General features: G+C 37.4%; 8 protein-coding genes across 10 annotated transcripts; 3 read left to right on the forward strand and 5 right to left on the reverse strand.

Annotated features, from left to right (window-relative positions):
- Positions 1-802: 802 nt before the first annotated feature.
- On the reverse strand, positions 803-5,307 carry LOC135730029 (arrestin domain-containing protein 3-like). Its single transcript, XM_065247927.2, has 6 exons — positions 4,963-5,307; positions 4,623-4,683; positions 4,189-4,336; positions 3,854-3,950; positions 2,514-2,767; positions 803-1,898 (listed from the first exon to the last, which is right to left on the reverse strand). The coding sequence occupies exons 1-6, from the start codon at positions 5,213-5,215 to the stop codon at positions 1,764-1,766; spliced, it is 948 nt and encodes a 315-aa protein (XP_065103999.1). The 5' UTR covers positions 5,216-5,307; the 3' UTR covers positions 803-1,763.
- A 25,914-nt stretch (positions 5,308-31,221) lies between these two features.
- On the forward strand, positions 31,222-53,363 carry LOC135730194 (zinc finger protein 335). The gene is made up of 45 exons (XM_065248025.2): positions 31,222-31,537; positions 31,681-31,919; positions 32,196-32,344; positions 32,479-32,607; positions 32,776-32,949; positions 33,036-33,209; positions 33,325-33,498; positions 33,587-33,742; positions 34,116-34,299; positions 34,467-34,600; positions 34,700-34,850; positions 34,972-35,075; positions 35,188-35,283; positions 36,660-36,852; positions 37,664-37,862; positions 37,940-38,210; positions 38,534-38,611; positions 39,090-39,974; positions 40,114-40,260; positions 40,338-40,496; positions 40,832-41,090; positions 41,335-41,512; positions 41,634-41,746; positions 42,370-42,388; positions 42,572-42,688; positions 42,801-42,877; positions 42,958-43,118; positions 43,198-43,415; positions 43,539-43,638; positions 43,756-43,829; positions 43,979-44,259; positions 44,520-44,595; positions 44,689-44,895; positions 45,008-45,150; positions 45,238-45,377; positions 45,500-45,600; positions 45,804-45,881; positions 47,439-47,522; positions 47,698-47,778; positions 47,904-48,006; positions 48,101-48,220; positions 50,893-50,974; positions 51,118-51,236; positions 52,517-52,554; positions 53,081-53,363. The coding sequence occupies exons 1-45, from the start codon at positions 31,403-31,405 to the stop codon at positions 53,261-53,263; spliced, it is 7,083 nt and encodes a 2,360-aa protein (XP_065104097.1). The 5' UTR covers positions 31,222-31,402; the 3' UTR covers positions 53,264-53,363.
- Positions 53,364-53,477: 114 nt separating this feature from the next.
- On the reverse strand, positions 53,478-55,116 carry LOC135730195 (embryonic pepsinogen-like; the record flags this gene model as incomplete). The annotated part of the gene is made up of 2 exons (XM_073816281.1): positions 53,478-54,025; positions 54,963-55,116. Coding segments are annotated over 2 exons (315 nt in total), but the record flags the coding sequence as incomplete, so codon positions are not given.
- Positions 55,117-55,457: 341 nt separating this feature from the next.
- prok1 (prokineticin 1) lies at positions 55,458-59,772 on the reverse strand. Its single transcript, XM_065246999.2, has 3 exons — positions 59,496-59,772; positions 57,376-57,501; positions 55,458-56,617 (listed from the first exon to the last, which is right to left on the reverse strand). Exons 1-3 carry the CDS (start codon positions 59,565-59,567, stop codon positions 56,498-56,500), a joined length of 318 nt encoding a protein of 105 aa, XP_065103071.1. The 5' UTR covers positions 59,568-59,772; the 3' UTR covers positions 55,458-56,497.
- A 5,211-nt stretch (positions 59,773-64,983) lies between these two features.
- On the forward strand, positions 64,984-66,399 carry lamtor5 (late endosomal/lysosomal adaptor, MAPK and MTOR activator 5). Its single transcript, XM_065247928.2, has 4 exons — positions 64,984-65,123; positions 65,218-65,279; positions 65,835-65,952; positions 66,064-66,399. The coding sequence occupies exons 1-4, from the start codon at positions 65,089-65,091 to the stop codon at positions 66,122-66,124; spliced, it is 276 nt and encodes a 91-aa protein (XP_065104000.1). The 5' UTR covers positions 64,984-65,088; the 3' UTR covers positions 66,125-66,399.
- A 1,890-nt stretch (positions 66,400-68,289) lies between these two features.
- slc16a4 (solute carrier family 16 member 4) lies at positions 68,290-86,445 on the forward strand. Of its 2 annotated transcripts, XM_065246998.2 has the most exons (12): positions 68,290-68,672; positions 69,163-69,294; positions 69,992-70,100; positions 70,296-70,408; positions 72,098-72,227; positions 72,381-72,513; positions 72,715-72,858; positions 72,955-73,116; positions 75,026-75,616; positions 79,538-79,749; positions 79,993-80,086; positions 81,079-86,445. In XM_065246998.2, exons 4-12 carry the CDS (start codon positions 70,386-70,388, stop codon positions 81,279-81,281), a joined length of 1,692 nt encoding a protein of 563 aa, XP_065103070.1. In that variant the 5' UTR covers positions 68,290-68,672; positions 69,163-69,294; positions 69,992-70,100; positions 70,296-70,385; the 3' UTR covers positions 81,282-86,445. The 2 variants fall into 2 exon arrangements, with proteins under 2 accessions (XP_065103070.1, XP_065103069.1); XM_065246997.2 differs by lacking the exon at positions 69,992-70,100 and having other exon boundaries at positions 68,291-68,672.
- Positions 86,446-86,598: 153 nt separating this feature from the next.
- Positions 86,599-91,650, reverse strand: rbm15 (RNA binding motif protein 15). The gene has a single exon (XM_065246996.1). It carries the CDS (start codon positions 91,506-91,508, stop codon positions 88,947-88,949), a length of 2,562 nt encoding a protein of 853 aa, XP_065103068.1. The 5' UTR covers positions 91,509-91,650; the 3' UTR covers positions 86,599-88,946.
- A 2,699-nt stretch (positions 91,651-94,349) lies between these two features.
- Positions 94,350-100,680, reverse strand: alx3 (ALX homeobox 3). Of its 2 annotated transcripts, none has more exons than XM_065247930.1 (4): positions 100,293-100,680; positions 96,267-96,538; positions 95,878-96,003; positions 94,350-95,151 (listed from the first exon to the last, which is right to left on the reverse strand). In XM_065247930.1, the coding sequence occupies exons 1-4, from the start codon at positions 100,627-100,629 to the stop codon at positions 94,792-94,794; spliced, it is 1,095 nt and encodes a 364-aa protein (XP_065104002.1). In that variant the 5' UTR covers positions 100,630-100,680; the 3' UTR covers positions 94,350-94,791. The 2 variants fall into 2 exon arrangements, with proteins under 2 accessions (XP_065104002.1, XP_065104001.1); XM_065247929.1 differs by having other exon boundaries at positions 96,267-96,541.
- Positions 100,681-121,978: the final 21,298 nt, after the last annotated feature.

Raw genomic sequence — 121,978 nt, forward strand, 5'->3', positions numbered from 1 at the left:
CATTTTAATCCGTTATTATACATTCATCTTTATTACAGTATCAGATCAGCAGACAGACCGCAGCATATTTAGTATTAATGACAAAAAATGTGCTCATTCTGAAATCTAAATAAATAATCATGCTTTGTACCGTATGTGCATGCAATAATTTGCTAGTTTTGTAATTATGTTATCTAAACTTACAAGTTACCTAAACTTATTTAGAGAAATAACACTGACCGTCACAGTGTAGCTGAATGTCAAAAAAAACTTTATTTATACCCGTGTCATTAACAAATGCAACAGACACACTCATAGATATGTATAAAGGCTAGATGGCTCGCCCGCCCTGCTGGCCAATTGAGTGGAACGTCTGCATTTTGGCGGCCATCTTAGGACAGGGCGCTCGCTCACTCCTAGCATTGAGTTTTAATGATGCAGGTACTTTTAAATGACCATAACTTGCATAATTTTTTACCGATTTTCAAACGGTTTGGTTTATTATAAACGTCAAAGATGTAACTATGACACTGCATACCTATACTAAAAATAAATAAAAAATTCATGAAACATGTCAAAGCATCCAGTATTATAGCCACGTTAATAACGTTTGTAAAAAACCAAACCGTTTGAAAATCGGTAGAAAATTGAGCAAGTTATGGTCATTTAAAAGTACCTTCACCATTAAACTCAATGCTACGAGTGAGCGAGCGTCCTGTCGTAAGATGGCCGCCAGGTGATGCCATTAGGGACTCAGCGGTAAGCCATCTAGCCTTTATACATATCTATGGACACACTCACCTTAACGGTTTTTTATAAATCCATTATCCTGCCTGATTAAAAAATAAACATTACAAATAACACCAGAATTAACAAATAATTAACGTACACATATCCTAAAATTTAACCTTGTGTAACTGATACGCTGTAAAGGGGGTAAATTTTGATCATGATTTTGAATGGAAGTCAATGACGCTCTCTGCCGGTTGGGTATACCAAGATGACGCTCGAACTCTGCGCTGGCTTTACCTCAGGCAGTTACGTCAAGCGTTCTATGCGCAATCCAGTCATTTATATAGATCAGTGGTTTGAACCCATGGAACACACATGCATATGAATAATGTATATCTTGTCATGCAATGTAAGTTGCTTTGGATAAAAGCATCTGCCAAATAAATGTAAATGCATGAATGTTAATGTAAATATTAGACCTCTAATAGCAAGAGCTCTTTAGACAGTGGGAGGTTATTTACCAAAAAAACACCTTGCGTGAATTATTTGCAATTATTACAAGCATTTTGATTGAAAAATAATATTTAGGTGGTAAGCACAAGTAGTATTTGTTATATATGCGACCCTGCCTGTGCACATCCAGTTAAAGTCAATTTTTTTTGATTCATTTTATGTTTTCCACACTGAAATTTTGCACATAATCGGTTGCACATAATTAAATTAGGTTTATTTAAAATTAATTTCATTTTAAGAAAACTTGATTCAATCATGTTGAACTGGTGTACATAATTAAATTACGTAGATCCAACATTTTTTTAAGAAAAATCATTTTAAGAAAACATAATTCAATCATGTGCAATTCAGTGCACATTAAATCATCCTACGTAATGTAAAAACATTGTGTGAAAAATCTGAAAATATAATCTTAATATATTAAATGTTGTCTGAGTAAGGACAAAGATTGAAATCGATGCAAAATCAAATCAAACTTTGATAACTAGGTTATGAGACTTTAGCCAGGATTTCATTAAATTTGTCATAAATTATAGCTATTATAAATTCAGTTTGGCCAGATCTGGGTATAGTCCTGCCTCCAGCGCTTTGACTGAGGGATCGTCATTAAAGGGCAAGATGACCAGTGGAAGTTTAATTACAGGATTTGGAGTGAACGATACATCCAAAATGACCTGCAACAGAGAGCACAAGTACAGTTTTAGTGGCTTCATAAGAATACTTTTGAGGAGTGGATAGTGATTTAGCTTGTTATTGCTCTTCAGTGATGCAAGAACCCCAAATCATACGTCTTGCTGTAAGGCATATTAGTTGGCTTTTTAGCAGCAGTTATTTGCAACTTTATTCTGCAAAAGTGTTTTAAAACACTTTTTTTTTAACTAGACACATCGACTTTACTATTAGTCATATGAAATGGATTAGCTGCTTGCTGTTAAGTGGCATTGCCAGTTTCATTATTCATTCTCATGTAGATGAAAACGTTATCTCGCGGCAATTCGTACATATTTTACAAGGTGGCTGATTCGTATGAATCGTGCATCCACATTCTTACATTTTTGAACAATTTGTTTTTGCCCCTGTGGTTAGGGCTGGGGTTTTATTATGTTTTTTATGATAATCGTGTGTTTTTGTACAATTCACTTCATACGAATTAGCAAATTCGTAAAATAGGTATGAATTCTGCTGAGATCAGGCTGGTTGATAAAATTTGCTGTGCTTGAATACAAAAACTACATTTATAAATTTGTTTTATTCATTATTAATCAGGGAATTTAATTTTGGGTACATACCTTCAGTCTGTACTCCACTTTGATAATGCGGCAGTTTTGGATGGTTGGGGTGATTTCTAATGGAATATGCAATACTTTAGACAAATTCTGTCTGGTGGAAGAAGTTAAAGGCGTATCTTTCTCCTTTAGGATGTCTTTGGTGCGGAGAGCTCTTTTGCCCGCAAAGAAGCTCTGCTTCTGGTATATAATGTACTTCGGCACAATTTTTCGAGTTGAGCTGTTGACAATTTCACCATTGACGACTAGGCCTTCACCTGTATGGAAGTACAGTAAATAATGCTTTAATGTATAAAAATGCCCTCTTTATGGTATTTGAAGGTTGGAAGCATTCAAATGCTTCCAATAGAATTCCACTGTGAGAACTTCCAGTGCTACTGCTAACCGTAATTTTTTCCCAGATTAAATTATGTCAGGGATTTGTTAGTCTCAGCCTGAGACATCATGCCCACGGACCGCTGGCTGAGCATCGAATACATACGGCACATTTATTTGGAAACACTTCAGCAGATACAAAGTCGTCCTCTGATTGGTCAAATTACACAGGATTTCCTTAAAAGGAAAACACCACAGTTTTTCAGTATTTTACAGTATTTTAAAGTTCTTACCTCAACTTAGACAAATTAATACATACCTATCTTTGTTCAATGCGTGCACTTTTAATCTTTAGTGCAGTGCATCGTGAATGTGTTAGCATTAAGCCTAGCCCCATTCATTCCTATGGCTCCAAGCAAAGATGAATTTAGAAGCCACCAAACACTTCCATGTTTTCCCTATTTAAAGACTGTTACATGAGTAGTTACACGAGTAAGTATGGTGGCACAAAATAAAACTTTTGTTTGGAGCCATAGGAATGAATGGGGCTAGGCTAAATGCTAACACATTCAAGAAGCACTGTAAAAAGATTAAAAGTGCACGCATTGAAAAAAGATAGGATGTATAAATTCATCCAAGTTGAGGTAAGAACATAGTAACATATTGAAAAACGGTGGTGTTTTCCTTTAAGACGTGTTTATTGGTATTTTTAATGATTCACCTCGGAAACAACACAAAGTTGCTGATCGAAGAAATAAAGCTGTAGTGTTTACATCAGTGACAGAATGCCTCATCAAGATCGAATTAAAGCTGAAAGATATTTTAAAATGTTTTTTTATTGTTGTTATAAACTTTAGAGATGTTTGTAAATGATGGTTGCACACTGGTCTGTTATTGTGGCGAAATTATCACTCCCCTACGACACAGTTCAAAGCAAAACGTGATTGGCTGCTTTACAATACATGAAATGAATTTAATCTCATTGTGCTTGGAGAGCAAAATTCAGGTTGTAGTGTTGATTATGTTACCTTGTTGATAGCCTGTCTTGGGTAAAAATATATCCATGGAAATATTTCCAGATCCAAAGAATACAACATTCCTGTCTTTACTGTCACGTTGAGGTGCCTGCATACAAATTTTAGGGTTACTGCAATAGTACAGTATTAAGACATTACAAAATTAGATTAACACTTTAAACACAACATTGAATATTGTGCATCAAAAAATAAATAAAAGATTAAATAAAAGATTTAAAGTTAAAAAATGTGATGGTTATTAGTCTTCCACATAATAGATATTTAACAAAACACATTTCCTGTTTTTTTGTAACCTTTGCTTTAATAAAAAAATTTTGTGATCATACCATCACAGTTGGCTGATTATAATCGTCTTTCGAAACAAATGAGAACTTTGCTTCAGCTTTTATTGCCGGCCACAAAGACCTGCTCAGCTTGGCCGAAAGTCTGTAGCGAATTTTCCCATGAGTCCCTTTAAAAGACGAAGGTAGACCCCTAGGAAAAAGTGATACCCAGAATGAATCCTTAACACTCTTCTGACAAACAGACTTTGTGTTTTATGATTGATTGGTCAATATTTTAGTTTACAACATACAGGATTAATCAATAAGATTAATCAATAAACTAATAGCTTTGAACTATAGAGGGCCATTCACCTGTTTAAAAGGAAGACAGATTTCCATTCTGAATCAATGAAGTACACTGTCTGTGCATCAGTCAAATTCATCAAATAGATTCATAACGGCATCTCATCATGAGGTACAAAAGAATGCAGACTTACTGGTAGGGAAGCTGGAAGGCAAAAGGGAACACATGTCGTCCGGCTACAAGAATGCCGTTACCTAACAAAAACATATGCATACATAATCAGGATGGCATCTAATGATGTAAACCTTAATTCATACATCTTACACAATACATCTTATGCAATTGGATGGAATGCAGTGACTTTTAAAGTGTATTTAAAATTTAATTTTTATCAGTTTCTGTGTTCCCTAGGAACTGAACCAATGACCTAGCTAGCACCACACTTTAGTTAGCCTTAAATCTTAAATCTAAAAACAGACAAATGATTACATTTAGTGAGTATATAAAGCAACATATGCATCATAAGATATTACCAACTGCTTTATCCTCCAAGACAGATTGAGTTTGCGAAAAATACTTTTCTTTGTCACAATACGTCACTCTTTGTTCCCCATGTGTCTCAGTCCAAGCCACATTGGCTTTTCCCTTCGCCTTCACAGTAACATCCTTGATCTTCGTTTCCTTAGTGACTTCCACGATAACTCTGCCTGTCAAAGTGTCTCCATTGCTGAATGTATTGCGATCGTTTACAGCATTATACTCAATGGTAAACGTCTTGATTGTCATCTCCCAGCACAGCGAATTAAATTTTAGAATGCTGTTACTGTTATAAGTAAATGTAGCCTATACGATGTCTGGGGTTTCACATATCCCTTCTGTCATTAAAACAGAAAGCTGCATCTGATGCTGACCAGACTGGCTGAACAGGTTTCATTTTGAAAAGACACGCCTCTTACCTGCCCTGGTGAAAAACAAATATACTTTATTGTATTTCAAGTATATTTAACTTTGCAATAGTACATTACAAATAGTACTTTCTTTAAACATATTTAAAGGATGCTTACAACATATTTGCACGTATTTTTTACAATTAAACTTTTAACATACTTCAAAATAATTATACTTTAGTATATTTTCTAAAAGTATACTTTAGGCAAGGCAAGGCAAGGCAAGGCAAGTTTATTTGTATAGCACATTTCATACACAGAGGTCATTCAAAGTGCTTTACACAGAAATGAGAAAACAATATATATAAAAGAAAATTTAAAAATAAGAGATACCCGATAAAATCACAATAAAAACAAAGATACATGAGAATTTAAAATAACAATTAAAGAAAATAAATGTGATTTTAATAAAAACAGTTAAAAATGTTAAAAAGAATAAAACACGAGTAAAGGTAACTTGAGTTAAAGATAGTTCACTTCAAAATGAAAAACCCTGTCACCATCCACCCATCCCCACGCTGCTCCAAACCCGCACGCATCCACCTCCTCCGACGAACACAAAAGAAGATACCCCGAGAAATGATGGCAAACACACAGCAGCAAGCGACCATAGACCTCCATAGTAGGTAAAAAAAATATTTTTTAAGTATTTGGATAAATGACAAGGAAAATATTATGTTAAATGATGGTAAGAAGTTCCATCATATTTTTTTTATTCCTACCATGGAAGTCCACAGCCACCCACCGCTGCGCCCCCCCACCCCCAAATATCCTCCTCCGTGCCCACCAGAAAAAAAAGAAACCCACACAGGCCCAGAATAACACGAGGATGAGAAAACGATGACAGAACCCCCATTCCAAAGTGAACCATCCCTTCAAGGAGCAGTCAGTGTGAAGCAGCACAGTGCTCATTCAGTAAATGCAGAGTTAAACAGATGTGTTTTTAATCTAGATTTAAACGCGTTTACTGTTAAAGCACATCTGATCTCTTCTGGAAGCTGATTCCAGCTAGAGGTGGCATAATAAAGGTCAGACTCTAAAATTACACCAAGATTTCTGACTTTATTTTGTGTCTTTAGACCCCGAGAGTCAAGGTAAGTATTAACCTTGAGAGTTTCATCTTTATTTCCAAATACAATGACTTCAGTTTTGTCTTTGTTTAACTGGAGGAAGTTTTGACGCATCCAACAGTTAATTTCATCAATGCATTTACATAGAGAGTCAATGGGGCTGTAGTCATTGGGTGACAGGGCTAAGTATATCTGGGTGTCATCTGCATTGCTGTGGTAAGCAATTTGGTTCTTTTTCATTATTTGAGCAAGTGGGAGCATATACAAATTAAACAGAAGCGTTGCAAGAATTGAACCTTGTGGGACTCCACATGTCATGGATGTCCACTCAGATTTATGGTTACCTATGTTCACATAGTAACCTCTCCCTTTTAGGTATGATTTATTTGAGGACCATCCCAGAGAGCCCTACCCAGTTTTCCAGTCTATGTATGAGTATGGTGTGATCTACTGTGTCAAAGGCAGCACTAAGATCTAGTAACACCAGCACTGATATTTTACCTGAATCAGAGTTTAAGCGAATATCATTTATTATCTTTATGAGCACTGTCTCTGTGCTGTGATGCTAACGGAAACCAAATTGAAAATTGTCCAGATAGCCATTTGAGTTTAAGAATTTGTTCAGCTGATTGAAAACAACCTTTTCAATGATCTTGCTTATAAATGGAAGATTTGAGATTGGGCTGTAGTTGCTAAGTATGGTTTTGTCTAGGTTACTCTTTTTTAGGAGAGGGTTAACAACTGCTGTTTTTAATGACTCTGGAAAAGTGCCTGTGATTAGATAGGTATTTACTATTTTTAAGAGGTCAGTTTCTAAACAGTTAAGTACCTTTTTGAGAAAAGATGTGGGGAGCGTGTGAAGGCTGCAAGTTGATGCTTTAATATGTTGTACTGTTTCTTCCAAGGTTTTTATATCAATTATGTCAAATTCTGAGAGACTGACTAATTTCTGAGGTTGTTGCAATGATATCTGACTGACCACAGTACAATTTGAGGCCGTATTGATATTACTGATCATCTTAGAGAAAAAGGTTGCCAACTCATTGCATTTGTTGTCTGAGAGCATTTCACTAGGAACTTGATTTGTGGGGTTTGTTATTCTCTCTACAGTAGCAAAGAGAGTGCGAGTGTTGTTTATGTTGTTGTTTATAATGTTTGAAAAGAAGGTCTGTCTAGCTGTGCCTAGTTCTACATTAAAAGCACGAAGACTGTCCTTATAGATGCTATAATGTACTTCAAGTTTTGTTTTCCGCCACATGCGTTCAGCTTTTCTGCATGTTCTTTTCATGCGCTGTACTGCTGTTGTGTTTCTCCAGGGTGCTTTACGTCTGCCAGTAGGGCTGGGCGATAATTCGATAACGATAATTTTACCGATATAAACTTTTTCGATAAAACGATAAGGACAGTTCGATAAGTGATCGATAATGTTTAAGCACTGTGCGTAATGTTGCGCGAGCACTTCCGGATGCGGCACGCGCTCTTGGTTTACAATCACAGTGACAGTCAGACTTGAAGGAGTGGAAGATGAGGCAAGTTATTTATTTATTAGTAGAGACCTATGATTTTCGCGATGCGGATAACGCGGACGGAATCACGGAATCCAAATGCGCGGAAACATTTTCTTGTGTGTAATGTTGGACGCGCAAACAGGGTTCGTCAAACACAGCAGACACAGGTGCGTGCAGTATACTTTACTTTCATTCAGGGTCCGCCTTGCGCACGCACACGTCCGCCCAGCTTTAAAAGTATATTTACAGGACATTCACAAATTCAGGAAACTGAGGAAAAGCAGCAGATCCACCACTGCAGTGAATATAGTGTTTGGGTATGTGCGCTCCCACAGCAAAGTGACACCCTTCCTTGACATCCATTTATCAGCGTGTATAGCTCGTATGTGTATAACACACGCGTGATCACTGAACTAAGTTTTCTTTCTTGTTTAAGTTAACATAAACAGCTGTTACTCAGTATATTGAAACTTAAAGCAGTCTGTCTTGGGTCTTAAAGGGACAGTAGTCTGCTGCTTTTGTGTCAGAAAGTGTTGATTTCATAACAAATAGATTAACATTTAATACAGATGCATTAAAACAAGATTTTAGTATTTGTATTTGTCATGTTCTGAATAAAAAGTAGTTTAAAACCATTATTAACTGTCTGGTTTTTACAATTTTCATTCAGGAGCAAAAATCTGCCTTTAAATTTGACAGGAGTAAAGATTTGTTATTTATCATGATAATTATCGATATCGACTGATATGGAAAACATTTTCTCGATAATTTTTTGAGTCATATCGCCCAGCCCTATCTGCCAGTGATCACCCTGACCTTTACTGGAGCTATACCATCAATGGCATCTTTAACTTTTATGTTAAAGTTTTCAAGGAGAACATCAACAGAGTCTGCTGATATGTTTGGCAACTTTGATATAGCATTCATAAATACCTCACTGGTGTTCTCATTAATGAGCCTTTTTTTGACATAGACAGATCTAGCATCAGTGGCAGGACAGATCAATAAATCAAAGTAAACACAGACATGGTCAGATAGCGCTTCATCCTTGATTATAGTGGATGAAATGTTTGAACCCTTGCTAATGAGCAGATCAAGAGTGTGTCCCCGATTGTGTGTAGGACCTTGCACGTGCTGGGTCAGATCAAAAGTGTTTAAAACATTTAACAGTTCAATTGCAGTATTGTTTTCTGCATTGTCTATATGAATATTAAAATCTCCAGCAATAACAAAATAATCAAATTCAGAGGAAATTGTTGATAAAAGTTCAGTGAATTCATCAACAAATGCTGAGGTGTTTTTTAGGAGGTCTATAAATAATTGTAAACAGAATGCGTGGTGTACCTTTTAGAACAATACACAAATATTCAAAAGACTGGTAATCACCAAGTAACACTTGCTTGCATTGAAAGGCATCTTTGAATAAAGCAGCTATTCCTCCACCTCTTCTAACAGCTCTACAGACACAGTAAAGTTGGGTGGGGCTGATTCATTGAGGACTGTAGCACTGCAGCTGTCATCTAACCAGGTTTCATTTAGAAACATAAAGTCCAGGTTGTTAGTGGTGATAAGATCATTAACTAAAAAGGATTTGTTCTTTAGTGAACGGATGTTCTTTCCTCAGAAGCTAAAGTTTTGCAAAGAAATTTGTAGGGAGGACTTTGCAGCTAATGGTAAGTCATTTTAAACTCTTAATAATTCATTAGTAGTAGTAAATCAAGCTTCAGTTTAGATGTATACAGGGCGGTTTCCCGGACAGGGATTAGTCCTAGACTAAAATAAATGTAAGAGCTGTCCAAACTGAAAACAACTTGCACTGACATATCTTAAAATACATCAGTGTCCTTTGTTTTGCCTCAAAATGCACACAAGTAATGTTTTTAGTAAGGCGTGTTTGTTAAAACTATTTATATTTCTTAATTAAACTAAGCCTAGTCCTGTTTTAAGCTAATCCCTTTCCAGGAAACCACCCAATTGTCTGCTTGTTGCATTTTCTTTCTGACAAGTTTTACATTTAAATTTAATACAATAAAATCTTTCTTTAGGAGCTGAAGTATTTAATGTAAGGAGGATTTTGCAGCCCATATAGGCAAGTCATTATGAAAACTCTTAATATATATGATGACATTCTAGTCAAGCTCTAGTTTAGGTAAAAATATACTATCTGCTATACAATCTCTGCCAGTAAACTATAGATTTAATACATTAAGTCTTAAATGTAATGTTTTAATATTATACACTTTTTAATTGAGCTTATTGTCTCTCTTTTTCAGATTTCCATAGGCTGAACCAAAACCTGCCAGGCTAAAGTTGATTTGGGAGAGAAAGACGTTGAAAACTCAATCATCTTGACATTCTTCAATGAGTAATTGTTAAATTTTTAGGCAAATACTGTACACTTTGAATGCTGTGAATAAAACTAATTTTTAAGTCTTTTATTTTATTGCTTTTATTTATTTGGAAAAAAATATTTTGGTTATGTTACCAGCTAAAGTAATCTATTCCCAAAATAGCACTCTTTAAGTTAACTAATCATTAACGCACTTGAAGTATACTCATTACTAGTCTAGCTGCAGGTATGTAAAAGTATACAAAATGTAATATACTTAGCATATTCCTTTTTCACCAGGGCAGTTTTTAGAATTTTGGATTGGCCAAAAATATATAGAATGTATGCAAACAGTCTATTCAAGGTATACTGATTGTATGTTTGCAAGACACTCATAATACATTTGTAATGTACTCCTAACATAAATAAAACACACTCTAAATCCACTTATCAAGCATGAATTTAGCACAAACACAGTCATGTGCTTAAATTGTACTAAGTACACTTAAAGTTGTTCCACTTTAGCACACAAAAGAACACTAAATACACTTAAAGTTGTACTTTGTTACAATTATTATACAACTAAAATATATTAAGTACAAAATTAGTTGTTCCAAAATAGCACTCTTCAAATAAACTAATCAATAGCACACTTTAAGTATACTGGTCATTAGTGTGACTGCAAGTATACTGAAGTATAGCAAAATTAAATATATTTAGCATACTATTTTTTCACCAGGGTGACAACATCTATAGCAACAGATTTTGCATGTATGATAAAATCATAGTGTTTGTTATTATATCAGAAACTGAAATGTGTATCAAAAATAATCCCTAGCTGTCACTGGGGTGAAAGACCATTGGCACCTAAAGAGTTCATATTTCCTCAACATATTGGAACCAAAGAGTGCATATTAGAGCCTTAAAGGTACATTTTGGTAACAAATGTATTCCTTTTTGGGCATGGAGGGCCACTGTCCTGCAAAGTTTAGCTACAACCCTCATCAAACACACCTGAAAATCCTAATCAAAGGCTGCAGGATTACTTGGAAATTACAGGTGGGTTTGATCAGGGTTGGAGCTAAGCTTTGCAGGACAGTGGCCCTCCGGGACCAGGAATGCCCACCCCTGTTTTAAAGGGTATTGCCTCATTCACAGCTTGAGACCATTTTTAGGCAATTTTTCTGATAGTGCAGTAGGGTAAAACCGGCTTTAGATCATGGTACTGTAAAAGGGGCCATTGTGAGAGATGAAATGAACAATAAATGGCTGATGAAAAAATGCATGTGCTCTACATGTACACTGTAAAAAAAATCCGTAGAAATTACAATGTAATTGCAGCTGGGTTGCCGGTAATTTACCGTAGATTTAAATTTATGTTATTTACTGGCAAGAGTTTGTTCAAAGTTAAATAAATTTTAAATATAAACAAGTCTTTATCTTTACAGAATAAAACTATACAATAACAGTCTCATGCAAAGCATTCTGGGAACCAGAAATCATCATCAACCTTTTTCTGTTTTTTGCTTCAGATTTTGTTTCCCAGAACGTTTTGCTTGATGCTGTTTTTTACTCTGTAAAGACAAAGACTTGTAAATGTTAAATGTTCATTCAACTTTGAACAAAATTTTGCAAGTAAATAACATAAATTCAAATCTACGGTAAATTACCGGCAACCCAGCTGCAATTTCTACGGATTTTTTTTACAGTGTACCTGTTCCAGAGCTTTAATCAGTTCCCTTTCAATACGGTTCACTTCGCATTGCGTCAGTTAGCTGACGCTATGGGGGAAACTCCTGTTTACTCCGTGACTGAAGCCTATTGGTTAACGTCTGTACAAAGTACAGACCAATGACGTTTGAACCCGCGCGCGGGAGGAACGCGTCCTTATATAAGCGCGGTTCAATCGTCAGGAGCTCATTATTTTCTCCTTCAGCGCGAACCTCTCGCTGCTCCGAAGAAAAAGAAGAAGCCTTACCTCGCCGTTGACAAAAGCCCTGCAGCGGAGTCCAGGCCTAGCGTCTTCTCCTGCCGTTTTCCGGCTGAGAACCGAAGATAGCAGAGTCCAGGTCTAGCGTCTTCCCCTGCCGCTTTCCGGCCGAGAACCGAAGATAGCCTTCGCTTGCCGTGGTACGAGCCCTGTGCAGCGGACACGCCTGACGAGGTCTCCCCTGCGGCCGCCCGGTAAGATCAATATTTTTAATATAAAGCTATAAGCTAAAAGAGCAGGCGCTGTTGTAATAGCGTCCAGCACAGCGGCTCGGTGAGCCTCTCTGCTATGAATTTCCTCCGAGCGCGTTACCGGTCTGGCACCTCCCACGCCGGGACCGCGCTTATGCTTTGGTTGTCTTATCCATGTTTCGTGCTCCCCCTGCTGTTCCTCTCTCGCCGGGATGAACACACGGCGAGCCATGAGACTAGATGGATGCATAGACAAGCACACACGGACTAACCCCCCCTGTGTTCTGTCACACCGCAACCGTTCATGCTTACAGAGTCCCTTCGCTCCTCTCAAATTCAGTGGCGAGATCTCTGGCACATATATTAATCCCCCGAGTACATCGGGTGATACCGTCACGACGCATGGCTGTTCTGTCTGTTGCTGCTCCCCTCTGCCGTTCCTCTCTTGTTGAGATGAACAAGCGGGGAACCGTAGACCTGGATAGATGCATACGACAAGCAAACACGGGCGGTCTGCCCCTGTCTCTGTCATAGCACAGCCACTCGTGCTCCACGCTCGCGGAGTCCCTCGCTCCTTTCCCCACAGTGGTGAGGTCTCTTAACGGCTTAGCTAGCACGCGGTATTACGGCTCGCTGCCTCTAAATGCAGCTGTCCAGTGTTCAACGATTACAGAGCTTCATGCCCCTCCCCTCCTGGAGCGGCGCGATCTCATTCGTCTGCTCGATAGGGCCGATTCGCCGCTATTGGAGCACCAAGAACACTCATTTTAAGAGAGCTTCATGCCCCTCCCCTCCTGGAGCGGCACGATCTCATTCGTCTGCTCGATAAGGCGGACACGCCTCTATTGGAGCGCTAAAACACTTATTATAGAGCTTTACTGGCCTGAGCCGATCTCACTTCAGATAGCTCATTTTTCGTCTGCCTGGTAATTTCTCTCTGGTTTAGACGGAATCAGAGGCAGAACGAATTTGTTTATAATATACTGAGGCCCGAATACCTCCCTTTATTCAGTCCCGTCCTATATCAGTGCGCTGAATATTGGTACATTCTTATATATATATATACCCCTTATATATATATACCCGGTTTTTCTGCCCTTTTAATAAACGGCAAAACCGCGGGCCTCGCGGCAGACTTCCTCTCTGCGATGGGTTCAGTCTGACATTAAACTACCTAGACATACTACCCTGCTCCGTGAGCCGTTCGGTCACCGTCACTACTGAGGCTTGTGCACCTGAACGGCTGAGCTCTGGTCTCCGCAGCATAGCTGCATCAACAGAGAACGAAACTGTCTGGGAAAAAGGGGTTATGTCGCGCCTCGGCTGGACTGCCCTGAAATGTTTTCTGTGTGCTGTTTATCCAAACATACTGTGTAATACTGTCGGCTATGCGACCTCACTATAGTGGCGAACGGTATTTAATTCCTCTAAAAAGAGTAATTTCCGTGCTTACTATACTGTGTATTGACACCCACGGTTGTACGGTGTCTCTAAACACTTTATCGCCTTACTGACAAGCAATCAGTAATACGCACACACGGCCCGCTGTCCATAATTCTATCGACGCTAGCCGAAAAAACCCCGGTTTGGCCATATACTGTGTATTGACACCCCACGACTGTACGGTGTCTCTAACACCTTTCTGCCAAATTCGCTCGCAGCCCACCTCAGTTTCTCCGCTACGATGCTGATGGCGCAAACGAGCACGGTCTTACGGCTGTTATTCTCTCTTCCTAGAGGAAGGACAGCCTCAGACTTTTGCATGGCTCCAAGCGTTTGAATCGCGCCCTCTCCGGACGGCCACTCAAACCCTTTACAGCCAAGCGGTTTATGACGTTTTTCGGCCATATAGCTGATTTATATTAGCGGATCCGAAGACGCTCACACCTCCGCTCCAATACTCGGAGATATTAAGGGTAATATCAACCTCAAGTGAGCTTGCTACCCGCCACAATAAGTCTCAAAGCTTAAAGCGCGCGCACAGTCAGACGCGCGCGGCATCTCGTTTAAGACGGGCGCACGTACCCCTCTAACGAGCCTCAGAAAGCTGAATATCGTGGCATTGTTCATAAGTCCACTTCAGTTTGACTAAGCAAAGGTCCCGCCCCGAGCTGACGGCCGGGAAGCTTGCTTAAGTTACACACTGCTGCATGGAGTGCTGTCATTACGAGCTAGCCCAGCATTTGCTGTGGGTTGAACACGCTTTACGACGGCAATCAGCCTTCGGCGCGTGGAACGCCGTTTGTCTCATATAAATCACCTTGTACTGTGAATACGGTACATTAAGAGGATGATTTAGCACTGCAGCACTCTCGACCGTGTTATTGTGATAATGCGGTCGGGCAATCTACGGTGGTTTCATTATTTACCGAACCAGACTGAGATCTCGCCCCCTGAACAAGCTGACGAGTCATCTCCTTTATAAACTCATTGCATCGCTTTATAAGCTATGTTCAATCAGAGTGATACGCATCTCATGCTAAAACTACCAATATTAACCCATTACGATGGGCGTGCGGAGATGGCATCCGTGGGACACGACCTACATTACGTGCCTTATGACACATTGACACAAGCTGCTAGGACCCCTTTCACGAGGCGTCCTTATGCAAAGTCTGATCCATTCTGTCTAGTGACATTTGAAAGTCAATACCCCCCGCGAATCGTGGGTGGAACACTTTTCTCCTCACTACAGAGGCACGGCGGCTCTCTCCCCTACCTATATCTATGTGGCCGTGATAACAGCGAACCACGCTTTTAAGACCGACCATTCATTTAATTCACAAGCCTGTCATCTCTCAGATGCGGACGGCGGCGGTAACAGCGAACCATGCTTTTACGGCTGGCCATTCACTTTATTCATAAGCCTGTCATTTCTCAGATGCGGACGGTGCCCGAGGCACAGCGCTCTGGAACTGTCCAAGGTCCTGGATGACACATACGTCTGACGTACATCAGACGATCAGCTGTTCATCTGCGTCACAGATCACTCACTAGAGCACCTGTCAATACAGGCTATTTATGGATCGTTGACGTTATCACCTCCCGTGACAATTATGCTCACTTGTCTTAGAGCATGGGCATGGTCTTAGAGGTTTCTCATTTGACAATTGTGACACGGCCAGTGGCGTGTTTACCATTTTGGGGGCCCTTTGCAAAGTCCAAGAACCAAGGCCCCCCATGCCCTAGCATTGCCCAAGGTTTTTCAATTGAATTGCACAACAATAATATTCAGTATATAGAATTAAGTAAGATATATATATATAAACCGGGTTTATTTTGTTTTACACTGCTTAAAATAACACTAAATTGTTACAGTTTGGCATGACAAAAATTCTTGGTTTAAAAAAAATTTTTCGCGCCCCTCTCAGATATTTCTTTTGCTTGCAAATGTCTTAAAGGATGTATTTAAAACAATGTAATTAATACTGCAACTTCAGTGTAGTGCCTGACATCTTACTAAAAAAACCAAATGAGGAAAAAGAGGAAGCATTATTATTTTCAGACTGATCTAACAAACTGAACTAACAAACACCAGCAAACAACATTGTAAGTTGGTTATTGCTTGAATTTATGGGAATCACATAACTCTCAAGTTCATATTGTAAAAACAAACTTACTGTGAGATACAACAAGCATATAGACTAGAAATACACTAAAGACGAGATTTTAATGACAATGATGAGATACAGAATATGATTTATGTATTTTAGACATTATTTAAACCCCTGCATGGTGTCTTTATCATGTTTATACCTGTACGAGTGTGGAACAAAAGATGCGTGTCACAGATCAAACCAAACCACCAATCACAAGTGTGAAGCCCAAAGTCAATGTTGTGCAGTTAAGAGAGCACAGAGAGAGTCGAGCGAGCGCTCATTCCAGCACTTGTGTGGCTGCTTTTGTGCGCGCTGTCCCGTAGAGTTCGCTCATCTGCGCGCTCGCGAGGACGCTTGTCCACGCGCGAATAGTGTTCTGCGCGCTCGTATCTCTCGCTCGGGCGTGGTTTTGGTGCGCGCGACTTTTGGGTCTGATTAAACGCCATATCCGCGCATATAATTGGTTCGCGCAGCGCAGATCACTCGAGTGGCGCAGTTTCGTCCTTCTTTTGATGAGTTCGGCTTCCCATACTATATGTGCCCTCGCGAGGATGCGCGCATATATTATTCTACGTGCATACTTGCACATCTCTCGCTTGCGCGTGCTTTATCCGTGCCTTAGATTTGGGTCTGAATAAACGTAACATACTTTCACACACCTTGTGGCCAGTAGGGGGCCCCCCAAGCCCGCGAGGCCCTACGCAATTGCGTGGTTTGCGTGGTGGGTAAACACGCCACTGGACACGGCCGGCTGGTCCCCGCCGTCCACGTTGTCAGTTTACAGCTTCGACATCCCTGCTTCGCACTACTGAGGTTTGTTGCATTAAAGGTGCGCCCATTAGCTCACCTGTATGCACGATATGGTTTTTAATTATATGCGTCCACCGTGCGCTTAGAGAAGCTCACATGTACACGCTATAACATTTTGGTATACAATAAGATGCGCTTGGGAAAGCTCACCTGTATACACAGCTGTGTTATGATTTGTGACACATACATTGTTGTTCATCTGTGTACGTTCACGGTGCGTTGGGTGCCCACCGTTACGTTCATCAATCATATTTGTACACATTCACGGCGCGTTCTGTGCACTGATTTATCTATACGCATTCACGGTGCACTGAAGAGTTCACCCGTGTGCGCACAATTTATTATCAGAACACATGACGGCGCGCTCGAGAATCTTGCCGGCCTGTGCATTATAACACTCTGATTCATCTATATGCATTCACGATGTATTCAAGTGTTCACCTGTGCCCGTGCAATTTATAGTCAATACACATTTACGGCGCGCTTGGAAAGCTCACCGATCTGTGCACTATAATACTACCTATATGCATCCCGATGCGCTCGAGGGTGCACCTGGGTTCACACTATTGTGGTATCTGTATAATCCCACGCTACGAACCGTTCTGCCGCATATTATAGTCAGATCGGCCGTTCGTGAGCTTCGCAGATCACTCACTACGTATGTCTGTTGCTAACAGTGGTTATTTAGATGGATCGTTGAAACCATCGCACTGGCTCACGCCCCTCTATGAGCTATGTCCTATATAGAGCCCACTCTCTGCGAGTTTGGCTTCTTCATGAACTTGGTCTACAGGGGTATCTATATCTATATTTGATATCTGCTACGCGGCCGGCTGGTCTTCGCCGTCTACGTTGTCAGATTGTACAGCTTAGACGTCCCTGCCCTACGAGCGCAGGTTCTCTCGGCTCAATCATGCACGCTCATGCGTTTTATGTGTACACCACGGTGCGCTCAGCGAGCTCACCAACGTGACTCTGAATATACTTATCTCGCACAGCCGCGGCGCGCTCGGTACCTCGCCGTCTTGTGCTATGTTATGTGCCCCCGGTGCGTTTAAAACCCCACCGTGTGCGCGTCAACAATTATATGGTGCTTACACATTTGCTTTTTAAGCTGTGAATATGCCGGGTATAGGGCCACACGCAGTGTCTCTCCGGTAAGGCACTTCAGTACGTTGTGTATGCACGGCGTGATGGGATTACGTTCCCCCATAGCGTCAGCTAACTGACGCAATGCGAAGTGAACCGTATTGAAAGGGAACGCTTAGGTTACTCACGTAACCCCGGTTCCCTGAAATAACGGGAACGAAGCATTGCGTCTCTTGCCGTGCTACAAACGTCTACGCAGCGAGTGTTATTCGGCTGCGCGCTTCAGTCGAATATAATGAGCTCCTGACGATTGAACCGCGCTTATATAAGGACGCGTTCCTCCCGCGCGCGGGTTCAAACGTCATTGGTCTGTACTTTGTACAGACGTTAACCAATAGGCTTCAGTCACGGAGTAAACAGGAGTTTCCCCCATAGCGTCAGCTAACTGACGCAATGCTTCGTTCCCGTTATTTCAGGGAACCGGGGTTACGTGAGTAACCTAAGCGTTTCCATTTAGTGTGGATATTAGGCGTTTGATGTTAAAGAAAATTACCATAATCACTGAATATTGTTTTTTAAATAAACACTGTACAGTGATTGATGAGGCAATTAAATGTTGTTATCCAGATACTGTGAGTAATTGTTGTTTCAAAATGAAAATGTGTGGTATGAAACTCTTGAGTGCCTGGACATTTCTGTATATTTCTGTTGTTTGTGACGTACAGTATGTGCCATTTACCACAGAAACATGAGAAATATCTCAAATCCATCTTGAAATGCATCACATCAGCGAAATGTACATTTTGTTCTGTACTGTTAATGTTTATTTCTAACGCTGTACAGGAAGAGCGATACCTGATTCTATAGATTGTTTGAATATAGCTACACACTTGTGTATGTCTGTAACTTGAGTCTAAGCTGGTATACAGTAGGCAGCAGTTTTCAAGGACAGGCATATCAGACGTGTCCAATACTGTATATGTTTATTCTCGACTTCATTATATGCAAGTTGGAGTTGCCGTATTCAAAGATATAGCATCATATAATTCACTGAAGACTTGTGATTTGTCTAAATTGGTTTGGGTGAAAGCAACGGCTTGGGTGTTTTTGCTTCGGGAAATTTAATAAGAGGATCTGTGTCATCACCTCAACTCGGATATCAGTCAAAATTGATTTAATTTCATTAGCATAATAAATATATCGCTCTGTTGGACATGGAGGGGTTATTACATTATTTACTGCCATATCACTGAACCAACGTTTCATTACAGACAAAAGATTTTCAGACTAATTTATTTTTCAAGTCTGCAAGGCGGGCTGTGTAAGACAAAGGTCTCATGTAATGCACTCATCACCCATAACCGTGGATTTATTTATTTATTTTTCATGCAAATTGAGTAAAGCAGTCTTATCTAACACATTTGGGTCAGTTGATCTGTCTGCTGAAGCTCCGTTAATTTATTCAGGCTTGAGCTAGAACAATTAGTACTTTATTAATGCCAAGCTCAATGAGGCTGAAAGCCAAAAATATTTCACAATGGAAATTTTGGATGCTTTAAAGGTGTAAGAAACAGAAATATCTCTCCTTCTGTCTTCTGCTGGAATCTATTCAATAGGGAGTCTTTCTTAACTTATAAGTTTGAACAAAGTGAAAAGCAAATGTGTTTTAGTCCTATAACCTCTGAGAGATCTATATTTAAAATGTTAAGCTTATACAAAGATGTCTTGGAGCTTGTCAGCAGACGAGATCAATAGTGTATAGTGGAGTATTTACGGAGGAGATATCTGGCTTTAAAGACCCATGCAGGTGCAGAGAGACAATCAAGTCGATCTATAAATTGCTATGTGGTACAAAGCATACAATGAGAACCATTTCACACAAAAACACTAGTATCTTAAGCATTTTACTTGCAATAAAATCTTCCGAAGTTTACATTTTTATGTCACAAATAAATCATCTAAAATTACATAATAAAAGCATATCAGACCCAGTTTACCACACATAGAGAGCGCAGTGAATTCCCATCTGTTAGGTTTAATGAAGCACTTCTCCAGGGATTTCTGACATCTCAGCAACCACTGGCACTTCTTACTGACACAAACACTTTCTCACGCTTACATACTGTTTACACACACACTTAAAAACATGCACTTATAGAATCAATGAACCTAATGTGTTGTGCTTTAAACCTGAGCTATCTGTTTGTTACTTGTGTGTTATCTGTATTTCATGCAATAGATACAAGTATAGTTAAACTTTGAGCCAAATTGAGATTGAATTTAGTCAAGATACATGTAAGAGTTGTTTCTTTTATTTTGTGCAGATGACTTTGTCTCCACTAACAGAAAAGTTATCAATTTCCGTGTAATTTGCTTGAATGAGAAATTGCTCTTATAGATTAAATATAATTTTGTGAATGTCAGTGTGCTTGAACAAACAGAGATACACAGTGCCCTCTGCAGGCAGATTCGTGAGCTGCATTGCACAAACATGTTTTTCTTAAGTTGAATAGTCCTATTAATACAGACTTGAAGAGAGCATAACTTAGTCGCTGGTATTTACCTTGGCATCCAAAACCCCGGAAGTCTTACAGTAGGGGTGCCCAGACTTTTTCCTATTAATTCTGACTGAGGACCCCATGCCGAAAGTAAATGTTGCTGTTATATTAAAATGAATCTTTCCCTGATTCTCCTAATCTATAATTGTTTAATATTTAAAAAAATAAGCAAACATTACTATTGTTTATGGATAATTAATGCAGTTTTATTTTCAAAGGTAACTGTTGTAAAAAAAAAAAAAAGAATTTTGCCATTCATTTTTTTTTTGATTTTTTAAAATGATTTAAGAGAACTTCATCCAGAATTGCATCCTGACCTGTGTTAATTGTTATTAATTGCATTATTATTTCTAACCTAAAAAGTTAATATTTCTTAACCTAAAGGAAATGTTTTTTGGGTTTTAGGAATGTTCATGTAATCTTCAATGATTTACATGGTCCTGGATTTCCCTCGGTGATAATGAGCACCTTCAGTAAATGACTTAGAGACTCTTGGCTATAAACCTGTCAAATGAGGATCTGTGACGTGCTGCCTGTGGTTTACCACGAAATCCAGGAATTTACCTAGATTGCTATGACAGTTATCCTGTTGACAGATGCAAGCTCTCAAATACTCAATTTACAGTGTTAGGAGTTTTATGGCAATCAACTTTTTTATTTATTTATTTAAAACTCTCTATTGTCACCTGTACTATACAATGAAATTATTATTTTATCCGTTTCTTACAGCAACACAGGGTACAAGGGCATAAGAAACAATACATTTTAACTTTAATTTAAATGACAAAAAGTCATTATACAGTATGAATAAGATAGTATGCAAATAAAACAACAGCAATAAAAATGTACACTAATTATGTAGTACTGGATGATATAGTGTGACAAGTAAAGTAATAAAGTGTCAAAATGACAATTTGTTTAATTGGTTCTTACTTTATTACATTAACATTTAGGCATTTAGCAGACAACAGAACGGTTTGTTTTAGGGAATCAACAGTACACGGTCAGAAAAAGGCACAAAAGCGGTCACTGTTACGGACTGTACCGTTTAACAAGGTCCTAATATGTACCTTTAAGGTACCAGTATGCAGTCTTTCAGTAGAAAGGTGCACTTTTGAAAGGGTATCTCTCCAGTGACAGCTTTGTATGATTTAATGTGCATGCGAAGTGCTATACAAGGTTACTTTCAGCTTACAAGGTATCAACACATCGTAGAGACACTATTTTAAAATGTAAAACACGCCTAAATTATCTGAAGTGTCAATATGACAACATGTATGAGTAATGCACAGGATGCCCGTGGTTCAGTTTGACATCACACGAGTCGTCATGCAACATGTTGGGACAATTCTATATATGCTCTTTTTGGTATGTTAAGTTCTTGCTGTTACGTGATGTTTATGTACATCACAGATGATTATAACTTAGTGTTTAATTTTCGTTCTCTTAATGTAGATTAAACCAGTGGTTCTCAAACTGGGGGCCGGGAGATGGTGCCAGGGGGGCCCCAGTTTTATTATATTTTATAAAATACATTCATTTATCATGAATTCTGTGTAATTAAACCTAACCAACAGCAGTACTTTGGATAATTTAAAATGTGTTTGGTTAAATTCAAATGTACATTTTAAGACTGCACCATACAGAAGAGGGGGCCGCACGTTTAAAAATTTTGAGAACCACTGGATTAAACAACTGCTATATGTAAAGTGGACAATAACAGGCAGCTACTTACAGTTGTTTGTACAGATTTTTTTCTTGATCTTATGTGTTTGTGTCAAGTCAGCAGCACATAGTCGGGTATATTTCTAGTACGCAGCGGCATTCCTGCAGTATGACTCTGCGAATTAGCGGTTCAGTAAATAACATCACCTTAGGGTGACCATTTATCCAACGTTGCACACAAACACACAAATTCTGTCGCAACTCATCATGTCAGGGCCTGCATGTGGTTGGTTTTATTAACAGCTGCCCCTGACTCAACAGACAGAGGGGAATTTTTATCAACCTGCCTCCCTTAGGAACTTTAACAGGAATTGTTGATTTATGTAGAAAACGTTGCAGAGGATGGAGGCGGCGGTGGTGATTGTATGTTTGATGATACTGAGGGGGATATTGTTGCTGAGATAAGGGGACAGTCGAAAATAGTATGGGACTGTTATGGGGGCTCTGCTTCCTGAAATGAGCAAAACATGAACAAAATTATAGATACCTCTATAGATGCTCTCTCGTCACTTACGCGCACGCACATCTCAAAAGGCATATTTTTGACCTCAGACAATGCCCTCAGAGAAAATATAACAAACAACACATTGAAAGCGTTATAGGGGTGTAGTCTTGTGTACGCTAACATGTTGAATAAGCTCTAATTATATCTGGGTTAATCAGGGTTTGTGGTTTATTTCTCTCTCCGCGGCAGTGGGTTATAAACCACAGCTTTAAAACTCCTTCACTGTGCCAACATAAAGAATTCTGCACTTTTTCTCACTTCTGACCAACTACTCTTGGTTAAATACAAAACCTCTTTGGATTTTATCACAAGCTTGCTCTTGAAACATATAACCACTTTACTTTATAATAGTTTTGCTTTCTAACATATCCTAATCAGGTCCTGACTCTCTTAAGATCCCAGGATGTCTTTTGAAAAAAAAAAACATCCTGGCCAAACTTGCCCATTGGCATCCTCTCATATACTAATTGACTACATCACTCAGTCTCCTCTCCACTAATAAGCTGGTGTGTGGTGGGCGCAATATGGGTGCCGTCGCATCATCCAGTTGGATGCTGAAAAATTACCCTTCATATGTAAAGCGCTTATAAATATATTATAAATAAAACACATTATTATTATTATTATTAATTGCCTCTTAAACAAGTCTGTTTATGTTTTTTCCTCTTTTTTGAAATGTGGTTTTAGTGTGGTTGAGGTCTTACTAGTCTAGCAGATATTTCTCCAGTGAACAGACGCTGCTGGGATTTGATGCATCTGTGTTATTTTAAGGAAAGGGGGAAATGTGTGTGATTTTAAGCTGTAAAACCGTCGCCTGTTACAGGTCTTGCTGAGTTCAGCTTGTGGTTGCCTTTGGAAGTGAGAGTAAGTGCTCGACAATGTGCAAAGTTTACAGAGTTTATCACTGAATGCTGAGTCGCAAAAATTGGGTGTGTTTTTCTTTGCACCCCCACTTTTGTTTTCTTTCACTGTTTTATTGTATGTATATATATATATATTTTTGCTGTGCTTCAGACTATATTTTATGTCTATTCTTTCCAATAAAAGCAGAAGCTCTGGTTTAGACCATTACCACACTGACAATTCTCTCTTTATGCTTGCTTGCTTGCTTGCTTACAAAACACAAATTTAGGATTGAAGTATAGATTGGATAACTAAAGATTTAATAGTCTGCCGTTCGTGGCTTGAAGCAAACTTTTTAATGCAGTCTGTTCTATGAAAAGATTTTGCAGAACTTCAGTCAGACAGACAAGTCATCTGAGCTTTATTAACACCAGGCCATTGACTCATGATCACTGCAAAAAAAGTTTTTTTATGTAATATTTCTTTGCAGTCTAGTTCATGTGACACTCCTACACTAATATGAATTGGGTAAAACTTCGCCAACACATATAGACTATTTTTACCTCAATAAACTCTTAATTTATTGCTTATTATACTTTGTAGTTGTTGTAACATTTAAGTGTAGGTACCGCATTATGAATATGTTCATGCATTAATATGTGCTTTATAAGTATTAATAAACAGCCTATATGCTAGTAATATGCAAGCTAAATGGCAATTTGTTAAAAGTGAGAATAGGTCCCCAATCTCCCATGAATGTTTTCGTAAACATGCTTTACTTTGACCAAATCGAGTGTGATACTTTTGGTTAAAGACGGACATTGTGAAACCCAGACAGCAGATGACTTTGGGCTGGTTGCGGATCCGGCCCAGAGTTGTCTGCTGTCTGAAAAGTATGTTATAATTATAATTATCTAGAGTGTAATGTGTCAGAGTCAATCACGCTCATCTGTCATTCAAAAATGATGTGTTTCTACAGGTACATTGTGTCAGAATTACCATATGAAGAGCATACAACAAGCTTAATAATTAATAGGACAAAATGTATCACAATTTATATATTAATATTATATTTTATATAAAAAAAGATATGCTTAAAATCCTACATCACTGCCGTGAGGGTGTAAACACATATGCATACACATTCACATGCATTTGTTGGGTATATACAGAATTGGCAGGCTAATGACATAGCTGCATAATGGTTTGTCAGGATGAGTTTTTGAAATTGTATAGCTGACAAGAGATGAGATTCAATGTAAATTGTTGTTGGTTTAAAACACCACTTGACTTGATGATTGATGGCTGTTTTTTCTTCTGGAAACAGGCAGGCTAAATTGCACTCCAGACATGATGTTGCTTAAAAGGAAGGAAATTTATTGCCTGGGGTGAAGTTGAGAAATCTTGGATTCGGGACCCTTTTCCATCAGTCTGAGGGAGTGCGTGATGAACACGATATGAACAATGTTGACTTATGTTCAACTCATCAATTTAGCAATAAATTGTCGACATCAGCTTATTAAGAAGTGGAAAATATATGGATCTGACTTGTAGAGAGAAACAAGTGTTGTGGGTGATATCCTACACCTTAATGTATATTAAGAGAAAAACTTCCCACTTTAAAAAAGTGTCATCATATCTGTAACCACAGGAAATGATTCAAGCTCTTATGCAAACAACAATGTCCGCAATTGCTATGCTGGTAGCAAGTAAATACTAGTGTTTTGAAAGGAAAAGGCATTGACACGCTACTGTTTTGATTCTTTCTCTATATATGCCTTGTGTTTAAAAACAAACAGCTGTAAATACCAGCACAATTGGTTGGAATAACAATAATATGTTGGGAAAAAAGTGTTGTCTAAATTGCATTTTAACACATTCAGGTACTTTGTCTCAAAATTTCAGTTTGCTTTGAGTGTTAGCTGTTATTATAAGTTTTAATTGAAACTAAAATTTTATATTTAAGTTTAATATTTTTATGTATTTAGCAAGCACTCATCATGACTTTGGTGTTGCTAGTACCAGATGAGCTACAGGAACACTGCTTTCGGCTGCACTCTTAAAAATGAAGCATTCTCACGGATTGGTTACTCAACTGTTTTGTCCTATTTTCTTACCATCGCTTCGGTTTAGGGTTAGATTTTCATAAAATGACATCCGTACCCAAACCCACCTCTAACCACAACACCAGGCGACAAAAGTTTAGAAAGTATAATAGAATACATCCGAAAAAATAGTATAAACCAATACTTAAAGTGACATACTAACGCAAACACCAAATCTAACCCTAAACTGAAGCGACAATAGTTTGAAAATAGGAAAAAGCAGTTGAGTAACCAATCCGTGAGAATGGCACGGAAAAGAAAGTCTGTGGCAGGGCTATAGAAAAATGCGAAGATCTGTGAGCATGCCACGGAAAAATGTGCAAAAAAATTACGTGACTATCCCACGGAATTTGTGAAATCATGTTGCATTTGAAATAATTTTTACTGTTTGCAAAGGGAACCCATTCTCATAAAATGCGTATAATAGCACACAGTTAAAAAGTTGTGCAATACATAAGACAAATTTCAATTTTGCCAGTCCCAGCATATTTTTGTGTTATTTTATTTATTAGTTTCTCATTTGTTGAACCACTTTCGCTTGAGTTTGGGGTTAGATTTGGGATTTGCTTTAGGATGTCATTTAATATATAGGTTTCTTCATGTTTTATCTATTTTTAAATCATGGTTGCTTGGAGTTGAGGTTCTTTCTTTCTTTCTTTCTTTATTCTTTACGCCATTACAGCATCTATGGCTATATTTATGGCGAGAACTGGTAAATTCATACACAAATGAATCCAGACACAAGTTGGGGTAGGGACAATTTTGCTTCTCCAGTTTTCCTAAATTGCATGTTTTCAGCTTGTGGGAGGGAACCGGAGTACCTGGAGCAAACCCACGCTGACACAGGGAGAACATGCAAACTCAGAAGGCCAGTTGACCTAGCCTGGAGTTGGGGTTAGAATTTGGGTTTGGGTTAGGATGTTATTTTATGCAACAAAAACTTGGTCTAACCCCAAACCTAAGCGACAATGGTAAAAAAAACAGGGGAAAAAAAGAGAAACAAATGAAAAAAGTGAACAGAAAGGACTGGCTTATCATATGCACGCAAAATTGGAATTTTGTGTATGTATTGCACGCTTTTTCAACTGCATGCTATTTATACACATTTCATGGCAATGGGCAGGCAAAGGACATTTTTTTTAATGGAAAGCTTGTTGAATGGGACCAAAAATGATTATGGCATTGTATAGCCTTTATATTTCAGACTATTGTGGTAATATCCAAAATGCAGAACCAAACAAATGTTTTCCCAAGGTTTTATTGTGAAATTATGACCTCAAAATAATATTGATTTTTTTTGCTGATGTACTAATTTACCATGGAAGTAGAACCAGATGAACTGTGGGAGAATTTATGTTACAAAATGGCTGAACGGCTGAAAAACTCTTTATAAATCTATACTTTTTCAAGTGCACTTTGAAAAAGTATAGGCTACATTTGCACCAAAGACTTCATATTAGTATACATATTGGTACAAAAGGGTGCATATTAGTACCTCAAAATAATATATTAGTACCAAAGGTACACTTATCTGTTAGACCTTTTTAAAGGGAAATGCAGTGACATTTCAACAACATATTTTGATTTTATTCCCTGGTTATTGCATTTCCATAAAATTAGTTGAATTTTATATCAGCATCTTTTTATAGAATACAGGGCTGGGCTGCAGCCTTTCCATTTTACTAGTGGTCACAATTTATCATTACTCTCAATGATTTATGAAGAGTTTATTCAGCCATTCGTAACATAAACACCACGGGCCAAACATATCATAAAATATTATTAGAGTATTGTTCTCTTTGCCTGCAACAAAGCCAAGTGTTAAGTTCAGTGTTTGTAAGCTTTGGCTGAAACACCAGGGCAGGCCAGACTAGGGCAGACTTTGTTCCTGTGGTTGTTTTATAGCCAGCCATCTCTGCCTTTGACATTTAAAGCATAATTATTTTAATGCAGCTCTCCGAGGCATTGAAGAGGCGAAACGAGTGGCGGTCTGGGGTTGATTCTCCATTCTTTAGTCTTTGGTTCTCAAACAGGCCATTTCTCTTATCACACTGGTTCCTTTATTTGGACAACAAACCTGCACATTACATGTCAGTGACATCAAAATACATCTCAACATCACACATACATCCTCATTGTAGTGATGCAATAATCTTCTTCAGTCTGCGGTTTCCTCTTGTATCATATGTGATGAGAAATTTGGGGCAAATATACTGTTGCCAAACAAGATGTGGGTTTTGTTCTCAGCAGAAGATTTGGGAGGGGGACGGCATGTTTGGATGTAAAACTGCAATAACACTGATGTTTTGTGTGGCCTGGAGACATTTTCATTGCGGACTTGATGCCAAACTTAAACACATGCAGATGTTACCACATAAGCAATACGATTTGGATATGTAAAAGATACAAATAGCAGCAAATTAGCATAAAGCAGTGTTTAGTTTATTACTATATATATAAAGCAATGTTTAGTTTATTACTTATTTATTATGCTTGTTAAATAGTTACACTTATTGGACTTAATTACTTGAGAATAAAGTGTCAAACTTGGCATCATAGAAAGTGCATGAAGTGAGAAATCTTTCAGGCTATTTTTATAACAACAGTAGTGCTTAAATCAAACGTCATAAATTATTTAGAGATTTTGGTTTGGCCTTCTAGAAGTGGTAGAGAAATGGTGCCTGTGAATGTGTGTTGTTATTACTTGAATTTACATTGGTTGTGTTTCTCTACATTTGGCATTTATTCTTCTTTAAGGAGAATGTGTCCTCAAAAAGACTTTCATAGCAAAACTTTAATGGAGCAACAAAGTCTTCCACTTCAAAGCCAAATGACAGCCATATGTCTAAAAAATATAAACACAAGTATATTTCCCTTGTTTTGTCTTTAAGTTTAAAGAGCCGCACTCCCTTGTTGTCCAGGGGCAACCAGGAATGTTGATGAGGGGAGCCCTAATGTCAAAGTAGCATTATATTGCTCACTTTTTTGACAGTTTTTTATTTGTCTGGCAAATGGGAGATCTTAAAAAGGTTAATTCATTTGGCCAGAAGAAAGAAGGGTACCCACTAAATATTTACCTGGGCCTGTAGATTTTATTGACTGTTCTGCTGGGCTTATCGAACACACCTGCCTGTCATTTTCAAATAGCCTCTTGGTTTAAAGTTAGAGCTAAATTCTGTAGGACATCGGCCCTCCAGGACTGAAATCAAATAGTTCTGGTATAAGGGATGACAAGGAACTTTAACAAATGAAAAAGTTTTTTTAGTATTCTATTTTGATATGAAAGATGTAATGATGACCTCGTGGTGTGAGAAGGGCCTAAAAATCTGCAAATTTCTTATACATACAAATAACTTACACACATGTATAATAAAGCATGTTTTTCATAGGGAAGAGTGTCTGGACCTACGATGTAGCTGATTTTAGGTTTTATCATCACTGTAGGAACATTTAGTCCTCATAACGCAAATGAAACCAGACTTTGACAAGTGCACATAAATGCATACAAAGTGCACCCACATTCGTAAAAAAATGTTCTTCGTTATATTATAATCTTAACAGTCCTCATACCAATTAGGTCATTTCCAATACAACTCCACCCACAGGACACAGACATTACACTACACCCTAAAAATATGTAATAACTATTTTTGATAGAATGTTCTCAATGGATTTGATATATTAGTGCATAATGCATCACACTTCACTAAACACCTAAAGAGTTTATTATTACCTCTGAGGTACATACTGGTACCAAAGAGTCCATATTAGTATCTCTTTGGTACCAAATGTATACATAACTGTACCTAAATGGTACATATTATGACTTTTTCAAATGGTAATACCCCAGTGACATCTAGGCACCATTATTTGACCTTTTTCTCACATTGAATAAAATGCAGCATCCATATAAATGCTATTATTACAAGACAGATCAATACAGACCATCAGATAAATAGATGGATGAAGACATATGAGCAGATATAGCTGTATATGCTTTAAAACAGCTTTAACATTTTATGTAGCCTATGAACAAAATCCATTCTCTATTAACTTTAAAGTGTGCAACTTTAGGTTTCTTAGTTAACCAGTAGTGTTTAATTAATTATCTGTGTAATTTTGTAGTTAAATGTGATTATGCAATTGTTATTGACTGGAAGTGGGTAATTTCATCATTAACTCTTGATGAAGTAATTATAAAGGATGTGACATTATTGTCGGAAGTGGTCACTTAATTTATATCTAACATCATTACCTAATTGTGTTTATTTCTTAGGACCTAATATTGTTTCAGGGTTATTCTTTACACTTTCCCTAGAAAGAGTAGCATACGTTTTATTATAAATGAGTATATTTAGTACAAACTGCTTTATTAATGCATTTGCTTATATGGCTAAACTTACAAGCCGTCACCACCCCAAACCTCAGCAGCTGACTCAATATCAAGCGTGAGAGCGGAAATGATTTATTATGTCGAAAATAGAGACACGCAAGGTACTTTAAGCAACAGGAAATTAGAAACACTGTAGTAATGTAACAATACATTTGTTTATGTGTTCCTATAATAAGGCATTGATATCAAATTTAGTGGGTGGTGTACACATTTATCTAGACAAAAATAATTACAATTCTCTAGAAACCCACAAAGAGTTAAATAAAAGCAATTACATACACTACTATTTTATACTGCATTATTTTTAAACAACTATAATGCCCTTATATTTTTAAATAAGTTAGGCAACCTTAGACGAAGAAAGATAACACAAGCTGATAGCTTCTGCATTTTCAACCACAAACTAAAGCAATGTATGTCCATATATGGATTTGTAATAATCCCCTGGGTGCAAAATTGCTTATACAAGACCCTTAGACTAGTTTCTTTATTTATCATCCTCATTATTATTGTCATCTTTCCTGTTCTTAAGAAGTTTAGGTAAATATTAAAAAGTTTTGCAATGAGGCTTCCTACTTATTTTATGGTTTTCCCAATATTTTCAAAGTGAAACAAAGACATGTTCGGAAAATGGAAATAACAGGTTTATAAAATGTAATTTTCCTGGCAAACATTATGTTTATTACATTGGTTTTTAAAATTCCCTATTTTATACAAAACAAACCAATATATCAATATAAATCATCAATCATCGCATTGCAATTGTGTAAAATTACCACACACGCCACAATTTCTGCATATCTTTGAACAATAAGGAAACGTAAGTAGGGTAGAAGGAATAAGAAAAACCAATGAATTATTTATAAAACCATATACTATTTTACAAATTTTTAAAATTCATGTTACTTTCTTTAAAAAAATCATGTTAATACAGTACTAAAGATACTATATGAAATAAATCTTAAGTGTTATGAAGCCCAGCGTGAGGTTGCTGGAAAGCCCCTTATTTTGAATGGGTAAATAAAAAAACACTCCTTTCAGTGGGCATGTTTGCAGTGGGAGTGCTAAAATGACATACAGTATATGAGGTGTGAGGGGGAAGTTGGGTTGGGTGACTAATCCATGTGGACCACATAAATACCGCTGCCTTCAGAGCACAAGAGAAGACAGAGAAATCAAAAGGAGAAGACACAGCAAGATCACATGTACTTCACTTCTGGCTTCATCTGATTTTTAAAAGGGCTCTTTCTTAAAGACTTTGATTCTTTTTGTGTCAAAGTTTACTTTGGTTTGTAACTCTAAAGTCTAAACATGAGACTTGGAGTCGTGGCATTGGTGGTTCTTGGAACCTGCTCCTTGAACGTGTGGTCTTTGCCACTCAAATCTGTGTTTGTGACATTTCCTGGGGATGCCATCAAGAACATGACAGATGTAGAGCTGGCAGATGTAAGTGTACCAAGTTTTATTGCATGATTTTTTTTTAAATCTATATGAATATACTTTTTAATAAATGCTATAGAGTTAACTGTAAAAACAGAAAATGCATGGTGAGTGATATGCATTGTAATTTATTTTCTGCTTGGCTCCAGGAATACCTGAAGCGATATGGTTACATAGATGTCCTGAAGAAGAGCACACTGCAGGGATTTTTCTCCAGTTCAGAAGCTCTGAAGAACTTCCAGAACAACCTCGGGCTGGAGGAAACAGGAAAGCTGGACGCAGTCACTATTGATGCCATGAAGAAGCCCCGCTGTGGGGTCCCAGATATCCGTAACTATCAGACCTTCGAAGGGGATCTGAAGTGGGACCACACCGATGTTACATACAGGTGGGACATTCATTTTATTATAATAATAATTAATTTAACTATATAAAATTGTATGTATTTGGAGTAGTATATTTGATAATCACATGGCATTCACTTCACTATATGATCAGAAAAGATTTAGTATGGTCAAACTTTTGACTACTAATAAAAACACTTTACACTTTATTTTGTAAAAATAAAGATCGAACCCAGTTTCTTTGTGTTGCTGGCTGCTTCACCAACTGCTTTACTCTGTAGTGCAAACGTTATAATAAACTGCATTGTTTTGATTTGTAGGATTCTGAACTATTCTCCCGACATGGAAGCACCTTTGACTGATGACGCCTTTGCCAGAGCTTTTAAGGTGTGGAGTGATGTCACCCCTCTGACTTTTAGGCGTCTCTATGAGGGCACTGCTGACATCATGATCTCATTTGGAAAAGCAGGTGAGCTGGTCTCTTGTACTTCCTCAATATCGATTTTCTGCACAGATTGAGACTATGTGGCCAAATTCGGGTTTGCCAAGTATAGGTTTGCTCTCTTTAGAGAAGGTTTAGACGTGGTGCCTTTTTAATTTCAGATCACGGCGATCCATACCCATTTGATGGCAAAGATGGGCTGCTGGCTCATGCTTATCCTCCCGGTAAAGGAATTCAAGGGGATGCCCACTTTGACGATGATGAGTACTGGACCCTTGGAAAAGGACCAGGTAATTATCCCTAATTCAAAATTGAATCCTCTTTTGTTTGCAATCTGAAGCAATGGATAATGTATGTAGGACAATAGCTCCATCTACAGTTTTAAATGAATATTTACAGAGGGAGATAAGTTTTTTTTTTTGGTATAAAAACAATTACAAATTTTCTGTCTCCATCAGCAATCCAGACCCGCTATGGTAATGCAGAGGGTGCCATATGTCACTTTCCATTCGAGTTTGAAGGACAGAGCTACTCCAGCTGCACCACTGACGGGCGCACAGATGGACTTTCCTGGTGTGCCACCACTGCGAACTACGACCAAGATAAAAAATTTGGCTTCTGTCCTAGTGAGCGTAAGTGGTGCTTTAGTTACCCCTCAAAACTTAAATAAGCACAATATAACTTGAATCTAATGCAAATGTCTAATGTTCTGTTTCAGTTCTCTTTACATTTGGTGGAAACGACAATGATGCACCATGTGTCTTCCCCTTTGTGTTTGATGGGGAAAAATACGAGTCATGCACAACAGATGGGCGAACTGATGGGTATCGCTGGTGTGCCACCACAGCTAATTTTGACACTGATAAGAAATATGGATTCTGCCCTAACAGAGGTGAGCACCTCTTACGCTTTCAAGATAAAACTCGTTCAGCAGTTCAGTCGGACTTGTCGTTATCTTGTCTGCAGGACAGAATATATCTAAAAAAGTGCCTTTTTTCACTTTACAGACACGGCTGTGACTGGTGGAAATGCAGAGGGAGAACCATGCAAGTTTCCCTTCACCTTCTTGGAAAAGACATACACTTCCTGCACCAGTGAGGGCCGCGGAGATGGAAAACTCTGGTGTGCAACTACCAGCAACTATGACAAGGATAAAAAATGGGGATTTTGCGCTGATAGGGGTAAGTGTATCGAGTTCTCCTTCAGACAATTGATAGGTAAGTGTTAGGTGTTTGCAAACACGCCTAACACACTGCTTTTCTTTAATAGGATACAGTCTTTTCCTGGTGGCTGCCCATGAGTTTGGACACGCACTTGGTCTGGACCACTCCAAAGTCCAGGATGCTTTGATGTATCCCATGTACAAATATATAGAGGATTTCTCTCTGGATAAGGATGATATTCAGGGCATTCAGTATCTATACGGTATGTAATCAAACCATTTTCTGAAATGGATCGTAACATATACATGGAAGAATAAAATTTGTTATAAAAATAGACAGAGGAAATGGGTGGTCCGCTCTTTACGCTTATCAAGGGTATTTATAGTGGTTTAGTAAAGCGATGTGTAATACTCATGTTTTGTTGTTTATGTTGCTATGATCTTCATTATGAAAAATCAGTCATGAAAAATCAAGCGAGGAGACCCCTAGTGGTTGATATTGATACTGCAGTTAGCACATTTGCTAAAATCTGCCATTCCCATTCTAAAGTGTTCCATAATTCCATTAAGTGGCATATGATTTTGTATTGGATTATATAGCTTAACAGCTATATCTTGTGCTTATTTACCATTCAGGACCCAAAACAGGCCCTAATCCCACTCCACCAAAACCTACAACAACCCCTTCCTCTCATACCATACCCACCCCAAGTGAGACCACCACCACAACACCTGTAATCCCCTCAAAGGATGCATGCGAGATTAATGAATTTGACAGCATTACCGAAATCGGGAAGGAGCTTCACTTCTTTAAGGATGGGTATGAGGCAACATTCATAAAAATAGACTTTACAGTATATGAAATAAATGAAAACATACAAACTTAGGAAATGATATATGTTGATAGAATAAGCAAACTTTTAACATTTGTGAATATTAAGCAAATTTTGTAAATAAAATGTTTTTAATTTCTGTTTTAAAACAAAGGCACTACTGGAAGATGTCAAAAGCTGGAAAACGCATTGGTCCATTCTTGATGTCTGAGAAATGGCCTGCTGTGCCAGCTGTTATTAATACAGTCTTTGAGGAGCAACTCACTAAAAAGCTCTACTTCTTTGCAGGTACATTACCAAACTGAGAGATATTTAGTCGTAGTTACTGAAGATCATAAAATTTAGACTTATATCTATAGCTTTTATCCAATTTTTCAATGCACACAGGCAAACAGTTCTGGGTATACACTGGAAAGGAAGTGTTTGGACCACGTAAAATTGAGAAACTTGGCCTACCAAGCAACCTAGAAAAAGTGGAAGGAGCACTGCAAAGAGGAATAGGCAAGGTACTCCTGTTTAGTGGCGAGCAATTCTGGAGGTGAGTAAACTTTAAGTGACTTGCAAAAAAATAAATTATTTATCAAAGTCATTTATATATTAAGCCATAAAGTTTTGGTTATCTGTTGGTTTTTAAAATGATCTTTTGTGTATTATCACAGACTGGATGTAAAGGCTCAGATGATAGACACAGGGTACCCTCGAGAAACCGACTTAGTTTTTGGTGGAGTGCCCAATGATTCACATGATGTATTTCTCTACAAGGGTATGCTAAACCAACAGTTTGCTGGCCATTTATTTGTATTGATTATGTGTTTTTAAGTCCTAATAACTTCTACTTGATATGTGATTATGTTTTGTTTCCATGTCTTTTGCAGGGTTCTTTCACTTTTGCCGACAAGGTTTTTACTGGAGAATGAACAGCAAAAAGCAGGTTGACAGAGTTGGATATGTGAAGCATGACCTCCTGAAATGCCAATAAGTGCAGTTGTTCTATACAGTGGACACGTCAGACATCCTGATGCAAAGACAGTCCTTATTAATAGGGAAACTGTTTTTCTTAATTGTATATTTGGTGAGGATGACACAGACAGAATGTAGTGAACTTAAGTCTATGTTATGCGGGTTTTGAGAACAGTTTTAACACTGAAATAATCATAAGAACAAGAAACAGGATGTAAGTCATGTTTGTATGCCAGCTTGAAGATGGTCTTATAATTTATTTTTTCAGCTTACTATGTAACTGCTTTGGTCATGATGCTTCACAAGAAACTGTATGAAACTATGATGAGGAAATGCCAGTGTAACTCTAGGAATCAACTTTGTGTTTGTTAATGTAAGAGTGGATTCACCAACATTATGAATTAACTGCACAATTATCAATATTCTCCTTTATACAACAATGCATCCATTGACTGCCGTCTCCACTCAAATGTTTTCAAATGCAAAGAATTATTTTTAGCCTTAGAGCTAATATTAAGATATTATTAAACCCAGATATTGGTGTTATGTGAAAATCATTTACCTGGTGTAAATGATAATATTGATATTATTAATTTAATGTTCCACTTTGTTCTTATTTATATATTTTTGCTTACTGCATTGTTTATGTTTACTCAATAAATTTGTAAACACGACCATTCAAACCTTGTGCAACTGCAGTTTTATTACATTACACTGGTTGGAAATACGATGAATTACCAAATGCACTGCAAGATGAATCTATGAAAATTAACGCATTTTGTGGTGTAACGTTAACGTACCGCGGAGTAAACAAAACAACATCGTCTAAAATACAGATTTAGGACATAAAACGTGTCAATGCCCCAAGTGACCCTACACACCGAATATAATGTACTATGTGCAAACTAAAAAAAAAATAGAGGTTAGAAAGAATTATAAATATATCCCAAGACTAAACAATTCTCGTCCGTATCAATCCGCGCGTCACGCAGTGGTGTTCTCATCCTTTCGGAGCAATAGTCCTCTATTTCACAACGTTATTTCACAAAACAGTAAAAATGAAGGAGAAGTGTGTTAATACTCATGTTTTCTAACTAATACGTACACTTTAAATTTAATCGGGATATACAGTTGAACACACCCTGCTTTGCCTCGCAGCACATTTCTATTAGACGGATAAATGAGTTCCGGCCAGCTATGAGGACAGGAAGCGAGGAGACGCTTATGGCGCCCGACTAGAAAGCCGTAGTAGCGAATCGCTTTCAAAGGCCTATTTTATTTTGCTTCAACTGCGAACGTGAGGAGTAAAACAGGCAACCATACAAGGTAAGAAAAAAATATTCCAAAACTAAATATAAGGGGCGAATGTTTTAATTTTAGTCATTAGCATGGCGGACGCGAGAAAAACATTCGGGCAGACTAGCTGCTCCCCGTTCGCTTAGGCCCTCGAGGTCCCCGAGCGGTTCTTCATATCGCCTGAGCGGAAAAACTCAGCTCGGCGGGACGGAAAATGGCGCTGCGCGAGCAGGCAGGAGAAAGGGCAGCACAAACACGCACATAATAGCCAGTTGGTGGTTCATGTGAGTGTTGATAGCATTAGCTATGGTGGATAGTGATACTAGTTGAAAGGGATGCGGTTGAAGATGCGTACATTTTGGCCAAATATCAAAGCCGCGTACAGGTTGCTGCCCTTGAGAAGTTTGAGCCGTGATAAATGAGCTCAATCCCAACTAAATTATGATCTTGTGGCGTTACGTTTATGTGTGTGAATGAAAACAAGTAATCAAGTTTCGGTTATGTCTGTGTGTGTGATATAATATATTAAAGTGAGGTCCACGTTACTAATGACTTTTTAAAGTGCAGTGGGTGCTTGAAGTGATACAGAAATGTGCCATCACAAGACATTTTGAATGCCTAGTCTACACAAGCACACTAAAAAGTTAATAAAAACTGTTGGGATATGTTATTTTGATTATTTGTTTATTATGCAAAAAATATACTGACAGTCCCACAGTAACCTTGTGAAGTGTTCAATAATGTTTTTGTCAAGTACATTTCCCCTTTGAGACCATAACCACTAAGAAATCAGCGGTTGGGTTGCTGAAACGTCCAATCTCGATCCTGATTTAAGATCTGTTAAGTCTCACATTAAAATCAACCTGGTTACTAAACAGATACAATAAGATGCTGAGTTAGGATCTTTCTGTAATACAGCCACAGCCAATCTAATAGTGGTTCTCAAACTGTGGGGTGTGAGATGTTATGAGGGACCAGTTTTATGACATTTTATAAAATACATTAATTTATCATAAATATACAAAAAAAGAAAACTATAATCCATGATTGAGCCCAATCTAGTACTGTAAGCCTCAAAATGAGCATTTCCCACAGAGCAAAGATGGATCCTGATGAGATGGAGGTGGAGAGCAGCAGTGATGTGGGGCATTCTGGTATGGAGGAGCCATCAGAGAGCGGGATGGGCATGGAGTCTTCAGAAGCCATGTCTGCTGATAGCAGTGACACGGCTACGATTCTTGCCTCTGCCCCAGAATCAGACTGCCATGTCGGACAGAGCTCTGAGGGACTTTTGGTAAGAAAAGTAATCCACGTCTCTAGCTCAGTATGATAATGTGTGCATTCAGTTTTTCACATCAAAGCTTCTTGTAGGTATTTATCCCAGAGACCAGCTCTAGTACAGATGTACGAAGAGTTCATCTACCAGACTCGTCCTCTGTCGCCCAGTCAACTAGTGTGTCAAGCGTCTCCACGGTGACACAATCGGTCCTGGTGTCGGAGTCCGTCCAGATGCTGGTGCATTCCAGTGCTGTGTCTGAAGGAGGAATGATGGTTTCTGATTCCACTGCCTCCACCTCGTCAGATCTTGGCTCAGCTATTGACAAGATCATTCAATCTACCATTGGACCAGACATTATGAATGGTAAAAATACATGTCTAATGTCGTAATTTGAAGGGGGGCCTTTCTGTGTTGCTTGCATGTTCTCCTTGTCAAAATTTAGGTTTACTGTGGTTTTCTCCCATAGTCCAAAGACATGCAGTTTAGGTCAATTGGAGATGCCAAATTACCCTTCGATCAACTAGTATGGATGGATTTACTTGTGTATATATTAGCCTGTTCTCCACATGAATAAAGCCTAACATTCTGAAATGATATTAAGAATAAATAAATAAATATTTCATACATTATGCAAATGATGGATATATAGAGATATAGTTGCATTATATATTTCTTTCCATTTACAGGATGCATTGCAGTTACGAGCGCAGAGGATGGCAGTGCAGAAACCACACAATATCTGATACTCCAAGGACCTGATGATGGTAAGAACTCATGGGAGTTAAAATGAATCTGATTGGTTACCCAAATGAGAGGTTTCGTTAGAATTAGGGATGCTTAACGATTAATCACGATTAATCGATAGCAGAATAAAAGTTTTTGTTTACATCATATATATGTGTGAACTGTATATAATAACTTTGTATAAATAAATGCACACACATGCATGTATATATTTAAGAAATGTTTACATGTGTATATACATTTGTATATTTATTTATAATTTATATTATATATAAATATAAATACCTAATATATAAAAATATTTTTTTCTTATATTTATACATGCATGTGTGCATATTTATATATTCATAATTATTATACACAGTTCACACACATATATGATGTAAACAAAAACTTTTATTCTGTTATCGATTAATCGTGATTAATCGTTAAGCATCCCTAGTTAGAATCTACCTACTTTCTTGTTGTCTAAGATTTTTCTTTGTTTGGTGTGCATAGGAGCTCCTATGGTTGCTCAGATGTCTTCCTCTGCACTTTCAAGTCGCATTGCCATTGAAGCCCTAGCTGATGGACCCACCTCCACCTGCCTGGATCAAGGAGACCTATCAGAGAACCCACAGGGCAGCGTGGAGCCCGATCAACCTGGACACTCTGGTTACTGCGACCACGAAGACGGCAGCAGCAGCCACCCAGACCAGCCCCAGCACTCCCAGTATGTGGAGTGCAATGGAGATGACCCAGACCAGACCAGGGAGGCTAGATACATTGAGTACTCGGGAGCAGAACCAGACCAGACCCCACGTCATTCGGGAATCTCGCACTACAACGTGCCTGAGTGTAGCCATACAAACGTCAGCCGGCAGAGAAGTGCGTTTCGTTCTTCCCGCTACGTTGTGGAGTGCAGTGACAGGTACTTGCAATCCCACGCGGATGGGGCAGAGCGGCCGCAACATTCTCGTTACATCGACAGCAGCATGGATGACAGGGAGCACGTCTCTGCCTCGGAACAAGAGGGCGGTATGGCAGAGGAGCCCCAGAATTCCTACATGCTGCAGGGCTCACTGTATGCAGACGAAGACGTTGTTCGGCACTCCCTGGCTGATACGGTGGGGTCGCAGCTCGCAGATCAGATGGACTGCAACGACAGCTTACCTGGCTCCTGCATAAGTAGCAGTGGGACCTATACCACCCACCCAAAGCCTGAGGAGGTGGAGTCTGGGCTGGTGGGTGAGCGAGGGCATAGAACCCCAAACATGGCAGAGCTGGAGGAAATGATGGAGGTGGTGATCGTACAGCAGTTCAAGTGTAAGATGTGCCCGTATAAAAGCGTCTCTAAAGATACGCTTATCAACCACATGAGAGACAGACACTTTAAACCAGCAGGTAACCAAAACGTTTTAACTTTTTCTCGTCTCAGAAACAATTTTATTTAATAAATTAAAGATATTATTATTATGATCTATTTGCTGTGATTTGTAAAAGTCAGATTTTTTGCTTATGAATGTTCTTTTCTTACATGTAGTTGCCTCACTCCCAAAGAAGCGTGGACGCGGTCGTCCGCGAAAATCTGAAAGCAAGTCACGACCAGTATCTGAGGTCAAGAAGGAGGAGCCACCAGAGGAAGAGGAGGATGACATTGTTGATGCAGGTGCCATTGATGATCCTGAAGGTCCGTGGAGTCAATGCATGTCATTTTCCATGTTTAAATTTTTTTTGTATTTAAATATAATTTTATTTTGCTTTCAGGTGACAGTGATTATAAACCAGCCCTTGAAGAGGCCTGTCCCAGAACAACTGCAAATCATTGCAAACCCCCTCCTACCTGTTCTTCATCATCTTCCACTACCTCACGAAAACGACCCCGCAGGATAGTGGGACCACCTCGGAAATTCCTCAGTGAATCAGGTCAGCAAATTATAATAAAATCTTTATAAACTGTACGGTAAAACTGTAAAATAAGTTTCATTTGTAATGGTCTCCTATTTATTTATTATTTGGTCCAAGTCATCCATTTGAAAAATATTTTTTAGAAAAAAGTTTAGTTTTCTAATGAAAGAAATTAATAGGTTGGCAAAATTTTATTTTTGTAATTTCAAGTAATTTCAAACATTTCAACATACACCTTCAGATTAAAAGATGTTTAAGATCAAAGCGAGTGTTTCTTAACTCTTAGACAATAGTGTATCTTAAAACACCCAGTCATTTAAATCATGGTGTTAAATTTCTAACTGTGTATGCAGCAGAGACGCTAGCAGTGTCCGAAACAAACAATGTAGGGGACGCACAAACTCCTGAAGAGGCAAGTTCATCTGGAATGGAGAATGGTACTCCCTCATCCAATGGCACAGTCGCTGAGCCAGCGGTCAGCCAGTCGGATTCAGAGAACCAAGATCCGTCATCAAATACAGGCACTGATGAACTTGACCTCTTGCCAAGGAAACGTGGACGTCCTTCTAAACGTTTCCTTCAAAAGAAGTACAAAAAGTACATGAATCGCAAGTAAGTGATACATGTACAATTTTTTTGATCATCCAAAGCACTTATTGATTGATTTAATAAATTGAATGATTTGCCAATTAGGCACAATCTTTAAGGTGTTCCAATAGCTTAACTGGTAACGCATTGCCAGTTAAGTTGTTGGTTCGATTCCGAGGGAACACACATACCGATAAATACAAACCTTGAATGCACTGTAAGTCCCCTGCAAAATGCACAATCTCATTTTATTTTCTTGTGTTTTAAGTAAGTACTACAGATCCCTCAAGCCTCTGCTAAGGCCTCATAACTGCTGGATCTGTGGCTCTCGCTTTCTGTCACAAGACGATCTCAGATTTCATGTGGATTCTCATGAGGGAAACGACCCTGAACGTTTTAAGTGCCTGCAGTGTAGCTATCGCTGCAAGCGTTGGTCTTCACTGAAGGTAAGAACCGGAGCTCATTATCTGTGAATCTTATTAGTTAAAATCTATTTTTCTTCTAGTTTGAATCATTTTTTCCCCCCTACATTTTATGTTTTCTAACCTGATTATATGTATCCTTTAGGAGCACATGTTCAATCATGCAGGTACAAAACCATACAAGTGTGAGATGTGTGATTACTCCAGTGTTTATAAGAAGGATGTGATCCGGCACTCAGCTGTCCACAACAAAAAAAAGTAAGACTTTAAACGTTGAAAACATCTCCTATATATGTGTATGTACTTAAGAGTTATAATGTCTAATGTATATTCATTTATTTATTTAATAGCCCCATATTATGCAAAATCCACTTGTACAAGGTGTTTGGACATAAATATGTGTTGGCAGTGTGTGAACACAACAACATTGAAAAAAATCCTTTGTTTTTCAAATTCCCATAAAACCAAAGCAGAACTTAAAATGTTCAACCAAAGCAGTCTCATTAGATATGCTGTTTTGATTCTCTTGTTAATGTGATGTCACACAAACAAAGCCCCGCGCACGGCCACTGACTGTCTTTTTTTTAATGAACTGGTTAGCACATCATAGCGCTAATAAGGCTAAAGATGCTATTTTCTTAAGACGGTATTCACAGGAATCAGATATATTTTTAGCCAGAAGTGCTTACTGTCTGTTGCATTTGAAGGCACACACAAAACAGTGCTTTTTTGGATATTCTATAATAAAAAGCTGAAACTTCACAGACACATTTTAGGCACAACTGAGACTTTCATTACATCTTGTAAAAATGGGCATAATATATATATATAAATACGACAACATTCATTCATGTTCTTGTTTCTTCTCCTCTTTCCTTTAGGAGTCGAAAGATGGACATGGTAAGATTTCAGTCATGATGTTAACTATAAACAAAATATATTTCTTTGCACCAGTGCTGTGTGGCATGTACTGCCAAAAGTACCTTGGCAGCCACATGGACCTTTTAAGCATTTCATTTTTATGCTTTTGAACACTTACATTGTTTAATTGGGAGGTAACACTCATGTGTCGATCACTTGCAGGTTCCCAAAGTGTCTGAGTTTCCATGCCCCATCTGTCATCGTGTTTACCCTATGCAGAAACGCCTCACGCAGCACATGAAGACGCACAGCACAGAAAAACCTCACATGTGCGACAAGGTATGAGAGCTACAGCTGATCACCTTTGTACTTATTGCATGCTACACCTTTAAGCATAATAATTTTGATGGATTAAACAGATGATTCTAGTTTAACTGTTTTTGTGTTGCAGTGTGGGAAATCTTTCAAGAAACGCTACACCTTCAAAATGCATCTCCTCACGCACATACAAAACTGCGGCAACAGCGTGTAAGTGAGATGTTAGGTCTCTAGTGCACTAGGGAGTGGTTATGATGCTCACTACTCATCTCTCGTATTGTTTTCGGCAGGTTTAAGTGTGAGTTCTGCGACTACACCTGCACTGACAAAAAGCATCTTCTCAATCACCAGCTGTCCCATACCAACGACAAACCTTTCAAATGTGAAGAATGTAAATATTCCACAAGTAAAGAGGACTTTCTCGTGTCCCACATTGCTATTAAACACACTGGTGAGTTCACATTATAATAATGATGTTTCCAAAAAGATCCTGCAGAGTTTCTTGATCTGTAACATGTTCCCCCGCTCAGGTGAAAAGCCATTCTCCTGCGAAATGTGCCACTTTACGACCAGACACAGGAAGAACCTCCGGCTACATATCCAGTGTCGACACCCTGAGATTTTTGAAGAGTGGAATCGGACGCATCCAGAGGAACCCATTCGTCGCCGACAGAAACCCGTTTTTACTATGCAGCAGATTGAAGAGCTTAGATTGCAACATGAAACGCAGGAGCTTCAGGGCACAGTGGTGAGTCCATGTAGAGTTTAAATCTTTATATGTACAATCAAATAACCTTTAATCACAGCTTCATGCTGGACTTAAATGAGATCTAAAGGTTTTTGTGTCATTAGATCTTTCTTCTCTTTAAAGGTGTCAGTGGACCCCATCACTCTCCAGACAATGGAGTCCATGGGGAATACATCTGTATCCCAAGATGCACTGGGAAATACAACCATTATTTACGAGCAAGGTCTAAAGATTTTTTTAACTTGCATAAAATGCAGCTTTTATGTATGAATGTACTTCATCCTTGCAATATTAATATTCATCTCACAGTGCTAAATTTAATATTAATCATCTTTCACAGGCCAGAATGCAGACCTCTCTGCCCAGAATGCTCTAGATCTGCTTCTAAACATGAGTAATGCCAGAGAACTGCAGGTATTGTACAGATACACAGACCTATTTATATACATTTTTAGAATAATGTGATAAACCCCATGTGTACTTCGGATAATAAGGTACCAAAAAGTTATCGGGGAGATAGCAGACCATTCTGATCAGACCATCTGTCCATTCACTCCTTTCAGGTTGCGGTACTGAAAGCAGATGGCAAGACTCTGGAGACGGGCACGTGGTCTGGTTCCGGGGGTCAGGGGTCATCCTTGCAGCCTCAGAAGATTGTGACCTTCCATGTGTCAGAGAACGGTGACACCCTGGTGCAGGAGGCGTTTGAGACGGCTACGGGGACAGTGGAGCAAGAAGAGACTGCCGATGTTTCACAGATTGGCATCAGTACATATGAGGGTGCAGAATTCAGTGTTGTGGAGCAGGCAGCAGATGAGATTCCTGCCACTGGAACGCCCCACAGGTACCATTTAATGTCAAAACTGTCATGATGCAGATGGAAAGTGATGATGTAAGAGAACTAGCAGTTACTGCATTAGCATTGCCATAGGTTTGATCTCCAATGAACGTGTGTGTGTGTGTGTGTGTGTGTGTGTGTGTGTGTGTGTGTGTGTGTGTGTGTGTGTGTGTGTGTGTGTGTGTGTGTGTGTGTGTAATGTACGTACAAATAACATTACTGTGTATTTGATCTGATACTAATGCTTCAATATGATGTGCCAACAGTTTAGAGGAACCCGCAGCAGAGCATCAGGTTATGGAGGTGAGCACAGAGACTTTGTGCTCACTACAGCAGGTAGAGGTGAGAACAGATTTGCTACTTGATATTTAACTCATCTTCTGCTTCCTTACAAGATAGATAAGACAAATAATTGCATGATTTTATTTTCTGTAGTTGAGTAGTGAAGCTCCGGCCTCCCCTACCATGTGTCCATCACCTCCCTCTCAGCAGTTCAACCCCAAACGCTTCTCCTGCCGGATATGCATGGAGGCTTTTCACGGTCGTTCGGACATGGAGAACCACAGGCGGGCGCACATAGACCCCAAAACATTTAAATGTCCCGACTGTGACTTTACAGCTCCTTCTTGGCCGGACGTCAAAGTATGTGAAGTTTAAAATTGCTCTCTGTGTTTTAAGTAAAAATCTGGAAACTGGTGTAAAATGAATGTAGTGTATTAAATACTGTTAATAATTGTATTTTCTGTAATCCTAGTCTCATATGGCCATGCACGCGTATTTACGGCCTCATAAATGCCCCAACTGCAGTTTTGCCTCCAAGAACAAAAAGGACCTGAGGCGCCACATGATGACACACACAAACGAGAAGCCTTTTGCCTGTCATGTCTGCGGCCAGAGGTGAGGGGACAAATGAAAAAGCTCACACATACTCACGCGCACACACACACCTCTGCAGTTTCTCAGTGTGTTGTGTTTGTATTTTAGGTTCAACCGTAATGGTCACCTGAAGTTCCACATGGAGAGGCTTCACACTGACGAACCATCGCCTCGTAAAACTCGCTCTGTTCCATCTCAGCAGACCATCATCGTCAACAGCGATGAAGAGGCTTTAGCCACACTGCAGAGTGAGTGCTTGCCTCATATTTAACATTTGAAAGATTTAGCTTGTATAGACATAATGGGTTTGAACAACATACCATTTGAATACTTGATTTTAATTCTTGTTCTTTATGTTTGGGTGTTCCAGATCTGCAGGCGGGGCAGACAGTGATCAGTCCAGAGAGATTGCAGCAAGCTTTAGGACAAGAGCACATCATCGTGTCACAAGATCAGACTCTTTCTGACCAGGTTTGGCACAGTAACCCACTAGTCCATTAAGTCAGGCAGAGCTTATGACTGACATATCTGTCAGCCAATCACAGAGAGGCTTAGTAAAGTTGTGTTTAGTAAAAAGGTTTTATGCTGTTGTTCTCTTTTATCAAGCTTCAGGTAGATTGACCGTTGACTAATTTGATTATTGACTTGTTTTTGATAAAATGTCTGTTTTTCAGGAGGAGGCAACATATATACAGCAGATCACAACAGTAGATGGCCAGACCGTACAGCACTTAATGACTGGAGATACTGAGGTACAACTCAATTTTGATTTGGCTTTTGTTGATATAAATCTCAGACATGACATTGAACAGGGTTCCCATGGGTCCTTGAAATCCTTGAAAGTTTGTGAATCAAATGCAAGGCCCTGGAAAGTTTTTGAAAATATACATACATAGATACAGGTCATTGAAAGTGCTTGAATCTATTTTATGCAAGAAGTAAAAAAAAATCCATATAATTCCCTGTGTAGTGTAGGATAATATCACAAAATTCAAGAGTTTTTAAGCACACGTGCTAAACTGTTCGCTTTAAATGCTTATATCTTCTATGCGAATGTTGATTCATACCAAAATGCTTTTTTGCATAGTTGTGTTTGACACATGAATACATCTCGGGTTACGTATGTAACTGTTATTCCCTGAGAAGGGAACGCGATGCTGCGTCTCCCTTGCCATACATCCAGTGTGCCTGTAATGCCGTATTTCAGATAGCGATATACTTCCTGGCTCTCGCGTCACCCTGTCTTTGTAGTTAAGCCTCACCATTGGTTGAATTTGATATACACATTCAGACGCACTTACCCCTGGAGGCGTCCCCAAAGTGTCACCGCAGTGACGCAGCGCGAGTTCCCTCGAAAGGGAACTGTAACATTTTTGCTCAATGTATCTTTAAAGGTAACACTATGTAACTTGCTCTCACTTGAAATGTGTCCTCACATTTAGTCCTTGAATTTGAGGGTATTGGACCTGGAAAGTCATTGAAAGGTCCTTGAATTTGAAGCTAACTAAGGTGTGGGAACCCGGATTGAACTTTTAAACTAATGGCTGCATGATTTTTAAGAAAAATGTGGATAAGACATTCGCCTTTGGTGTGAGAGACCCGGGTTCGAATCCACTGTGACACACCATTGTGTCCCTGAGCAAGACACTAAATCTCTAGTTGCTCCAGAGGCGTGTGAACTCTGACATATATAGCAATTGTAAGTCGCTTTGGATAAAAGCGTCAGCTAAATGAATAAGTAAGTAATAAATCATAATAAAATCTATTTAAAGTCTCCCTGTAGAATTTTATCATTTAAAACTCATCTTATCTTTGAGCATCATAATAGCATATATACTTAAAAGTTTTACCTGTAATTTCTTCATGCTTTAAAACAGCTTAAATGTAACACTACACCCTTGCCTCATTTAGTATAGGCAGATCAATGAATATGCAGATTAGTCCCCGCCTTTACTCAGTTGCAAAGATTGCTAAAAAGTTGCAAAAAATACTCAGCAATAGTGTTAAACGATGAATTCGCCCATGGCTTATATTTGCCCCTTAAACATATTAAAAAACACCCTATAAAGAACAATAAAAACATGATTTTCCCCACAGTGGGAAAATTCTGGGAAAAGAAATCACTATCTCTGTCTTACTAGTCTCTCTGCTATCATCAACCCAAAACTTTGACCACACATCACTTTTGAGAGTACAAAAATCATTCAGTTACTGCAAACTATTGCAATATTCCTGTAATTTCAATTTATCTTGCAGCCCTACTGTATAGACTAAGTGTCAATACATCTTCCTCTGCCATATTTTCTCAGGTTCAGTACATTATCTCTCAGGACGGAGTTCAGCACTTACTCCCACGGGAATATGTGGTGGTTTCTGATGGCAACCACATTCAGGTTAGTCTGTCACCTTTACAACAGGACATCCGTAACCCAAAGAATTCTAGTGATTGATTTTCCACAGAAAGTTTAAAACAGACCTCAGAAATTTATAATTGCAGCCTTTAAAGCATTTATCATATAGTCTGGATGTTATGATGTTTCACCAGTAAAATTCTAATTGTGTTTTTAGATGGAGGACGGACAGATTGCTCATATACAGTATGAGCATGATGGGACATTTCTGCAGGAGCAGGAGGCTGAGCAAAATATAGTAAATAACATTAAAGCCTCTATGACGTACAACAAACTTAACAAATTATTTGCTCACATTGCTTATGTTAAAACCGTTGCTTAATCAGTAATTTGAAACTTAATTTGATTTGTGTTATTTTATAGATTGCTCTATCCCAAGATGGACATATCCAGTACGTCCCCATTACTACAGAGCAGCAGGTTGTCTCCTCAGAAGACCTGGAGGCTGCCCATTCTGCAGTGTCCGGTACGACCTTTGCACTACTCTGAATTTACTCTCTGGTAGATTAGGGAAAGTCACAGGGTGGAAATAACCTGTGTGTGTTTGTCTCTGTGTGTAGCAGTTGCAGATGCAGCCATGTCTCAGACACAGACGGTTTACACAGAGGCCACACCTGAACAGCTGGAACAGCTGCAACAACAGGGCATCCAGTATGATGTCATTACCTTCACTGAGGAATAGAAACTAGAAACACACTCTGAATTATAACACCAATATACATCGCATCTGCGGCTCTTCTTAGCTCCAGATAATTGAGACTGAAGTGAGCCACGAGCTCCAGAACTGTTCAGAAAAGAGAGTGAATGTACAGATAAATGCACGTTGCAATTTTCATAAATAATGCCTGTAAATATTGAAAGCAATTTATCTTCCTGTGACCACGGTGTTTTGCCTTGTAAAGAAAAACAAAGAAAACAGCAGGCTGTATATAGAATACTGTATTTAATTTTACATGTTTTGATGTAATGTGATGATTGATACACTCCTGCTCACTGACACAGTCAGAATTACAGCAGTGTGGTAAAAATGATGCTGGAGGATTGATTGGGGGCCAGGGTTCCTGGCTACGGCTAAAGTGTTTATGAGAAAGGTTTATTATTTGTTTTCTTTTTATGTGAATTATACTGCTTTTTCAGTTTTTTAAGACATCATTGCTTAGAGTCTGTAAGCTACCAAAAGGAACTTGAAATACATACCAAATAAATAACATCACGACTCTTCACATGCCAGTACTGCTGCTTTTCAGTACAATACAGATGTTATGTTTACAAGGAGTTTGATTTGTCGGTTGTAATTCAAGGAAAGAACACTGCAGAATGTAAATCAGTGCGTTTTGTATTGTATTCAACAGCATCCCACGTATGTCAATAGAGCATATATGAGCAATGTGGGACTATTAGAAGGATCTTTTGACAGAAATGCAATATAATATACATAACTATATTATAAGTGGAGTAAAAAGACCTTACATAATGAGCAGTATTGTTTTTATTACTTTAGAATCAACCGTTTTTATCTACATACACCATGGGTTCCCTTACATGGAAGTTGCTTCATGTTTTTACAGTAGCCCTAAACAGACAAAGTGTTCTACAGAGTGAGTTTTGTCCATGACAACTACATGTTTGTCCAGTGGCAGCTACTGTAGATTCTCCATGCGTTTCGAAATTGAGGGGTGTGCTTTGGATTGAGCTGTTGGTTGGAATCATAGATATGTATAAAGGCTAGATGTCTTACGGCGGAGTCTCTAATGTCATCACCTGGCGGCCATCTTACCTCAGACAGCTCGCTCACTCATAGCATTGTGTTTAATGGTGCAGATACTTTTAAATGACCATAACTTGCTCAATTTTCTACCGATTTTCAAACGGTTTGGTTTCTTATAAACGTTATTAACCTGGCTATAAATCTGGGTGCTTTAACATTATTCATAAAAATTATTCAATAAGTATGCAGTGTCATAGGTACATCTCTGACGTTTATAACATACCAAACCGTTTGAAAATTGGTAAAAAAAAAAATTTGAGCAAGTTATGGTCATTTAAGAGTACATGCACCATTAAAACACAATGCTAAGAGTGAGCGAGCGCCCTGTATAAGATGGGCGCCAAATGCAGACGTTCCCCTCAATTGGCCAGCTGCGTGGGTGAGACATCTAGCTTTTATACATATCTATGGTTGGAATTCACAATCTCATCACTAGATGCCGCTAAAAACCCACACTGGACCTTTAAGTTGTGTTTAAGCCAGAATATTTCTGTAAAACTGTTTGAAGTGATGGGGTTTTAAAGACAAGCCAGTATTTCGTGACAGGGCCATTTAACACATTTTCTGAAAAGGATTTCGGAAGGTCATGGATAAATATGGCAACACTTCTAGTTATTACAGTCAGATGTTGGTCATATTTAGTGCTGGTTCCTCAATTTGAAGAGCAGATGAACAACAAATGTTCATGAGTGAGTTCAGCTTTTTAGCTAAAATTTATCGAAGAAAAATGAGGCTGATTTTCTTTCTGCTTGTCCTCTTTGTAAATGGTAAGAATGGATCTTAATTTTTTTTCATGCGTTGAAATCTTACATTAGATTGAGTCAGTATCTAGGATAACAGTTAAACCTGTATGTGACAAAATTGCAAACTGCTAAATTTGAAAACGAATGTTACGCCCACAAATTAACTGTATTAGGTTTTGTAGTATAAACTAGAACTATGCCTACATTTTTATTATTTTATTAATTTAAATGATTTATTCCTATAAATTTGTTACAATAAAATTTAAGATGATGTCTATTATACTATTATTTCTAATAAATGTTTTTCAGGATTAAAGTCAACAGAAGGACTTTTAGAAGTGGTACATTCATCAAGAAGATTGATTTTGAGAACTTACATGGACTACTTTTACAAAGACTATCTAAAAGTTTGCTGTAAATTTAAACAGGGGGAATGTGTAAACTTTGTGAACAGCTGGGGACAAGTGACTCCAGAATATGAGGGAAGAATAATTACACAAAATAACTATGGGTTTTTTGATGTCATATTTCTAAATCTGAACATAACAGATACTGGAAAATACAAATGTGTTGTCGATAAAATCTTTCTCGCCTATGAAGTTGATGTTACAGTTTATGGTAAGACATGGTTTTTGCATTCATTGACTGAGTAACAATTTGTCTGAGATATGATATGGTTGAGAAATATTTATGCATAAATACCATCAGTCTAAACTGTACATGCACATATATAGTTCATTTAAAATATGGAGGCTGTATTGTTATGGCATATAATTGTATTAATGAATTGATCAATTGTTCAACAGTTATCCAAGCATTTACTTTTACTTTTTCTGCTTAGACTTGCAACATTACCTTGACGTCTGGTCCTCAACGTCTCCCTCTGTGCTTCTTAAATCTGAGAAACAAACAGAGGAACACAGGTAAGCTCATGAACCCATATAACACAAGTACATTTAATATGAAATTAATAAAAATGTACCATAATACATTCAGAGAAAGTGTCTTTATAAATGGTGATGTTTTAAAGGTTATTAATCTTACATAGTATGTGATATTTAAACAGAGAAGGTGACAACACAGTCTTTACATTGGCTGTAGTATGTAGTGTCGTGGCCGTTGCTGTTATCATCTCAGTTACACTGCTTGTATTTCTTCTGAAGAGGTGGAAGAAGAAATCCAGAGGTGTGTGTGATAATTCTTTGGTGGCATTGAAGGGGTGTTCATAAGACTCGCATAACATGTTCATAATCATGATATGACACGTTTCGTGAACATGAAGGATATTTTATGCACGTATATGAGTGTAATTTGCTCAATTATGTCATTTTACATGCAAAGATGACATTGTTTGAGATGTCTTTGTTATAAACCAACTGGACATAAACCAATACATCATAACTTGTCATGACAACTTGAAATTACCAAGACATCAAAACTTGTTTTTTAACAGCATCATAAATTTGTGTCTGTGGTACAAAATTACATTTTCATTAAAATGTCAGTCAAATAATTTTATAACAGCGTCATAAATATTTTTCTTGACCTCAACTACAGTGGTCCAAATTAAATTTGTCATTAAAATGTCATTAAGTGTTAATACTCTGTCAAATAGTTTTATAACAGCGTCATTAATATTCTTAATTTTATAATTGTTTTTTAGTTTCCTCAAGGTGTTAGAGAAATACAATTAATAATCTAATAATAATAATAATAATAATAATATAAATATTAATTGCATCTGGAGACAGATTCACCAAAAATTAAGTGAAAACAGTACAATGGTGGGTTAAGCCATGTAGTGTTTTGTCCATATCGCTGCAAAAACTTTAATTAAATGTTATTTAAATTAATAAAAATGTTTTGTTATTTTTTTCTTCTATGTCAGGAAGAACAAGTTCTGTTAGTTGTCAGTTTTTTATCTATTGTGCAGTGCACATTCATAAAGCTATATATATATATATTTTTGACGTGTCTGTTTATTAACAATAAGTATTATTAAAACTTAATGACTACATGCTTCATGTCCATACTCAGGCTAGATCATTGAGGTCGTCCAATCAGATGTTTCTCAATGTTCCACGGTTTAGGCACAAGAACAGAGGAGACTGAGCATTTTAGTGGCAATTCAATGATGCCTAAAAAATGTATGACAAGTTATGTTGTCTTGGTAATGTCAAGTTGTCATGACAAGTTATGGTGTATTTGTTTATGTCCAGTTGTCATAACAAAGACATCTCAAACAATGTCATCTTTGCATTAGAAATGACATAATTGAGCGAATGACACTTAATGACAGTTGTCATTAATGTGTATAAAATCTCCTTCATGTTCATGAAACATGTCATGTCATGATTATGAAGGTGTCTTGTCAGTCTTATGAACACCCCTTCAAGCAAAGTGTTATCAATTCTTTTATTTGAGACTTTTTTGTCTGGACATAATATATGACTTTTCTCCCTCAGATAAAAGTGGAAACTGTGGTTTTCATGACAAAACCGTGGTAAGCTGTGTGCGTAAATCCTCCCTTCTTGACTCATTGCCACATGACAACACAAGCTAAACATGACAGCTAAACTTCTGGCATGTAGATGATTTTTTTCCTGATTATTGTTTTTTATATTTTATTATAAGGGAATGCAGTTAATTTACGTTACAGTCGATAATGATAATGCATTAAAACTGCCCTTCAAAGTCTGCATGCCAGAATTTCATATACACTTTCAGTCAGAAAGCGAAAAACCCAAAACAATTGGTTGCAATTCTTTTTGGGGTAAATTTAACCCAACAGCTGGGTTTGTCCTTTTTGATTGAATGGGTTGAAAATAACCCAGGATTTTTTAAAGTGTAGTTTCTGCTACATAGTTTTTTATTACGATTTATTAATGTTTATTTGCCAATAAATCACATTTTAAATAAGTGGAAAAAACTGATTCCAGATCATCAAGCATAGTTTATATAAATGAATTTTGAAATGCTATCAAACTCTGACGGCTAATCTGTGTGTTCAACATTTCTCCATTCTGCAGCAGAATCTACAGGAGCAGAACAGTATGATCTACTCTACAGTGGTCTTCAAGTCCCTTGAAGATCAGGTTGAACTTTATGCCAATTTACAGATACACAGACCAAGGCACACTGATCTTTCCTCAACCGATGTAATTCAAACAAGGGAGTGTGAATATTCCACTATTTTGACGGCACATCCATAAACATTTGTTATGTTTTTTAATGTTTGTTAATAGGATACATTCATAAAATAATTTGGACAACATTATTAATGTAGTATTAAAACAGTCAGTGATTTATTTTTAAAAGTTTCATTACATTAAAAATGATAGAGTTCAATTTGGGTTGAGGCTATTGTTAAGATAGACTAGAGATGGCCTACTTCGAAACAGTTTTATTCATAACCAAGCTGATTTTATTTGAGGATTTAAGGAAGTTCAATTCTATTTTAAGTTTATGAGACAGAAAGACATAGACACACACAGACAATGCAATGTGTCAATTTTGGGGTTGAAATAACCTTGCATTTGGGTTGAAATTAGCACAACTTTTAACGTTTGTCCATATTTGACCCCATTATGGTTTAAAACAATTCAACATTTCTAGAGTTTCAACATCTAACAAAAAACAGGTCACAGTATTTTTGTTTTGTTTTGGGAAAATGTCTACCTGTTGCATTTTGCCTTTACATCGCAGTAAATTTCAGCTAACGTTATTCAAGTCTCAACTTTTTACATAAGGATGACACAAACTGACCTGAGTGATGTAGGCAGAGGCTGGGACAGTGAACGCATTTCCAGTATGTTAAATGATCATATGCTTTAATGTAACATTGTTGATATCAGTAGATGATACCACAATGACAGAAGTACCTGATGTGTCAACAATGACCTGGCAGACACCAGAGCAAGCCAACACTAGACTATTGATGACAACACAGAAAAGGTCAAAGGTCAGGGAAATGGCTGCATTAGCAAATCATGTAGGTGTATAGGCTAAATTTATCAAATGAATATGGTTTAAGGAGTGTATTTGTTTGAGGTATCATGTTGAAAAAAGTCACATCGAGCCAACTAATTGTAACGACAAATTTAAATACATTGAAATAATCTTTCATGATTCTTTTAGCTTAATATTGTAGGTAATTTAACAAAGCTCAGCTACAGCACTGGTATTTCAAATTTAAGAGGTCTGTTTTATGTAGATTTTTTTTACCTTTGTTTTTGACCTATAATGAAAATAATTCCATAAAAAACGTTAAAATTCCGCCAGCTAGGGTGCCGGAAAAATACCGTTAAAAAATGGGCACAATAAATTACAGACATTTTCCGTAATACAAAAATATTTTTTTCTGTCATCTTACATGGATTATTGAGCGATTTTTTTCTAAACCATTTCATTTGCCTTTTTTTTTTATAAAATGTGTTACTCTTATTGTTAAAACAACAACTTATTTGCTCATTTGGTATCCTGTTTAATGTTAGTGTTGTGTGGTAAGTGAATGGTTTGATTTTCTGTGATTAATAATTTAGGAGTTATGCTTTGATATGTAAATGCAACAACAACCACACACAAAAACACAGTTGCCATAATTTGTGAACCTGTATGTTTACTTTACTGGCTGTGGAATAGATATAACTCACAGTCAGGTGTTACACAGGTGCAATTAAAGGTGTAGCGGAGGATTTTCTCAAATTTTAGAAAAGAACCGCCTTCTCCACTTTTAAAAAAAATGTAATTGCGCAACACTCCTGATTGACAACTAGGAGGACCAATAGTCTTGATGATCCACCCGGAAAAAGAAAATCATCCGCAATACCTTTACTAAAGGCCACTCAAACTGAGCAGGGCAATGTTTTTGCACCGATGCTTGTTTTTATCATGGTTGTCCCAGGTAGGGTAATTGTTTACCTGTGGATCTGCAGATCTCAGAAGTGATGGGAATCCAGCTGATGCTTCCAGTATAGTAGGAGCTGTCAATCTTACCAAACACAGCCATACTACCCTTAATACCCTTTAAAGTTTCTTTTTCAAACCCTATGATCTGACACTCAAATTAATGGACTTGGCATGCAGAAATAATGCATATTGTGAAATTTAACCAGATTAAAGTGAAATTTTACCAGAAAACATGATTAACTTTTGAAACTTCCCCAAATAGAAGATTGTTGGTTACTGTGAAATAGGTACTAAAAGCTAATAGAATCTGCTATTATATCATTTCTGTTAAAGAGTGTTTCACCAGCAGTTTTCAATTTTTTTCACTTTTCGTTTTGGTTTATTAATGACCACAGTCAAGCAAAACCACCATATTTATTGTAGCAGGACGTGAGCTTGTCAAGGATGTCAAGCTTATAAAGATATCAAGGTTATATTTTCACAGAATGCTCTTTACTTTATGTAGGTGATGATTTTAGATTTATTATGATTTGGGATGATGCAGAATGGATGATGTGGAAAACAGTAAATCACAAAAAAATGACTTCAGCAGAGTTTTCACAGACTGGGTCACTTAGGCTACAGTATATTACACTCCAGACACTCACTTATAGACTGAGAGAAATGCACAAAGATCATTCTGACTGATTCATTTAATTATAACTACAACAAGCCTTCAACAAATTTACAGCATTTTAAGATGAATCATTCACAAATCTTTCCCTGCGTTACAAACTAAATATACTCTGCCTTCCTGTTTGTATGCACACTTAGTGCTCGAAATGAGGGGGAATCCGGGACCCACTATAAGAAGTAAAAAATATTCTTGGGGGTCCCTAAAATATTTTTCTTTTAGTAAAAATAATGCTGACAGATTAATTATGTGTTGGGATGCAGTAATATTGTGAATCAATATATACAGTAATAATTGAGTCTATTTTTATTGTGTCTCTTTAAAAATGTGAACGCACCTCTAGTGCCAAGCGCGGTCGGCTTATAAGCAAGGCTATAACCTACACTCCACTTGCTGAATAGCCTAATGCACCTTTAATACCACACTGACGTGCTATCTAGTCAAACTTTATATTTTGAAATGTTTAATTGTAAACTCCTTTTCAGCCTTTAAACACAAATAATTGGGGGAAGCATTGCATAAGAATGCCTACATAAAGCATCCAGTTGTGTTTTAAGGTAGTGCTGTGTTGCATTTTGCATTTGCAGCTATATGGGGGGACCCCCATAGTATTTAATTCAATTTGAGCACTGTGTGCACTCAATGTGAAGGTCAGCTTATGAAACTTACTGCATTTTCTTGCTATCAAATGCAACTACGGTGGATGTCAAGATAAATCAATGATCATAATTGTGAATTTGGATAACAGCATTTGTGCAAAGTATGTGACAGTGAAAAATGATAATGATGAGAAGCGTGGCACTTATTATGTATTCATCTTGTGCTATCCGGTTTCCTCTTCTCTTGTCTCGTGCTCTGTTTCTTGTTAAAAGTCTATATTTTTGAAGTCGCTGGTGCAGCGATATCTGTTGTCATTGTACCTGCTGCAGAACAGGTGTGGCAGACAAGGGCAGATGTGGTGTTGTCTTTTGCCAGGGAAAGGAACCTGCATTAAGGTTGGAACATTAAATACGTATATAGTTATTGACTATTTTTATTATCAATAAAAATAAATAAATATTATGAAATAGGTAACCCTGTCTGTGAAAATCCAGGTAAAATCAGTTTTTAATTTACTGTTTTCTACATAAAATTGTCATGTAGGCTAAATAACAATTGTGAAATATTACTTTGATATCTAAAATAATGACTAAGTAATGTATGTGAAAAATTTGAATTAAAACGTAATAATTTATTTTTGAGATGTAGCCTGGACTTCATAGACAGGGTCACATATACATGCACTCATTATAAAATGGTAACGGATATAATGTGGATATATTTTTAAGCTGCTACAATGACATTCATAGGCTTATCAATTTAATTTAATCTTTACAGGTTGATTTAGTAAGAGTTTTAGGATACATTGCATTAAAATATATCGGTTTAGATTCTAGGGGAAGGTTTTTATTAGTCATTAATAAGCCACAAACACAGAAAATCCATCTTTTATCCAAACCTCAGCTGAATGGAAAAGTCTAGCGTCTGATAGAATGATAAACAGCCTTAATCTGTCAGTCATCCGATCAATATCTGTTTCACTTATCAGCTGTTTCTTTCTCAGTCCCATCTGGCAATCCTCCATGTTTGCTACATGCTTAGTGGTTTATACCGTGAAACACATTCAATAGATTTCTTATCAGCCATGACGTTCTCTCTCTCTTTCTCTCACTCTCTCTCTCTTCGGTGTGTGTTTGTCTGTACCTTGTGGCTGTATGGGTGACATTCATCACCCTCCAGTCCCTGTGGTGTGCACATACGCAGTCCCCTGAGCCAGAGACTTACAGCACAGCAAAGTCCCACACCACACTGCACATCTCTGTCACATGCCTAATACACGAAAATGAAACACATCAGTCTCACTTGTAATACACACACATAAGCTTACAAGTTGGTTCAAAGAAGACCCTAAACATATGTGACCCTGTCTTTGAATTCCAGACTAAAGTTTTGTGGTGTAACATTTATGCATCAGTGTTTGATTTCCATCATTGATTTTTAAAAAAATATTTTTTTTAAATTGTTCATTACTTGATGTATGATGATTTTATGGAGAAACCAGTAAAAATCACAAAAAAAGCTTTAATCTGTTTTCACAGACTGGTTAACATAGAGCTGATCTGAAATATGGCTTTTGAAATGGTTGTGTCAAATAAGGCAGACGTCCAAAATGTGTAACCGAACAAAGTCAGGGAATCTTATATCTAGAAAGAATAGTTGACATTTAGAAGATTGTTAAAAATTGTCATAATTTGAATTTATCCTGTTTGTACACTTACATTTAAGCATTTGGCAGATGCTTTTATCCAAAGCAACTTATAGTACATTACAAGGTATACATTTTAATCAGTATGGGTGTTCCCTGGGTTCAAACCTATGACCTTTTGTGGTGCTAACACAATTCTTAACCACTGAGCGGTTGCTATACAGGAGCACCTACATTATGGTTTGGTCCAAACAGCGGTAGCTATGTAATTATCTAATTGTTTATTTCTTTGTTGTTTATTTGGAAAAATGTAAAATATAATAAAAACAATCTCTAGAAGAGGATATACACAAAAAAAACATTGGCTTATTTCCATTGTGGTCCTCGATGTTAAAACAACATGAATGAACAAATTGTAACTAGGGTGCAATCAACATCCAATCCAGCAACTTGTGTATACAACACTTAAAATCCCTTAATAAAAAGCCATTTTTAACTTCTCTTTTAAAAACACTCTCATCTTATGTGCATTACCTGACTGAGTAATTTATTCCAAGCTATACCGCACTAGTATAGAAAATTAATTTTTATCCATTACACCTTCAAACCTAAGGATAAATTGTTACTCGCCCTTGTAAGTTGTAGAATGAAAATGAACATCTCTTATAGAAACATAATACTCCAACAGGTATACCTTGGAAATGTCAATTTAAATAAACATAATCACCATGCAAGTAAAGTTACCCTTTCATCGATGTCCTTCCGAAACCTTGTATCTCCATATTTTGTGAATTTCGTTTTTTTTTTTCATTATTATTTGTCACTCTTTATGTTTGTCAGTGGGTTTTGCAAATAAAATATAATATTCCATCAATAAAAAGTATTAAAAGTGCTTGTCAATTAAAAAAATACATATATATATTCTGTATAAATATTCTCTTTCTTGAAAAAGAGTGAAGGACAGCGACAATATACCCTTTAAAATAAAGGTGCTTCACGATGCCATAGAAGAACCATTTTTGGAAATATGGTTCCTTAAAGAACCTTAAATATCTGAAGAACCTTACAGTTTTACAAAAGCTTTTTTCTAAGGGACAAAAGTTCCACAGATATTTATAAGAATGTATAAAAGAAAAACATGACTAAATGGTTCTTTGGGGAACCAAAAATGGTTCATCTATGGCATCAAAAAAAAAAACTTTTTAGTTTAAGTGTATACACAGTGCAGAACTGTACAAACTTGTTTATTAAGAACAGTGTTATTAATGAGATAGATCTCATCTCGAAGAATCAAATTGACTATAAAGAAATATTTTTACATTCAAATTGTATTATTCAAAATATTAAAAAAAATCTAACTACAAACATGCATGAGTCGTTTTTAAAATAATTCTGACCATCAATAAAGGTAAAGCATGAAAAATTTGCACTTCAGCAGATTCTAAAGCCAACCTATGGGCTTAACAAAACCCACCTTATCATATACTAGTAGTTAATTTATATTCTTATTTTTCCCTGAATTCATTTAAATAAAACACTGCATATTATTAGGCATAATTACATAATTAAATAAAGATGAACATAAGTGAATCTTGTGAGGTGTATTTGTGAGACTTACCCCTGTAATGACGGCACATCTGCAGAAGCTCAGTGACAGCAGAAGCACAGAGAGAATCACTGCTCTGCTCATACTGTATACCAGCAGCGAAACACACACAACGCAACACTAAAACTTATATTTCTTTTTAATTTTCTCCAAATGTTCTCTTTATTGTCTCCGGTTGAGCTCCTCAAGGGTTTTGTATGGCCCTGATGAGATAAGGTTTAGTCCCTGTAAACAACTTTACTTCTCTGACTTCACTCCTTGTCTTCTCAGAGTGTTCGAGTGTGGTATCTTTAATAACTTCTGATGTAAGGGCTGGAATATCGCTCTCTTTCTCCATCTCTCTTTCTCTTTATCTCCCCTCGCCCCTGTTTTGCCCCCTCCCACACCTCCGCAGGGACTTCGTCATCTCTTTCTGTATGACGCTGGAGAGGATGATGAAGAAGAGACCTCACTGGACATTTCACTGCATGCAAATCCTTTAACCTGCAACATTGCAGCTTTATCTTTCCATTTATTAACAAACTGGTTTGAAAGAAATCCGTAGTTTAATTTTGAATGAGTGTCTTAGTCCTGATGCAAGGAGGGAACTCAAAGCAAGAAAAGAAGATTTTTGCTTTTTCATAATAATAAATTGTTTTAAAATGACCCTTTTACATGAATTCTGGCAGGATTTCCTTTATAGCATTTCAACTCAAAATTAATTTCCTGATTTTGATTCAGTACACTTTTAAAAATTAAGGTGCTTCATGATGCCATAGAAGAACCTTTTTTGTCTAAATGGTTCCATAAGGGACCTTTAACATTTTAAGTTGCTTGAAAGTTTCTTCACAGCGAAGTTCCTCAAAGAACTAGTCCAAGTTTCTTTAAAGAACCATTTCTTTTTTACATTTTTATAATCTAAACAAAAGAACATTTTTACCTTAAAGAACCTTTTGTGAAACAGAAAGATGCTTCAGATGTTAAAGGTCCTTTAAAGAACCACTTAGACAGAAAAGGTTCCTCCAGATTATTAAAAGGTATAAAAGAAATAGTTGGACTTGTTCTTTGGGGAACCAAATGGTTCATATGCCATCACTGTAATGAACCTTTCAAGCTTCTTTATTTTTAAGCATGTAGTGTTAATTACTAGTTTCAATTCAAATTCCAATGAAATGGGGTTCAACCAATTCAACTCGAATCTGAACAAACAATGCCCAACAATCAGGGACAACGGGGCAAAGTAAATTCAGTTTCTTTCCCGCTGCTCATCGCTACTCGGCACTTGTTCATTTTACAGGGCATATCAACACTTTCTCATTTGGCTCAATGGGGTTCATAATTCTTTACAGTGCCAAAGTAATGTCAGACTTGCAGCCAAGTTTTGAACCGACACAAGTCAAGTAAGTTCACAGGAAATTAGTCATCGGCACAAGGGGTTGTGGGGAGAAACATTTATTTTTGCTTCCTGACAATATTATTCAGCTCGCAGGTAAATCACAGCAAATTAAGCACTTGTCAATTTATTGGAGAAGTCTAAGCCTGGGGTCACTCCCTGACATAATATATGCTGTCACTCACTGACAATGAAATACTTACATGTCTTTAATGTGACAGTCAGGCACTAATGGTTAAACACATTTAACATTGACTCATGCCTGAGAACTTCACTTAGTACCTAGTATTACAGAATGTTAATCATCTATATGATCTATTTTATATTATCAAGATTTGGGTAAAATTGTTTATGAATGAGTAATAAACTGTGTGTAAGGATGGATATATATATATATTGTTGGTCTTACCTGTTTTATATTATCAAGATTTTGGGTAAAATTGCTTATGAATGTGTAATAATTTGTGTGTAAGGCTGGGCAGCATGACTATAGGCTATATTTTGTTGGTCTTTAGTACACTTTAAAATGCTGCGTTATTTGCAACCTAGCATTGGGTCAAAAAGGGACGAGCCCAACAGCTATGTTTAAATTAACCCACAAAATATTTGACACAAAAATAAAGTTGAAACAACCCAGAATGGGTTAAATTACAACCCAGCGGGCTGGGCTTCTCCAATTTTGATCCAATGCTGGGTTAAAAATAACCCAAAATTTTTTAGAGTGTAGGCCACACTTCATTTTAAAATGTTAATTTATTTTTAAATAAATACACCATGTTGTCCCATTTAAAATAAGTCCATTAAAATACATGCATATTAATACCTCTGCCTGCTTATGAAAACCCAGCTAGTCGTTTTTTTGTGATTTACTATTTTCTACATAAAATAATCCTATATAATGTAAAGAACATTTTGTATAAATATAACCTTGATATATTTAATATTGACTGAGTAAGCCCATGGCAAAGATTGAAATCATAGTAAAATGAAAGGGGCCATGGCATGAAAATCTGACTTTTTTTCCATGTTTAAGAGCTATGATTGGGTCCCCAGTGCTTCTATTAACCTAGAAAATGTGAAAAGGATCAACCCAGTAACTTAGTTTTAGTAAACCATTCAAGCACATGAAAAAATAGGTTGTTAAAATTTGGCTCTCCTTATGATGTCATAAGGAGCTCTTATTATAATAATACCACCCCTTAATCTGCACTATCCAACCACAGCACTGCCATTTAGTGCAGATGAAAAGCACAATTTAGTTTTAATTGCAACAAACCACCATCATTGTGATCAGTGTTTGCACTTCATCAGCTCATTTGCACTTTAAAGGACACAACCAAAACGGCACATTTTTGCACACACCTACAAAGTGGCAATTTTAACATACTATAATAAATTATTTATATGTTCTTTTTTTACCTAAAACTTTACATATGTGCTCTGGGGACACCAAAGATTTATTTGACATCTTAAAAAAGTCTTGTGCCATGGCCCCTTTAATGGTTGAAATCAAACACATGGATTTCACAGACAGGGTCACATGCATTACAAAATGCAGATTTAAATTGTTTTAGTATACACTGCAGGATCTATTTATTTGTATATCCATATGCTACTTATGAAGTGACACATTTATCATGCAAGGAGTCTCCAGGTTTTCCTGTCAAGCTAAATCCTGCCTTATCCCTCTGCTTGGATTGCTGGCAGGTACAACTTCATCTTCACAGTACAGAATATCACAAATTCTTCTGGTGAATTTAAGAGATACTGGTCATTCCTTAACATTTAAGGACTTGCTCCATAGAAAGTCTAGTAGTGCACTTATTTGGTCAGCATCAGAAGCACTGTATGAAAATATGGTGATGCATAGAAGATAAGACCTCAATTGTAAAAGCCCCTGAGATAGAAATACGTGATGGAACGCAGCTACAAAAAAATCAATGAGCTTACTTGAAATTAATAGCTAAATAAAATATCCGACTTGATGACAGTTGGAGTGAAGGATTATGGACTGGAAAGTATCATTAAAGAAATTGATTTAGGTTTAGAGAGTGCTTGAAAATGTCATTGGTTAGTCAGCAAGGCATTACTTAACTGCAGTGAAAATGATGGATGTCACTGACGCCTTAGCCACGTAATTACATTGCAACTTTTTGCACCGTCAGCAGACCAACTTGGCCCTAACTGCACAAGAATGGGCAGAAATCATCAAGCGTTGCTTGCGGGTGACGGACCCAAGTTAAAAGTGCTGTGAAGCTCACTTTACTGTAACTATAGCTCACTTCTTTCATTTTTCCATGTGTATCTGCTTTGAAACAATGCATTGTAAAAGGCGCTATAAAAACATTTAAATTGAATTGTGCATTACAAAAGTGCACTGTGTGAAATCTAAGATGAAAAGAAATGAGTACATATATCTACTGTATAGGCCCTGTATAGCTCGATAGAGCATTGTGATAGCAGTGCAAAAGGTCATGGGTTCAAACCAAAGGAACACAAATACTGATAAAACATTTTTACCTTGTAATCAAAAAATGCGTAAATGTCAATACCAGACCATAACCGTAACAATCTCAAAACCATTAATTTAAAAACAATATTTTTAATTAAATAAAAATTATAATAACTTATAAGGATCGTGCCTTTACCCTGCTAAAGCCAATATTATGTTTTCAATAGAAGTTAAACAGTGCAGAGATGGCCACACAGATTTTTCATTCAGCTTGCTTGTCTATTGCAGTAGCAGTTTTAAAAGGATCTAAGCACCTCTAATAAAAGCTATTTGTCAAGAAAGAGAAACGGGAAAAATATATTAAACAGTTTCATATCAAAGGACTTTGATTTACCATAAATAAATTAAAGGTGCATTTTGAATACATTCTGATGGGTGTTAAAGGAACAGAAAAAGCAACTGTTGTTCTGCTTCCTCTATTTGCATGTATATTGAATTCAATATACAGATTTAGTTTCACACACAGGTGGCTACCATCTTCTAAACCATCAAGAAGATATAGAGTGAATGCAATATACACATAGTCTAAAGAAAATATTATATTTATTTAGTATACTGTGTAAACTTAAATTTTATATAATGCATATTACTGGTATCTGTCAAAACTGACAGAAAAGCAAGCACACAAAAGACAGAGTGTCTCAATCTCATGAGTTCCATGAGCATAGATTTTTGATAAAGAGCAAATACAATTGACGTTAAAGAGAAGAGCTGCTCTTTTATTCTGCTTTTGACCAGTGCACAGGGTCGTCTAGAGAGATATCAACATTTCAACATGGACCCTACTAAAGCTCCCCTGGGATTTCCCATTGACAATGACAGCTAAATGTTAGCTTGCCATCTTTAACTGGATATATTTCTGTGGCCTTTAAAGATTTTTCAGCATTTATTATTTATGAAACAGTGGAGAACGAAACGTGATTTAGCACTTGCTGATGGTGAATTCTGTGGTGGCCTGTGCTTAAAATATAATCCATTCTAATCCAAGTTATTACTTAACCTTTAAATTGAAGTCTTATACAGTTTGGTGAATTTACAATTTACAGCATTTTGTTGATGTTGGCTAGCCTACTCTAAAGCCGTTTTGCTTAACCAGGGGACCCGGGTCCATTATCAAGGTCCTCAAGATTGCTTAAAATTATTTAAAATAAGGCAAAATAAAACAAAACAAGTATAATGTTTTTTTTTTTAAATCATTTATCAAAACAATCTTAAACAACCATACAACACCATTATATTAATTAGTGTTTGTTTTTTATATAATAAATATCTTTCTTGTTATTTCAAGCTCTAGTACAATTTGGGGTCTCGACATCAAAAAGGTTATGAGCTACTGCTCTGAAGTGCATAACGTGCGTGGATTTCTCTCGTCAGTTTTTGCTACACTGTAACTTAAATGTTTATATGTTAAATACAAATAGGCCAACACCAAAAAATCAGTTCCTATTTTCGAATGTGTGCTGTAAGTAAGAGATTGCCTCAGGCAATAACGTTAGATTTAATTCTGACATAATTGACAAATTTAGACAGCGTTAATATAAAAAATGGTGACTTGCGCTAGATGGCGCTGTTTAATCTTTTTTAACCTTACGGGTTGCCGTAGTTTTCTAGTCACATGTCAGAATGTCAGTTGATTAACCGGAAGTAGTAAAAAATAATAAACAACGTCGTCTGCATATTCGCCTCTTTTCAGTTCATTTAACAGCATTTTAGACAATAATATGGAAGGGGCACTGGAGCAACATCTTGACGATACGTAAGTTTAATTAGTTATGTTAAGTTTAAATACGGCAGTTATACATACTTAAGGTAAAGGAGAAGTGTAGTTAAATTTTGTTTTCTTCAACCAGGATGAAAAATCCTGCCATCGTTGGAGTTTTGTGCACAGACGCCCAAGGCCATAATCTAGGATGTAAGTAGAGTTTTGTCTGATTTACCCATGAGTTAGTGATTAGAATGTTAGAACTGTATTCTTGTATTGCATACTTCTTATACAATGTACTTAATAAAATGATTGGCCATTAAATGTGACATGCTATAATTCCTGTGTAATGTTTCTTCTTGTCTGAATTATTCTTGTATGATTATGTAAATATTAGGTTGTTTTTGACGTTGTAGTATATTGTATTGTATGGAATGCGGTAGTTTTTTAAACTGTTGACCACTAAACTGAGATTCACAGTGTCACACTTTTCTTTATATGTTCACATTTTTATTTAAGTGGATAAACTGAATAGTTTTGTAATTTATATAAATCATAACATTGCAAACGTATAAAACCGTTCAAAATTACATATCAAGCACATATGCGTTTCTGTATATGCGTATGAGATTCATAAAGATGCAGAGCTCAGGCTTTATCTTAAGTAATTTTGCATTCTTTATTTAAGATGTTCAGATTTGTGTATTGTCCATATGTCTGATTTATGAGTTATGTTTGTGTGCCCTTACATCCCCTCATCTCTAGGTCGTGGCTCACTTTCAGATGAGCATGGAGGAGTCGTGTCAGTACTGGCCAGACAAGCTGCTTCCCTAACCAAGGACCCAACCGACTCCCCTACTGTGTGCCTGGAGTCTGACTGTGGGTAAGAATACAACTCAAACACTAGTAGAACGCATCTATAATACAAAATTTCCAGATATAATGGTTGTGGAGTCTTGCTTATATGTATAAATGAATAATTTTGTCATTGCAGGAACATTATGGTGAGAACACATGGGACAATTACAGTAGCCGTGCATAAGATGGCATCATAGGTTAAACTACTTGCTGTTTCAGAGTGACTTCTTATGTCAGACATTGTGAGATATTGAATGTGTGCAGTGTTTTTAAATAGCTTTAATGGTTTATTGTCATCACCATCACGTTAGATTATTGATTGGCTGAGATTAAATGTCTTCCATGATACCAGATCATATCAGATGTGTTGTATGTCCATGGTTAATACCAATACTTGTATCTGCTCTTAAACCACAGCTCAAATGTGTGTTAAATATTGTTGATTAATAAAATTGTGTTATTTAAGGTGAAAGATTTTGAATTTATGAAGGTTTTAGTTTCTGCTTGGTTTAACTAAAGTTAGTTTAATTAGCAACGAACTACCATAGAATGTCCAGATGGGGGCGGTAGTTGTATTATGCTTGGCATAGCAGACTGCTGAAGATAATCAAATCTAAAAACAGTGACATTTATTAAATACAACAAAGACCTCAATTTGTTGCACCCTTATGAGATACATTTATCTCTGGGGATAAAGTATACAAATTTTAAACTGTGAGATATTCATTACAGTATACTAATTTCTCTTGACCAATGAGTATAAAGTTTAAGAATGAAAGCATTTATATGAAAACACCACCATTTTTCAATATTTTAACATGTTCTTACCTCAAATTCAATGAATTAATACATACCTATCTTTTTTCAATGCGAACTCTTAATCTTTGTACAGCACATTGTGAATATGTTAACAATTAGCCTAGCCCCATTCATTCCTTAGGATCCAAACAGGGATGAATATTTAGAAGCTACCAAACACTTCCATGCTTTCCCACTTAGTTTGCAGCAATTTGACCTCGGGCACAGTAATATTGATGGAAGTTTGGCCCGAGAGGTGGAGTAGTCAGGAGTGATGATGTTACTGCGTGCCAAAGTCAAAGTGCTGCAAACTAAGTGCTCTTCCGCCATACAATATAGTCCTAATTTTTATCTGCTTAAAAAAATTGGCATGTTTTATTTTGTGCCACCATACTTACTCGTGTAACTACTCCTGTAACAGTCTTTAAATAGGGAAAAGATGCAAGTGTTTGGTGGCTTCTAAATTCATCCCTGTTTGGATCCTAAGGAATGAATGGGGCTATGCTAAATGCTAACACATTCACGACGCGCTGTACAAAGATTAAGTGCACACATTGAAAAAAGATAGGTGTGTATTAATTAGTCTAAGTCTAAGGTATGAACATAGTAAAATATTGAAAAACTGTGGTGTTTTCCTTTAAGATGAGTTCAATCTATTGCAAAATGCATTTGTGGCTGAAATGTAGATAAATCACTCAGGCTTGTCATGGCAGCTTTCTTCTACATGTGTGTGATGGCTGGTGTCCAGAAACATTTTGGCTAACAGTTAACTTTAAGTGATGACCTGGCTCATCTCTCCACTGTAAAAGATTTATTATTTTCACCTTAACTTGATTAATCAGAATGAGATAAATACAAGTGTGAGCCAGTTTGTGGGCCAAATGTGCACTTACATGGAATTTGACTTGGGGAGTTGCTGTAAGGTCATAATGTAAGCTCTGTAAAACTATGCAAAATCATAAAGTGTGTAGCATAAATGTTAAAAGAGTTTATGTTCAATGTTTTTGTGGACTTACTGTACCTGTTTTATAATTTGTCGTTTTTAAAAGCTCCAGGTGTTCGAAACGTGTAACCAATTTTTTATGCTGAAAAGCAGAATTATCTATACAGTATAACACATAACTTCATTACTTTTAGGAGAGAACAGTAGAAATAGATTTGACAGTATCAGTGTAGGCTACCCTAAAACTTTTTACAGCGACTGTTTATTGCATAATCTAGCAAGAAGCAGCTGGTCAATTTCCTAATAAAATAAACATGTTCAAAGTTTGTGTGTCCTGATATCAGCAGTGATATTTCTGTGGCAATTAGATATGATAAAATCTTATTTATCTATCTGCAGCCTAGTGAAACCTGAGTACACTGCATAAAAACAACTTGCCAATGTTTACCTTAAGCTAATCCATGTTTTGGTTCTGCAATATCTAAGGCAGTCTGTCATTTATTGTTTACTTGTTTTGGTTTAACAGCTCTAACGGTGTAACATTTTTAGTGCATGAGCAAAACGTTAACCCTTTAAATAATTACCCCTGAACCTGTTAGTGATTTTCCATGCCTCGTGGTACTCATACAAGAAAGAAATAAAACGATCTCTGAAATTAGTTACGCTTCAACAACTTGGTTTTGGGTTCCGGTCACGTGGTCATACACAAGGGGTCGGTCTTCAGCTACACAGACGCACCGCCCTGGCAGCATCCAATCTCTGCCGGTCTGAGATATGTGACCACGAGAGTCTCAGAGACTGGGTCAAAATAAGTCTAAGTAAGTCTAGACGATCAGGAATGACTTTGATAATATATGATATCATAAGAGGACTTGACATTGCGAAATACGGATGTTCCCCGAGGCGTAACTGTAAATGTTCGCGTGTGCACACCTTTCATTCAAAACAGGTCCTAATAAGTGTGAACCCTGAAATAAAGTCGCTGAGATCATCTGTGGGAAATTGTAAGTACTATTTTTATCGTCATTTCTCGTTGTTATTCTGGAGATTGGGATTTTGGGGGGAAAATCCCAAATTGACACTTCTTATAAAGATTTTGTTTTAAATGTTTTTATCATTTTATTGTTGTTTAACTGGATTCTTAAAGCAATTTATTATTTCTGTGTAAGAAAACGACATAAAAAATAATGTTTACTATAGTAAACTGTAGTAACAGTTAAATTTTAGTGTTATACAAAGTATTATTCTGTAGTGTTAACTAGTGAATTGATAAACTGTAGTAAATACCCTGGTGTAACTTTCCTATGGTAAAGTTGAAATCACTAGGAATTTGTTTACTATAGTAAATACTAAAGTATCTATAGGCTACAGTATTTTTCATGTGGGATATAATGAAGAAACAGCTGTTAGTTTTATCAGAACATGAATATACATTTGATCATCACATAGAAGTTCCTATTGTTCTGACTGTCCACAATCGACTGATATTGATAGGTGTAAAGTACTGCAATCGGGTAGCGCGCATTCACATGCACGCCGCGGGACTTGAACTCTTGTGCGCGCTATCCAAAGAGGAGCGCTATGCGGCTGCGGACAGCGCGCGACTGGATCAGCACCGGCGTTTGGGTATGTGAATAATTAATGCAGCACTCTCCTGATTTAGACTACGTTTTTGGCTGTCGTTGTGTGAACTAAACTGAGTTTAAAGACATTTAATTGCACGATCGTAAGTTTGTCATATTTTGCGATCACTGCAGTTGATGATGGAGTCTGGCAAGGTCAACAGCAGTCAATCACAGCGCAGTACAGGACATCCCACCCTGAAATCGCTCCCCTCCTTCTCCATCATGGAGAGGAGCGATTTCTTGGTGGGATGTCCTGTACTGCGCTGTGAGTTTGGGAGGGTTCTTAACCCTTCACAGACTTGCAACATTGAAGCAGAATTTTTTTTAAGTATTTAAAACCAGGGATGATTCTGCGTGCATATGGTATTTGATCACAATGCATATGAGAATTTGTGTTAATCTTACCTTACTTAATTGTAAATTATGAAAAGTTATTAATACTTAATACAATTGAATTGTTCCATGTAAGCGTGCATTATAAATAGGCTTTTGCATTTTGCATTATTCTCAAAGCCTTTTGAATGTGTGTGCTTGTAAAAAAGTGAATCAAATGTCAACAGACTTTCTTTCAATTGCTTGTTAGGTGATCGTATGTGACAGAGATACACACTATAAGATTTACACACAGTTAACCTTTTCTAAAATTGAGTCCATATGGACACAGCTGTAAACTTTAATATGACATCTGTATGTGATAGGTCCTGTTTTACCTTTTATTAAAAGACAAACCCCTTGACAAATCCAACATAGGGGTCCACATTTACAGAAGTGTTAAATTCTACACAGACGCAACAGCTGTTTATAAAGGTAAAAAATTAAAAAGTCGTGAAGGCTCCTCAAATCTAACATTTCTAACAATAAATGATTGGATAATTGTGTAGTTATGCATCTGTCGAGCAAATGTGTTAGGCTGACTCATGATACAAAGTACACACCTCAAAATTGCACCAGCCAATGATAGCAGATGTTGGGGTGTTAAAATACCTGTTGTTTTTGTATCAGGTTCATCAAAGACAAAGTTTTCAAGTTAAGCTTCCAGTGCAGAGGATGACACAATAAGCTGTCAGCTCAGAGTTTCTACATTTACCAACTATGCTACCAAAGGAGCAACACAAGTAAGTCTACAATTTCATTCATTAATGTCTTGTTTAGAAGTTATTGATTTGGAAAGACAACATGGATTTTTTTGTAGTTATTATTATCTTTTCTTTAGTGTATGAATGTTGTACAGCAGGTTGTATGACCTGCAAACCAATATTTTTGGATCAGACGCACCTTAACCTCTTAGATTTCACAGCTTTCCCTCAAAGATTTAGATACGCATACAGATGTACACAGTTTTGTTCTAACCAAAAAATTTTTTACTTAATCGTTTCACTAAAAGCTGTAACAAAAATGCAATTACTACTTGCTCTAAAGAGGGTTTCAAGAGAGAGAGAGAGGCAGTTAAAAACAGGGTAAAAACCGTCTGTTTTGAGTTCCACTTCCTGCTCTTTAAGGAAAAGCATTAACACATGCGATCCTACATACATGTATGATAAAGACAAGCGCGCACACACACATGCCCGAGCACATTCCATAGCACATGTAAAGAAATGTCACGTACAACACACTGGCCCAATTCATTGCTCTATAATCCTCTAAGCAGTTTCAGCATGCTTTAGCCCGCCACTTGTCTGTCTTTTTTGCAATAACAGCCAGCTACTTAATGTTTAAACTCTGAAGTTTTGCCAACCACATTTTTTTATTAATGCCCCTTCGGCTTTTCTGTGTAGATCTGTGCAAAATAGGCATTTCTGTTATGGTCTTTTACACGAATGGAATCTGTTAAGTACACATATTATATATCAATATATAAACATGTTTTCATTTGTAAATGTGCACGCATATGTTTTTGTTAGATCACCAAATGTTGTCATCAGCTGGAACATGATGTGCTGAGTTAACTGATCATTTTACGGATACTTATACTTGGGCAAGCGTTTAACTGGGTGAAATATTTCTGATGATCCGTCACTTCTGCAAAGGGGCTCACCGTTTGGTTAACCTCAAGCCGAGTGTTTATTTAAACGAACCTGTTAGCCTTTCTCTGTTCTTTGCTTAGTCTCTCTTAGTTTTTTGAACACCAAGTGCAGTTTTTGTACTAGACATGCTTTGTATTTAGCTATAACGAATGTCCAGCACTTTTCAGCACTAGAAATCATCAAACAATGGGATTTTGATTTTTTTTAATCTAAAGTAGCATTTACCTAAAGTACCTTGGCATTGCTTCCACCATGTTTACCACTTGAGCCACAGAAACACCTACACCTAAATGAGAAAACTATATAATCATAATAGTATTGGCATATTTAATAAATAATTTGAGTAGCCTAAATCAGTGGTTCTCAAACTTTTTCAGCTTGCGGCCCCCCTTGGGTATGGTGCATTCCTTCGCGGCCTGCCCAAAGAAAATTTATTACAAATTTGTTCTAAAATGTAAAATTTTGATTAGACAAAACATAGTTAAGTATACAAATTAGTGTAGTTGGTTAGTAGCCTTATTTTGTTTAGGTTTAATTACACAGAATTTATGATTTGAATTAATTTATGTTATAAAATGTCATAAACCTGGGGCCCCCCTGGCACCATCTCGCGGCCCCCCTGGGGGTCCCGGCCCCCAGTTTGAGAACCACTGGCCTAAATTTGATGTGCTTTTTTATTTGTATGTGGCTTTATGTTGCAAATTATGAAGGGGTTTATGGGGTCTGATGATAGTTAATGTTACGCAACTATATTACTCACTGCTTGTTGTGACGTTTCAGTGATGGCAAGGCAGCCAAAATCCTCCACTATGAAGAAGTCAAGTCTACGGAGAGAGAAAAGAGCGAGGTTGTGTATGTGGACCCACCAGATGGAGGTTGGGGTTGGATGGTGGTTCTGCATTGTTTCCTAGTATGTCCTTAGTCCCACTAATATATATTTAAAGCTTCTTTGTCATGAAATGCTATAATTTTGTAATGCAGAATGTTTAAAATTCATAATACATGTTTTATAAAAAAAAATTTAGATTTTAAAAATAAATTAGATTTGTTGTTGTGTTCTCAGGTAAATGTGTTGGTAATGGGCACACTGAAGAGCTTCGGGATCTTCTTTGTGGCATTGCAGGATGAGTTTGGAGGCTCGTCGGAGAGTATCAGCTGGATCGGGTCCATCATGTCCAGCCTCAGGCTCTCTGGAGGTACAGTCGCATAGCAACCACCCTTTTTCCAAAGGGTCAACCTGACAGACATTTCATACATTACAGCTGAAACTATTTATTAGATTTATTATGATCATTGGGTTACCACTTGTTTACTTTGATTACCTACAAACCAAAATATTCCTAATGGTCTCCCATACGAAGATCATAAGTATCTTTTTTTTGTTTGTGACCTGTTAGGTCCGTTGGCCTCAGTGGCGTGTGCAAAGCTGGGGAACAGAGTTACATCCATAATGGGGGCATTTCTGGTGAGCGCCGGCTTTATCTGCAGCATATTTGCCTCCAGCGTGATCTACCTTTACATTAGTATGGGGCTTGTTGTAGGTAGGGTTTTTTTATTACATACTAGATATTATAGTAAATGTCTTATGGTTATCAAATAGCTGTGTTTTTTATAACTATTTATTTTGATCATTCGAGGTCTCGGGTTTGCTCTGCTATATCAGGCCTCATCTGTTGTAATAGTGGCCTATTTCCGAAAGAGGTTGGCAACTGCATATTCTATTGGACGCTCTGGCATGGGTCTGACCTTCGCCCTCGCTCCCTTCACTCAGCTGCTTTTGGATCAGTATGCTTGGCAGGGTAATACTCAATCTCATTATTACAAAATTGCAAACTACTCTATATATAAAAACACACCACCGGTCAAGTTAACTTGACTAAACTTTGATGAGTTTACTGTTATTCTTAAAGTCTGTGTAAAGTCAAATATTAATTGTGTTCTCAGTTTGTCACACCACGGAAAAATCTCTTATTAACCACAAATTTGAGTAAATAAAATAAGTTATCAAAATCTTGGAAAAGCAGACAGGATTCTCTGCTCTTAAACGCTGGGGGTGACAAACCCAAATAAATAAACAAACAGTCTGTTAGTTAACTCCTATTAGCAACTGAATCTTTCAAACATGGTAAGGAGCGTCACATTTCCAGCTGACGTCAGAGGTCTTTAGACCAATCACAACGTACAGATTAGCTGGCCAATTAGGGACACAGAACTTTAAAATCCGTGCGTTTCAGGAAGAGAGTGAAATCTTCAGCTACAAAAATGTACGGTATGTGGAAAATAATGTGTTTTTTGAACCATAAACCATGCAAACACATTGTATTATATCAAATACACAAAATAACGTTGTTTTTAGCAATGAAATAGGTGCTCTTTAACTTTTTAAAACAGCTACATCCTGAATGGATGGAGGTGGGGCTAAAAAGGTGGATCACACTGGAGCCACCAACCATGGCCCCGCCCCAAAAACAATCACGAGCATCCATTCAGGTTGCAGCGGTTTTTCAAAATTAAAAGCTTGCAAATAATCCTGAACACAGAAACGTGGAAAAACTTAACTGTGTAACTCAACGAATTCAGTACTACACAGTCTTGTAGCATATTTTAGCAATACATTTTTAACAGTTATAGTGTGTTTAGAAACAATACTCTGTAATGAATTTACACAGATTTTAAACAAGGAAATATTTAAGTTCAACGTGGGAAAATTAATAACATTTGGCCCGAAGTTAACTTCTGGTCTATGTTTTTCGGCCTGGCTAGTGGCTTAACTGACCTCTGGAATATATACCATGTCAAAAAAAAAACAGTGGTAAAAACAAATCAAACAATGGGAGTTATGGTGTGATTACATGAAATCCAAAATCATTTTTATTTTATTTTAGCATCTTTAGTGTACTCAGCCTTTGCCTAGAATTTTGCTGAAATGTTTTGTATACAGGGTAGTTTACAGTGGCGGGCGGTGACTTCTTTTTTCGAGGGTGCTCGATGCAAAGTTCATCACAACATGTATGTAGCCCATCATGTGTGTGGTTCGTAATTTCAAAATATGTGTTCGGCGCATCGAGTGATCGTATGTGCATCACGTGTCTTGTCAAAATAAGTGCCTGCTGCAGAAACCCAAAAAGGTTCCTAAAGGGTTTATGATAAAAGAGATGCTCACGTTTGCCAGATACTCGTATAATCTCATGCGTAATCACAGTTTAGTGTTAAGTGAGTGTCTTGCGTGTATTTTGTGAACGTGAGGGTCTCTTTTATCATAATCGGTTTTAACGCATATGCAGCAGGCACTTATTTTGACAAAACATGTGATGCACATGATTCACATGATGCAACAAACACATATTTTGAAAACACGAGCAACACACATGACACTCCGAATTTTTCCCCTCGGAAGAGCCGCCACTGGTAGTTTATATAAGAATAACAACCAATAATTGACTGGCATTCTTAACTCTTAATTTTTATAAAAAACTAAAATTATTACGTTTTCCAAAATGTGCATAATTACATACATTTTATATTTCCATTATTTTAAAGCTTTTCTTATCTGTACTATTTTTCTAAAAAGCATTAAATAATAAATAAATCAATGTGTCCAAACTTTGATTTTGTACTGCATTAGCAAACATACTTCTAAAATCTAAGGTGCATTCATAACAGCATCCGAGACATAACTGCTATCTGTTTTATCTCTTGTGTGCCTAGGAGCTCTGTTGATTATGGGTGGTCTGATGCTAAACCTGGTGGCCTCTGGGATGCTTCTGCGCCCCATTAATGTAACACATTCAGCCTCTTTAACTTCAAACTCCGCCCCGTCCAAAGCTTCCCCTGACACTTTAAGAGGATTGGAAAAAGACCCATCTAAAAACAACATAAATGGCAACACACCTGTGTCCAATGGCATCTCCAAAATGGACAGCTCCCCTTCCTTTCAAAGAGATATGCTTATCATAGAAAACCCAGCGCAAAACAATGCTCTCCCACATTTGGAACTTAAAAAACTCATACAGAATGGGGTGAACGGAACAGACAGCAGCCAAATTAAAGTAGCCCCTGAGATGAATGGGGTATCTCCTGTAGATAATTTACTTGAGAAAACCAAAACTGAAAAAGCACCTAAACATTCGAATAAAGTGTTGGACTTCTCGCTATTGAAGAACCCTTTCTTTTGCATCTACACCTGGTCGCTGGTCTTCAGTCAGTTGGCTTATTTTATCCCTTACTTTCATTTGTCTGCAAGAGCCCGGACCCTGGGCATTGACCCTATGGATGCCTCCTTCATTATCTCTGTGGCTGGTGAGTCGTGTTTTTATAAACCTTTACCTTTGATCAACCTTTGTAAACCACAAACTGTTTCACTACCATCTATATAGGGGCCATCTATATAGGGGCAGTTTCCCAGACAGGGTTTAGATTAATTCAGGATTAGGACTTAGATATAGTAGGACATTTAAGTCATTTTCAAAAAGTTATCTTACATAAAACAATACTGGTGTGCATCTTGAATGAGATGCAAGATGTTTTTAAATGCAGTTTAGTCTGGGACTATGATAAACCCTGTCCAGGAAACCGGCCCATTAAGTCAGACTTTTCTCAGAAGTATTTTTGCAATTACCAAGAAATGAGACATTTGAGGACATAAAATGTGTAAAATAAAACTCCTCTAGTCAGCAGGTTTTTTATAGCGGTCTAGGGCTAAAACAGGTCAACTGTACACTAATGTGTAACAGAAGACGAAAATCAATACCATCTAGGCCCAGCAAAGCTATGCAATGCCAAAAACAGTGGACAAAAAAGTCCACGCCATTGTTGGCTGAAGATCAAATTTCATTGCTGTAACATTCATTGGTGCTTTGTTTCAGGAAGATCAAAAACAAAAACCTAAGAGATGCACAACACCCATTGTGCCTTGCGGCAAAACTCTCTAATATGGACTTTAAGGCATGTTGCAAAAACATAGCCAACATTAATTATTTGTGAGCAGTTTAAAATCTGCAGTGTGATGTAATGGGTGCTCTTACATAAAAAATGAACACTGGCCGGTTGGCTAAAACCAGAGAGCTTCATATCAATAAAGGATGTAAATAAATATTTTAAAACAGCGTATAAAAAAGTTCTGTATCTTTCATGTCATTTTATATATCAAGTTTGCCATGTCTAATGCTAATCCAATCTGTCAGTACTGGAAAATAAAAATCTTCACCTCTGCATTCCGAGAGCTTTCCAAGAGTTTTCACATCGGACATCGGGTGAGCGGGAAACTAAAGCTTAGGCCACTGAAAGCTGCTTATTATAGCAGGTTGCTCACGGAGGGTAGTTGCTAAGCAACAGCCCAAGTAGCTACCGGGAGGCTCTGTAGCTCCTTCCCTGTTTCTGAAGTGCCTGACATTGTGTGGCACACCACCAAGCCATCTATGTGGACAAAGGAATGCAGAAAGACAAGCCAAACCCGTTTTGTGTTTTAATGAGCCGGTAGCAATCAGACATGCATTAGGGCTCCCTGTTCCTCAGTGTGGGCTCATTGTCCATCTTTGATGTAGTGGAGACATCGCGTTCGTCCAGTCTTTTTGTGTCTGTTGAGCGAAATACACAACAGCACAAACACCTGTCACATGCCCGATTACACCACTGAAAGAAAGTCCCACTACAAACTTTTGTGAATTTGAAGACGGTTTGCTACTTTTTGTCGGGGTTCGTTGTGCAAAGCATGACAAGAACAGCTGTGAATCCCAATGGCCCTGCTGAGATTTAAACACACAAACAAATGGCAAAATCTCTCTGTGTCCGAGCGGAAAGCACCGGGACGTCACCTTCAGGGACACACAGAGGACATGCAAACATTGAGCAGATGTTTTGTTTTATGTCTGGGATGCATTAATGACTATCAGAAAGAAATGTACAAAGGATGTCACTGGGGCAAAAAGTACACAGAGTGCATTTTGGTACCTCAAATGTACATATTGGCACCAAATGCATACGGTACATAGTAGGGTACCTGTTTGTCTGAGAGTGCACATGTGTGCACAAGGTTCAGCTATCGGTTCTGCTGTAAGAGTCCGGATGGTACTTCATGCCAACGGCATGGGTGTGTGTGAGGTTTGTAAAAACATGTACAGTGACATCCAAAGGCCTGAGATTAAAATTTGGGATTTACCTTATTTAAATCTGGCAGTAAATACAAAAATTAAAGCAATGATCCAAAGTAAAATTGTAAAAAGTGTAAAATGTAAAATTTACAAATCTACTTTTTTGTCCTTCTGTAAAGCTGCTTTGCAGCAATGTTCAGGGCTATACAAATAAACTTAATTTGAATTCGAATGACAGACGATATCTACCATGCATCTAACAAACTTTGTACACATAGGTCGCATTTTCCCGGCTCGATAGAAGCGTACAAGATGTTCTTTGGATCATTTACAAATCATGCTGGGATAGCATGGATCATCAGGTTTTGCTCAGACTTGTTCAAGCGGAAAATATCAAATACTCAGAATTTATTGAATGTTAATTTCTGATTCATGTTAATGTTTAAATAAGCTTAAAAATTAAAATCAAATAATTAAAAAGAGCCAAAATATTGAAAATGTTATTCATTGGAAATATTCAGGGTTCCCATGGGTCTTTGAAATAGATACAGGTCATTAAAAGTGAAGCTATTTTATGCAAGAAGTTTAAAATAAAATCCATATTATTCCATGTGTAGTGTAGGATAATATCATAAAAATTCTAGACTTTTTAAGCACACGTGCTAAACTGTTCGCTTTAAATGCTTATATCGTCTGTATGCGAATGTTGATTCATACCAAAATGCTTTTTTGCATAGTTGTGTTTGACACATGAAAACGTCTCGGGTTATGTATGTAACTGTTGTTCCCTGAGAAGGGAATGAGACGCTGCGTCTCCCTTGCCATACTTCCTGCGTCCCTGTAATGCCGTCTTTGGCAATATTTCAGATACAGGTAGCGATATACTTCCTGGCTACCGCGTAACCCTGTCTTTGTCATTAAGCCTCACTATTGGTTGAATTTGATATACACATTCAGACGCACTTACCCCTGGAGGCGTCCCCAAAGTGTCCCCGCAATGACGCAGCGCGAGTTCCCACAAAAGGGGAACAATGTAACAATGTATCTTAAAAGGTAACACAATGTAACCTTGCTCTCACTTGAAATGTGTCCCCACATCAGTCCTTGAATTTGAGGGTATTGGACCTGGAAAGTCCTTGAAAGGTCCTTGAATTTGAAGTTAGGTGTGGGAACCCTGAACATTAATAATTACTATAATGCAAATAACATAGAAAATTTGCCATGAAGGTTCATGGGTTCAAAGGAACATAAATTTTGATAATGCACCTTGCTATTCACTTTAGATAAAAGTGTCTGCCATAATGCATAACTGTAACTGAAAAAGCATGTATTAAATTACATCAAAAAGTATTAACGTTAGTATTCCCAGACTTTTGGACCCAGTTATATGAGCTGTTGTATGTGCATATTACTGGTCATCTGTGATGACTTTGTGGCTACATTGTTGTTTATGTTTGAATCTATGAAATAGTGCGGTCTCAGGTCGACTGTTCATAAAGCCCTGCATCAGATAGATGCTGAACCATCACACATACTGACTGCAGGACAGAAAACACCTGCGCGCATGATGTCAAACACACGCGTTATCTGGGCTTGCGGTGATAAGCGGATGCATGCATTTGTGCTGCGCATATCAGAGTGTTTTGCAGTGACAGCTAAAGTTGGCGCGCGTGCCTTACCCCCTAATCCAGGAGTTTTCAAACCTGTCCTGGAGGACCACTAGTACTGCACAATTTGCATGTCTCCCTCATTAGACACACCTGGTTTAAATCTTCAGCTCATTAGTAGAGACTGCAAGACCTGAACTGGGTGTGTAAGGTAACTGAATGAGGTGTGTCCCTAAAGTTGAACAGTACAGCACCCTGATACAGTATGTAGTGATGACACAGACCAAACAAAACTTATTTTGGAGCCAAATGTACTTGGGTATGGTACGGTTTACATAATGTGAGTACACCCTGAACTAGAAAACAGATTGCGCTGGAGACTTTAATGTCAGTTGTGGGAAAACACTGTCAGTATGTTGACAAGGAGAATCAACTTTGGATTTCAGCCATTGATTTTAATATTTCACGTGACCTATTTTTACAGAATATATTTTCACCATGTTCATTTTGTTTTAAATCAACAGGTATAACAGAGACAGTGGCTCAGCTTGCATCCGGTTGGGTGACGGACAGGAATCTGGTTCACAAATATCATTATCATAAGGCTTACCTGATTCTGTGTGGGGTGGTTAATCTTCTCTCACCCCTGGCCACTTCTTACATCCTACTCATGGTTTATGCTGTTTTCTTTGCTATCTTCTGTGGGGGTTATATGGCCCTCTTACTTCCTGTGCTGGTGAGTAGTAAATGATAGACCTGTGCATGTGATATTGTCACAACAGGGTATATAGTTTAAGCAACGTTATACATAAACCCAATGTTATACATAAACCCACTCCAAATATTTTGTGCTCTTAATATTTAAGAAAAAAAAACTTTTCTGTGGACATTTATTGCACTTTTTCTGTTGAATGAGTCAAATCCATGTCTTGTATAAATTTACTTTTATTATTTCTCATTAATTTCCTTGTTTTTCCAGGTGGATTTGGTTGGTTCTGAAAAGCTGAATAACTCAATGGGGTTCTCAATGTTCTTTGTGGGGCTTGGCTGTTTAACAGGTCCTCCTCTGGCAGGTACAGTATGTGAAGTTTGGATATAAGCCATGACTCCGATTAAGTAAGGAGTAACCATAAATAGGCAAATCTATATTCTGTTTCACAGCAATGGAAAAAAACAGTATAGCTTAAGAAACACTTGACCAGTTAGTGCATAAGGCAAACATAACTTCTGTATGTGTGGATTGAGGGCATGGAGGTTGTACAGTTTCATATTTCTTTTTAAGTGGGGGTTCACATTGGAGACATGTTGTCTCATGTCTCCAAAATAGCCTTACCTGTCTCTTTAGATTTAAAGCAGTTGAACACTAGTATGTTTTCGCTTTCCAGTTTGCTTAAGCAAGAAATCATATATTTAATTTAGTCAAACATTTGGTTTTATGCATGCTGTAACACTGAGAATAGATTACAGTGTTTTTTATGCTATTTATTAATAGTTTAATCACAGATACCAACGCATTACTGTATATTATTATTATACAAATGTTAACAGCTCTAAAGAAAGGTAAAATTTTCAAAAACGCAACACTTCTTGCAGAAGGGCCCCTTTGGAGCAAGTTTAGACTTTGCCTTGAACTCTATAACACAGTTATGTTAACATGAACCATCTTGTCAGAGCCCCCTCCACAATCCCCCACCTCCAAAAATAATGAGCAGCCGGAGAAGCAAAACTGATTTGTCTACCCTACCCAGGGCCTTTCCGGGTGCTTCTTACATGAATACTAAAAACTTGCCTAAAGTCAGTGCATTTTCGGTAGGAGATACTTAAGGGTTGGAAAATGAATATATATCTGTCATAAAATCCAATAGCCATCATCATAAATGTTGATCCTACTATTGTGTTCATTATGCATAGGAAAGTTTTTATTCAAGCCCACTAGGAAAGTTTTGCTAGCTGTGTGATGTTAAAGAGAGTATTTTCAGTTCCAATTCACTCCGTTTAAGACCTTATTTTTTGTAAAAAAAAAAAAAATCGTATTTGTCTTTAATATTTGCACTTTGTCTTTAAGGCTTCCTATACGACTACACTCAGACCTACGACTGTTCGTTTTACCTGGCGGGGGTGTGTTATCTACTGTCATCGGTTTCTCTTTTCTTGGAGCCTCTGGCGAGACGCTGGCAAGCCAAAAAAAATCTGGAGACATTAAATGAAGAGCTGATGTGGAGTAATGGCTGTTTCTGCCCAGCACCTCAAAGAAATGGTGCTGTATAAGACTTTTAAATCATGTCATGCGATTCACCCCTTGTTGGCAAAATGGAAGAGGACCTGGACTTTTGAATGGACCACAGTATGCATGGCAAGCAAATGAAAGTTTATTTAAATGCTGAGATTTATCTACGACCAACACAATATGAATGCTTGAGGACACTACAATGCAAAGTTTTTGTGAGAATGGATTTGGAGATGGTTTGATACAAATCAAAAACTGAGAGTTAATCAGCACAAGTGAACTCAAGTCTTAAATGTCATTATTTAAGCATTTTTATATATTAAGTGTCCCTACATGGTTTCAATCTAGCACATCAAAGATCTTCCTATTTTAGAAAATCCTTAAATGCTTCCACTGGCAATGATTTGTGTGTAACTTGGACCACATGGCAAATGGACGAATTTGATGGTTATGGTTCTAGGGGTGTCCTAAAGTACCACACCAGTTATCCAAAGTTTTTCTCTCATTCTACCCCAACCCACTTTTCTTTTTTTCCAAGTTATCCTAAGCACCTTGAATAGCTGGGCTAAATTTGACAGAAAGGTGACCCTATATGGTTTGACACCCCTATTATTTTATGCAATAAGTTTGTAAAGGGCTGCCACATAAAGCTGTGTCCCACATTCTGAACCTTGAATGCCTTCAAATGTGTATTGCGTATGTATTTTTATAATGTTTAGTACTATGTACAGCACTGTATATACTGGGCCACACTGACATCAATTTGGATCAAGTTTAATTTTGTCACTGGTGCCTCAGTTGAAAAAATGTTTTGGTCCAGTATCTCAATGTTTTTTCCTTGGCTGGTGCCAAATGACACACTGTAGTGTTCACTACTAACAACCAAGTGATTTTCTGGAACAAACCGCTGCATTCGGATTATGAGTGAAAAGCCTTCTGATACTAATGAGCCAAGAATTGCAGGAATTAGGTCAGTTGGCTGGTGGGTTCACGTGTACTGGAAACCCAGACGGTGAGCATTTCTGCAGGGAGTTTTTTTTTTACAATTTTGGTTGCATTAAATATCTCACAGTGCAGCTCTGTTTATCACCACTGTTTGCCTTTGTACGCCTGCAGCGGCTGTGCTAACTGTCCTGTAATGAGAGCCAAAGATGCAACAGATCATTTATAGCTCTATGCATTTGAGCATGTCCTCCTTGTTTAGCAAAGTGCATTAATTACTGCTCACACACTGCCCTCTAGTGACACACACTGTGTACTGCCACTGGAATCCTGGGTCAATTCATGCAAGCCATGCTCTGTAGAGCTTTGAAATGCACACTTTCTTTTAGCAACACTGTGATGATAAACTGTTTATATGACTATATACGCACATATGTAACAACTAAATGAAATAGAGACATTATGTAGCAACTGTTTTCAAGATTTTTATTATTTCATTTAGTGCTCTTTGAAGGGTGGGTGGTTAGTGTCAATAATGTTATCAATAATTGTAAACTCAGAAGCTGCCTTTTTAGCTAAGGGCACCGCAACAATTGTCAATGACAGTGACATCACCAGCTATACTGTACTGTTAGTTCTGGAGGTTGTATAGCTTGATGGTAGGGGATTATTACGGTATGTGAAAGTTATTTTATACTTTTACTAAAGGTTTGGGGGACAATATGTTGTCATTTCCTGAAATGTTTGTTGATTTCCATGAGATGTTTTCCCACATTTAGAGTTTTAGGGAAATGAATAGCTTACTGATTGTTATCTCTGCATATTATGATGGGACAGAACATTTTAACATTAAAACTTTATATTGTTATATAATGATGACTTGTTTGTATGTGGTATGGCTTGTTATTTTTAAAGCACACATTTAATTAATGAATTATGTTAACATCACAAAATTACACAGGGTGGTGTAAAATATGTTTTTTATTGAGATTTCATGTAGTGCATACAGCAATGGCAAATGGTATTTACTTGTTTTAAAACATTTCTTTTATACATCAGCATAGTTTTAACATAATCATGATTATAGTATAAGTATATTTAACAAAATAGGCTAACCATAGGTAGGGCTGCAAGATATACCGCAAATACGCATATTGAAGTATAAATATTGATGGTTTGCAATAAATAAATGATGCGAATACTTCAAAATGTTATGTATAGTTTTAGGATGATGCAGATGAGATTGCAAAGACAAAGAGAGTGATTATTGATTTTTCAAGAAATCATGTAAAAAATGTATGCTTGTAATATCATTTGCAGTTTTTAAATATATTCTAATGTAATTTAAATACATTTTACAAACTACAAGTATTATCATATCATACATAGCATTTCCCCTGAATATCGTGCAGCCCTGACCATATTTTAACAAAATAAGCTGGTACTTACAGAATTTGTGATGTGGGCTGATACCTTGCACTTGTTTGACGCTTAAGCGCTGTTGACTGGACACCCACAATGCAACACTGACATCCTGTGGACACCGAAACAACTACATAACAAAATGTTTGGGGAATTTAAAACTTTGAGCTTCATCTCACTCGGGTATTACAACAACATCTCACAAAACTGTCATGGGAAAGAAAGATAAGGACATGAGAGGCTCGTAAGCAATAACAAACCATTACAGTTTCTCTGATGGCCAACTTGCACCTGTGGATTTGTCAGCAGAACAGCTATGGGTTTGTCAACCTGGAAGTGATTCAAATCAGAACATTAGTTGAAAATTGAAGACTAGATTTTGCTGTTGTGTGTGTGCATGTGAAAAATGTTGATAGATGTGAACATTTAAGTTACCAAAGGTAGAAAGATTTTTCTGATGATTGATCAAACAGAACAGTACAGATTTCATACATTAATAAATACCTCTTTAAATGGGCAAATCTGGATAAACTTGAATTTATATAACAATCCATATAATATTCATAGTAGACTTAATAACATCAGAATGAAGAAAACCTCTTCTAATTCAGAGGTTGTGCGAGAGCAATGAGCAAATGTTTTGGAGAGTCATATTAAAATGCTCTTTCATTTTTATAATGACAAATGGACAGTACACAAAGAGATTATGTAAATGAGACAAGGGGAGGGAATGGAGTGTTACCATGGAGACCTACTGTTACCAAGTTACCAGGCCTATTCCATAGCATCTGAGGGCAAGCAAATCAGTAATACTGTGGTGAAGATACAAAGAAAATATTAGAGCCTACATCTACATCAGTGCTCATTGCAGATTTTTTGTTTTAATCTAAAACTAACCTCTCTATTAAGATAGGTAAATCAAAACATTTTCACTCAAAAGGTAACCCAATACCATAAATGTATTGTGTAATTGTAGTTGAAGAGAAATTCATAAGCAAAACCCATGACTTTAAGGTTTACTTTAGAGGCAAATTAGAAAATCTATTGAATTGTAGAGATATGAAATCACTTTTTTCTACAATTTTATATTCTTAGGACAGTATATTAATAAATTAATTTGGATCTATTTTACCACCTCACAGTACTAAGACCCACATCCTAATGTACTCAGTTGATGTGATTAATGCTTTAAAAATCCAGTCAGTACTATAAACCATCGACAAGAAACTTTGTTTTATAAGATGATTATCTAATTTAATATTAGGACTACCTTATATCCACTAGTAAATTTATCGTATTAAAGGACTTTTAGTATATTTGTTTTAGTTCATTTGACAAAGACCTGAACCCTTGTATGATCCATGTGGTGCTGTAACTGGAATCCCAACCCTCCTGCCTACACATGTGAAAATTGTGGGAAATAAGTTTTATCCATATCCATATGGTTCAAGTACCCATGCTGTGAAAACCCATCTAAATCCCGACATTTTTTGTAATTTACTGTTTTCAAAGAATGCATGATATTTTTTTAAATCTTTAACATTAATCAATGTGAAATCAATGATTGAATTCAACCTTTGATGCTAATAATCTCATGAGACTTTAGCCTGGATTTCACAGGCAGGGTAACACTTGGTTGGAGTAAAAATGCCAAATTTCTTGCTCGATCATCACCGAAAAACAAATTGTAATAAAATGTTGAAAACCATACACCTTGATGTCATACAACCAATGGTAAAGTACAAATCCTGTTATTTTGGTGCTTTACTGACACTTACCTGTACTGGGCAGTCAGACTTTGAGTCTAATGCCCCAGTATGAAACAGATGCCCCTACTCACCACCCACACCAGTTCACTGGTCTGAATCCTCACATCTATCATTCAGAGACACGAATGAGCTGCTGGTGATAAGAGTTGACTAGACTTCTTACTAGTCTTGTTCAATCTCTCCTGATGACGCTCCTTGAAAGCATCCTCCATTAGTTAATGCAAACATTGGATTTTCATTCAGGGTTTCTTCACAAGGGAAGGTCAATTTGCCACGTAACGAACATCTGGACGTTTTTTTAAATCACTTTTGGCAATCGTTTAAGAAAATAAAACTATCAAACTGGTTTCAAGATGCACACAATACTGAAGGCTAAAAATACTTTGACTTTTCTAAAATGCTTTTCTCTGATCACGGAAATCCTCTTCATTCACTGATTTTCAACGGAGCAAAACAAAATCATATCAGATCAAATCAAAAGATGGAATAAACAAACGCCTGCTCCTCTGAATTGGGTATATCTGGTGCATACGGCCCGACTCACACTGGTAGTTGTGCTGGCAAACAGCTGAGACGCCGGCCAGGTTACAGCAAGCCTGGAGACTTCCATCTGAGGTACACGTATGGAAGCTTGTGGCAGGAAACGCCTGTGAGAATTCAAAGACCACAGCGAAGGTGCCCGGACAGATATTTCAGTTTAGATGAAGGTCTGCGCAAGCATCTCTCCACTCACTGCGTTCTTTTCCTGAATCACTGCTACAAACTCAATGCTCAGCAGAAAAGCCCCCTTCTCTCTCTGTTTGAGGGTCGGGGCAGCAATAAGCGCGAGGAGCAACTCCAGGACACAAGGATGGAAAACACAGATCAACAACAACATTGGGCAATAAAAGAGCTCTCTCCCTTTGCTCTCACCGCCATCATTGATCCTGAGCCGAAAACAAAGGGGAGAATTTCTCTTTCCTGAGCAGAAACAAGCAATCGAGCAACAATTCCTCCCGAAACGCAACCGAAAAAGCAGCGGCAGGCGTTCTTCGATTCATTTCCAAGGAATAAACATTTCTCCCTCAAATGAAACAATTTATTGATAGGGTGATATAATCAAATGAGGGGCCAGTGCACTTTTGTGTGTGTGTACAAACAGCCACGTCAGAGCTGCGCAAGGAGTGAGTGACCGATTCCTCTTTTCCCCAAATCAAGAAATTAGGTAAACACTGCACAAATCAAGTGTGTCATTATTTCCGTTTAAATACGGGAACTGTAAGCACAAAAACAATTACACAAGCAGGAAGATGCTCTCTCTGTGAGAGTATACTAACATTAAATGGAAAGCTCTTGCCCTTGTGCATCCAAAGGGCTCCTGAATCATTTCAAACAATCATTTCTGGTTCCAGCCACGTGAAGTCCACTTGTGGAACGGTCAATTTCCTGTCCTGTGAGTCCGGGACTGAACGTACAGTATGTCCACTTATTCATGTACACAAACAGCGTGTCATTATAGAAACCAACAACTGATCAGATTTTAAAACACAAAATTTAGTGTGAATATAAAAACCATACATGGTAAGATGTTAGTTCTTCATCAGATAGGTACACTGCAAATAGCTAAACATACTAAGAACACAAATTCTACCTTTTCGGTGTTTTAGAGAAGGTATAGACTTTCATTTAAAAACCATTTAAACAACTACACACCTAGGAATCATAACATTGTGTAATATTTCAAACATAAACGTCATGTTTATCCTTTCAAACTTAAAACATACTTAAATGTACAGTCTACATTGTCAAATAAGGTACGTCTATAAAGTAAATTGTAGCACTGTCATAAATTTCTTAAAGGGATAGTTCACCCAAAAATGAAAATTTTGTCATCATTTACTCATCCTCATGTTTTCACATGTATACAATTCTTTGTTTTGCTAAACAAAGATATTTGTAATCAAGCAGGAAACAAAAGCACCATTGACTTCCATGGAAGGAAATACTTCAATTGAAGTCAATGGTGTTCAAAAAATGGTTTGGTTACAAATATTGCTCAAAATATATTTTCTGCTCAGCAAAACAAAAAATAATAATACACGTTTTTAACAACATGAGAGTAAGTAAATAAAATAGTTTCCATTTTGGGGTGAACTATCACTTCAAGGGCATGAATATCTCAGCAGGACTGATTTTTACATGTATCCAAGATGGTTAGACACATTATGTTCCCAGTAACATCACTCCTTTTCCATAGCATATCTAGTAAATTATATGTGATGCTGAGTGACAAAATTAACAATATTACAGGCCACATTCACAAAGGAGTGTCAATCTGTGATCATTCCTCACCCTTAAGTTGAAACTCCATATTACCAGTCTCATTTACTTTTTGTAGGAAAAACTGTGATCGAGACTCACATAAAACCATCTATTAGAGCATACATTAAACAACATGAGGGTGAGGAAGGAATAACAGACTTAAAAAAATTTGCATTAACATCAACTGAAATTGACTTGCATTGAAAACCCATGTTTTTGTTAAATCTTTCTTTTATCTTGTTTACCGTAAAAGAAATCACCATCATAAGTACTTGAGTATTAACATCACTGTAAACTGTTTATATCTTGAAATATTTGACAGTCCTATGGAACAAAATAAAAAATTAAAACCACCTTATGCAACCAAATTATTCTTCTGCCTCTCGTAAAAAAAATAAAATTTTAACGTACAATGAACAATCACTTTTTGAAACCAGAATGCATCAACCTTGAAATGTAACCCAAAAACATGGACTTTTTCATATTTAAGCACATAAGATCTGCCTGGATAGTATACTTTGGTCTAGGTAGGGATTAGAAATATCTACTTTATAATCAAAATAGGTTCACAATTTATTATTTTATGGTAATAAGGAAATTTAAGGTGTTAACTTGTAGTCTGTTTTCTACTTTCAATCAATATAACACTGATGACATTTTTAGTGGACTATGTTTTTGTACATTACCTGGATAAACCTCTGCAACAGTCTATTATAGAACACTAGCATCAACATGCAGTTCAATGAGCAAAATATTATTCCCGTTTTAGTTGCCTACAGGACTATACACCTATACACTTGCCTTTACTAAATGATTGTTCAAAGCATCAAGTCACATGAACCCAAGATCCCCTTAAACCAGATCAATTGATAACCACATAAATCAACATTCACAGAAATGATTTTGTACATGGATGTCTGACTGAAACACATGTTGATAGGAAGTGTTTTAAATAGACAGTGTTTAATTGCCGATATCAAATTAAGAGTTTCTATTCTAACATGCCCAGCTCCATTGAATCTTTTATGCAGGGAACAACTTATCACAAACTAGACATCTGAATAAACTTGCAACAGAAAACAAATATATTGCTATTGAGCTAAATTTGACTATATAAATGGGCCATAAGTTTTTTTCTTTTTTGTAAGTAAGTTTTGGCAGAGCAGGTAATAACATTTGCCCTTTACTCTAGTACCACTTCTGCTTTACAGAGCATGCAATTAAGAGACATTAAGAGAAGCTTGCATTTAACAACACTTTGTGTTATGCATTTTAAGATGCTCCTCGAACAATGATCATGACCAGGTAGTCCTCTTCTGTTTTGGCAAGAGCTTTCGCAGAAGAATCTAAGAACTGCTGAGAGAAATCACAGGGTGGAAATGCGTGCAGGACACCAGTGTTGTCCTTATCTTTACTGCTCCCGACAGGTAAACTGATGACCCCAGCTGCCTGCTTTTGCTTCAGGTACGAAACCAAGTTGCGAAGGGGCCTCTGTGTTGAAGCTGCAGGGTCCGAAGACGAGGTCTCCTCAGTGCTGCCCGGTACTGCCAGTAGAACCGCATATCCACCTGGGCCTGCGACTTTGATGCGGCGCGACACTTCGTCGATCTTGGGCTGGTCGAGGCGAAGGCGTTGTGTGATGCGTAGCTGGCTGACCTTTCCGCCTGTGCTGCCGTCGATAAGGAGACTGGTGGCAACGTTCAGATCTCCCTCCAGGATGTGCATGCTGGCTGGGAAGTTGCTGTTTTTAAGTAGTAACATACCATTCCAGGCCATGCTCAGCTTCCCACCTGCTTCCTGCTTTGAGGCCTGGCTGCCTTTGGAGCTGCTCTCAGATCTGTCTCTTTTGGAGGCACCTTTAGCTGAATCGCCTGCTTTGCGTTTCCTCTCTGCTGGACTCACTCCGACACTTGACTCTGATAGGCTGCTGCTGTTTTTGATGCGTTTCTCACCAGAGGCTCGATCTAGGCTGCTGCGTCTCTCTCGCACCGGGGATGCTCGATCTCCTCTCACTGGCCGCTCTGAGTCACTGAAACGCCCGTCACGGCTGCTACCGCCCGGGCTACCCTCGAGAGAAGGTGGTCTCCGACGCCGGGCTGCCCATTCGCTGCTGCTGTCAGGTGAGCACTCAAGATGTCTCCCATCCTCCAGAAGTCTGCGTTTGCGACCGGGTTCCCTCCCCGGCAGCTCCCGCTCCAGAGACCAAGCCTCTCGCCGACGCTCACGCTCCAAGTGTTCAAGAGGCTCAAATGCAGGATTTCTCACACGTTCACGTATGGCAGGTGCGGGCCACTCGGCCCCAGCGTACAGTTCGCGTTCTCTGAAGTGCAGTGGTGGAGGTGTCCTTTCTCTGACCCTGATTGCTTCAGGGGTGGCACGGTGAACAAAGGACTCGGCGACAATTTCATAGTGTTGCAAAGGGAGGGGCTGCAGAAACTGCTGCTGGTAGCGGTGCTCCGTGTCGGCGAAGTCCACCCTCAGCCTCCTGTCCTGACCGCCGAGAGGAAAGCCCCGCATGTGTGTGCAGGCCGCCTGTGCAGCATCCAGGCTTTCATACTGAATATAAGCCCAGGCATCGCCTTTTCTGTAGTCTATAGTCCTAATAGTGCCAAAGCGGTCAAATTCCCTCGCTAATGCGGTAAGAGGAACCCAGGGTCCAAGACCACCCACCCAAAGGCGTGTGGTGGGGGTTGCTTTGCCATACCCGATTTTTATGGGGTTTCGGCCTACAACTTTTCCAGACATACTCATTTTTGCTCTATGGGCCATGTCCAAGTTCTCAAATTTAAGAAAACCATAGGTGCTGCTCTGGCCCCGAGTGGGTCTTTTAATGTCCACCTCGGTGATGGTTCCAAATCTTTCAAAGGCTCTCCTTAAGTCATTTTCAGTCACAGTAATATCCAAATTACCCAGAAACAGTGTGCGGTTGGCTCTCTGGTCGTCCTCTGGAGAGATAAAGTCCTCCTCGCGGAAAGAAGCAGCCCGCTCAGCAATGTACGCAGTAGGCCTTGCCCTTGCTTCGTAAAAGGCAAACTCTCTTTCAAGCTCTCTGGGTAAAGGAGGGGGTGGGGGAGGAGGAAGCCGACCAAGGGCTAACTGCTGTAACCTGTAGTCCCTGTAGCCCAGGCCAGTCGGAGAGATCGGCCTTTGAGTATGCAAATGTCTATGGCCTGCGACGACAGAGAAATGGTCCTTGTCTACCGGAGAGCGACTTCTCCTCCTGTTCAAATACACTGCCTCAATTTTCAATGGACGATCGTACAGTACCAGCCGGCCTCGTGCGTGCTTAGCAGCCCTGGCATCGTCAGGTCTCCTGAAGTTAACAAATGCTATTCTCTCGTCGTTGACTCGGCTTATTTTCACACTCACGTCACCAAATTTTTTGAATTCGTGAAAAAGTCCGTCCTCTATTTCCTCATCGCTTAGTTGGGAGCCAAGCTCGCTGATTTTTAAAGTTTTGTACTCACTTTCGTTTGTGGGAAGTGGCGCGCGCGATTCTCCGCGTGAGTTGCTGCGCGCTGCCGCCTCTCCAGATAGGCTCGAGGCGTGATTCTTGCCACTCGAGCTGGCTACGGGGCTTGTGTAACCGTGATTATTTCCAGTCCGACTGGATACGTGTCCGTCGAAATCTCGGCTGTCTCTTTTGTCTCCAACTAATCCTCGTCTTGCAGAACTCCCGTCGCTTTTAGACGAACTGTTACCGTTGTTGCTTCCGCCACCAGAAATCGAGAGAACCCCCATTTTCTTACTGGTCGGGTGGCTTCCTCCCCTGTCTCGTACATCATCCAAGGCCCTTGAACGTTTTTTCACTGGCGACCGCTCTTTTCCCTTCATTGTGGGTGCTCTTTAGCTCTGCGCGTCTAACAATAAACTTTTTAACAATTATGCTACCGCAGTGTTTGCAAATTGAAATAATAATGTTGTAATTTGTTCAGTGTCCCTGCGGCAAAACAACCGCATTCGCCATCTTGTCAAGACTAAAGTATAGCCCGCCTACCGACTTTGATTGGCTTGAAGGTCTGAACATCGACCATGCTATTGGTTGCAATGCCTGTCAATCAAGACAGCACGACAGCGCCCCGTCACCATTTTAGCTCTGAAATGCGTGACATTCAAATACCTTTCTTTTAGGTCTTGATAAAATACACGGACGTTAGTATGATATCATGTTATCATAAATTATTTCGATATCACAAATGTATCATCTTTTAAAATAATAAGTTATATAAATAATTAAATAAAACAAAAAATCGTGCAGTTCAGTATTTGGCCAATAGATGGTGACGTTTGCTTGTTCGTGGACATAAGGGGCATATTTCAGTGTGAAGGCCGGGACCATTGAAAAGCATTGTATGTGCATAACTGATCAAAGCTTAATTAAAAAATAAATGTATTTACAAATACAACAGATTTCAATAGATGAAACCAAATAACCAGGAAAATGAGCTGCTATGTAAAAGATTTTAAAAAGACAGAATATAAACTTTACGTACATGCATTCTCTTTAATATGCTTTAGCTTAATATATGAGACAACAAGCATGCAAATCCTGTAGTTAAGAATTTGTATAAACACCCCAACTCTATATATATATAGGCTATATATATATATAAAATATTATATAAGTATTAGTGATTTACTAGTAGGCCAATTGCCCAAAGCTTGCAGTGGGCCAAGTCATTAAAGCATCTCTATACATTTTTGGATTACATAGTTTAGTTAATCTTTAGTTTTGTGTACCTATAGCCTATGTCTTATGTGAACTTCTATATGCATTGTGCTATCAGAGCACACAACATTTAGTACAACACTAGTACACTCTCTTTGGGTATCCTGCCAGTCTTGTTAAACTTCTCATTTAGCAACGCTTCTCTTGTGTTCCTCAACTGTATCTTTATCACATCTTTTAATCTGGGATTTAATCAGTTTGCATGTGTAGCTGGCTCCACTTTCTTAAGAGATCAGGCTGGAATTTGAAGCTGTGGGTGTGGAGAGAGTTTCTGTCAGCTTTCCTTTCTATTCTATATTGGAACCACATGTCAGCTCTCACTAAAACACGGCATGGTCTGTTGAACTGGCACTTAATGTGATTCAGCACTTCTGTCATCCTGAATGCACAAAGAAAAGAAGCAGCAGGAAATGTTTGGCCCAAAGCAATTGTTGATCTGTTTCCATTTTGAGAAATAGGAAAATGAGCAGAGCTTTGAAAATCCTGTCACTGGAACTAGTCAGCTTTTATCATCCCAAACAATTTCATCTTATGTGTCATCTAAATTAAGTGAATCACCCTGAAAGAGTGGCTGGCAGGTTTGGCATGCAGTCATTAAACCCAGATGGAGCTAAAAAGCTTATACCGGTCACATTGCTATGTCACTGAACTACCCTCTCCAAGGCTGTTTGGCACTTGTATCAACAGAAGACTGTAACTTTAGCTATTTCCCACAGGACTGGGATTCCAAAAACACATTAAACATGATAAACAAAATTTCTGACATTGACATCTTAGAAATAGACTTTGGGAATGCTTGTTTCTTTTTTTGGGAGTTCTGTGAGGCATGTAGTTGTAGTTAAAGTCATCATTAGATGAACTGATTGTGAAAAATAAAATGGAGAAAGTATACAAGAATTGCATTGGATTTATGTACTTGCAGTGCAAAGATTGGGAGTTTAATTCCCATAGGAACAAACACTGATAGGATAAAAATTGCGTAAGTAAAGCGTCTTCCAAATGCATAAACGTCAAAACTTTGTTAATTGCTTTGGATAATATCTTCAAAATAAGTAAAAACGTATAAGACCCAGAGAAACACAAGTAAGCCAATATCTTGAATGCATTAAAAGTTGCCTTGGATAAAAGTGTCTTCCAATTGCACAAAAATTTAAAAACATCATAACACTTTCAGTCCCTTTGAATAAAAATATCTTCTAAATCTGTAAAAATGTAATATAATAAAGGTTGTGGGTTTAAGTCCCAGGAAAAGACACTGATAAAAATACTGATAAAAAGTTTGATCTTAAATGCACTATAAGTTGTTTTGGATAAAAGCATCTTCCAAAAGATTGGATTTCTTTAGAACAATGTCTATTACAATTTGATGTCCACACAGTTTTTATTGAACACCCCAGTATTGCATTCACATCAGAGCCTTGAAGTTTGCAGTGCTTTTATAAATTTGATTTTGACTATTATCCAAGGCCCTTGAATTAAACAGTAGCATATTATGTAAGTCGACCCCTAATTCATTAGGCTTGTGGTTGTATCCCTGCTGTCAGACAGACCTATGGTTGATGGGAAAATACTTTGTGGTCGCTTATTTGGTTTTGTATTAGCTGGGCTGTCACTTACTGGTAATGCAGTGGGTGGCATTTGACAGGCTTTGCAGCAAGCCAACAGCAAAACATACATTTAAAATATCACAGACTGAGACATTAGGGTAATGCAATATAACTGTGTTCACTTATAAAGTTTACCTACACCCTTAAGAATTTGGCACAGAAGTACCGTTCATTTGAAATGTGTTTTGATTGATGCAAATGTTACCTAAGCCACATAATCCTATGGGCAACACATAATGTAATGCATTATGTACAGATAAATCTTAATGTCCTGCTACGAATTACCACCAATTTTATTTGGAGTTGCTTGGAGTGATGTATCTAAATGCACAAAATCCGTAAGTATAAAAGCATTTATTGACTGTCATAATGGGGCTTAAACATGGCATACACTAAATGACACCAAAAAGATTATTATTAACATACTTAAATAAACATGTTGCACATCTTCAATGGTAATTAATATCACACCATTTTTACAATTTCGGTTTCCAAGAAAGATTTTGTAAGATTTAACGTTAAAAGGCAAGTTATGTGCAAGTCCATGGTGGCTTAACAAATTTACAAAAAATTAAATGCTTCCATAGGGAAACAGATCAAAACGGAGAGTCAGGGCACATGACACATCCTAACACTAAACACATCTGGGAGCCTGCAAAAGAATAAAAGAGTTGTGCATTTAGCGTTAAAACAAGTGTTTCTGAGTAACATGCCGGAATGTGCAGGCATGCTAACTGTTTATTGGCTCAGTGATGTCATCGTAATAGCCGCAGCTGCGTAGTCATGTTGGCCAGGATAACAGACTCCCTGGGTCTTTGGTTTTCATTCGCAGGGCCACCAGGCCTGAGGGCTTGTATTCAGATTCTGGTCCCGGCTCGAAGGAATGGGCCCCCAGGCTTCCTGGGAAGCCATGGAGTGAGTAAATCCCATTGATGCTGGGGTGGTGGGATGGGTGATGATGGTGATGATGAGGATGGCCTGATGATGCAGACATACCCATGAGGCCAGGAAGGTTGCCATGGGGATGGGGATAAGGGGTCATGCAAGATGACGACATGTTTTCGGTGCCCAGGACGCAACCACCGCCTGTTCCGCCTGCACTTCCTGTACCTGCGCTGCCTGGCCACAGGTTATTCTGCATCTACAAGGAAATGCAAGAAAAGACAAAAAATGTGTTTCATGTGTCAACGTTTGCATCATTTATAATAGAAATAATACACAAATGTATTGTATTAATTTCATTCCTTGTAGGGAAAATATTACTTTTTCTATATATAGTTAGTGCTTTTGTTAGTGCACAGTGAGAACAGTTTACTACTGGATAACTACTTGATGTAGCTTAGTATTAAAGTATGTAGCTCGTATTAAATTGACTTGCTGAATATAATGTTCAATGATTGCTGAACATTAAGGTAACATGTTAAAATAAATATTTCTTGCTTATTTTTTATCTGGGATTTTTCAATAGTGTGAGAACAGATTCAAGTTATTATATTCATTTGAAATAATAAAAAAATGTTGACTAACTACATGTTTTTGCAATATCACATCAAATTAAATTCAATATTTATGTTTTGGACAACAAATATAACTCATGAGAATATGCTCCATAGCCCCGGCCAAGCCCAAACCATGTCATACAGACTCTCTAGTGTGTAAAAATATTTTCAAATGTGCATTTTCAAATTTTGAAGCTCTCTCTCTCTCTCTCTCTCTCTCTCTCTCTCTCTCTCTCTCTCTCTCTCTCTCTCTCTCTCTCTCTCTCTCTCTCTCTCTCTCTCTCTCTCTCCTCTCTCTCTCTCTCTCTCTCTCTCTCTCTCTCTCTTCTGTGTTTCTGGCTTCTGTGCATTTGTATTTGTGCATGTACCTGGTATGTGTCGGACCGAGGGAGAAGGGAGATATCGTATGTAGCAGCGAAGTGGTTTCGCACTTCTTGCATCTTCCCATAGCGTTCTCTTTTTCTCCATTTTGCCCGTCTGTTTTGGAACCAGACCTTTGATGGGGGGTTCATAAAATTATTATGATCAGAATAATCAAAACACCCCTACCATCCACCATTTTTTTAAACTGTTATGTACTGATATAAATTTTTATCAATGTGTTATCATAATTTTAACAATTAATTTACACCTTTCCATATATTAACATTAATTATCTTCATTGTAATCAGACAAGATCAAATTATCTGTTCCTCCTAATATGCACAAGTGACCATAGTTAATAATAATCTGTCCCAAGATGTAAAGTGTAACACACCTGCACCCGTGCCTCTGTAAGCTCTGTCCTCAGTGCCAGCTGTTCCCGTGCATACACATCTGGGTAATGTGTCTTCTGAAAGACCTTCTCCAGCTCCTCCAGCTGAAAGGTGCTAAAAGTTGTCCGGTTTCGTCGTTTTTTGTTCTTGCCCGAAAGGTCGATGGAGTCAGCGATGGAGTCTCCAGGCAACCCGTTGGATGATTCCTTCAGTTTTCCACAGCATTCCGAATCATGAGTGGGATAGCCAAGGGGCTTGGATAAAGATTTGTCACCTGCTGACACAAAGATAACATAAGTAATGTTACATTTGGCAGAGATTTGTCCTTTAAATGCAAATCAAAGACTGAAGTTATCTAATAGTGAAGCTAAAACAAATAAATGACTTTGACCTGTCATTACTGGTGTACAATTTGTATTTCTTCACATGAAATCTAAATGAAATGCAACATTTTATATATATCTATTTATAACACTTGTTAAAAAATGCTGCTATGTGATAATTTCATAGCAGCCATATTGTAGACTGCATGATCTAAGCATGTTAATTAGAAAAAAATTGTGTTTGATTAAATTACCCATTTTCCTGGCTGAGACATAAAATAGTTTTGCTTTTAAAGATTAAATAGAAGGCCATTAAAATAACCCTGTATATAGACACCTCAAAATGTTCTTCAACTAGCCAGTTTTTTGTTTTTCAGTATTTCACATACTTTAACAAGGATAATAACAAGCATTGTCACCAGAGCTTATTGTTTTGATTTAGCTTGAAACTTGAGCTTGTATGGGTTGAGTTAAGAACGAAGGCTGCAGTTATTCTTTTAAGTCAAACTCAATGATTGCTGGAACAGGACAGTAAATTAAACATGTCTCAATGCAATATTTAGTCAAATTTTGTTGTGACATTTCAAAATGTGGTAGGATCTAGAAGAAATTTGACAAAAATTTTCTGTTAAAATGACTACAATAATAAACATACATTTAAACAGGATGAGTTTGTTTTTCTCAGGAGAATACGAAGAATAGGAAGTGGCCTATACAAGGAGAAATACTCTACATATGGTTTTACCACTGACCCGTTCTGGCTTTTTGAATAAAATAGATGCAAGGGGTAAACCATGATGAAATTCTAATAATATCTGATTTTAATATCTTGTAATTACTTTCATTTCAATTTGTGGTTACGTAAATAGCATACAAAATAAAACACACTGCAGTTGGATAACAACATATTAAAAAAAATCATAATTTTAAAGAGGATTAAAAAGAACATTAAAGATATAAATTTCATTCTCAGGCATTTCTCTATATTGCAAGTTACAGAAATTAATTTGGTGCTTTCCGGATTACTATTTTGCCAGCAGAAGAAACCATTGACTTAATCTGCCTATTTACAAACACTTTTAATTAATACTGCTTTTATATACAGATATTTACAATTCAAGAATTTATATGTTATTGTTTGCATTAAATCTCACAAGATTTAAAAATGGCCCTGCCTTCCTGCCTCCCACTTAAAAATCTAGATTCCTAAAAATGTCTTTGTCAGATAATATGGTTCTATTAGGAACCTTTAACACACAGAAACTTTCTGTTGCATAAAATATTATTTGATGTAAAAAAGCAGACTAGAAAAAGGTAAGACATTAATAAGAGGGAGGTTTGACTGAAAGAAGTGAGGAACCAAAAATTGCTGCCAATAACTCTTTATTGAACGATTACTCTTATGAATGTAAGCCAAAGGATAAAACAGAAAGGAAATTTTGGGTTTGAAAGAACAAAAGTGTATAGACTCTCATAAAATATTGAAAGGCTTTTCATTCGAACTTCTTTTGACCAATCAAATCCTGGCTATTTGTTAGACACACACAGTACACTCAGTTAAAATACAAAACAATTCACAGGCTAAACCTAAAATGAATAATTAAATATTTCAGTAACATAAACCTCTCACTTCTTCATATACAAAATACTACACTAAAAATGTTAGGTAACCGTAACTTTTTTTATATTGTAACGTCTAAAATACGTGTTACATGTTTAAATAGTTAAAATCAGGCTGGAGCAACAAGTAGCCTATTTTTGCATGTTGCCGATTTTGAGAGTGCAATGGTTCCCCGTCAACGTTGCAACTCAAGCTCTCCGTGTAACTTTAGTAATGATTACCCTTTATCCCAAACCAATGAGTACTGCTGAAGGCCAAACACACTACTGAATAAAAAAATACTGCTATAGTGTTTCGCCATTAGCTATAGATATTCAGTTATATGGCGATTAATGAAAATGGTCCAAATGTCATTAAACGAATCACAGTAAGGGGATCGGAAATTACCACATCCAGTACAGCTGTTTCTTGCTTGGAAACTAACAAATGTACACACAACAGGCTGAAACAGTGTAGGCACATAGATTTACATTATAGAAGTATTTGAACCTGCCATTGAAAGAATAAAGAAGAGGGGTTTATTGTGGTGAAAAGCGTTATTTTAACACATTCTCACACACATTTTTTTGTTAATATGGTCTATTTATTTATGTTTATTTACTGACGCATAAACAACTATTGGTCTGTCAAATTTGTGAAATCAAGGATTTTATCATCTCTTTATTTGTAAAGTGTAGGTAAAGAACTCCCATCTAAAGTAACTCTAATGCCTGTCATGTAAATTCAGGCCTGTCACGTGTCATGCGCAGTGGAGCAAGCTGTTGTTTTAAAGGAGAGTGTTATCAAGTTTCCAACACGTTTCCTTAATTTAATTAATGAAATTCATCAAATGTCAATTTGTCTTTACTCTGTAAAATATTTTAGAATGATCAGTTTTACAAGTAAGACACGTGACACACAATGAACTAGGCTATAACGAAGCTTTGCCTTTGGTGAAACTTGAGCCAATACTTAGAGCGACTAATGTTTTGAGAAACTCAGCTATGTCATTTCATTAAAAGATGTTATTTCATATGTCCACTGAGGTCAATGTTTATGATTAAAACAGGCTATATATGTTATCCCAGAGTAGGCCTATATTTAAAACAAACACGACAGACCATATTAGACCTTAAGCGTACGGAGACAAAGGAATTCCACAATCCATTCTCATGAAGATAATTTTCTAAACCATCTACAGCCTTCTTTTCTGAATGCTCATAAAGATTTTTTGACATTAGTCCTACACCTCGCAAATTTTGTATACAATAAGCCTTGCTAAATTAAGTGGGCTTACTGTAGCCTATAAATAAATGTTCAATCCATGCAGAGATTTCCTGAAACAAATGAAGTCGGCCCTAAAAACCCAGAGCTTTATTTATATTATGGAATAATATTGAATATTTGAGCATAAATTTGGACATGAACTTAAACGACTAAAAAACGCAGCATTTGCAACATAAAGGTGTCATTTAGTCCTTATTTATAAATGAGATATCACTGAAAATAACCGAACCTCATTCGTTCAAAACCCAAAATGTGTTACAAAACTATTATAAAACTATAATATTTAGGTCCACTTACTATAAGACTTAGAGATGTCAGTACGTTGTTTCTAATATCTAATAATGTAATTTGCTAATATCAATGTAAAATAATGTAATTTGCTAACACGCTTCGCATTTCCAAATGCTTAAATAAAAATATGAACTAAAGACTGAATAAAACATTGTTTGAGCGAATAAAGAATTATTAATAACTTAAAACAAAATAAATTGTGTAATAATTAAGTTTTAATCAGGACTGAGAAATATCACACTGTTTGTGGTTCGTTTCGTTTTAAATAAAATGTTAAATGACAAAAAATGAAATTAATAATAGTTAAAATATATTGTAATAAACTATATTTTATGAATTTATTATTAAGAATAACTGAATATGTCTGTTTTAGTTACATTGCTATACAGTACATAGTTATATTGTTTGTATTTACAGATATTACAAGTCTTGAGAAGCTTTGCAAACTCTCAATGAAGGTTAATTATATTATTATTATTATTAAGATTATTACTGACAAGCAATGACTAAAAAAAGGTTTAACTTACCATCGGAATTATTCTCATAAAATGGCGAGTTCTTTTCACTGATTGACGAAGTCTTTTGGTCCTGACTCATATTCTCCAGGTACTTTGTATGTTTTCCAGGCGAGGTACGCGGAGTTGTCGTGCTAACATGCGTAAAGTCCGCAGGACCACTGTCGGCATAGCGTCCCATAGACTGCGCGTTAAAAAACTCATGTCGATGCGCTAGTGGAAGATGTGGGGACTTTTGGAGTTCGTCACACTGAAAGAAAGAGCCGGAATTATGCTCCAAACCCGGGGAGTTTTCTGGCGTGATCCTGTTTGGAGGCGAAGAGAAAGACAAACAACTCTCCGTCTCCATCACCTCGTTTGGAGAGCAAACAGTGGACTAGGATGCTATTAACAGTGAACAAGTTTGTGTATATGCGAGAGAGAGAGAGGGTGATTTTTTCCACCTCTACATTTCAAGTGGGTGGGATTTGAAGACTTCAGAAACAAAGACCCGTTTGGGAGGGGTCAACTAAGACAGCGGTCTGATTTAATACGCCTAGAATTCAATCACGTGTGGTTCTTGTCAATTAACCATTAAACGTCTTCAAAGTTTTTCCAATAAAACAAAATGTTTTGAATGAAGATGGAAGTCAGTGATAAAATTGAGTAGGCTCATTATTAACAATATGATGTACAAACGGGAAAGAACAAAAAGTCAATCACCCAATGTTTGAGTGCGGATTTGATGGGTTTTTTCATCCATAAAGATTTTACGCGTGACCATGCCGGTCTCTGTCAAAGCAATATGAAAGCAGAATTCAGCCGGGTGAATGAGTATTGACTAAAAATCCGTTAACAAATTTAATTGTGATATACATCTGCATGAAAAAGAGCACAATTAAGTTTTTGCGCTTTAAGTGAGATACTGTACACAAATAAAATAAAGTTTGAATCACATTGTGCTTTTATGATTTAAATTGACATTGGGTTTTATGGAAATAATTGGACTTTATTTTCAAATTAAGATTTTTCAGATATAAGAAATATGAAGCAAAAATGGCGTACAATATAAATAAATCATTGTTAATGGATTTTCTGTAGTTGCGGAAGGTCTACAAAAATTTACAAATTTACGGACTGGTTCAGGAAAATATTATCAAAAGCTTATTGTGTCTTTTACCAGTGTAAATAACAACAATTATGTCTAATTAAACAAATTAGCTGATTTACGCATTATTAAAAATAAATAAAATTGGTAACCTAATTATTATTATTTAAATTACCAATTAGGTCTATTATTATTACAATTTATTAGTTATGCTTTACTTTTTTAATTAGTTGTAATCCAGTTACCATATGGTTTACGCTAGTTATAAAAGTAGTAAGTTATCAAAATATGACGCAATAAATTACTATATAAATATGACAAACCGCATAGCCTAATAATGATGATAATAATGATGATAATAATAATGTGCTTATTCATACAAATTAATCTATAGCCTAGCGTTGAACTATGTTAATTTTCAATTCTCTTTTACTACCTCAAATATCAGAAAACACAAAAAGTGGGATATTTTTTTAAAGCAACACTGTCAGCGTCAACACATTCATAACCATAAATAAATAAATAGGATTATAGTCAGTCCTTAAAAATTATCCAACGGCCGATCAAATTCCATGATCATGAAACATTATGAAACATGTTTTACAGTAACTATTTTAAAGTAAAGGTATGCTCTCAGCATTGACACTGGTGTGTGATGTGTGTAAAAATTTGAAAAACTTTAACTTTATGACTGAATAAAAAAGAGAATTTCGGAGCTAAACATGTAAGCATAATTCATTTTAAAGGAATGTCGCTTCACTTCCAAACACACACACACACTCACAGATCAAAGTCTTACAGGTCTGATCCATACTAATATTTAGGCAGGTTTTGGGACTAAATAAGTCAGCCTTGCATAAAATTTTAAATACACAAATTAAATTGTATTAAGTATTTGTATATGTCCCCTAATTAATTATGCTACAAATGATATGAACATTTGTAGACAGTCCACTAAACTGAAACAAGCGAACAAGAAAATAAATCTCACGTTTTCAAGTGCTGATGGCCAGAGTATTGTCTATTCACCTTCCACATGCTTGGAGTTGCAAAGTTTTGGTTGAGTATGGACACCAAAAGATCAAAAAATCAAAACTGGTGATATTGACATCCTAGCGCCAATCTGTGCAATCCATCTCTAAACACAGAGCACTTACAGGGCTCGCACTGCTCTCCAAGATGTCTAGCAGTTTTCTGGATATCTAAGGCCGCACGGAGCCAACCTGACGGACAAGTGTGTAAACATCCAGTCCATTTGCTTCGGTCAGCCCACATAAGAACCGTTTCATTCGTGATGAATTCATTTAGACACCAAGGCAAGAACAGACTTTTTGATTAAGGAAGAAATCACTTCCTCAGACAAGTTGCTTTGTTGCAATGTAAACTGCAAAATCAAATACTGATTAACTTATGAAGGCTGACAGTGTGTAAAAGCTTTTATTTTGTGGCATATAAAAAATAAAAAGCTTTAATTTTGTGGCAAAAATATAAATAAAACAATATCAGTTATGTGAATTATTTACAAAGTTTGTCATTTAAACTGATCATCTTTTAAATTGATAAAAGACTGGGACATCAAAATTAAGTCATTACCAATAAAAGGATGGGAATTTGCTCAAACCACTGAGAATATAGCCACATTTAGCCCATACAAAATGACAAACCGATAAAACGCAAGAATTAGTAAGTTCCCAAAAGAGGCACTAGCGGAACTCCAGTTAATTATAGAGAGAGGTTAATCAATAAGACATGACTGTGTTAAACATCCTATTGTTTGTTATTGCAGTGGCATGTGTGTAACCCAATTAATAAAGGACATGACTTAGATTAAGATGCTGTGGAAGCTCTTGAAAGCTCTGGAAGCTCTAGTAGTACCACCACATAGACTATACAGTCAGTGGCAGACTTTATACCTGCTTTCCTTGACAGGTGAATGTGAACTTGATTAATGTGTAGAAAAACATGCATGTCATGTTAAGTCTAATGAAGAATGGCAGAAAGTTGGAGTAACAATTCTTGTTAAAACACTAAAACAAGTTTAATATTTTCAAATGCAGAAGAAATAAATGCCGCTAAGGAAGATAACCAGTCACTTTACCATTTAAAAAGTGCTATCTGCATATATTCTCTTATAAATGTTTTTCTAATATAAATCTATATTGTATTTAAGCCAGCCTTTGCTGAGTTTGGAGATTTTGGCTCATGTTTAAATGGCTAAAATCCCGTGGAGAACATGGCCTGAGGTGATGGCGTGTTCATGAAATCAAAAACCCAGTGGAGAAAATGTACTCCAGAAGACGTGTTTAGGGAAAAAATTCAACTCCAAGTTGACTGGATGGCCTCAGGAACCAGCGCTCTTAACTTTTGTGTTGACAGAGTTGGCTTGCACACAACCATAGCCATATCATTTGCATCTGCAGGAAAGCAGACCAAGAGCCGATGCTCTCCAATTCTTCAATATAGCTTGCTGTTATCCTTAAAATATGGCAACTGGTAATGCGGAGTGGAATGTGGCCTCCTTCATCAAACAGATCAGCAGACATTTTAAGGCAAACACTTAAAAAAATAATTTGTTCTGGACTTCTCAGTTGCTATTCGCTGCATCTCATTCTTAAGTTTTTAAGAGACACATTTTTTGATGATTCGATAACCTGAATGTGAGTCACCAAAACTCTGTAGCTAATAGATTAGAAAGAAACACTGATCTCTTCAGCTGTAAATCTCTAGCGGCTGGTAAGTCATCAAACGGCTGACCTTCCCTCTCCTCCTTTCTGTGGCTTTGTGGCCACTCTTGTTTCCTGAACCTGGGGCGGCTGAACCTGTCCCTGGCATGACCCCATACAGGAAATCAGTCCAGTCTGTGGCCCATAGTCTATTACTTTCTACCTTTCTCCTTCTTTCTCCCAGTTCAACCATTTCTGACCAGAACGAACTGTCTTGAATGTGACCCTGCAATATCCCTCTCTTATTTTGCATTCTATATTTGTTATACATTTTGCATTTTTTAATATCATTGTTACAGACAATCAGTTTTTGAGTGTGGCTATTAATAAACTTTAGTCCATATCAGACTTTAAGTTGGAGGCTTTAACAGTTATAATGTCTGCTGTTTGAAGCTTGGCCTGCATGGGATTGGCTGTTTAAGTCTCTGAGGGATAAAGGATTTCCCCTTAAAAAAGGTTTGTTCAGCAGTTTGAAAGGGATTTTGAATCAATATGGTAGCATTGGTTATATTTAAACAGGGAAACCTTTGTATTGTTAACAATCTGATTTACACACTCTGATCACGTGTGAATCTGTCTTTACTGTTCAAGCATGTCAACCCAACCTACAGGTTTGCATTGGAATATGCAGAGGGCAAAGCGGTAATTCAATTATAGGCAAAGAGCAAAGAGATGATCCCATATTAAAGGGGATGGATTTTTCTCTGAGGGCTCTTTCTCTTTCTTCCTCTTACTCGCTCACTCTCCCTCTCTGTCCGGCACTGTGATGGCCAGCTGAAACTAAAGTTCTGATTGACAGCCGCCGACCTCTGGGTCAAAACACATGACAGAGGGAGTCTGGGAAGCGGGAGTTTGTTTCAGAAAAGCACTCAGGAAGGGCCAGTTTGGGTGTGCGTATGGAGGATATTGGGTAAGAACAGACTGACTGTCCTCCCAGCGACCCCACACACTTTCACATCCACTCTGGACTCTTTGAGATCTGCATGGTCTGAAAATATCTTTATTACATATTATGTCATTATGAAATTGCATTCATGGCGTTAACATTAATGCTAGAGGCCTTTACAGTAATTCTCAGTGTCATTAGAAAAGCCCTCTGTCAAAGTAAGCAGTACCTCTAATGCCAATCTATCTGTCCATCAAACAACTGTGTGGTTTTAAACTGTGGGTTTTCACTGTAAACAAGTTAACCTTACTTAGCAGGCCAAAAGACTAATGTTCCTCATCCAGGGCTCATACCATGCCCGCATGTAGGGCTGCGTAACTCTAATCAGCGACATACCGACAGGTCCTCGCTTTTCTCCTCTTGGACTGCAGGAATCCGTAAACAGGGTCCTCAGCGAAACCATCTGGGTATCAGTTGACCTGGCTGCTGTGGACGCACGCCACAGCTAAAAAATAAATAATCCCTAAATGTGTTTATACTGAAGAGGGGGAGCTGGTGGCGCAGAGTCTCTGTGACCTCTGATTCAATTAAAGGTGCTCACACAATGACCATGAAGAAGGTTCTGAAGCTTAGATGCTCAGCCATGGGATTTTCATTAGCTGCAGCCTGGGGCAGGGAGTACCAGGGACCCTCTCTTCAGATATGACTTAATACTGGCTAAGCATCCCACTTTACCTCTCCTCTGCTCTGTCCCTTGCAAAACCAATGTTATAAGAAGCCAAAGAAATACCCCAAGCACCCAACATCTGTCTCTCTAAATGTAATTGGTCCGGCATGCAATTTGTACTCAGTCTTCCTTAAATACATAAAGTTCTGTCAAACATGTTATTCTAGATTGCTTCTAATATTACTTTTATTTCCTTTTCAGACTTGGGAGAGTTTAAGGTAGCAACACATACGTTTAAAACACATGGCATCATCATATTTTTCCTAATGTTTATATTTTGTCTATCTATATTTTATATGGTTTTCTGAAGTCGTGTTATGCATTGGATGCTCATTTTCCTTGCCCTGCAAATATGAATTATTAACTCGTTTGATTGTGGTAAAAATAACACCGTGAAATTTCTGCGAGCTAGAAAACAAGAATGCAGTCTTGTTGTTTTGCGACTGTGGCATCATAAATTTCTTCTCGATGTTTGGTTTCTAAAATAAAACAGACCCTTATTTTCCACACAAGCATTGTGCTTGTCTTATAAGTCATGCGTACGCGGGTAAGAAATATCCCTTTTAAACTGTCAGCGAAAAACGAATGAGTGTCATGTCGCTTAAAAGCATGTTTTTAACACACGCCAACTTTCTGTCTGTTTCGTGAAAGTTACCAGTGAGTCAGATTCAGAACAATAATAAATTCGAGACTACTTAAAAATCGACGCATCTTCTGATTTTATTTTATTCTTTATCTGATCTTATTATTCTGGATTTTGCATTAACCTTTACATCATTTACGGATATATTTATCTATTGTAATGACACATAGCCTAGGCAATTTCTGGGTTCTTCACACCAACCCGCTTCACACACATAAAGGAGTAGGCCTGAAATTCATGATCATACTTTTAAATGGAAAATGGAAATATCTCATATCAGATTTTTTCGAAAGAAAGATTAACATTCATAGCAATATTTACTGAAAAAAAATTTATTCTGTACGAACAATTGCATGGTTGAAGCACTGTAAATACAATTTAAATTAAATTAAAAATTAAAATATTACTTTATTTAATAATCCTTATTTTTAAAATGGATCCGAAAACATAGCTTTAATATTAATGCATACGATTTCCTATTCGTTACGAAATTAGTAGCCTACTTTTGGCTTAATTTAGGCATTAGGCCAAGAACACTCATAATCCGATTTTCTCCTTCCCATACCATAAACAAATATCATCAAATGAACAGATGCAGTTTTACGCAAGGCATTTAGGATAAGCAAATTAGAGTTTTACCTCTAGATAATTCTGAAATTTAACAGAAATTTTAAAAAAGCCAGAAAAAGTTTTATGTAAAATGTTTATATAAAACTTTTATGTTTGCATTATATAAAAATGTTTTAAAAAATTTTGTATAACATTTTATATTGTTTGCAAAGTTTCAAGGAAAAGTACGTTTAAATTAATCGGACGAATTCTTAAACAATTAGCTTTAAATTTTTTCTTCCTTGTTGACGGCGCATAATCAATATTGACCCAACCAAAGCTTTATAAAAATTAACAATTCATAAATATGAAAAAATATATGCATTAGTTTAACGATATGACGAATTAGTGATATGCGTCGTCTTATTAATGCCCATCTTATTATTGTCACTTGCTTGATTGTGTTAGAAATCTGCAATCCCAGACCGCGAAAAATGACCTATATGTGGCCCGTATTGGTCGTGGGCATACCAACTAGTCTGGATGCCAGACGCAGCAGCTGCACAGGAACGGCGTGGGTCATCTTTACGCGCCCTAGAGCTCATCCTGATGCCCCGAGGATCTGGACACGCGCTTTGACCCCTCACAGAACCACCCAGTCACTGGCCATAATGCAACCTTTCATATGTCCATCTCCTGTGCGAGTATCGGATTCTTACATCCGCACTGGTTTATTCTTTTACAAAGGGTACACAGACACTCATAATATAGCTAGTAACATGTGTACACACAAAGGCGCGCACACACAAACACACCCAGCAGCACATACACAGACCCTCCCACTCTGGAGTCCCTATGGCGACATTGGGATTCAAATACAAGCAAAGACAAGGAGAAAGTATATATTTTTATTACTCAAGCTTTTCCAACAGCAATACAGACATACAGATGCAAACACTCAAATGCACCCACTCTTACTTCCAAGAGTGACGGAGAAAATGATAAACCACATCACACAAACTAACTGGCACTTCACTGCCATTACATGTGAATTCAATCCTCCTTTTAAAAGACAGCGGCTAACCTTGAGTTGGACACTTGTGGAATCAAAACCTAAACTGTTTGGAAACACTCTGCACCTAAAGCAATGTGAAGCAGATGGTGATCAAAAAAGCTAAATTAAATGAATGCTCCATTTGCAGAACGTTTTTTACACAAGGCCACATAAATAGGAGGAGATGAAGGGAGGGAAAAATGTATTCGATCAGAAACACAAAGACCCCCAAAACAAGTGCAATTGTATCATACAATAATAGAAAATTACAAAGTGTAACAGAAATATAATTTAGAAAGCCAGAGTTTACAAATTAATATTGCATGAATTTATTGAATCAAATCACTACTAGAAAATGATGAGTCCTTTAAACAAATTTAAGGCTAACAAACACACAAATATAATTTTGAAGCAACAGGGCCTGCAGCAGGATTCTGACCTCAAGCATTATAACCTCTGTGGTGACATGAGCTCCATGACTTGACATTGTGACACAAATATCATGATATTCCATAATATGACATTATGCTATATAAACAAATTCAAAGCTTGTCTATACAATAGCACCACACTTGAAAACATCAAACATGCTGCGACAAAGCATCAAAATCATTTCATCTGTAGTCGATTGTGCTTTATGGATGCCAGTGACTTATAAAATAAGGAGGCATTGTTTTTTTAGTACAATTTCATGTTCCATGTTTATGGATTAAATGCATATGGAGCTTTTCTCTTACATCATATCAACAAACAATAAAAATTATACGCTAATAATGAGCGTTAAAAACGTTATATTCCATTCTTCAAAAATGATATAGGCTATAATAATCCAGTAACAAGCACGTTTCATGTATATTTTATTTTTAGGCTATTCAAATATGATTACAGAAATCATATAGCCTACTAATGGCTATCCTGACTAGGCATGGGCCGATTACCGGCTTCAAGGTATACCGAGGTTTTAAACAGTCAAGGTTTCAAAACCACTGAAATATTCTGTGATACCGTCTCCAAGGTATGAGCTGTGTTTATACAAAATTCATTAAATCATTAAGTCATGTGATTGATTTGATGTTTACATTTAATATACATTACAAAAATATTATATATTTTTTGAAAGCATATTATAATTTAAAGGCTTTATTTTTACCTGGCATTTAAAAAATAACACATTTTAGTGTTGCAATGGCAAAACCGTAACACCGTGAAACCGTGGTATTTTTGCTAAAGGTTATCATACCGCCAGAATCTTATACCGGCCCATGCCTAATCCTGACAATATCCATGACAATCAAAAGAGAGCAGCACTCATTAGACGAGATTGTGTATAAAATTAGCACATTTGTAATTAATTATATTTTGTTTCAAACCAAAGTTACTTTCATGATGACCTGTCGCGAGCAAAAAGGGCGGGCATTTCAAATTTAAATAATTTAAGAGCAATGAACCAATCACGACGAAAGACAGCGCCGCGTAATTAACGTGAATTTTCTCAGAGTTGCATTGACAATAAATAGCACAGATAAATATGATATTTTGCGCTTTAAGAAACAGAACACGAGAAACACTGTACGCACAACATGACAGTCAAATTACGAGGAAAACTGAAAGTGACAGTTTATCAGTTGTTAGTTATGTAAATTGTGTTTGGCTACTGTTTCTTATGCATAGTTGGTGTAAAGCTAAGTTAATTGTGTTGGGATTTGCAGTTTATTTTCTTAGTTTTTTATTACAAACAATCTCAACAAGCCTCTCTCTTCTTTATGATCACACCGTTCTGAAACCTTATGAGGGCGTGGTTTTGGAGAGAGGGGCGTGGCGAATTCAGCAGCAATGTCTAACTCCATTTTCAAATAATCATTTACAAATGTAAGTTGAAATGTAACATAAGTGTCCATAACTGCAAGGTGAAACCGCATAAGTGCATATTAAGCTATAATGTATTTAGATGACAAAAATAGCCATCAAAGTATAACCTGAAAAATCACTTTTTAGTTTAGACTTTTTAGTGCCTTTTAGTTATCAAATATTTTCTTATTGATAGTTGTCAAAAACAACGAATTTGACTCAAGATACTTATCCACATGAAAGGGGTCTTAAATGTCCCAAAATATTGCCTTTGTAGGGCAGCAAACTTAAACACATCAATGTTTAAATATAGTTTTTAAATCATATTTATAACATTAATTAATATTAATAACAACAACATTTATAAAATATATATTTGATAACATTGTTTATAAGTATGTGTGTGAACACATGCTTAATGCTTATAATGCTTTTGGCATTTGAAACCCTTATTTATCATGTAAAGTGTCTCGAGGGCGAACGAGACAGTAAAAGAGATTTTTCATGTAGCCTATTGCCTGAAAGAGATGAAAGGCAGGTGTTACTAACAGCGTCCATCACAACCAAATTTATATTGAAACTGCACACCTTTAACCAACCACTGCTCTGATCTCCATATTCTTCCTTTTTTGAAAAAATTAAAGAATGTTTTCATGCTTTAGCAATACTTGGCAATAAAATATTTTAAAAAACTGACAGAAAGGAAGAGTAAAGCACTAAAAGCTAAGTCATACTCATTCTGTAGATATAAAGATACAGGTGGGCACAAACAGTGCACACAAACCAATCCATTCAAATTATTATGGCAGTAATAATAAGGTCACTGCAGCCCAGCAGAACTCTGAAGGCCTACATCCCTGCAGCAATGCAGAAAATCTAATTTATGGAAGCTCTGCGGCAGCTGGATTTGCACTTCCTAGAGAGGGATTCCGTTACAGTCATCGGAACCTAAACGGGAATTCTGGGAGTTCTGCTGAGACGGTCTGGCCTCTGGGTAAAGTCCACATGAAGAGCACCAGCTTTTACCCTACATTTACATCCGGCACAGGCAAAATCAACAGTCACATACCTGTAGAAATCTTCAACATTGTATTTTCAGAATGAAAACTGACATTGCTATATTCTTCAGTCTGATTTCACAAGATGAACTTATGCCTTGCACTTATAGCTCTGAATTTTTTTTTCAAATCTCATAAAAGAACGCTGTGATTTCTCTCTGCCGTTTGAAACTTTTCTCATAGTGTACCAAAGGTATACAAAATAGTTTTCCTTTAAAAAAATGTTCGGCACATTATGCAGTGTGACTATTGCAGATGCACACAATGTAATATCGATGCTGAAACAAGATTTTGTGCAGCTCTACTGTTATTAGGTTTATATTATTTTGGTTAAGTGAAAATTAAACAAGCTAAATAAACCAAACCACCCTGTTTTATTACTAGAGCCTCACAATAAAATGCAAAAAGTTCAACAAAACCAACTATTAGATCCAAAGGTGAATCCTGTCCAACAAAGACATTAATTCTTGCGCTTTAGTTACAGTACAAGAGGAATATTCTGGTGCAGGTTTGAAATAAATGAGTTCAATGAGAGATATTATTTCTCTGTAGGTATGCAGAAAAGGCTAAATATGCTTTTTTAACTAAATAAACACACACATTACACACATGCAGTCAAAGATCCTCACTTCCAGTCCTGACTGTGACCCCTCTATGGTCAAACACCCCCCCAGACCGCAGCCCCCAGACCCCTGTCTCCAAAGTACCATCAGGCCCACAGGACAGCTGTCCCTCTCCTCTTCCTAAACTCAGTGCTTTCAAAAGCTCCCTGTGTCACCAGACTGATTAAAACAAACACCGCTCATATTTTGGTATCTAATCCAATTGTGCTCTCTTTCTTCAAACTGAGCCCGCAGCGCGTGGGGTATTGGGTGTCTGGTACCACGTGAGCCCCCCTTTCTATGGCAGGGCTTCAATTTCAAACACTCTGGGACAGTGCATATAACCGAGCGTAAATAAAGACTTAGCGGTTCTTTTGAAATGCCCAGGTATGGGTGGAAATATTTACTATATTTTCCTGTGTAACATTAAAGGTTTAAAATAGTGACCAGCATTTGTAGCAAACTTGTGCTTGTGTTTTGATCATGGCTTACGTGTGTTTTTGTAGCCACTGATTGGTATGGGGATAAAAGGAAGCCTCGCTCCGGGGTGACCCCTAGACATGTGGCCGGCTGAAATAGGGGCGGATTGTGAGACGTTAGCCCTTGTTTATTGTTTTATTAAAAGGGGCATGTTAAGCTTGTGGGGTCAAGACTTCTCTTGATAGTAGTAGACCTTTGTATACAAAGGCCCGACCAAAAAGGCCACATACAGACATAATCACAGATACAGGACTCAACATGCGATTATATTATTTACGATTTGTATTTACATCTCATTGAACACATTTAGCTTTTGTATCCATCAAGTGTACGAGTGCGATACAAACTCTACACTTGGCACATATTATAGTTTATATGAGTCTTCCTCTACATGATCTGACCCTCGATGATGTTGCCAGGTTATGACAAGAGCATTCTAGCATTTGGCCTCCCTCCCTTCGCCACAAGATAAACATAGGGAGATTTAAGCTGTAACCAGATCTGTTCTGAGAATTCATTCAAGGGTCAGCTGCACACAGATAGTGCTTCCAGATAACGGCTTCATCTCAAATATGTGGCTCTGGCTGTTCCTTTAGTTTCATTATTGGTAAACTGCTCAGTATTTAATCACTTTTCTATATTATAAGACTGCAATATCTGGTTTAGATGATCATGCACAGCCAGTAACCATAAATAACTAGATGCAACATGCACTTGCAAGTTAAGGAAATTGTAATATATGCTGTAGTGTTAATTACAAGATGAGAAAAAGACATGATTGTAATTCTTTTCATCCCACAATACAATTCAGTTTGTGCACAAATCAAGGCTTTGGTAATGGGCCTTTTAACAGAAATCAAGCATGACATTTTTAGCACCATCTAGTGGATAAAATATATTAAGTAACTTACTACTTTGAAGGCTGACATCAGTGGTGCTCAAACTGCAGACTCTGAGATGGTGCCAGGTGGGCCCCGATTTTATGACAATTATAGAGGGTATGCAACGACGTCACTATTCCATGTGACCACGCCGGGGCTCGCTCTGTTTAGTGACAAAACATTTAACAAGATGGCTGGTTTTCATAGCTGCTGCTGCGAAAACGCAAGTAAAACTGACTATTATCAACTTACATTGAATTTAGTTGGCCTTAACAGTGTCCCTAACAACTTACCAAACAACCAGTAGTCTGTGGACATTGGCATATATGGCCATACATTGCTTTTCCTGACATATATGTTTGTCTTGCTATTAAACCATCCCACCTTTGTATAAATGCTCATCATAATGGATGTTTTTAATGAAGGCTCACCGACAAAACTTTGCAGTTACACAGAATTAGAGTATTCATTGGTGTATTTTTTTAATAGTTTTTTTATCCCAAAACTTTACATACCTGATTACTGCTACTGATTAACTTCTCTATTGAGTGTTTTTTGCAGTCTGCAAAAAGAAAGCTCCAAATTTTGTTAAATCTGTTAGCACAGTCGATCACACAACTACCATTTTAGACGCGTTTTTTACGCTATGCTAGTGCTTTCGCTCCATGTTTCGCTCAGACTTTTTGCCACTCAGTGTGCGTAACCGCAGTCACTTTCGCTGAAGGTGACGTCACGTGCATAATTAATTAATACGGTGGCCGACAGGAGTCACTGCACTGCAACGAAAGAAAAAAATGTTTCTGTACTGTATTTGTTCGTGCTGCAGCCTGCGAGTATCTGTAGTGCATGTGTTGTCAAACTGATGAAGATGTTTTCTTAATTTGCTGGTGTTTTTTCTATTTGCATGTGTTTTCTTTCATTGCTGTACAGTGACTCCTGTCAGCCACCGTAAACTTATCATTAATTCTGTGTAATTAAATCTTAGAAAATAGGTTACAAACCAACAGCACTACATTGTATTGAATTTAATATGTTTTGTTTAATGAAATATTAAGTTTAAGAATGTTTTATGTCAGTGGTTTCCCAAACTGGGGGCCGGGGACCCCGGGGGCCGCGAGGTGGTCCCAGGGGGGCCCCAGTTTTATGACATTTTATAAAATAAATTAATTTATCATGAATTCTGTGCAATTAAACCTACAAAAAATAAGACTACTAACCAACAGCACTACTTTGTAGCATTTAATATGTTTTGTTTAATCAAAAGTTGAGTTTTAAAACAGTTTCTTGTCATAAATTTTCTTTGGGGGGGGGGGGGCGCAAAGGAATGCGCCATACACAAGGGGGGCCGCATGCTGAAAAAGTTTGAGAACCACTGTTTTATGTCATAAATTTTCTTTGTGGGGGCCACATTGGCCCTGTCCCAAATGGCACACTCAGAATCCACACTTTGATGACATCACGTAGTGCAGACTTCAGGGACCCTTGATGCGAGTCCACGTGGTTGCACCGGAGGCGTTTTTTTGGGACAGACTTGAGCGTCAAGCTGGAAATAGGAAGAGAAGTTGCCCGTCAGTGTGAACTCCTCTCTTCCGTTGTCTGATTGGTCTGATTGCTCTTTCGCAAGGACTTATGGGTTGGTAAAGTGCGCAAAGCTTGCTCAGGTGTGTTTGATCAGGGTTGGAGCTAAACTATGCAGTGCTCCGGCCCGCCAGGGTAAGATTTGGGGAACCCTGGGCTAAATGATGTAATGTCCTGTATTGCTCAGAAATTAAAAAATGTGTATGTTAATAATATAAAAAGTTATCCACTTTTTAATGCTTCAGGTTTTTTATATTCCTTCGAGCAGTGGTGTATTTTTAGTGTAGACTTGTACTGTAATTAAATGCACAATTATATACAGCACATGACAAGTAAACAAACATGACTTGTTGTGTTTGCACCTAGCCAACAGATAGCAACATATCCTAAAAAAGCACAGAAAGTCATTGCTGCAGACTAACTGGTTGTGGTTATACATCAATGAAGAACTAGTCATACAATAATTTACCATTCAGACAGACATGAAAAGATATCTGTGAGAATATCGGTGTGGATCACGTTTGGGCTAAAATAGCTCACTAAAAATGTATTAAAACCTCCCAAAACAGGTCTGAGAAACTTTCCCCTATATGAACTTTTTGCAGACCTGATGTAATTCTTGGCTGGAGAATGTCTGGGGAGCCAGGAAAATCCCACACTAGGGCAGTTTATGATATATGACCCATTACCCTGGACTGCCTTTCAGTAATCATCCGTTTTCTGCATCCGCCCAACTCAGTACTGACTCTAATACGTAACTTCAAACACCAACACAAGAGCACCGGACCTGAGAAATACAGCCACGCTCATTCCTTGTAACGACCAAACTGCTTGAAGTCTGAGAGCTGACAGTGGGCTTAAAAAGCTTACAACTGTATATCAACCACGCAGACTGCAAGGTTCTTTATGGCCCCTTCCAACACGTTCAGCACTGGGTTCTTTATGGCTATAATGGTGCAATGTTGCCAGTTTTCAAGCTGGCGAGGTCTAATGTTAAAAAGATGACCACATTTTCTTTAGTGTACCATAGCCATCTGACTGCTACAAAATCCCACCAGCAACACATTCATTGAATTTCACTTTTTTAAGATTAATTTTGCACTAAATGCACTGATAACCACAATTTTATAGAGCCATTTAGAGGGTAAACTGTGCTGTAAATCAATCTGTGTCTTTGAAATTACATTTACATGGATAATTAGTAGTCAGAGTGAAATTTAAGATTATTCTAGTCTAATACTCGCCCATTGGCTGTATTGGTAGGGCCTTGTTCATGCAGACAGTATTCATGTCTTTATCTGATAAAGAGGTGCACAGAATCAATAAAGCAATGGAGCATGAAGACAGCAGGGCAAGGAAGGGGAGACATAAAGCTGGCCACACCGCAGTGGCTGAGACACGATCATTTGTCACGATAAATCTGTGTGTGTGCGTGAAAAGGGAGACGGAATCGGAGATAGGAGGCAAAAATAACACAGGGGATGACAGGTTGGACGTAAAAGAGGATGATCATTGAGGATTTACAGACAAAACTCATACTAAATTCTGTTTAATGCAACAAACTAGACAAACAAATGAAAACATCTGAAATAAGGTTTACACTATAACTCTGCTATCCATGTGGATAAAGCATTTTCCTGAAACTCAATATACATTACTTTGTGGCCATTTACTTTGCACTTAGTGGAGGATGTGGTGTATTCTGCATTATAAGTTCTCATTTAAAACATGACCTTTACAAATAAGAAAAACCTCAAGTATGAAATCTTTGTACTCATACACTGATCACTGATGTTAAAATGCACACATATATATTTTGTGACAAGCACTAAGTTTACATTGGTTCATGTAAATTTCGAGCCACAAGAGGGTGCTGATTATCCACCACTCTGCTGATAGAGACCTACTGGTGCATGATGGATAAGAAATATTTGGCTTCACGGTGCACCATCCCAGATCCAGGACACCAACTGATGATTTAGACTATTTCTTTAGACTCTGCATTGAGTGCTTGTTTTATGTTGAGTGCCTCGTCACATCAGGTCTGTTTTAACATGGTGAAAATGAACCTTTATAATGATAATGGGGTTTTAAATTGCTGTGGGATATTAGTTCTGCCGTCTGGTGCTTCACGTCATTGTAGGCAAATCTGCACCCATCTATTTGCAATCTTTATGGAAATGAGATTCCTAGAGCGTAGAAGTAATTATCTGTCTCACCAGTCACATATGTCTTGTTTTAGTCTGGTTAAACAGAGGACATTGGACTTTTTTCTTGTCTTGATGCTGTAATTTGCTTGTTTGTTTTTAAAACCATGGCAAACCAGGATGTCACTTAAATCTCTTAAAGGGACACTACGCTTTTTTTGAAAATTGGCTCCTTTTCCAGCTCTCCAGTTAAACATTTGATTTTTACAGTTTTGGAATCCATTCAGCCAATCTCCGGCTGGCGTTAACACTTTTAGCATAGCTTAGCATAGTCCATTGAATCTGATTAGACCACTAGCATCGCACTGAAAAAATGACCAAAGAGTTTTGATATTTTTCCTATTTAAAATTTGACTCTTCTGTGGTTACATCATGTACTAAGGCGATGGAAGATTAAAAGTTACCAGGGGAACTCTTTTCGGGCACTGTGTAATATCATTGTGCCTGCTGCAGTAACACAGTCTCACCCCATGTCGTCAATATTTGACGACACTTGACCATTCGTCATATGTTGACGTGAAGGGTATACCTTTCGCGTCATTTTTTGACGAACTGGGGACTTCAATACTATTACGTCCGTTGCATTCTCTTTCCTATTTTATTACCATTTGCGCGTCGGTTTAGGGTTAGATTACGCAAAATTAAACAGTGTACGCGAAATTAAACAGTTGTCACCTGGCGTTGGGGTTAGAGTTAGGTTTGGGTAGGGATGTCATTATGTAAATCTAACCCTAAACCGACGCGCAAATGGTAATAAAATAGGAAAGAGAATGCAACGGACGTAATAGTATTGAAGTCCCCAGTTCGTCAAAAAATGACGCGAAAGGTATACCCTTCACGTCAACATATGACGAATGGTCAAGTGTCGTCAAATATTGACGACATGGGGTGGCACCAAAGTCCTTGATAATTATGCCAGAATGAGAGTATAGTTCCTAGCCATACCGGCCTAGGAAATCACAACTTTTAATTTTCTGTATGTCTTTTTACACAAGATAACTACAGAAGAGTCAAGTTTTAAATAGGAAAAATATCGAAACTCTTTGGTCATTTTTGAGTGGAATGCTAATGGTCTAATCAGATTCAACGGACTATGCTAAGCTATGCTAAAAGTGGTACTGCCAGACAGGATGAATGGATTCCAAAACGGTAAAAATCAAATGTTTAACTCTAGGAGAGCTGGAAAATGAGCCTATTTTTTTTTTTTAAGTGGAGTGTCCCTTTAAAACTAAAAAGGTTCTAATATTTGTATTTCTAGTGGGAGCAAAATATTTTACATTGACATGCTAAGGATACCTAAAAGATACAGTAGCTGCTTCTTTGTGCTTTATCAAAAGGAATCTCCATGTGTAAATACCTCATATCCATTAAGCTGATGGTGGAACATGTGGTGCTTTAAGTGACAGATTATGAGTGAACTGTGTTATTGTCACAAATGGAAATTACATGATAAGGCTCATGAGTTTTAGGAGATGCACTGTTGCTTCACCTTTTGATTTATTTCTGTGGCATCAAGGTAATTTTATAGCCACACGAAAAATACTAATTGAATCTTGCTTGATAGAGCAAGTGCATTTGAGTTATCTCTGTAGGTTTAAACAGATATTCTGTGATTGTATCAGGGTGGGTTATTAAACAAAGGGTTTTTGACTCATCGAGATGTTTTACATCATGAATATTCCTGTACATCATGAATAATCAGTAAAGGCAGATAGAAAATATCTGACTCATTCCCAGGTCGAGCTCTAAACAAGGTATTTGTTTATTTATTTGAATAAACTTTTATGAAAGTAAATAAATGATATAGCTAATTTATTACACACAAAAATAAATAAATAATAGACTGCATGCATCTATTCACCATTAGAATGCAAACTTGCAAAAAGAAAACACACCACTGTATTACTACACAGAGAGGCATTTCCCAGACAATAGAGGTGGAAAACCACCCAAAAGTAAGCTATACTGAACTGTACTGGGCCGTACTATGCAATTGAAAAGCACCATAAAGGGTCCATCTGTTAAGTCCTCACACCTCTTTCTGTCGCTGTAATGGCTGGACTTATCAGTGGCTTAACCCTCTCCTATTACTGCCAATAGTGCCTTACATAAGAGAGAGAGAGAGAGAGAGATATTAAAAATGACTAAATCAGAGATGGCTGGGTGACCACAGATGTGGGATTATGCTGGGCGCTTATTTTGCACTCCTAATTCTTCACAATTTTGAGACAGGATTTCATACCCACAAAAAAGTGCCACAAAAAGCAGTCATCACAACAGACCAATATTATTTTTATACAGTATTACAGTGCATTCAAGCTTTTACTTTATTTATCATACTATGTGTGTTCCCTGGGATTTGAACCCACAACTTTAGTGATTTTAATGCTATGCTTTATCAATTGGGCTACAGACACACTTTAAAAAGTTATCTTGTGATATATGGCCTAGCATGAGACAAAAGCCCCTCAGATGGGCTATAGTAATATGATACAGTTTGCAAACACATTGGATATTACCTTGTATATAACATTTAAGCACATGGAGATTACGGTGCCATGATGTTAATGAACTTTGTATGTGTTAAAGCAATATTACTACATGCATATTTCATAAAACAATCAAGTCATGTCGAATCAGCAATTTTTTCGCTGCACAATTTAATATACTGTGGGAACAAACAGGTGTTTGTCTGTGCTGATGGTTTTTATTGCTATTACTTTTAGGAACCCCAGGGAGCTTTTAGCACCGTCCCAGCACAAATCATTTTTCTTCAAATAGTGACAAACAAGAAAGGAAAGCTGTAAAAGCAACAATCTATAATTCAGTCACATATAGCACCTGATCAAATGAACTGGGTTGGAGCCACAACGTATGAAGACATGAATAAAGCTGTTTTGGTAAAAATCTAAATGTCATGTTTCTGCCTTTATGGATAAGGCAGTGCTGAAGAATTCATTAAAATTCTTGGCAGCTGAAAGCTTGAAGTCTCTCTGTTCACAGCGTGAGATGTCTGTTTCCTACAGCCTTTTGGATGAAATTGAAAGTCTCTCTCTCTTTCTCATCTAAACTTAAGAAACCTATACCTCAGCAAAACCATTGTTACTTAAAAAAAACAAAATGTCAGTGTGTTAGATAAATAGATGATAAAAATAATGACTCATTTTTATTTAAAGGTATGATATGTTAAAGCTAAACGTGCGAATGCACACACATTTATTTAGTATTGCTTTCTGATTCTGTATTTTTTTTACAATGCGCTCCATAGTAAGCGAAGCTTTCACTAACAGTAACAGGTTGTTATACAGATGGTGTCGTTTCTTCCCATCATGCATTTCAACATGAGTCCAACCTCCCATCTCTACCATTTTGTTTGTTTTTTCTGAAATGGCTCGGTTGATGCCAAACACATAAATCTGTCTGGTAATTATTCCTAAAACAAGTTCTTATAATAATCTACATTTTAATCAGTCGGTCAAATCTTCACTGTAAAATATGTCCTATCATAGTATATAATTTTTATGCCGTTCCAGATCCATGTGTCCCTGTATCTTTGGCACAGACCAAATCTCCATCCTGTTTATGATACGTAATACTGCAGCAGGAGATTATGACGTAAGACTACTTTTAACAGCAGGTTGTTTATAGTGCACAGATCAGCTTCAGCATGAAATATGTCCGGTGTTTAATATATTGTCAGTGTACAGATGCACCCTGAGTCATGATCTGAAATACACCTGACCTGCGTCTGTTGTTTTAAACTGTGTTTAAAGTCATTAGCTGTCGGTTAGTCAGTTACTGGTCTGTTGTGTAAAAGATGGATGGGGTGTTAAAACGCAATCAGCCAATTACTTTACTAAGCATTTTAAACTGTCACGATCCTTGTCGCATACAAGGCTGAGGAAATACATGTAATGCAGTTAAGGGCCATTAAAAGCTAGATAAGCTACACGGGTCATTAAATCCAAGTCTGGTGGGAGTTTTTAAATCCTACTATTTTAAAACAATGCAAAAGCATGCTGGATTATGCGCTGTGTCTTGCCTGCAGAGAAACCAGTACCATTAAACCACAAATATACCTTTATATTCTTATTCTCAATCTCTTCCTTGTGAACACACGTTTAATCTCATTTAATGTAAGCTTTACAACTAAAGCGCAAGAGTTCAGTGATTAAAGAGAAGCAAGTCTTGGTGTTGACATATCGCTGGCAGATTGCACTGAAACATCTTGGCTGGTGCTTTTACAAGCTTCCTTTTGCTCTTGTGGGGGCTTGTTTAGAGGATAAGATAGCAGTTATTTTCAAAATGATTTACTCTGGTAGTATAGATAACATTTTATGGATTTAATAGTCAATTCACATGCCGTCTCAATGCTGAAAATACTGTTTTAGTTTCTAACACAATTTTCATTTTCGGGTGAGCTATTCCTATCCTACCCACCTAACCCACAGTAATCTCAAAGTTTTAAAATAACCTGCTCTCTCTCTCTCTCTCTCTCTCTCTCTCTCTCTCTCTCTCTCTCTCTCTCTCTCTCTCCCCATGTCACGTCATAATTTCCCCAGATAAAATGCCCCATGCGGCCGTGTTGTAAATCCAGGCCTTGCTGGATCATGCCCCATTAGGCTGGTGATAAATACCCCCTTTGTTGGCTTCCTGAAGCCTGCACGTCCAAATGAGCCTGTGAAAACAAAATATTATGTCGCGACTCGGGGCGGGACACTGAGTTCAAAGGCACTTACAGTTTTTCTGAATTGCTAAAACACTAAACCCCAATCTCTGAACCAAATTCATAGTGGCCTAAACCCATTTGTCAAATCATGCACTCTTTTTGCAAAATTCTAAACACAAACACACATTTCACACTGCAATGCACTTGTTTTATAAATGCTAAACACAGGCAGGCAAAAGTTGAACACAACTAAAACACCGTTATCATCGAGTAAACACAACAACTCAAAATTCTACACACTTTTATCTAATGGTATTTTTTACCAATTGTGTGGATTGGAAACAGTCTGAGAGGCAAATGAAGAGTATGAGGAAGAAAAGGACACCAGAGACAATGCAATTGGCAAAATTTGCAGTTGGATTGCTGACTTTTTACAAAATACAAGTGCTGCTTACAGTAATATTGAAAACTTACTATTACTTGCAGTACTTACAGTAAAGTATTCACTATATTCACTGAATTAAACTTGTGATTACAGTAATAGAGATTTTTAACAGTATTTGTCAAGTGTGTTGTTATGTACAATAAACATGTATTTTTCTGTAAGCAGATCTCCTGGATGTTGTGTTTTCCATTTTTTAAGGTAGTGTCTAATGGATGCTCTGTAGTGTTTTATATTATAGACTTATGTGTGTATGATTTGAAA

The sequence above is a fragment of the Paramisgurnus dabryanus genome, chromosome 11 (assembly GCF_030506205.2).
Source record: "Paramisgurnus dabryanus chromosome 11, PD_genome_1.1, whole genome shotgun sequence".
In the NCBI taxonomy this organism is placed as follows: Eukaryota; Metazoa; Chordata; class Actinopteri; order Cypriniformes; family Cobitidae; genus Paramisgurnus; species Paramisgurnus dabryanus.

Bases quoted from the DNA above. Each gene is read 5' to 3' on its own strand.
- lamtor5 (XM_065247928.2), top strand. From the start codon at position 65,089: ATGGAAGGGGCACTGGAGCAACATCTTGACGATAC. The intron at 65,124-65,217 runs GTAAGTTTAATT...TTCTTCAACCAG, and splicing joins GAGCAACATCTTGACGATAC to GATGAAAAATCCTGCCATCG. The intron at 65,953-66,063 runs GTAAGAATACAA...TTGTCATTGCAG, and splicing joins TGCCTGGAGTCTGACTGTGG to GAACATTATGGTGAGAACAC.
- prok1 (XM_065246999.2), bottom strand. From the start codon at position 59,567: ATGAGCAGAGCAGTGATTCTCTCTGTGCTTCTGCTGTCACTGAGCTTC. The intron at 57,502-59,495 runs GTAAGTCTCACA...TTCGTGTATTAG, and splicing joins GATGTGCCGTCATTACAGGG to GCATGTGACAGAGATGTGCA. The intron at 56,618-57,375 runs GTACAGACAAAC...ACCTTAATGCAG, and splicing joins GTCACCCATACAGCCACAAG to GTTCCTTTCCCTGGCAAAAG.
- LOC135730029 (XM_065247927.2), bottom strand. From the start codon at position 5,215: ATGACAATCAAGACGTTTACCATTGAGTATAATGCTGTAAACGATCGC. The intron at 3,951-4,188 runs GTATGATCACAA...ATTTGTATGCAG, and splicing joins ATAATCAGCCAACTGTGATG to GCACCTCAACGTGACAGTAA. The intron at 1,899-2,513 runs GTATGTACCCAA...TCTCTGTTGCAG, and splicing joins AAGTGGAGTACAGACTGAAG to GTCATTTTGGATGTATCGTT.
- slc16a4 (XM_065246998.2), top strand. From the start codon at position 70,386: ATGCTACCAAAGGAGCAACACAA. The intron at 75,617-79,537 runs GTGAGTCGTGTT...TTAAATCAACAG, and splicing joins CTTCATTATCTCTGTGGCTG to GTATAACAGAGACAGTGGCT. The intron at 80,087-81,078 runs GTACAGTATGTG...TTTGTCTTTAAG, and splicing joins AACAGGTCCTCCTCTGGCAG to GCTTCCTATACGACTACACT.
- LOC135730194 (XM_065248025.2), top strand. From the start codon at position 31,403: ATGAGACTTGGAGTCGTGGCATTGGTGGTTCTTGGAACCTGCTCCTTG. The intron at 35,284-36,659 runs GCCAATAAGTGC...TTTAGTCATTAG, and splicing joins GAAGCATGACCTCCTGAAAT to CATGGCGGACGCGAGAAAAA. The intron at 39,975-40,113 runs GTAACCAAAACG...TCTTACATGTAG, and splicing joins CAGACACTTTAAACCAGCAG to TTGCCTCACTCCCAAAGAAG.
- rbm15 (XM_065246996.1), bottom strand. From the start codon at position 91,508: ATGAAGGGAAAAGAGCGGTCGCCAGTGAAAAAACGTTCAAGGGCCTTG.
- alx3 (XM_065247929.1), bottom strand. From the start codon at position 100,629: ATGGAGACGGAGAGTTGTTTGTCTTTCTCTTCGCCTCCAAACAGGATC. The intron at 96,542-100,292 runs GTAAGTTAAACC...TCTTTGTGTCAG, and splicing joins TTATGAGAATAATTCCGATG to CAGGTGACAAATCTTTATCC. The intron at 95,152-95,877 runs GTACATGCACAA...ATTTCCTTGTAG, and splicing joins CTCGGTCCGACACATACCAG to ATGCAGAATAACCTGTGGCC.